This window comes from Anomaloglossus baeobatrachus, chromosome 2, assembly GCF_048569485.1.
Source record: "Anomaloglossus baeobatrachus isolate aAnoBae1 chromosome 2, aAnoBae1.hap1, whole genome shotgun sequence".
Taxonomy (NCBI): domain Eukaryota; kingdom Metazoa; phylum Chordata; class Amphibia; order Anura; family Aromobatidae; genus Anomaloglossus; species Anomaloglossus baeobatrachus.
This window is the reverse complement of record NC_134354.1, coordinates 283,876,805-284,020,983: the sequence shown is the minus strand read 5'-3', so window position 1 is coordinate 284,020,983 and position 144,179 is coordinate 283,876,805. Positions and strand designations below refer to the sequence as shown.

General features: G+C 45.8%; 2 protein-coding genes across 2 annotated transcripts; both read right to left on the bottom strand.

Moving 5' to 3' along the window:
* Positions 1–24,430: 24,430 nt before the first annotated feature.
* On the bottom strand, positions 24,431–51,108 carry LOC142289701 (uromodulin-like). The gene is made up of 11 exons (XM_075333627.1): positions 51,060–51,108; positions 46,707–46,721; positions 45,867–46,040; positions 45,652–45,741; positions 42,211–42,431; positions 39,422–39,576; positions 36,272–36,514; positions 35,130–35,283; positions 25,731–25,797; positions 24,787–24,822; positions 24,431–24,492 (listed from the first exon to the last, which is right to left on the bottom strand). The coding sequence occupies exons 1-11, from the start codon at positions 51,106–51,108 to the stop codon at positions 24,431–24,433; spliced, it is 1,266 nt and encodes a 421-aa protein (XP_075189742.1).
* A 4,403-nt stretch (positions 51,109–55,511) lies between these two features.
* On the bottom strand, positions 55,512–96,660 carry LOC142289700 (uncharacterized). Its single transcript, XM_075333626.1, has 13 exons — positions 96,481–96,660; positions 86,410–86,682; positions 75,440–75,469; positions 75,332–75,389; positions 71,435–71,626; positions 71,213–71,308; positions 70,378–70,598; positions 64,375–64,529; positions 62,395–62,640; positions 61,490–61,646; positions 60,194–60,257; positions 58,257–58,295; positions 55,512–55,848 (listed from the first exon to the last, which is right to left on the bottom strand). Exons 1-13 carry the CDS (start codon positions 96,658–96,660, stop codon positions 55,787–55,789), a joined length of 1,773 nt encoding a protein of 590 aa, XP_075189741.1. The 3' UTR covers positions 55,512–55,786.
* Between the last annotated feature and the right edge of the window lie 47,519 nt (positions 96,661–144,179).

Genomic DNA, 144,179 nt, shown 5'->3' with positions numbered 1-144,179 from the left:
GTGCCTGGCCAGCAAATGAGCCTTGGATTCTCTGCGTTATTACCTGTTGGGACGACAGTTTCGCCTGGTGACAGATAATTCACCACTGGTCTGGATGAGAAATGCCAAGGAGAAGAACTCCAGAGTCATCAGTTGGTTTCTCTACTTGCAAAACTTTAATTTTACTGTGGAGCATCATGCGAGTAGGTTGAAGAGAAATACAGATGCGCTGTCTAGAGACTCCTGTATGATGGCAAGTGTTCAACCCCATAAGTTTGAACAAAGGGGGGTAATATGTGAGGCATTGATGGGTATCATATATGAAGGTCTCTATGTTTCCGCCAGAATGTGCTTGGAGACCTTGTGAGACCTGCTGGAGTGCGTTTTAGTCAGTCACCACTGTGAGTGCAGCACAAAATAAATGAGTGGGACCTTGGTTAAGCTATTTGACCAAGTGTTTTGTATAAGTAAACCTGTAGTGTGCTATATATGTCACTATCTGTCTCCACTCTGGGACTTGTTGTGCAGGTGACCGGATGCTACATGTCACTAACTGCCCCACTCTGTGACTTCTACTGCATAGTACCAACTGTATACACTCACCTGCACAACAAGTCCCAGAGTGGGGCAGTTAGTGACATATAGCATCCGGTCACCTGCACAACAAGTCCCAGAGTGGTGCAGTTAGTGACATGCAGCACACTATGTGTCAGAGCAGAGCATGTCACTGTCTCCACTCTGGGACTTGTTGTGCAGGTGAGAGTGTATACAGTTGGTACTATGCAGCAGAAGTCACAGAGTGGGGCAGTTAGTGACATGTATCATCCAGTCACCTGCACAACAAGTCCCAGAGTGGAGACAGTGACATGCTCTGCTCTGACACATAGTGTGCTATATGTCACTATCTGTCTCCACTCTGGGACTTGTTGTGCAGGTGACCGGATGCTACATGTCCCTAACTGCCCCACTCTGAGACTTGTTCAGGTGAGAGTGTATACAGTTGGTACAATGCAGCAGAAGTCAGAGTGGAGCAAGTTAGTGACATGTATCATCCAGTCACCTGCACAACAAGTCCCAGAGTGGATACAGTTAGTGACATGCAGCATCCGGTCACCTGCACAACAAGTCCCAGAGTGGATACAGTTAGTGATATGCAGCACACTATGTGTCAGAGCAGAGCATGTCACCAACTTGCTCTGCTCTGTCACCTGCGGTGCTGCATGTCACCAACTAAGGGTAAGTTCACACAGTGCGTTTTTCGTTGCGTTTTTGCTCAGAAAACTGCATGACTTTGCTTCCCCAGCAAAGTCTGAGTTTTCATTTTTGCTGTCTGCACACAGCATTTTTTTCAGCTGCGTTTTTGTGGTGCCCACAAAAACGCAGCATGTCAATTATTTTTGTGTTTTTTCACTGCGTTTTACACCCATTGAGTTGAATGAGATGTTCAAAAACGCAATGAAAAACACAATTTGCAAATGTAGCTGCGTTTTAGTGCGTTTCTATGACTAAAAACACAGCTATAAACGCAAGGGGTGGGTAGTAAAGTGACGTGTACAGGAAGAGGATTCCTTCTGTCATTAAACACAGAAGCGTGAATCCTCCCGCTACCGTCACCACCACTTCCATTTCCCGTCCGGTGCCATGTCAGCTCCCGTGCGGCGCAATGTACGGGTGGGAGATGGAGGCAGCTGCTAAATCAAAAGTGAACAATAGAAAAAAAAATGTCATAACCACTTGTCTGCAGACTCCCGGTACCATCTCCGCTCCCAGCTCCTCTCCCAGGACCGCCGCTCCGGCTGTGTGCAGACTCTCCGGGCATGTCCGATGCCTGCAGGACCTGGCGCTGATCACCTGATGCGGTCACCTGACGCATCAGCTGATCGTAGTCTCGCGGTGACGCCATCTTTTTAGTGCCCGGCTGGCTATCAGCTGATGCCGTCAGAAGACTTCATCAGCTGATTACCGGCAGCGATCTGACGGGATCAGACACCCATCCGATCGCTCCAGGAGCTGTCGGTAATCAGCACATAAGAGTTTTTTGGTTTTTTTTCACTGATGCATCAGCTGATTGTATAACCGGCTTTTATACAATCAGCTGCTGTGTCGTGTGATTCATGTCCTTTAACCTGACATCATCTGATCGCTTTGCCTTCCAGCAAACCGATCAGATGATATTGGATGCGGATTGGACGGCGCGGGACCCTTGACCCAGGATTACTGCGGAAGGGGGTTCTTTATTTCAATAAAGATGGACTCACTAATTGTGTTGTGTTTTATTTCTAATAAAAATATTTTTCTGTTTTTTTTAATCTTTACTAGAAATTCATGGTGGCCATGTCTAATATTGGCGTGACCCCATGAATTTTGGGCTTAGGGCCAGCTTATAATTTACAGCTAGCCCTAACCCCATTATTACCCAGCAAGCCAACAGTCACCAGGGCAGCTGGAAGAGTTGGATACAGCGCCAGAAGATGGCGATTCTATGAAAGCGCAATTTTCTGGGGTGGCTGCGGACTGCAATTCGCAGAGGGGGTGCTCAGAAAGCTTGGGCACCCTGCACTGCGGATTCCAATCCCCAGCTGCCTAGTTGTACCTGGCTGGACTCAAAAATTCGGCGAAGCCCACGTCTTTTTTTTTTTTTTTAATTATTTCATGAAATTCATGAAATAAAAAAAAAAGGGCTTTTCTATATTTTTGGTTCCCAGCTGGGTACAATTAGGCAGCTGGGGGTTGGGGGCAGCCCGTAGCTTCCTGCTGTACCTGGCTAGCATACAAAAATATGGCGAAGCCCACGTCATTTTTTTTTAAAAAGTTTTCAGGCAAAAACCTTTTTATAATAAAAAAATGCTTCCCTGGATTTCTATTGCCAGTGAAAGTAACATCAAGCAGCGGGGGTTAGCAGCCAGTAGCTGCTTGGGTTACCCTTAGCAATAGAAAATGCAGCGGGAGCCCACAAACAATGTGATTTTTTTTTTTTTGTTTGTTTTTTTATTTTTAATGAATTTTAAAAAAAAAAATCGACATGGACTTCGCCCATCGAGCACCAGAGCATTTTACTGCTCAATTCATCCCAAGTAATCAGATGACTCCAGTGTCGGCCGATTACTTGTTCTGTGTCCCCCTGCATCCATTGCAGCGTGTACGGGCTGTGAGGTCAGCGGAGTTCAGTCCAGCACTGGAGTCAGCTGATCTGAACTCCAGCCTGCACACGCTGCGATGGATGCAGGGGGACATAGAACAAGTAAGGTCTAAGCCACACTGCGAGAAACACCGTGCGAGTGGAGTGCGATAAAACATCGCATTCCACTCGGACCAATATTAGCCTGTGTGACAGCGCACATGAGCGATTATTTTCTCCGCCCTAATTGGACCAAGAAAACAATCGCAGCATGCTACAACTGTAATGCAATACTCTCTCTTTTACCCATTCAAGTGTATGTGGTGAGAGAAAAATTGCACTGCACTTGCGGTACATCGGTGGACTACGGTCTCCTCCGTAGTCCACCGATGTACCGCAAGTGCAGTGCTGACACTGCTGAGCGGGCAGCCGCGGGGCTGGGGCTGGAGCGGGACACTGACTGCACGGGCACCCAACGGAAGTCACATTGAAGTGCTTCCGTGTTGCTTCCGGGAATTTTGCGGACCCATTGACTTGTATTGAGTCACGGTTCATTATTACGGAACAGAATAGGACATGTTCCATAATAACGGAACGGACATACGGCATCCGATGTGTTTTTTTTTTGTAGGATCGGATGCACATGGAAGTGCTACCGTGTACCATCCGATCCTACACAAAAGACATTGGAAAGATGGTCCTGTCTGTGGGGCCGCAAAAAAACAGGAACTGACCAGGACAAACGGAACAGTCATGTGAATGAGCCCACCTGCAGCCATTGCAGCGTGTGCGGGCTGTGAGATCAGCAGTCAGCTGACTCCAGCACCGGCCGATAAATTCTGTGTCCCGCTGCAGAAGGATCCGGTAAAATAACTGTTGCATGCGCTGCAGATTTAATCCACAGGATCCAGTCCTATGCGGTTTGCGGATGATACGGACGACACACAGACTAGGCAAGAGGGAAAAAAGCAATCTCATCACCCCGTCACTTTTTTTCCCCCAATTATTTTTTTCACATGTTGCGCCGGCTAATAATCATTTCTGTACACACTCTCTCACACACACACTCACACTCACACTCACACACACTTTCTTCCCCTGGTTGTGTGCAGAGCTGGCAGCTTCAGATGTCTCTGTGTGATTTCTCTCAGTGCATCCACACAGGGAAGAGGCAGGGAGGAGGCTTTGGGTGGAGAGCTGAGGGGGGTGTGTTAGATAAGCTAGACACCGCCCTAGAGCCACAAAGAATTCTGGTACTTGTAGGAACTGAACACAGGAAGTCAGAGGAGAGATTAACCCCATCAGAGCTGGAGCCAGCAATGAACATGTGCTCCTAGTGCACAATAAAAGGTAATTTTGCTGAAAAAACATAATAGATGTGTTGAGTGGCACATATTAGCAAGATTTATCAGAAAAAAAAAAAATTAGTTTTGGTAACAACTTCTTTAAGGATGGGGAACCACCGCTGCTGTATGTAAGTACTCCCAGAGCTGGTGGTGATTGCAGTAAGATGTTAGGCCCTCCACAGGCAGGGCTGTGTCTGGGAGATGTCATGGGGGTAATAACGGAGACCATACAGGTTGATTTTAACAGTCTCTACTCACTTGGAACCAAGGCCGTACTGGTTCCGGTCCCAGGAGTATCAGTGCCAATATAGTGACCCAGGTTGATCTGTCCCCGGCACTTTCTGTAGATTGAGCCCCCGTAGCGTGAAGCGTTTGGGGGCCCCGACTGTCCCTGTTGGGTACAGTCTCCTTCTCCGTACGGCGGGCAGCGTGGACCCTGCGGGGAAGTAAGTGCCCAAACCCCGATCCTAGTTTACTGCTGATGCCCCCGGATTATTTGGTTCAGTGATGTCTATGAAGATGTCCACACCATGCAAGTATTTGCCAAGCAGTTAGAAACTTGCACTTGACCTAGGGCCCTGTGCCCCATTCGTGCTCCAGTCCCAGCGGTATCTCCGGTACCCGTCCTGGCGACCTCTCTCCCGTGCCCCTGGGGTTACTGCTACACAGACCCAGCTCAGGCACATCCGTACACTTCTCCGTGTACTCTCTGACCCTCCACTACTCACTGACTCCTCCCACCAGGCTGGCTAATCCCTCTTGTTAACCCTTCTATGCTCGGTCTGGAGTGAATACTAGGATTTAGGTGTGTTTAGATGTTCATGGCACTGCTACTCCAGGTCCCAGGGGGTAGGTCCTGCATCCCCGAGAGGATGCAGTTCCTTGTAGTGCCCTGAGGGTCTCAAAAGGGCGCAACAAAAACATAATGTTCAGATGGCAGAAGTGTGTTCATAGTCTCAGGTTGTATTATATAGGGTTTATTACCTCACACAAACTAGGCAATTTCAGTTCACACATCAGGACATAATGTAGTATCACCTAACTCACATACAGAGGAAAGTTTTACCTCATAGTGATGGGCATTGTGGCTTTTTTTGGTGATCCAGCTTACATGGCTCCTTTCACTAAAAAGAGCCAAATCTTTTGTCTCCTACATAGATCCCTATTAAATATGTGATCAGCCTAGGTGATTACACATTTAAGCTGGTGTTACTGTGGCCAAAACCCTGCCCACCCACTGTTCAGGTGGTTTTGTTCAGGTGGGCCAAGTTTTATTCCCAGTGAGAGCCATTAAGAATATTTAGTGGCTCTCACTCGTTCATAGCAGGGAGCTGTTTATTGTGTCGGATCGGTCGCGGCTGACTCATCACTGTAACCTCAGACATTGTATTCTCCTACATGATTTTCTTTATGTAGCAGAGTATCATCTACATTACATAGATGAAAGTTTTACCTCAGACGTGCGCTCCTCCTTTATCTGCCTTATGTACTACCATGTTTCCCAAAAAATTTGAGACTATCTTATATTTATTTTTTGCCATGAAAAACATGCTAGGGCTTATTTTTGGAGTAGGTCTTATTCTCAGAGAAACACAGTTGAGGGAAAGTTTATTCCCCAAAAAATGAAGACCCACTTTCCAGGAGAATCATACTTACCAGACCCCAGGCGTCTGCGTCACTCCCCTCCCAGGTCCTCCTGCGCTCTTCGGTGGGCGCTCCTAGCTCGTATGCACCACTCCATCCTCCTTTGCTTCTGGTCGTCACTCACAAAGTTTTACCTCAGACACAGTGGGCTCCTTCATTATCTGCCTTATGTACTAGTATAGTGTCATCTACAGTGGGTACAGAAAGTATTTAGACCCCTTTAAATTTTTCACTCTTTGTTGCATTGCAGCTATTTGATAAATTCAAAACAGTTCATTTTTTTATCATTAATGTACAATCCTGCACCCCATATTGACAGAAAAAAACAGAAATGTAGACATTTTTGCACTTTTTTTAAACAAGGAACACTGAAATATCACATGGTCATAAGTATTCAGACCCTTTGCTAAGTATTGAGTAGAAGCACCTTTTTGAGCTAGTACAGCCATGAGTCTTCTTGGGAATGATGCAACAAGTTTTTCCAACCTGGATTTAGGGATCCTCTGCCATTCTTCCTTGCAGATCTTCTCCAGTTCCGTCAGGTTGGATGGTGAACGCTGGCGGACAGCAATTTTCAGGTCTCTACAGAGATGCTAATGTGATGCCTTGGCAGAACCAGGTAGTCACACATTAGGCCCCCGCATAACACCATCCCTCACAGGGTTACACACAGCCAACCTGAAACCCTAGCCACCCCCTTCAGGGCAAGACAGGCACACCAGTGGGAGGGACCAGGCAGTTAGGAAACGCCCACCTAGGGGTCTAGACAGCCCGTTGCGGGAAACACAGTAGTTCAAATCTGACAGTATAGAATCTAAGTCTAGAGCTCAAGTTGAGAGGAGTGGAGGTTGGAATTAGGTGTAGCTCCAGCGCCAGCAGAGGTTAAGCTCAAGTTGTCCAGTGCCAGGGTTGAAGCCCTGGTGCCTTGGCTAGGTGGCAGACAGTGGTCTCCATCCACAGGCGACGAGAAGACGGTTGCCGGAGATCCGAGGTGGACTGGGACAGGGTTGTAGCCTGCCGGTACCGACACCGGAGAACCGACCGGAAACCGTGCACAGAGGGGGTACTTGGACGCTGAAGCCAGGACCGAAACCAACGGCCTAGCTAATTAACCATTTGAGGGCAGGATTTTAGGTCCTCTCCCAACCAAAGTCCCAAAAGCGGACAACCACCCACAGAGAGGGATAGGGCAACCGCCAGGGCCCAGGAGATCCCACGGGTCAGCGTCAGCGGGCACGGCTCCTCAGGTACATAACAAGCCGGGAGCGAACTCCTGTGTTCCAAAATGGGAAGTCCACAACGAACACAAAAACAGTGCAGAGGGAAAGACGGCGACCACCAGCCCGGATGGGGGACTAGAGTACAACCGGCCACGGCGGCCGGCCACCAGCACCTTGGTTTACCAAAAGACTCGTGTGATTTATTCAACTGTGAGTAACCAAACATCCCCTGGTACGTCTGTACCTAATATCAGGTACAGCGGGTAAGGACCTACGGGGGCTTGGTGTCGGTGCAGGGGCATCCCTGGGTGCATGTGTCGGTGTATTGCTGATCGGCCTCTCTGGCTCTGTATCTTCCACGGGTTGTGGGAACATTATAACTGGAACAATCACCGCTCCATTCTGCATAGGCCAATCAGCTGGGAAGTCACCCATAACGGTGTGGATCACCTCTTTCCTTTTCTCCGCGCCTGGAGTAGGAGCGGGAACCTTCTCCACCATCTTCAGGGGCTCTGGACACTTCTTCAGGAATTCCCTGGAAACAATGGCCGTAGTCCTCCCTTGGTCGTGGCTGACAAGCTACGTCTTCAGATTTTCTCTGTCAGTGGGTTGGATAACATAGGGGGTCCTCTCTCACTGGTCATCCAACTTGTGTAATCTTCTCTTTCTCTTCAGCACTACATCTCCAGGTTCAAAGGGAGTAGCCTGGGCTCGTCTGTTGAAACGCTGCCCTTGCCTTTCTCTGCTCTGGCGCAGGTTCCTCCGCACATATTCTTGGATCTGTCGGTACTGCCTCTGACGCTTGGCATCCCAATCAGTAGTTGGCGGGATGGTCTCAGGCACCTCAACATCCAACTCCAGATCCACCGGCAGTCTTCCGGGCCTCGCCTTCATCAAATATGCGGGTGTGCATTTAGTGGAGCTGCTAGGGATATTGTTGTACATGTCCACTAAATCAGGTCATTTTTCAGGCCACAGGTTTCGCTCCTCCAGGGGCAAGGTCTTGAGAAGGTTGAGGACCAAGTGGTTCATCTTCTCACACATTCCGTTGGTCTGGGCATGATGGGGTGTGGCACGGATCTTCTTGCACCCATACAAGGTGCAGAACTCCTGAAAGATCTCCGCCTCAAAGGCAGGGACTTGATCTGTAAGTACCTTCTCTGAGTAACCATGCGGCCGGCAGAAGTACGCCTGGAAGACCTTTGCTGCAGTGCGAGCTGTTAGATCCTTGACGGGTAGCACCACCACCATGAACCTGGAGTAGTGGTCTACGATGGTGAGGGAGTATGTGTAGCGGCTTGGTGGGAGCTTGATGTGGTCCAGAGCGACAAGTTCCAGCAGCTGGTGGGTGACAATCGGCTGCAACGGGGCTTTTTGGCTGGTTCCATCCTTTCTTCTTAGCACACAGGGACCACAATCCCTGCACCATGCTTTGATGGACTCTCTCATTTCAACCCAGTAAAAGTGTTCTCTCAGCAGCATTTCTAGCTTCTTCCAGCCGAAGTGCCCAGCTCCATCATGATAAGCTTTCAAGACAACGGGCACATATGCTTGTGGCACTAGAATGTGGCAGACCTTCTCATGTGTCTTAGGATTAATTAGCTCTCTGTACAGTTTGCCCTGCTGCAAGTACAAGCGGTCCTTTTCTTTCCAAAGCCGCTGCGCTTATGCGGGGGCCGTGGGCTCCAACCTGGAATTGGCTTGGGACATTAGCATCTTAATTAGCCGGACTGCAGGTTTCTTGTCTTGGGCTTCCTGCCAACCATGGTGGGGTAATGGGTTGAAGGCTGCCTTCTGCTGACCACTGTATAGTCTTGCGTCCTTTACACTATCAGGTTGATGGAACGCAGGCAGTTCAATTTCTTCCAGCTCATCTTCATCCAACCCTTTCAGGTAGGTGCGGCATGCGAGACAACGCATCTGCATTGGTGTTTTTAAGGCCGGCCCTGTATTTGATGGTAAAGTCATAATTCGCCAGCCGAGCCACCCAGCGTTGTTCTAGGGCCCCAAGCTTCGCCGTATCCAGGTGGGTAAGAGGGTTATTATCTGTGTAGGCAGTACATTTTGCAGAAGCCAGGTAATGCTTGAACCTCTCTGTTATTGTGAAGCCCCGCAGGTGTTGTGTCGGTGTCGGTGCGTTACCTTCAGGGACTCCACGTTGCTGGATCTCCGTCACTGGTAGGGAATCTTCTGTTTTGATCGTGACGCCACTCTCAGTATTGCGGCCAGTAGGGACCGCCACTGCAGGTTGAGGGTCGCCTGGGGCTGATGGTGTGTGCAGTTAGATGTAGTAGCCTCCTGAGAGTGAGGCAAGCCCCAGGGCCCTGGGTAGGTTTGTAGTACCACAAGTCGCAGAATGACCACACAGGCAGGATGTCTTTCAGGGTTTTTACTCACTTCAGGTGGCAGGGTGAGTAACCCGGGCGTAGCTGAGATGAACCAGGTGGGAACCAGGTATCCTTCAGGCTGACTTTATGAGGGTGACTACTGACTCGCCTTCCTTAGCCCTTGGTGGTTTGGGGTGACCCCGACTTTGAGTCCCTATGGGGGTCACCCAGGGAAGATGCTCCAAGCCTCTCTCCCCTTCTTGTTTCGCCGTGTGCTTGTTCCCCGGACCAGGCCACTCCAGCCTCTTGCCTCCTATGACCTATGGGCCCTAACTTGTGGTTACGTGGCTGCGGCTTTTGTAGTGTTGTGGTGTGGGCTTTAAGAGCCCCACACCGGCAGGTTTAGCAGAAGAAAGTTGAATCTATCCCCGCTTCGGGATCTGCCGCCCGGTTGGGCCTGGTGCTCTCTAGCAGTCTCCTTACTTCCCACTCCGTTGCACTCCCTAGCTGAAGCTGGCTTTCAGGCAGCACTCCTAGTTGACCGTTCTCCCCCGTCTGTAGCCACTGCGCGGGCGCTGTTAGACAGCAACAGCCCCACAGGTCTGCTCCTCACTGAGCCCTATGGAGTTCTGCTCTAACCGACTCACTGCCCCTCCTCTCCTGTTCTTGCCTACGCCACCTAGCAACCAGACTCTCCACCACACCCCTTGAGAGGAGATGGAGGCTCTACCCCCTCCACTATTCCAGTGAAGGTGAAGGCTTGCCCCCTCCTGGGATCCCCAGGGGTCCTCTCATGGGTACATGTGTGAGACCTGATCACTATGCGCCTGTGTTCCACACCCCAGTCAGCCTTCTGGATTACCTGTATTGTACTGTCCCCAGCATGGGTGCAGCACTCAGTGGTGCCTGACCAGGTCAGGGGCGCCACATTATCACCCAGACGAGTGCCAGGAACTCCAACTTGAAAGAGCTATAGTTTTCAGGATTTATTTCAGGCGGCCAGAGCTTCCTGCTTGCATAAGCAATCACCTTCTCCTTGCCATTTTGCATCTGGGACAGGACAGCACCCAGGCCAACATTGCTGGCCTCTGTGTATAGAATGAACGGGAAGCCATAGTCTGGGTAGGCTGGGATCTCTTTTCCGGTCAAAGCCGACTTCAGCTGCTGAAAGGACTCTTCCTGCTCTTCACCCAGTTGAACGGGGGGCCAGGAGTCTTGCCATTCCTGGTTTGTCCCACCAGGAGGTCTTGCATGGAGGCTGCCATTTTGGTGTAGCCCTTGATGAAGCGGCGGTAATAACCCACCAGGCCCAAGAACTGCCTCACCTCTTTGCTAGTGGTAGGTCTTGGCCAGCTCTGGATGGCTGTAATTTTCTCTGGGTCTGGTGCTACACCTTTGGCACTCACCACATGCCTGATGTACTGTACTTTTAGGCTTCAGCAGATGGCACTTGGAGAGCTTCAGTTTCATCCTGTATTTGGAGAGAGCCTTAAACACCTCGGCCAGATGCTCCAGATGCGCCTCATACGTCTTGGAGTAGACAATGACGTCGTCCAAGTATAGCAGGACTGTCTCGAAATTACGATGTCCCAACCAGAACTCTATCAGCCTCTGGAAGGTTCCTGGGGCGTTACACAACTCAAAAGGCATGCTGTTGAACTCGCAGAGACCCATCGGGGTGGCGAAAGCAGTCTTCTCCCGGTCCTCTTCTGCGAGGGACACCTGCCAGTAGCCACTAGTAAGGTCAAGAGTAGAGAAGTAATTTGATGTTCTCAGTGCAGCCAACGACTCTTCAATACAGGGAAGAGGGTATGCATCCTTGTGGGTTATATGATTAATCTTCCGGTAATGCACACACATCCTCATAGTGCCATCCTTTTGTTAAGGACGTGACTCAACCGGTCACTCTTTGGATCTGACTGCTGTTTCAAATCATATTGTCATGTGTGCACGCGAGAGAACAATAACAGACACTATATCGGTTATGGACCTTTGTCCATGACAGACCCTGAGGCAACTGGTCTTTATTGTTAGACAAAGCCCCTAGACCGAGAAATAAAGGGGTGTGAACAAAAGTTTTAGTCCAATCAAGTATCATAGGTCAGGGCTTCAAGACGTACAGAAATTAGCATAGTCTCTTGTTGATTGGACAGTCCAGGTTCCAGGAAATTCTTTTGTTTATCACCTCGGGTGTAGACAGGATATGGCAGCCATCTTTAAAATTACTAGTGCTGGTATATACTGTGTTTAAGGAAAATACACTGAATATGCAATATACATATATATACGTGTTAGTAAAAAGAACAAAAGCATTCATAAATATGTGTGTTAGTTTACATCTACTGAACTATATTTCTAAGTCTATGAAATGGCTGAATTAAGTATTTTTGGATACTCAATTCTTATCCTCAACACTTCTTTACCAGGACCAACGGAGATGCCCAGGGACTACAACTATCACGGATGACCCCTGCCTCCTTCATGTTCCTCAACATGTCTTTGGCACACTGGTAATGTGCAGGTGGAATCTGCCTATATCTCTCCTTGATGGGTGGATGTTCACCTGTGGGGATGTGGTGCTGGATTCCCTTGATCCTCCCGAAATCTAACGGGTGTTTGCTGAATACCTGCTCGTACTCCTGCACTACTCTGTACACCCCTCCCTTGTGATGTGCAGGTGTGGAGTCGGTGCCTTCGTGTAGCTCTTGACACCAGTCCTCTAGCTGCTTTGGTGAACTGTCACTGCCTGACTGTGATGCAGTGATGGGGGAGGCTGCCGCCTGTATTACATTACATTAGTGTCTACTGGGAATAGTCTAGCAATGGTGGTGTAACTGGGTAGCCTAACCTCTTCCTCTCCGCAATTCATCACTCTCACGGGCAGTCTCCCCTTCCGGACATCAATCACCCCTCTGGCTGCCATTACTGTGGGCCAGTGTTCTGAAGGCAGAGACTCCACCACTGCCGGGTAATCCTGTCCATGGGGAACTACTGCTGCTTGCACCAAATCATCATTTCACTCCGCCGAGGCACCACTAGAGGCGCTACATCCATCACCCGCAAACTGCCAATCTCTCCACCTAACATGTTCACCTGTTGCCGCTGCAGGAGAGTCCGGATTTCACGTTGCAGAGCCCTCTGCCGGCCCGCTCCTGCCATGGCAGACAATTGTTGTATTAAGTGCAGCACTTCTCCCATGCAGTTCTCAATCATATTTGTCCCTAGGACCATTTTCGGGTTACGATGACTAGGGTCGTTCTGAACCACAATGAGTCATTAATGCTTCGGCTCCACTCGCCCCACCTTTAGAGTTACTTCCTTAAACCCTACTTGGGCCATAGGACGTCCATTAGTCGCAATGATGGTCAAGCCGCCATCAGGTTGGGTAAGTTCACTATCAGACCAGTAACATTTGTATAGTACATAAGGCATAGTGGTTACTTGCGAGCCAGTGTCCAGAAGGGCGAACGTCGGGATACCGTCCACAGCAAGGGAGATGATAGGGCAACCCCTGACATACCGCTCACGCCAATCATATGGGCCTTGAGAATTTATTCCTGAGGATTGGCCCTTGGCCTCAGGGGTTGCTCGTTTAAAGGACACCGGTGGGAATAATGACCAGTCTTGTTGCACTTGTAGCAAACGAGCTGTCCATACCGGTTGTTGTTGTTGTTGTTGTTGTTGCTGTTCTTTCTCCTTTGCATCCAGGGGACGTCTTCTGGGCTGTCGGCGAGCTGGATCTTCTATGCTGGTTGGGCCTTCGGTAGAAGCTGTAGGGCTGTGAGGATCCTTGCGACGTCCTTGCTCAGACGCTGAACTTGCGATGATAAGTCCTCAGGAGTCCCGGGCATTGCTGCGGGTGCCGGCAAAGCTAACAAAGGGGGCGCCACCGAGATGTGAGCAGTGTCAGCCGGCCAGAGTGGTGGTTCGGGGGTACCAGCTTCAGATGTTTGCAGTGCTTTAATGGCCCGGTCCATTAGGACCGCAAAGTTCAAGTCCGGATGTTCCAGGGCCCACAGCCACAGCTGCTTGCGATCTTCAGCGGACCCCAGCCCCTGCAAGAACTGCTCTACCAGCATTTTATTGCTCTCAAGCTCCATTGATGGAGTCCGTCTGCCTCAACGTACACAAGGCGGTTGCAGCCTCAAGGCGTAGCCCCGAATGTTGTCCTGAGGACGCTGTCGGCAGTGGTAAAACTGCATCCGCAACTCCGCTTCCGTGCGGGTTTCAAAAGCGACTTGCAGCTTGTCAAAAATGGCGGTTACCGAGGCCCGGTCAGAATCGGCCCAGGTCACCACCTCCTGCTCGGCGGCGCCGGTCAACTGTCCTAACACCACCGATGCGCGCTGCTTGCCGGTCATGGCATACATATCAAGAACGGTACATATTTTCTTGAATACCTGCAGGGCATCGGGTGGTCCATCATACTGAGGTAACCAGGCAGCGCCGGGCACGTAAGGTAATTGGCATTACTTGGGTGATCGCCGGGACCACAGGCTCCACCGCTCCTGCGACCGGAGCGGGAGCCACTGGTTCTTCGTCAGCCGCCACATTCGTGGGTGCCACTGCTCCAGCAGAAGGCGCAGCTCAACCATCAACATTTGGCGCAGACATCTTCCCGCTTCTCCCCCTTGGTTTTTCGGGAGCAGTCTTTCAGCGCGGTTCACTGGTTTCTCGTTCTGTCTCGGGAGACACTTCCTTCCTCCCGTATTCCCAGGTGGCGGGGCTTCCTCTTTGCGCTCTTTCTCGGGAAAAAAGATGCTGGGTTGTCGTTTTTCGCGTGTAAAGATGGCGGCAAAATGGTGGCTTTTCAAGATTTTTACAGCGGAGCACCGCTGACATTCCAGAATAAGGCGCACTTCCACCAGGTAGGTGGATGGGTTACAATCCTGTTTGTGACGCCAAGTTTCGAGGTGTGCCGCCCCCACGTCAGCAGCCGGGCTGCTCGGATCCGGATCCGCAGTGTGGCTTGAGAGATTTTCCGAACCCGGGGGTCGCAAGGACACTTCGAATGAAAGGGGGATGTTTATGTACGGGGATTGCCGTAGGTACTTTGTGACGCCACCCACGGTGTGTGGTGAGATGTAGCACCACCGCTGCTGTTGGGGAGCACCAGGGGGCGATGGGATAGCAGCTGGATATTAACCCCTCCGTGGGTAGGGATGGATGCCCCGGGGCCCAGTGTCTCTGTGCTGAGGATGGTGGCTTGCAGGGGCCGGCGCGCCCGGTCGGACCATGGGATGTTGGTTTACTCAGTCAAATGAATCACACAAGTCCAGTGGTAAACCTCTGTTGGGAGCCTTGCCCGCAGACGCTGACCCTTGGGATCTACCGGGCCCTGGCGGATGCCCTATCTCCCGCAGTGGGCTGTTGTCTGCCTTTCTGGGACTTTGGGTGGGACAGGACCTGTAATCCTGTCCTCAATTGGTTAATTAGCGAGGCCGTTGGTTCCGGTCCTGGCTTCAGGGTCCAAGTACCTCCTCTGTGCATGGTTTCTGGATCAGTTCTCCGGTGTCGGTACCGGCGGGCTCCTACCCTGTCCCGGTCCACCTCGGATCTCCAGCAGCCATCTTCCCGTCTCCTGACAGACACGGACCACCAAAATAAAGGAGTAAAGCTGGGCTCTACTGTATAAGGGAGAAGATGCTTGAGGGAAAATGGAGTTCTAAGTAAAATATTAAATCCCAAGCACACAATAGGACATGAGACAGAGGTAATGCAAATGTGATTTATTAGACTATCTGCAAAAAGAAATGCCACTGCTAAAATAGAGCAAAGCCAACGTTTCGGCCTGTATCGGCCTTTGTCAAGGATTTGCGTATTATGGGAACATGCATAAGACGAAAAAAATGTCAAGGGACTGTACTGAACATGCGGCGCCTATTTCCAGCAGTAAATTGCAATGGCCAGGAAGACATAGAGAAAAGGTGAGATAAAAGAGAGGTTGCCTTGTGATGACCAGAAATGGGGACAGGGTCCCAGAGATCATGGGTGCCAGCAGGACAAAGTGCCACAAAGGGCCGCCTGCCACATTGTCCTGCTGACACCCATGATGCAGTGACTGCTGGCGAGGGAGAAAGGGCTACCTTCTAGTGCCGCCTGAAAACCACCTAGGGCCAGGAGGGCTGAGAGGTGGTGGAGTAAGGGAACTGCCTAGTAGACTCTGCCCGCACGGGGTTACAGGTCCCCAGAGCAGGAACCTATTTACTAGGCCTGCTAAACCTGCAGGTGCGGGCACTCCATGCCCTTCACCAAACCACCACAGAGTCCGGAGTTACGAGGCAACGAGAGGGCCCATAGTTCACAAGAGGCAAGCAGCCGGAGTGACCTGGTCCAGGCTACAAGCAGACAGGCCGAAAAAGGGGAGAACTAGCGTAGGTTACCCGGTAGGACTTCAAGTCTGGGTCACCACAAACAAAAGAGGAAGGCAAGTCGGTAGTCACCCCTGGATTCAGCCTGAAGGTCCTTGGTTCTCCTGCAGCTTAATCACAGCATCGCCCGTGTTGGCTCACTTGCAACAGCTAAGCGTGAGTAAAACCCCTGAAAGACAGTATTGGACTGTGTGTGATTCCTCTGTGTCCGACTGCACTACACACCTACACCTAGGCCCTGGGGCCAGCCCCACTCTCAGGGGGCCACATCATCTAAACTGCATCTAACATCAGCCTCAGGGGTTACTCAATCTGCAGTGGCGGTCACCCTGACCGCAATACCGAGAGTGGCTTCACGAATCATCTCCCGTAGAAGTCAACCTACCTGTGACCAGAAGATCCCAGCACTGTGGCGTCCCCGAACAGGATCACCGCTCCTGGGGCGTCACCAGCAGCGGACTGGAGTACCTGGGGCCCACCAGGAAAAATCAATCTTGGAGCCCACCAGCACCATGCAGTTACCGTACTGTATATAGCAGGGGTGGGATTCAAATTTTTAACAGGTGCTCTGTAAACCTCGCCCATTTGAAAATCACACCCATTCTGTTAGCCACACCCATTTTCACGCAATTTCCTCAACCAAAAAATAAAAGTAATTTAAAGTAAAATCTCCTTCCCCTTCCTCTCCTGTCCAGTACCAGTTGTTCCAGTCACTGTCACTCTTATTGTATTAAATGATTTTTCTACAGTTTTTAAAAATTATTACTAAAGGAGCCCTGCTAAAATTGGAATGGACGACCTTCCCCATACAGATCTCATCCCATTATGGCCTCTTTCCCCTGCAGATCCCATCCCATTATAGCTTCTTTTCCCCTACACAACCCATCCCATGTGGCTCCTTTCCCCTACACATCCCATCCCATTATGGCATCATTCCCGATACAGATCCCATCCCATTATGGCCTCTTTTCCCCTGCAGATCCCATCCCATTATGGCCTCTTTCCCCTGCAGATCCCATCCCATTATGGCCTCTTTCCCCTGCAAATCCCATCCCATTATGGCCTCTTTCCCCTGCAGATCCCATCCCATTATGGCCTCTTTTCCCCCTGCAGATCCCATCCCATTATGGCCACTTTCCCCTGCAGATCCCATCCCATTATGGCCTCTTTCCAGAGCAGATCACATCCCATGTGCTCCTTTTTCCATATAGCTCCCATCTTATGTGGCCCCTCTCCCCATATAGCTGCCATCTTAATGCAGCTCCTGTCCCCATATAGCCACATATAGCTGCCATCTTAATGCGGCTCCTCTCCCCATATATCCAAATATAGCTGCCATCTTAATGTGGCCCCTCTCCCCATATAGCCACATATAGCTCCCATCTTAATGAGGCCCCTCTCCTAATATAGCCACATATAGCTCCCATCTTAATGTGGCCCCTCTCCCCATATAGCCACATATAGCTGCCATCTTAATGTGGCCCCTCCCCCATATAGCCACATATAGCTGCCATCTTAATGTGGCCCCTCTTCCCATATAGCCACATATAGCTCCCATCTTATGTGGCCTCTCCCCATAGTCACATATAGCTGCCATCTTAATGAGGCCCCTCTCCCAATATAGCCACATATAGCTGCCATCTTATGTGGGCCCTCTCCCTGCGTCTTCGGCTCACTGAGCGCTTACCTGCTCCAAGCACTGGTGGCCTCTCCTCTGTCTTCCGTCCTCCGAGGCTCTCTGCACACTAAGGGTATGTGCGCACTAGGTGTTTTTTTCCCACTGCGTTTTTTGTGCGTTTTTTGGCTGCGTTTTTGCTCACTGCTTTTTTTATGCGTTTTTTTTATCAGTGAACAATGCCATTAAAGATTGTTGAAAAAAAAGGTCTGATGTCATTTCCTTCTTCAATATGTTCTTCATTCTCCACTAGTGTATGCAGGAGAGCAGACAGCAGCTGCAGAACCACAAGGCTCAGCATGCTCCATCCAGGACTGTATGCAGGAGTTTTTTGCCCTCCAAAGAAATGAAGTGGGCTTCGCCATATTTTTCTATGCTAGCCAGGTACAGCAGGCAGCTATGGGCTGCCCCCAACCCCCAGCTGCCTATTTGTACCCGGCTGGGAACCAAAAATATAGAGAAGCCCTTTTTTTTTTATTTCATGAATTTAATTAAATAATTAAAAAAAAAATGAAGTGGGCTTCGCCCAATTTTTGAGTCCAGCCAGGTACAACTAGGCAGCTGGGGATTGGAAGCCGCAGTGCAGGGTTCCCAAGCTTTCTGGGCACCCCGTCTGCGAATTGCAGTCCGCAGCCACCCCAGAAAATGGCGCTTTCATAGAAGCGCCATCTTCTGGCGCTGTATCCAACTCTTCCAGCTGCCCTGATGTCGGGTGGCTTGCTGGGTAATAATGGGGTTAGGTCTAGCTGTATATTATCAACTGGCCCTAAGCAAGAAATTCATGATGTCACGCCAATATTAGACATGGCCACCATGAATTTCTAGTAAACATAAAAAAAAAACATAACACAAAAAAATATTTTTATTAGAAATAATACACAACACAATTAGTGACTCCATCTTTATTGAAATAAAGAACCCCCCTCCTCCGCAGTAATCCTATGTCAAGGGTCCCGCGCCGTCCAATCCAGATTTAATATCCTCTGATCGGTTTGCTGGAAGGCAAACCGATCTGTTGATGTGTCAGGATCAAGGATGTGAATTCCATGACACAGCAGCTGATTGTATAAAAGCCGTTTATACAATCAGCTGATGCATCAGTGCAAAAAAAAAACAAAACACTTCAGTGTAGACTCCTGTCAGACCGATCAATGCAGGACCCGGCGGTAATCAGCTGATGAAGTCTCCTGACGGCATCAGCTGATAGTTTAGCTGGCCGGGTAGTAAAAAGCCGGCGTCACCGCTGTCACTGTCATTGTCAGGTGACCGCATCAGGTGATCAGCGCTAGGTTCTGCAGCTATTGGAGGTGTCCCGGCTGTCTGCACACACCCGGAGCAGGGGTGGCGGTACCGGGAGAGGAGCTGGGAGCGGACATGGCACCGGGAGGCTGCAGACAGGGGAGTATGACATTTTTTTCTCTACTGTTCACTTTTGATTTCGCAGCTGCTTCCATCTCCTGCCCGTACATGGCGCCGCACGGGAGCGGACATGGCACAGGACGGGAGATGGAAGCGGCGGTACCGGTACCGGGAGGATTCACACTTTTGTGTTTACCAACAGAAGGAATCCTCTTCCTGTACACGTCACTGTACTGCCCACCCCTTGCGTTTAGAGCCGCATTTTTAGTCATAGAAACGCAGGTATATTTGCAATTTGTGTTTTTCATTGCGTTTTTGAACATCTCATTGAACTCAATGAGTTGAAAATGCAGTGAAAAACGCAGAAATAATTGACATGCTGCGTTTTTGTAGTCACCACAAAAACGCAGCTGCAAACCTCTGCAGCATCAGCACGTCGCTGCACGCCGGGTCAGGGTCCACTGAACCCGGAAGTGTGGCGCATACGGAGGTACAGGGATTCATTTGTGTCAGTGTCTTAAAGAGACACTAACACAAATGAATACAGGGAACCGGATCGCTGGAGCTGTTTCTTGCTGGTTCTGGGAACCGGCTGCTATTTTAACAACCGGTTCTCCAGAACCGGACAGAACCGGCTGAATCCCACCCCTGACTGTGCAGACATTTCGATGGAAAAAGGGTTAATGTTACTGATCTGATTGCCCACAGTCTCCACATGCCCAACCGCCCCTCCCCCCCGGGCACCTGCTTGCCCCCCTGGGCCCCCGTACATCCCCCCGGGGCCCCCGCACGCTTCCCCTGGGCCCCCGCCTTCTATACTCACGTGCTGCTGCTCCTGCAGCCTGGCCTGGGGCGACGCCGGGTCCATCATCCGCAGCGCGATGCTGCCAGCACCTGCACAGGAAGGAAGCAGTCATCACTCTGAGACTGCCTCCTCTTGCAGTGTCGCTAGCTGCGCAGATGAGTCAGAGCCGCGCGGCACTGACAGTGACAGCAGGGAGAGCAGGGAGATTGCTCTCCCTGCTTGCTGCTGCAGAGGGAATGGGATTGTCACTAATCCTATCGGCAGTGTGCCGATATGATTAGTGAAATTACTGGCCGGGGGAGGGCCTCTCACACATATCCATAGGGGCCCAAGGGGGTAGGGGGGCGGGGCCTAGGGGGCATGGCCATCAATAGCAGGGGCCCACCGGGGGTTCTCCCGACCTCCTGGTGGGTCAGTCCGCACCTGGGCATCACACTCCTCTATTATCTGCCTTATGTACTAGTATAGTGTCATCTATATTACATAAAGGAAAGTTTTACCTCAGACATTGTGTGCTCCTCCATTATCTGCATTATGTACTAGTATAGTGTCATCTACATTACATAAAGGAAAGTTGAGATCACCAGGCACGGGCGGGGATTTCCGCAGGCTCGGTGCCGGAGACCGCGGTAGCAGGAGGAAGGTGACCAAGGACGTACCAGTACGTTCTTGGTAGTAAAGAGATTAAAAAAATATTTTTAACAAATGTAAAAAAAACCCACAAGTTCAAATCATCCCCATTTTGCCCCATTAAAAATAAAACCACAAAAAATACACATATTTCGTATTGCCGCTTTCAGAAATGTCCAATATATCAAAATATACAATAAATTAATCTGACTGGTAAAGGGCATAGTGAGAAAAAAAACCACCAGAATTGTGTTTTTTGGTCGCCGCATTATTGAAAAAAAAAAAATGCAATAAAAAGCGATAAAAATTTTGTATCTACCACAAAATGGTAACAGTAAAATGTCAGCTCAGGGTGCAAATGATAAGATATTGCATAGCCTTAGATCCTGAAAAAATGACAACTTTATGGGTCTTGGAAAATGGTGACATTTTTTTATTGAAAAATTTCTGGGTTTTTTTCACCACTTAAATAAAAAACAAATATTCAGTACATGTGTAGTATTATTGTACTTGTACTGACCTGGGGAATCATATTGCTAGGTCAACTTTACCATATATTGAACATGGTAAATAAAAAATAAAAAAACTATGTAGAATTGCACACTATATGGTAAAAATGAATGGCGTCATTCAAATGTACAACTCGTCCCACAGAAAACAACCCTTCATATGGCTGTATTGACAGAAAAATAAAAAAGTTATAGCTCTTGGATGAAGGAGAGAAAGAGAAAATAAATGGAAAATCACTTTGTGGTGAACGGGTTTTATTCCTGCTGCTCCAAAGTGTTCAACAGTTTTTTTTTTCTTTAAATCTGCCCTATAGTTTCTGAGATATGGGCCTTATTATTTATTACTAATTTGTATGGTTACTGGGAAGGCATTGCTTGCATTGTAATAATACTGAGCAGCCTAAAGACACCATCAGAGAAGATTATACAGCAGAAGAGATCCAGTAAAACATAACTTTTAATAGCTATCAATAAAAATCGTGATATACCTAGAACAGGTGCTGCTGCCCAATGTAAAAAGATATTACACTAACAAAAAAAGATAAGGAAGCCAACCTTCAAAAGGAAGTATATGGCATTGTTGGGGTGCTATAGTAGTAGCCAACCCCCAAAAAGTGTGTGCCCAGTGTTGGATCTAAGTAGCAGGTAGCAGGGAGGAAAAACAAAAAAGAAACAAAGCACCTCAAAAATGCTGAATACTTCTTTTTGAAGGTTTTGTTACTTATCTTTTTTTTTCCCCTACAAATATACTCCCTTGATGATCTCGGGAAATGAGGAGGGATTTTTATCTCCTTTGGGGGACATTAAAGGGTGCTTTACATGCTGCGACATCGCTAGCAATTGCTAGCGATGTCGCGAGCGATAGCACCCGCCCCCGTCGTTGGAGCAATATGTGGTGATCGCTGCCGTAGCGAACATTATCACTACGGCAGCGTCACACGCACATACCTGTTCTGCGACGTTGCTGTTGCTGCCTAACAATCCCTCCTTCAAGGGGGAGGTGTGTTTGGTGTCACAGCGGCGTCAAAAAATGGACGTCCAATAGAAGAGGAGGGGCAGAGATGAGCGGCCGGAACATGCCGCCCACCTCCTTCCTTCCTCATTGCCAGTGGACGCAGGTAAGGAGATGTTCGTCACTCCTGCGGTGTCACACATAGCGATGTGTGCTGCCACAGAAACAACAAACAACCTGCGGAATGCACCATCACCGATATTTGGAAAAGGAGCGACTTGTCAACGATTTTTGCCGTTTTTGCGATCGTTGATCGTCGCTCCTAGCTGTCACACGTTGCGATGTCGCTAACTATGCCGGATGTGTGTCACAAGCACCGTGACCCCGACGATATATCGTTCGCGATGTTGCAGCGTGTAAAGCACCCTTAAGTCTAGTCCCATACTTGAGGACTGCTCTTATTAGGGTGGGAGCAATCACATTGGGCATGACAGGGCAATCAGTGCTGTTTTCTTTGATTGGATCATCCCCTTCATGGCTCCATGAGTGAGTCAATCTCCAATATTGATAAAGCTGATGTGACGCCCAGGGCAAGCCAGGGGTCACAGGTCACAACACCACACGCACCCCACATTCCCTGCAGGTACACCAAAGTCAAAACTTAAATCCTTGTTGCCTTCCTCCAGGGGCTGGTGTCCACACCAGGGGGTGGGCCAGGCGGTTGGCTCCGCCCACCGAGGAGTTCACAGCTCTGGAGGCGGGAAAACCAGGCAGATAGTAGTTGGAGTTCAAAGTGAGAGGAAGTGGTAGAGGAGCTAAAGTAAGAGCAACAGAGAAAAGTGACAGCAAGAAGCCTGAAGTTAGTCCGGGTGTGTGCCCCGGACTGAGATAGCAAGGTTGGCAGACGGCGGTGACCGTCTGCAGGAGAGATTGCTCAGAGGTTGCCGAAAGGACCGTGGATGGGTGGTGACCCGGCGGTACCGGAGCGGTATACAAAGAACAGTCAGCACCAGGGCAGGGGCCTTTCGGCAAGGCTAGGAGTCGCCATAATTTGCCAAATCAGTCAGTGAAGGGGACGTCTGTCTCCCAACAACCAAGTCCCGTTTGAAGGCAACAGTCCGACCGTGAAGGGGAGACACCGCCACGGAACCAGTTTACCAGGGCCAGCGCCTGCGGGCAAGAGTGGGGCTCCTCCGGCTCATATCCAGGTCGGGGAGCGGGTTACCGGTGGGAATCCATCGCTACCAGAAGATTACACATAGGTGCAGGGAAGAGACCGTCACCATCAACTGCAGGGAACATCAGCACCGTAGCCGTCCGAGGGACCCGTCCAACCAGCCGTTTGTTTACCGAGAACTGTGTCGTGTTTACTGGCTGAGTGAGTACCTCCGTGCCATGCGGCACAGCGCTGCCCCTGCGCCTCTGCACCTCCACAGGCCCCATAACCCACCTGTCCACCATCCAACCCCATCACTGGGCCCCGGGACAACCAAACCCCCTACCCACGGAGGGGCAAATCAACAACTCTCTGCTCCATACCATCACTCCCGGGCTCCCCAGACAGAGCAGCGGTGGTGTCCACTCAATCACCACAACCGTGGGTGGCGTCACGGACCATAGACTATCCCAAAAAACCAAACCCCTTTCACTCACGGGCGAGGAGCGCCGCTAGAGTCCCATCCGGCCCATCGCTCGAGCCACCGAGCAGCAGCAGGCCGCAGCAGCAGCGGCAGCCGGACCCGAGCAGTGGGAGAGCGCGGCGTCCCCTCCTCCGCCCGCGACACTGACACATTTGATTATCTGCACAGGTTTGTACTTGCACCTTATCAATATTATTTTTGTTACTGTGATATCTTGTTTCATTGGAGAACTACAGCAGGATCAGTTCTGGGTGTATCCTGATTTTTTTTTATATCTATATAGGTTTTGTGTTACTGGATCTTTTCTGCTGTATACCCTATTTATCCTAAAAGAATCATTATCTTTAGTTACCCTTTGGCTGTTTACATCAGCAGAGAACCCTTTGAACACCGCCACTTTATTAAAAACTATAAAAAGTTCCACTAAATGTAAAGGCTCATATCACTAGAAATATATGTCAGACTTAAGAAAAAAAACAACGCAATAATGAGATACTCAGAGAAGCAGCCAGAATAATAATAGTCACTTTTGACCTGCTGACAGATCTTCTTTAAATCTTGGAATTTTTTTCTTAACATAAACAGGTGCAATATAAAGATGACACAAGACATTTTGCACATACATTTATTGAAACAAAAAAGTAGATGAGTATAGAACAATTTGAAAAGAAGTCATCAGTGGTTTCTTCATTGCATAGTGGAAAATAGATCAAATCCCTTTCCCTTTCCCCTAATAAAATATAAATATATACAATACTAGTATGGCCATGATGAAGAAGAAAATAAATTATTTATAGTCCCATTGCTCATTACTGGCTAATCCCAAGATTTTTTCAGACTTCAGAAGGCATATTCTCAGTACAGTTTAATGGTCAGAAATCCAAGTAGAGTGCTGCACAGTACAGCCCAAGGTAAAGCTGCAGAAGGAGAGAAGAGTTTGTATCACACAGGATTCAATATACAGATATATTGCTCATTCCAATACATTTCTAAATCTGTCTCAATCAGATCAGAAAGTAAAAAGTGACTATAATAAAATAATAGTGAAATGATTATATATATATATATATATATATATATATATATATATATATATATATATATATATATATATATATATATATATATATATATATATATATATATATATAAAAATTCAAACAGGAATAATAAATATTAAAGGCTATGTAATACATTTTCAGTCCTCTTACCTGAATTGGTTACAGAACTGCTGGTATCACCAATATCTGGGGAAAATAATAGAATAATGAAATAATTCATATAATCTTTCTTTTAATACATATCATTGAGAAATAGAGAGAGTTTTGAAAGGAGTCTAATCAAGAGCGGACTGTCACACAGGTGAACCGGGGAATCCCCTGGTGGGCCCAAGTGCTGGAATGAGCCTCTTACACCCAATATGAGCAGTTTTTTCTCCCATTACCTTATTCACTATATACAGCAACAAGTAGTATCTCATGATTCACTTAACAAACTACCCAGTGCATTCTTACATAGAAGTACAGATAAATGTGTGAATGAGGCTAATGTAATATTTGCCTGTAGCTAAACAGTGGGTCCCCTGATTCAATGTTACAATTGGGTCCTTGGCAGCTCAGTCCAACACACTGAGTCTAATTGAAAATGACCAGGATCCAAGAGTTATTTTAAGCTACTCTTAGGCTATGTGCGCACGTTGCGTACAGTCACTGCAGAAATTTCTGCAGCGATCTGAAGAGCACATGTGCGCTTTAAATCGCTGCAGAAATGTCCGTAGTGAAAAAAAAAAAAAAGCCGATTCCATCCGCTCTGCCTGCAGCTCCTGCCATAGACAGAGCAGGGGCTGCCGGCAAAGCGCACGGAAGAAGTGACATGTCACTTCTTAGAACGCAGCGCTTCGGGCAGTAGCCGAAGCGCTGCGCTCTAAAACGCCACTTGCGCACAGCCCCTGCACAATCTCCATAGACTGTGCAGGGGACGCAGAACACATGTAGTTACGCTGCGCTACAAAGCGCAGCGTAACTGCATGTATTTACGCAACGTGCGCACATAGCCTTTTACCCAATTGATAGAATAGTGATAACCAGTATGGTACATCAGTGGAGATATCAAGAAGCACTAAGGTTTTTATTAAATAAGAAGCTTGATAACTTACAATCATATGGCAGGCTGATTGACACTTGATTGGTGTTTGAGGACTTGCCACTCTTGGAGGTACAAGACTGGAAAATATGGAAAATGAAGATAATTTAGTGTAGTTAGTATATTGATTATTACTACAGGATGAGGGATGTATAACGGCACTTTTATAAAAGAAGTTACAGGAACATGTCAGAAGTTTTGATATGCGGAATCTGGGCACAAAAATCACCACTGAATCCCAAAACAAGGGAAAACAAGCACTCAACTGTGTGCTGCATGGATCGAGGGAAGTCAGACTCAGTAAAAAGTCATTGTATCCTTTCAGACTTAGGGTCGCAGCACTACATTTGCATTGTAAAAAAGCTAATTTCAAGCAACTTTTGTTTTATTATCATTACCTACTGTACAGTTTATTATTTCTTATGAATTACTTATATACCACAGCACTTTACAGACATCACTGCCCCAATGGGGCTCAGAATAAAAATCCCCTATCAGTTTGTTTTTGGTGTATTGCAGGAAACCGGAGAACCTGGAGGAAATCTACACAAACACGAGGAAAACATACAAGCTCCTTGCAGATGTTGTCCTTAATGGGATTTGTACCCGGGACACCAGTGCTGTAAATTTACAGTGATAACCACTGGAGCCACCATGTTTTAAAAGCGGTTAAAAAAAAAAAAAAAAATAAGAATTAAATTGGCTTGGAATGAACGCAGTAGCGTAGCTAGCGGGAGGGGGGGGGGGCAGAGGGTTCGGCCGCCCCGGGCCCCGTCCTCAGAGGGGTCCACCTGGAGCTGCGATACCATTAACTATATCAGCGTGCACAGCGCGTGCTGATATAGTTAACCTCTGCGGCAGTGCGGAGGAGACACGATCTTCCTGCACTGCTGCTGATAATAGCGCTCATGCAGGACACAGAGTCCCAGCGTGGTGACGTCATCGCTCAGCGGCGAGCAGGGGCTGCTATTGTAGAAGGCCGTCCACTTGCTGCATAATGTCATTATAACACACATGGCCGCGCACAGTGAATTGCGTGCAGCCGCATGGTACAGGAGACATGGCCGCTCGCAGTGAGTGCACAGTGCGCGGCCATGTGTGTTATAATGACGTCATGCAGCGCGCGCTGCCTCCATCCAGCCGAGGAGCATCAGACAAGGGTTGCGTCTACATACCAGTGGCTGGGAGCTGCCTGGGTAGTGGGCGTGACCAGCTTTGTTAGTGGGCGTAACCATGTTTCCTCCCTCTCCCCCTGCACCCTCCAACTGGAGGTCTTACCTCAGACCCCCTCTTCTATTAGGGTAAGTTCACACAGTGCATTTTTCGCGGCGTTTTTGCACGTTTTTCGGGTGCGTTTTTGCTCAGAAAACGATGTTACATTGCTTCCCCAGCAAAGTCTATGAGTTTTAATTTTTGCTGTCTGCACACAGCGTTTTTTTTAGCTGTGTTTTTGTGGTACCCACAAAAATGCAGCATGTCAATTATTTTTGCGTTTTGCACCCATTGAATTCAATGAGATGTTCAAAAACACAATGAAAAACGAAAATTGCAAATATAGCTGCGTTTTAGTGCATTTCTATGACTAAAAACGCAGCTATAAACGCAAGGGGTGGGCAGGAAAGTGACATGTACAGGAAGAGGATTCCTCCCATTACCGTCACCGACGCTTCCACCTCCAGTCCTGTGCATGTCTGCTGCCGTGCGGCACCATGTCTGGGCGGGAGGTGGAGGCAGCTGCGAAAACAAAAGTGAACAGTAGAAAAAAAAATGTCATGCTCACCTGTCAGCAGACTCCCGGTGCCATGCCCGCTCCCAGCTCCTCTCCCGGTACCGCCGCTCTGGCTGTGTGCAGTCTCCCCGGGCACATCCGATGGCTGCAGGACCTGGCTCCTGCAGCAATCAGACGGGATCAGACTCCGCTCCAGGAGCTGCCGGTAATCAGCACATAAGTGAGGTTTTTTTTTTGTTTTTTTTTTGCACTGATGCATCAGCTGATTGTATAAAAGCCGTTTATACAATCAGCTGATGTGCAATGTGATTCATGTCCTTGATCCTGACACATCATCTGATCGCTTTGCCTTCCAGCAAACCGATCAGATGATATTGGATCCGGATTGGACGGCGCGGGACCCTTGACCCAGGATTACTGCGGAGGAGGGGGGTTCTTCATTTCAATAAAGATGGAGTCACTAATTGTGTTGTGTTTTATTTCTAATAAAAAAAATTTTCTGTGTGTTGTGTTTTTATTATCTTTACTAGAAATTCATGGTGGCCATGCCTAATATTTGCGTGACACCATGAATTTCGGGCTTAGGGTCAGCTGATAATATACAGCTAGCCCTAACCCCATTATTACCCAGCGAGCCACCCGTCACCAGGGCAACTGGAAGAGTTGGATACATCGCCAGAAGATGGAGCTTCTATGAAAGCGCCATTTTCTGGGGTGGCTGCGGACTGCAATTAGCAGCGGGAGTGCCCAGAAAGCATGGGCACCCTGCACTGTGGATTCCAATCCCCAGCTGCCTAGTTATACCTGGCTGGACACAAAAATATGGCGAAGCCCACGTCATTTGTTTTTTAATTATTTCATGAAATAAGTGAAATAATTAAAAAAAACGGGCTTCCCTATATTTTTAGTTCCCAGTCGGGTACAAATAGGCAGCTGTGGGTTGGGTGCAGCCCGTACCTGCCTGCTGTACCTGGCTAGCATACAAAAATATGGCGAAGTCCACGTCATTTTTTGGGGGGGGCAAAAAACTCCTGCATACAGTCCTGGATGGAGGATGCTGAGTCTTGTAGTTTTGCAGCTGCTGTCTGCTCTCCTGCATACACTATTGGATGTAGTATGCTGAGCCTTCTAGTTCTGCTCCCCCTGCCTCTCCCTCCTGCATACAGTCCTGGATGGAGGATGCTGAGCCTTGTAGTTCTGCAGCTGTTGTCTGCTCTCCTGCATACACTATTGGATGGATTATGCTGAGCCTTGTAGTCCTGCTCCCCTGCCTCTCCCTCCAGCATACAGTCCTGTATGGAACATGCTGAGCCTTGTAGTTCTGCAGCTGCCAGCTCTCCTACATACACTAGTGGAGAATGAAGAACATATTGAAGAAGGAAATGACATCAGACCTTTTTTCTTTCAACAATCTTTAATGGCATTGTTCACTGATAAAAAACACAAAGATGCAGTGAGCAAAAACGCAGCAAAACGCATCAAAAAAATGCACCAAATCGCGGCAAAAATGCATGCGTTTGTGCCGCGTTTTTTTTGCCGGGGGTGCGTTGTTGTGCGTTTTTTGCTGCAAAAAAAGCACAAAAACGCAGCGTCAAAAAAACGCAGTGTGTGAACCTAGCCTTTATAAAGAACTCCAGGACACCTGGAGTTTCTTTCTGTTATCAGCTGCATTGCTGAGGCCCCGCCCCTTCTGATCACATGGACGTGACACGCCGTGACATCACCACAGGTCCTTTAGCCTAGAGGGATTTACCATGAAACAAGTCTGTGGCTGCACGGGAGAGAAGAAGTGTCCCCCAATCATCAAAAGTAAAAGCCCCCCATTATGTGAGTGTGTATAGGATTGTGTCTGTCTATGTGTATGATTATTTGTATGTGAATGTTTTCAAATATGTATACGCGTCTATGTGACTATATCTGTATATGCGTCTGTATATATGTGTGTGTATACGGCTGTACCCAGGTGTCTGTATGTGTATACGGCTGTACGCAGGGGTGTGTATGTGTATACGGCTGTACGCAGGGGTGTGTATGTGTATACGGCTGTACGCAGGTGTCTGTATGGAGCTATAGGCCCATCATACTGTGCATAGGGGAGGTGTAGAGGTATCATATTGTGTAAAGAGGAGCCATGGGAACATTATACTGTGTATAGGGGAGGTATAAGGGCTTCATACTGTGTATAGGGGAGGTATAAGGGCTTCATACTGTGTATAGGGGAGGTATAAGGGCTTCATACTGTGTATAGGGGAGGTATAAGGGCTTTATGCTGTGTATAGGGGAGGTATAAGGGCTTCATACTGTGTATGATGAGCTGTATATGGGAGGGACATTATTAAATATTAAGTGGACACTTAGGAACCATTATTGTTATAGGGACAGTCAGGGTATTGTGACTGTCAAAGGCACATTGGGGGCTCTATTACTTTCTAGGAACAATATGTGGGCACTTACACAGGTCATTAATATTTTCTAGGGGGAAATGTTACAATTTAGAGGGCACAAATGAGGCATTTTACCATGTAAAGGGCATAGCGGTGGCATTAATATGTCTGGGGCACAGTGGTGGCATTAATATGTGGGGGGCACAGTGGTGGCATTATTATGTGGGAGGCACAGTGGTGACATTATTACCATGTGGGGGCACAGTGGTGGCATTATGTGGGGTCACAGTGGGGGCATTATTATGTGGGGGCACAGTGGTGGCATTATGTGGAGGCACAGTGGTGGCATTATTATGTGGGGGCACAGTGGTGGCATTATGTGGAGGCACAGTGGTGGCATTATGTGGAAGCACAGTGGTGACATTATTATGTGGGGTCACAGTGGGGGCATTATTATGTGGGGGCACAGTGGTGGCATTACTATGTGGGGGCACAGTGGTGGCATTATGTGGGGGGCACAGTGGTGGCATTATTACCATGTTGGGTCACAGTGGTGGTATGTGGGGTCACAGTGGGGGAATTATTATGTGGGGGCACAGTGGTGGCATTATGTGGGGGGCACAGTGGTGGCATTATGTGGGAGTACAGTGGTGGCATTATTATGTGGGGGTACTGTGGTGGCATTACTATGTGAGGGCACAGTGGTGGCATTACTATGTGAGGGCACAGTGGTGGTATTATTATGTGGGGGGCACAGTGGTGGCATTATTACCATGTGGGGACACAGTGGGGGCACTACTATGTGTGGAGCACAATGGGGGCATTATTATGTGGGGGGCACAGTGGTGGCATTACTATATGGAGGCACAGTGGTGGCATTATTATGTGGAGGCACAGTGGTGGCATTATTATGTGGAGGCACAGTGGTGGCATTAATATGTGGAGGCACAGTGGTGGCATTATTATGTGGGGTCACAGTGGGGACATTATAATGTGGGGGCACAGTGGTGGCATTATGTGGGGGTACAGTGGTGGCATTATGTGGAGGCACAGTGGTGGCATTATCATGTCGAGGCACAGTGGTGGCATTATTATGTGGGGGCACAGTGGTGGCATTATGTGGAGGCACAGTGGTGGCATTATGTGGAAGCACAGTGGTGACATTATTATGTGGGGTCACAGTGGGGGCATTATTATGTGGGGGCACAGTGGTGGCATTACTATGTGGGGGCACAGTGGTGGCATTATGTGGGGAGCACAGTGGTGGCATTATTACCATGTTGGGGCACAGTGGTGGTATTATGTGGGGTCACAGTGGGGGAATTATTATGTGGGGGCACAGTGGTGGCATTATGTGGGGGGCACAGTGGTGGCATTATGTGGGGGGCACAGTGGTGGCATTATGTGGGAGTACAGTGGTGGCATTATTATGTGGGGGTACTGTGGTGGCATTACTATGTGAGGGCACAGTGGTGGTATTATTATGTGGGAGGCACAGTGGTGGCATTATTACCATGTGGGGACACAGTGGGGGCACTACTATGTGTGGAGCACAATGGGGGCATTATTATGTGGGGGGCACAGTGGTGGCATTACTATGTGGAGGCACAGTGGTGGCATTATTATGTGGAGGCACAGTGGTGGCATTATTATGTGGAGGCACAGTGGTGGCATTATTATGTGGAGGCACAATGGTGGCATTATTATGTGGGGTCACAGTGGGGACATTATAATGTGGGGGCACAGTGGTGGCAGTATGTGGGGGTACAGTGGTGGCATTATTATGTGGGAGGCACAGTGGTGACATTATTACCATGTGGGGGCACAGTGGTGGCATTATGTGGGGTCACAGTGGGGGCATTATTATGTGGGGGCACAGTGGTGGCATTATGTGGGGGGCACAGTGGTGGCATTATGTGGAAGTACAGTGGTGGCATTATTATGTGGGGGTACAGTGGTGGCATTACTATGTGAGGGCACAGTGGTGGTATCATTATGTGGAGGCACAGTGGTGGCATTATTATGTGGGAGGCACAGTGGTGGCATTACCATATGGGGACACAGTGGGGGCATTACTATGTGTGGGGCACAGTGGGGGCATTATTATGTGGGGGGCACAGTGGTGGCATTACTATGTGGGGGTACAGTGGTGGCATTATCATGTCGAGGCACAGTGGTGGCATTATGTGGGGGCACAATGGTGGCATTACTATGTGGGGGCACAGTGATGGCATTATCATGTCGAGGCACAGTGGTGGCATTACTATGTGAGGGCACAGTGGTGGCATTATTATGTGGGGGCACAGTGGTGGCATTACTATGTGAGGGCACAGTGGTGGCATTATTATGTGGAGGCACAGTGGTGGCATTATGTGGGAGGTACAGTGGTGGCATTATTACTATGTGGGGACACAGTGGTGGCATTATGTGGGGTCACAGTGGGGGCATTATTATGTTGGGGCACAGTGGTGGCATTACTATGTGGGGGGCACAGTGGTGGCATTATGTGGGGGGCACAGTGGTGGCATTATGTGGTAATACAGTGGTGGCATTATTATGTGGGGGTACAGTGGTGGCATTACTATGTGAGGGCACAGGGGTGGTATTATTACGTGAAGGCACAGTGGTGGCATTATTATGTGGGAGGCACAGTGGTGGCATTATTACCATGTGGGGACACAGTGGGGGCATTACTATGTGTGGAGCACAGTGGGGGCTTTATGTGGAGGCACAGTGGTGGCATTATCATGTCGAGGCACAGTGGTGGCATCATTATGTGGGGGCACAATGGTGGCATTACTATGTGGGGGCACTATCATGTCGAGGCACAGTGGTGGCATTATTATGTGGGAGGCACAGTGGGGGCATTATTATGTGGGGGCACAGTGGTGGCATTACTCTCTGAGGGAAAAGTGGTGGCATTATTATGTGGAGGCACAGTGGTGGCATTAATATGTGGGAGGCACAGTGGTGGCATTATTACCATGTGGGGACACTGGTGGCATTATGTGGGGTCACAGTGGGGGCATTATTATGTGGGGGCACAGTGGTGGCATTACTATGTGGGGGGCACAGTGGTGGAATTATATGGAGGCACAGTGGTGGCATTATGTGGAGGCACAGTGGTGGCATTATTATGTGGGAGGCACAGTGGTAGCATTATTACCATGTGGGGACCCAGTGGTGGCATTATGTGGGCTCACAGTGGGGGCATTATTATGTGGGGGCACAGTGGTAGCATTACTATGTGGGGGGCACAGTGGTGGCATTACTATGTGGGGGGCACAGTGGTGGCATTACTATGTGGGGGGCACAGTGGTGGCATTATGTGGAGGCACAGTGGTGGCATTATGTGGAGGCACAGTGGTGGCATTATTCTGTGGAGGCACAGTGGTGACATTATTATGTGGGGGCACAGTGGTGGCATTAGTTTGTGGGGGCACAGTGGTGGCATTATTACCATGTGGGGGGCACAGTGGTGGCATTATGTGGAGGCACAGTGGTGGCATTATGTGGAGGCACAGTGGTGGCATTATGTGGAGGCACAGTGGTGTCATTATGTGGGGGCACAGTGGTAGCATTATTATGTGGGGGCACAGTGGTAGCATTATTATGTGGGGGCACAGTGGTGGCATTATTATGTGGGGGCACAGTGGTGGCATTAGTTTGTGGGGGCACAGTGGTGGCATTATTACCATGTGGGGGGCACAGTGGTGGCATTATGTGAAGGCACAGTGGTGGCATTATGTGGAGGCACAGTGGTGTCATTATGTGGGGGCACAGTGGTAGCATTATTATGTGGGGGCACAGTGGTAGCATTATTATGTGGGGGCACAGTGGTGGCATTATTATGTGGGGGCACAGTGGTGGCATTAGTTTGTGGGGGCACAGTGGTGGCATTATGTGGAGGCACAGTGGTGGCATTATTATGTGGGAGGCACAGTGGTGACATTACTATATGAGGGCACAGTGGTAGCATTATTATGTGGGGGCACAGTGGTAGCATTATTATGTGGGGGCACAGTGGTGGCATTACTATGTGTGGCAGTAAGAGGAGTCGTTTTTTGTGCACACAGCAGGTGCAGTAATAGGGACACATACAGCAGCAGTGGCTCAGTATTGGGGTGACGGCAGGATGAGGAGTTTGTGCAGGTTGGGATTAGATGGGGTTCGGTGCCGGAAGTGTGAGGAGTCAAGTGTCTTTGTTGTAATTTCTGTAGATGAGTTGTGGCTGGAAGAAGTCGTCATGTTGGTCTGGGCCAGATGGAAAACACAGAAAAGGTGAACAACTCCATCTGAAAGAACGTCAGCTGTAAGTCACCATCTATAACTGCACTGTGATCTCTTGTATGTGCTGCAGCACCGATATCTACCACTATATAGTCACCATATAGCGGTAATATCAGTGTCATCTGCCGAGGTCCACTATACCCACGATTAGTCTGCGCCATTGTAGTTATCATGGTTACCTGGTAAGGGGCCCACTCAGATGTTTTGCCCCCTGAGCTGAAACCCTAGCTACGCCACTGTATGAACGCATATCTAATGCTGTAATGAAAACAGTTCACTTTTGGTAAACTTCAGAGTTATCAGTTTATTTATGTCCTCCCCAGTCATAACTGCTTTAATGCTGTTTACCATCCTAAAGGTTTAGTATGGACCTGGTGTCTGGTCCTATTCAAGTCATATCTTAGAAATTGCTCGACTTTGTATCTAAAGGCCCTGTCACACACAGAGATAAATCTGCGGCAGATCTGTGGTTGCAGTGAAATTGTGGACAATCAGTGCCAGGTTTGTGGCTGTGTACAAATGGAACAATATGTCCATGATTTCACTGCAACCACAGATCTGCCGCAGATCTATCCCTGTGTGTGACGGGGCCTTCACTCTCAACTGTGAAATATTTGAAAGTGTTTTTTTGAGGACCGAGTTTGCTTGTAAGACTGACATTTGGCAGCTTGATGGATCATGGCTTTGAACTGTAGTATTGCAGCAATGTTGGACCTTAGGCAAAGTTTGCAAGGCGTTTATCTGTTCTCCCCTTGTTTGTGTGGGTCTTCTCCGGTATACAAACAGGAACATGTTTTGTAATTACACCCTAAGAAATGTCCGCTGCTTTAGAGCCTCAGGGACCGTAAACTGTGTGCATGGAAACCAACAAGACAAACAAAGGAAATATTTCTGCATGTATTTAGTAATCAGACATTGTTTTCTTATCAAATAACTATACCTCTCCATCACCTCCAGTCTAGGAAAATATCAGTGCCGTTACAAATACTAATATCTGACTATTTCTCACCTTTATGCAGTCATTGTTTATGTCACACATGCGCACATCACAGAAAATGTAAACAGAATCTGCAACTTCAAACTTGAATAAGCTGAAGCGAACTTTTGCTTCAAGGGTTTGTCCATTTTGTATTACGTCTGTAGAGACATCACTGGCTGCACAGCTGCAAACAAACATCAGAGTTATGTATCAGGCTTATACTTATGGATCTGCCATTATATATGCTAGATGCATGTACATGTGCTCTTCTAAGATACAGATAGTAGCGAGCATAGGAAAATGACATGTGTAAAACAAAAAAAAACACACAAACTAATGAGCACAGAGGTAAGTAAATAGGTAAAATAGTAACATTTCTGAAAAGTAGGAAACAATCACAAGGAAATGTGATAAGAAAAGGGACACCCTCTGGAAAACATCCACATTGCAGTGCTATGGTGTGCAAGGTCCACAAGTCAAGAGTTGGCATGGTACATATTTTTTTTAGGTACACTGGTTAGAAAAAAATTCTATGAAAATAATTTCACGTGAAAGTTTATTTACTTAGGACCCTGTTTCCAGGAAAAAAAATAAAGTTGCCAGTGGCCAACACTTCTTCAAATGTGAGCAGCCTGCACTGCACATCTCATCTGACATGTCTGGAGGAACTGGGGGGAAGTGAGTGGGATAGAGGGGTCATTCACACCTGACGCTGGGGATTTTAAGTAGAGTTGTAATCAGATTATATTATCACTTAAAGGGGTTGTCCGGTCTAGAATGACGAGTCTGCAGTCACTGTGTGCGCCGCTCTGTGTGACTGCAGACTTGTGAATCCTCCCAGCGCACCACACTTGTATTGGTTCCCTGCCATGAATTTCACCTTCATTTTCCTTTTACAGAACATACAAATAGAAGTCTTAAAGCCAATGTGAACCCAGCCTTATTATTTAAGAAATGGGTCAAATGCTGTGATGTGTGGAAGGGTATACAAATACATGCTTGACTTTAGTTTTTATATATTTTAATCATATAATCACCTTTATATCTTTGCTGATGTCTAATACAGACTGTATAATTATCAACTACAGACTTTGCTAATGTATTCATTTCTTTGCTGCCGTTTACAACAAAGTCCCCCCTTTTCCCAATGTCAGTGTATAGCGTCGCCTTACCCTCCAGTCACGATCGTCACAGGAGCATCAACACTAGTGTTAGTGGGTGAAGCAACACACTTCTCAACTCTCAATGCAAACGCATTTCCATCTGCACCAGTGACGAATATTCCCAGATAGATGTCTGTCCCCACCGTCACAACATCGCTTTCTTGAAATGGAGTGGAGTATGAATTATCTGTATAAGCTGCCATCACAAGGTCAAAAGCGCCAGATCCATTGGTGCCTGGAATGGTTGTAGAGCTGAAATAGGGAGTGAAAAGAAAGCAAAATTACTGTAATGAAACATTTTAAATTGATTGTAAAATTAAAGTTTTAGTCATTATCCCTGAAATGTGTATGTTGACTTCTTAGTTAATTTAACTTTCACTAGAATTTTCATCTTTAGAGTATATTTTTTCATTGCAATGTGAACGAAAAAGCATTTTTGAATGGCTTAATGATCCATGGATAATTGTAATTCCCTATTATTGCTCTGCAGATCAGGCAACTACCATCCTGTAAGTCAGCCATCCGTGCTGTGCATGGTGTTTGAGGGCATTTTAAGGGATGACATGCAAAAATATATTGCAGAAAATAATATAACGGACATACAGCATGGATTCATGAAAGATAAGTCGTGTCTAACCAACCTGTTGGGGTTCTATGAGGGGGTAAGTGCAAACCTGGATATTGGTAATGCAGCTGGGATTTTATCTAGACTTTGCAAAGGTATTTGATACTGTACCACGTAACAGCCTTATACTAAAACTCCAGAAGCAAGGACTAGGGGAAACTATATGCAACTGGGTAAGGAATCGACTAAAAGACAGGAAACAAAGTAGTCATAAATGGTACATTCTCTAAATGGGCCATAGTCAGCAGTGGGGTGCCGCAGGGATCTGTGCTAGGACCAATTCTTTTTAATCTCTTTATTAATGACCTTGTGGATGAGATTGATACTAAAGTGTCAGTCTTTGCTGATGACACCAAACTATGTAGGATATTAAAAACTGACCTTGATAGTACAATATTACAAAAAGATCTGGATAAGATGTCAGAATGGGCAGATACTTGGCAAATGAGATTTAATGTTGATAAATGTAAAGTAATGCACCTAGGACAGAGTAATCCTATAACTACGTATACATTAAATGGAAGTAAACTCGGGACTACAGCACAGGAGAAGGACTTGGGTATTCTCATTACAAATAAGCTGAGCAGCAGCACTCAATGTCAGGCAGCAGCTGCAAAAGCAAACAAGATTTTAGGGTATATAAAATGAGAGATTAGATCCCGTGAGCCCAATGTTTTGTTACCCCTCTATAAATCACTTGTAAGGCCACATCTGGAATACGGGATCCAGTTTTGGGCTCCACATTTTAAAAAGGACATTCAGAAGTTAGAGTCAGTTTAAAGACGGGCAACTAGACTATTACAAGGAATGGAAGGCCTCCCATATGATGGCAGGTTGAAAAAGATGGATTTATTTAGCTTAGAAAAAAGACGTCTCAGAGGAGATCTCATTTATATGTATAAATACATGTGTGGTCAATATAAAGGACTGGCACATGACTTATTCCTTCCAAAGACAATACTAAGGACCAGGGGGCACTCACTGCGAGTGGAAGAAAAGCGATTCCGGCAGCTAAATAGGAAAGGGTTCTTTACAGTTAGAGCAGTCAGACTGTGGAATGCCCTACCACAAGAGGTAGTAATGGCTGACACTTTAATAATTTTTTAAAAAAGGGCTGGATGATTCCCTCAGTACACACAACATTGTTGGTTATAAATTACATCATGACAAAATGTAGAACTGGTGGAGGAAGGTTGAACTAGATGGACCTAGGTCTTTTTTAAACTTATGTAACTATGATATTTCCTTGGATAACATGTTGCTCAGTCAAATGTATTCTTTCTGTTTGTAAAACAATGAGCAGAGGTCATAGTAAAAGAGAAGCCATTATCTAACAAGCTGAGGTTATTTTTATGAGGGTGATTTTATTTTATTATGTTTTTTGTTTCTCATATTTTGTAAAATGTTTTTTAAACTTTTCACTGGCTTTATTCCCTTTTTAGGTTTATAACCTGCAATCGTCTGATCATGTGTGCGTGATACTCCCTGAGTTTGCGGAAGTCCCAGCCTCTATCTCCATACTGGAGGACCGGGAATTCTGCAGGTATCTCCGCAGGAATAAGGCTATGTGCCCACGGGAGTATGTACCCGCAGAATTTGCCACGTAAAACCTGAGGATTTATCTGGATTTTCTAGATAAATCCGCAGGTTTTAGCAAGTACAGACACTCCCCATGTTATCCTATTGGACATGGGGAGTGTTGTGTCCATGCTGCGGTATGTGCGGCTGCGGAACATGCTGCGGATATCCCGCAGCCACACGTAACTGCATGTCAATTATTCCTGCGGAAATCCCTGGGGAAATCCCGCCTCTCCACTATGGAGATAGAGGCCAGGACTTCCACAGGTAAGTCACATGAATGTCCGCAGGTTTTCCGCAGATATTTTGCTTGAATCCCACAGCTATGGATAGCTGCGGATTCCGGGGAGCTGCTGCGGGAAATCTGCGGACATACCTGCGGATATATCTGCGGGTACATAGTCCTGTGGGCACATAGCCTAATTGACATGCAGTTATGTGCGCTTGCGGGACATTCGCAGCATATGCCACAGCCGCACATACCACAGCAGGACACAGACACTCCCCATGTCCCATAGGATAACATGGGGAGTGTCTGTACTTGCTAAAACCTGCCGATTTAGCTAAAAAATCCAGCTAAATCTGCACTTTTTCCGCAGTGAAATCCGTGGGTACAGAGTCCCGTGGGCACATAGCCTTAGTAGTCTCACCATGGGATAAAACTACTTTCAGTTTATCAGACCCAATGTCTGAGTTGATTTTGAGGTTCATAACATTTATTGCTATTTTTGACGTAGACAAATGGATAGATAAAATTATATATTAAATTTACCCGATTAACCTGATACCAAAATTAGTAGAATTCATGTTCAAGTACTTTGGCTGAATAAAAGAACGTTTTGTATTTTGTTTAGAAAATAACATATTTTGGCGCTCAATTTTCAGATACTCAGTGCAAATAATATGTTATTGGCACAATGACAAATTTTCTATATAAATAATGACAATATACTTACCCTACCACAGGATGTAAGGTCACATTCAGAGCAATCTGCATAGTCAGGTTGTAGGAACAAGTAAAAGTGAAGTTGAGAGGATTCACAGTGATGATTGGACTTGATAGCACACCAATGTGCAGTGTATTGGTGAAGTAGATTTTTTGGGAATCATTCTAGACCAAAAAAATAGATATGATCCAGTGTAAATTCATAATGGATTGAAATTCTTGATTGACAAACATGTATTTCTTACAATGCAATAATGAAACTATTGTTTTAAAAAAATGAAACCACTAAACCTTTGACACGTAACATCCATTACATAAAGGTGTCTTGAAAATAAAATAGGACAGATTTATCTCCAATGTTAAGAACAAACTTTGTGTCACGCTGTACTCTAAGATGTACAATAGCAGTACAGCGCAGTAATGTGGGACTGAGAGGATTCCTGAAACTATCTGAGAAGGTAGTTAGCTGGTAAACCACTAGGGGGCGTAAAAGTGGAGGAAACGTATGAGCAGGGAATTCCCTAGCAGAGGTAATACTAGTCAAGCCCACCAGATGGCAGTAGAATCGTCAGAAAGCCGTGTCACAACATGAGGTCTTGTAAGTACACAAGGGAAAGTCTAAACGTAGTCAGAGGGAAGCAAATAGTCAGTAGCCGGGAAATCAGAGCCTAGAAGCGAGGGGGAGTGGGAAGACAAGACAGAATAAAGGTAAACAGATAAGGAACGAACAGGGAGACAGCGGGAGAGACACTGATGGAAACAGACAACAGAGAAGGTTAACAGGTCAGGTGAACACGGAGGTCAGGAGGGGGCAGGGCAGACAACAGGTCACTCAAGAGCAGAACACAGCAGAGCCAGAAGTATCACTGGCGAAGTCCAAGAGAAACAGTGCCCTAATAAAGCAGCCTGACCTCCAGAACGAGGCAGGAAGGATTAACCCCTAACGTGACCTGCATAAGTGAAACTAAAAAAAAGGCTCAGCTCCAGCTGAGCCAGGAGTCAATCATGACACTTTGGCTTTCTATTATATTTCAAGATACATTTATAGCACCAATTTACAGCTAAGATGATGGTGCTATAATGATGATATATGATGAAAAAAGGCATTCAATTCTTAATACATTGCATTATATATCTGACACTAATCCTTATTTAAAGCCTGTATGGAAGCTAGATTCAGAATTCACAGTTCTATAAGATTCAAAGTTTTAATTTCACAGCAATTGAGCTTGTTCAGATGTTTGGCTCTGGGAACTGGATTTTTTACATCTGGCTCTGGACTATAATCTGATGTAGGAAAATCTACCTGTTACCCTGCGTTAGAGAACCTGGTTTAAGGGAAAGCTATCATCAGAAAATTAACTAATTTTTCAGATATTTATGGTAAATTTATTTATTTTTGCCATCGTTTTTTTCCCCCATATCACAGACTAAATTGAAAAAGAAAACAAATCTTGCTATTTTCCCTCTGATCACTAGAGATTTGTTTAGACCCTAACTTTCTGTTGTTTCAGGAACTCCACATGGAAATTAGGCACAATAAGCAGATTTCTACCCTATCTTTCATACTGAAGCATCTAATGAGTGAGCACAGGTCATTGTGGAGAGAAAGGGGCAAGATTACCTCTGACATCACCTATTATGAATGGTGGATCCTATATTGTCAGTTGTATATAGCTGTTTACTTGTAAATATTATCCTGCCTCTGACGATAAGGAGCCTGTTGAAAACTCTTACTGGAACAACAGGAAGAAAGATCTTAAAAAAAAAAAGCCACACTGGCCAATATGAAGATTGCAAAATCACAAATTTTGTTCTTTAATACAGAACAAAAAACATTGGAAAACTTTTTTAAAAATGCATGTAACACTAAAACCTGATTTAATTAGTAGGTTGCTTTCTGATGATGGCTTCCCTCTACCTTTAAGCTGTTAGGCCTAAGACACACGGCGATAAAAATGGTGCAAGTGGAGTGCGATAAAACATCGCATTCCACTCGGACCAATATTAGCCTGTGTGTCAGTGCACATGAGCAATTATTTTCTCAGCCCTAATCGGACCAAGAACACAATCGCAGCATGCTGTGATTGTAATGTGATCATTGTTTCTCTCGCACCCATTCAAGTGTATGGGGCGAGAGAAAATTCGCACTGCACTCGCGGTACACTGGTGTACCGCGAGTGCAGAGTGAGAATCACAAAAGCCGGCTACAGAGGAGAGAGGGTGATAAATCCCTCCCTCACCTCACAACGCTGGCCTGCCCCTCCTCTGTGCCGGCCTGCCCCCTGCAGCTGAGCTACGCTCGCAGCGTCGGACCTCAGTCGCAGGGACACTAGCATGACAGCGGCTCTGCTGTACTGCTAGCGTGAGCTGAGTGTCACGTGAGGGGATTGCAGTAATCCCCGTGTGTCCCCAGCCTTAGAGTGTGTATGTCAACATGGCGGCTTCCATTGACAGATAGTAGTGCTTTGAGTGTACCTCTGAGCTATCATATCATCATCAGCTGTAGCTCTAGAAAAGTAACAAAGTATTTATAAAATCACTCAACTTTTCACATGTACATCAACTGGGGTGAACATCCTAGGTTTTAGATAAGGTATAAAATATTAAATAGAAAATCATTAGGAAATGTAATATTGAAGGTGAGTTCATTTGTGCAAAAGTTATTATTATTATTTGGTTACTGATGATTATTTCCCTTTAAAGAGTAGATAACACATCATGTAACAGGAAGCAGATAATATATGTAATCAGTAACGGGGAATAATAGATTAGCAGAAAATATCACAAATATCTTACCGTTATTTTGTTTCCACACCAGCCAGAGTTCAGTTCTGCTTGCAAATGATCCACTCTAATATTGTTGTCAATTGTATTATACTGAGGAGTGCAGCCAGGTGTATTAGTTCCAGCATATATTGTGTTATAATCATACTTAAGATAAGTGAGGAGGCATCTACTGATGGAGATTAGCATGATGTCAGAGTTACAAACCACTGATGGTTTCAGGTCGTTAATTGCTGGAAAGATTGAAAGTAAAAATATATATAAAAAATATTATTAACAAAAGTGGTTCCCAAATGCTACTATAAATGTAAAATAACAAACTGAGCATGTACACTCCCTACCCTGCTGCAGCGCCAACTCTCTACTTCAGCTCTAGTCTTTGTGCTTTGGTGCATGACCATAGCGCACATCACTGCTGCAGTCAATCACAGAGCTCGGCGGCTCAAGCTGCCTTTTGGGGGTTTTTTTACAACGATGTTCACCAAGAGAGTTAAGTGATAAGCTAGTTTTAAATTTCAGGTCAATACAAACATGGCAATGTCAAAAATATTTAGTTGATATCACGGGTTAAGGTGAAAGCTGGGAGAGACAGCTGTAGGCACATGCAACTCTCATTTTAACCTCTAATATGTGAGGCTGGGTCATTTATTCTCAGCCTAAGGCCCGTTTCACACCAGCGCAAAAAACAGACGTTCTTCACTGACGTGTAAAACACGCACATGTCCCTCCGTGTTCCGTGATTCACGGCACACGTGGGTTGTCCATGTGCAATCCGTGATCCGTGATCCCATGATTGCATATGGACATTACTCACCTGCCTTCACTGCTGCTGTCCATGGTGCTGAAGTTTCCAGCTCTGCAGCGTCCGCCCACCGCTCTCAGCAGCTACTTCCTGGTCAGCAGTTCCTGCTTTCATGAATTTTCATGAGCCAGGCAGGAGCTGCCGAAAGCAGAGGCTGCACAGCGAATCGCAGGCACGGTAAGTTGAAAATTTTTAATATTTAATATGTCCGTGATTTTCTTCTACGTGTTTCACTGAACACACACGGATCACACCATAGTGTGGTCCGTGGGTCATCAGTGATGTCAGACAAAAACTGACATGTCTCCGTGCAGAATCACAGCCAAGGGTGCACGCTGCACAGAGACACGTTCAGTGAAAAATCACTCATGTGTGAGCAGACCCATTGATTATAATGGGTCTGCGTATGTCAGTGATTCTGGTGTGTTTTAAAAAAATACAAATGTACCAGAATCACTGACGTGTGAAACAGGCTTTAGGGACGAGTCAAATGGCCGTATAGCTTGGACAAATATTGGATTGGCCGGCGACTCTCCCAACACAAGCATGACAATGACAGCTGCATAGAAATATATACTCTCACATTCGGGTCAGGAGAGCCACCGGCCAGTTCAAGCATTGGGTTGCTATCCCCATCCGGGTATATAGCTGTGTGACTTTTCCCTAAAAATGAACCCTGGATCATTAACTACTGTGATTTAATCATTAGTTGCAGGATGTATCTCATACGACCTTGGCTACTTGCTTGCAGGGTCTTATGTGATAAATATCTTGCAGGGAAAGAGTTAAATTGTGTTTAAAAAAAAATTTGCAATGTTTTTTAGTATAATTTTTTCTATTAAAAAAATAAATAAATTAGCAATTTTAACAGTGGCCACTAAGGCTATTTCAGAGTTATAGTTCTCGTCCTTTCAGGAAGAGTTTCCAGCAGTTTCTTTATCAGCAGGGGCAGAATTACAATGACAGATAAAATCTCCATACACAGATGATAACACAGCATCTACCAATCACAATGGTAATGTTACATCTAATATTGCTTCCATCTTTACATTGCCTCTGGCACATGATCATTACATGCTTCAATAAAAAGATAGGGTCGGAGTCTGTTCATTGTGGCTAATGTACATGTGAATTTTCTGAAACAGTAAGGGCTTTTTTAGGTAAGTGCAGAATCAGTCCGTATGGTCTGCATGTCAAAAATTGCAGCAATCACTACTATGATCTGTATTCTGGATCAGACTTTCCATCAGAGTTTGATCAGAGGATCATTAACATAATTGTGACCCCGGCTTTAAAGTGATAAGGTGGTTTTTCGTTTTCAGGAAAGTTGTGTCTTCAGATGCAGATTGTTGTCTGCAGCAAATCAGTGATCTCTGCTGCTCGCGCCATCTACACGGGCAGGGCCTGTGGGCTCAGTGATTGGCTGCAGTGATGTTAACTACTTCACAGCTGCAGACAATGACAAACACAGAGGCCGTAATGGAGACTCAGCCTGGAAGTGGTGAGGATAAGTAAAGCATATTTTGCCTTTCTATGACAAATTGCACATGAGGACACAACTTTCCTGAAACAACAAAACTCCTTTATCCTTTTTTACATGTGGTTTTTCAAGATGATTGAGGATTTCATTAATAAATATAAAGAGCAATCTAAAGAAAATAGCAGCATCATAGTTATAGTAAACAGATCTCTTAAGCTGGTCATCTTCATTGGGTAGCTGTGATTCAGCAGACTGCTATCTCACCCTACTCCCAAGCTGGTCATCTTCATTGGGTAGCTGTGATTCAGCAGACTGCTATCTCACCCTACTCCCAAGCTGGTCATCTTCATTGGGTAACTGTGATTCAGCAGACTGCTATTTCACCCTACTCCCAAGCTGGTCATCTTCATTGGGTAGCTGTGATTCAGCAGACTGCTATCTCACCCTACTCCCAAGCTGGTCATCTTCATTGGGTAGCTGTGATTCAGCAGACTGCTATCTCACCCTACTCCCAAGCTGGTCATCTTCATTGGGTAACTGTGATTCAGCAGACTGCTATCTCACCCTACTCCCAAGCTGGTCATCTTCATTGGGTAGCTGTGATTCAGCAGACTGCTATCTCACCCTACTCCCAAGCTGGTCATCTTCATTGGGTAGCTGTGATTCAGCAGACTGCTATCTCACCCTACTCCCAAGCTGGTCATCTTCATTGGGTAGCTGTGATTCAGCAGACTGCTATCTCACCCTACTCCCAAGCTGGTCATCTTCATTGGGTAGCTGTGATTCAGCAGACTGCTATCTCACCCTACTCCTAATACACGGGAATGCTCAGATGGGCCAAACATTCCTGTGGTCTCCATCAGAATCAACTGCCAGCGGCCAATCTTCCCAGCGAACATTAGATGATTGGCCAATCCTGCTGGAATTGGATAAGAATGACTTCTATTTAATGCCTATGAGGGTCTGAATGCTGTTTTTGAAATGATACCACTATGTGCAGAATAATTTTGGCAAGCCTGAAAATATGTATAAAGACATAGTACATTTTAGTAACATGTTGCTTTTCATATCCTACATCTAAATTTGTTACATATATGCAGCATATATACATAACGGAAAATGAAAATGAATGCTCTTCTAACAATACTTGTAGACAACATACTGCACTTACTTTTGTTTTTGTACATTGTTGTATTGCACACACATTCTCCTGCAGAGCACATTTCATCATCAGAACATGAAGGATTACATATAACTTTATCTGAAATAAAAAAATGAAAAATGTATACAAGACTTCACAAAAAGAAAGGTTTGAGGCAAATATGGGTGTAGGCTTAAACAGATTATTTTGATGGATGCAGCCGCCTATTGGGCATTTTTTCTTACCTGTGCAGCAGATAGCATTTACATCATAATAATAACCAGTGGGGCAGCAGTCATTGGATTGTGAAAGGCAATCACTTGCCGTTGTGGGCACACATGAATCTATGCCATTTATGCAGAAACATTGAACACTTTCACAGCCTCCACCACAGGTATTACAGGCTGCAATGGATCCATCTGTAGAGGCAAGAACATAATATGTGGCATCATATTTAATCTTTAATAACAAGCGTACATGTAATTAAATGATCTAGCCTCATACTGTAAAGTAGGTGAGAAGCGCCTGACTGTGATGCTGACAACTCCCTGTGTTGTAAAATGGCAAAAGTTCATGAGTTTTATGCAGTTTCCCTGCGTCTAAATACAGTGAGCCAGAAATTGAGACTACCCGCATGAATAGGCACTCAGCACCAGCGGCACGTGCACCACCATCCTTTCCACACTCCTCTCATGCTATTTACTAGTCAAAAGACTGCTTTTTTATCTCTATAGATCTACTTGTAATATTGTAGAGCAATAAATATAGCAAAACCATGTTTTTATTGATATTCTATTGTGAATAAAGTAATTATTAAGAATAATAATCCATGTGCCTTTTTTATAACGTTACATATGATTCATAACACACAATGAATGTGAATCTAAAACCGAGGCCGGAAAAACTCTGTCCTTAATGAATCGAGAGCAATATCGAATAGTAAGTAATACACGGCTTGTGTTCTACCGGTACTATATAAGCAATAACTAATAAATGTGTAATCTAATCTGAAGTAAAGTGGGATTGTTTTTTATAGATAAATATTCTAATCAGTGAGAATGAATAGTCATCTAAAATATACTCACTGTAGCATCCAGCATCTGTAAGGGAGGACAAAGAAAAAATATGGAATTACTAGTGTTACAGTGTTAATGTAATAATCACAACACATCTATACATTTTTCTAACATTTTACGCCATATTGGCCACCATTTATTAAAGTTTTTGTCCACTACTTGACAAACCATGCTTAATCATTTCAGGACCCCATTTATAATAAATAAAATCTATACTCAACTCCCACATCAGCACCGTTCCAGCTTTAATGGCGTTCTCGTCCAGGAGAGTGCTGTGACTTGTGTCATGTGCAGAATGCAGCCAATGAGCGTCTGCCGATTGGCTGCAGTGTTTACTATGTCATCCACCATGATGGAATATTGATGCTCTGTAGCAAAAGAGCGACAACTGCACATATCACGTCACTCTCGGGGAACAGCGGCACCGACATCTAATGATGCCACAGCAGGAGGTGACTATACACTGTTTTTATTTTAATTGGAGCCCTGAATTACTTAATTTACTTAATCTGGGGTTGTCCAGTAGAAGATAAATCCACTATGTTATTAGCTGGTGTGTGGACAAAATATAAACACGTTTATGAAATGGAACCTGTATAAACATAAAAGATTGAAATATTTCACAAATCAGAAAAATAGCTGAGGTTTTGTTGGGACAGTTTTATGAAATAAGGGAACTTATTCATACTTACATATGTCCCAACCTTTATAAGGCTATGTGCGCACGTAGTGCTCTGCCCTGCAGAAATTTCTGCAGCGATTTGAACAGCACACGTGCGCTTCAAATCGCTGCAGAAAGAGTCCGTAATGAAAAAAAAGCCGATTCCATGCACTCTGACTGCAGCCTAACTGCATGCAAATACGCAACGTGCGCACATAGCCTAAGACTAAGAAACATCCAATTCTAAACTATGTGGGCCTTTATTTCTAAAGCAAATTGTCACAGCAGCTACAGTTATCTAACTGGCTTTACATTAACTACAACAAAGACTGTCTAATTACACAGACCACTTAAGCAAGCATTGTTGACCTTAGGGAGATCAACATATCCACTGTGGAGACACCATCACGTGTTTCTCAACGCAGTGATTCTAGAGCAAAGCCCCCTGGGAAGTATGCAAATGAGAAAGCCGCGGAGACACCATCACATGTTTCTCAACGCTGGCAGGAAACTAGCCAGGTCTTTCACCGGGAAGGAACAACCATGGGAAGGGCAGTCTCCAGTCAAGGAGACCACCTATACCAAACATGGTATCCATCCACAGACAGCCGTTTCGGGGTATTTGCCCCTCATCAGTGTGGAGTAGGAATCTGGCTAGTGGGGGCAATGCCTAGTAAAAGACTACTTAAGCAAGCATTGTTGACCTTAGGGAGATCAACATATCCACTGTGGAGACACCATCACGTGTTTCTCAACGCAGTGATTCTAGAGCAAAGCCCCCTGGGAAGTATGCAAATGAGAAAGCCGCGGAGACACCATCACATGTTTCTCAACGCTGGCAGGAAACTAGCCAGGTCTTTCACCGGGAAGGAACAACCACGGGAAGGGCAGTCTCCAGTCAAGGAGACCACCTATACCAAACATGGTATCCATCCACAGACAGCCGTTTCGGGGTATTTGCCCCTCATCAGTGTGGAGTAGGAATCTGGCTAGTGGGGGCAATGCCTAGTAAAAGACTACTTAAGCAAGCATTGTTGACCTTAGGGAGATCAACATATCCACTGTGGAGACACCATCACGTGTTTCTCAACGCAGTGATTCTAGAGCAAAGCCCCCTGGGAAGTATGCAAATGAGAAAGCCGCGGAGACACCATCACATGTTTCTCAACGCTGGCAGGAAACTAGCCAGGTCTTTCACCGGGAAGGAACAACCACGGGAAGGGCAGTCTCCAGTCAAGGAGACCACCTATACCAAACATGGTATCCATCCACAGACAGCCGTTTCGGGGTATTTGCCCCTCATCAGTGTGGAGTAGGAATCTGGCTAGTGGGGGCAATGCCTAGTAAAAGACTACTTAAGCAAGCATTGTTGACCTTAGGGAGATCAACATATCCACTGTGGAGACACCATCACGTGTTTCTCAACGCAGTGATTCTAGAGCAAAGCCCCCTGGGAAGTATGCAAATGAGAAAGCCGCGGAGACACCATCACATGTTTCTCAACGCTGGCAGGAAACTAGCCAGGTCTTTCACCGGGAAGGAACAACCACGGGAAGGGCAGTCTCCAGTCAAGGAGACCACCTATACCAAACATGGTATCCATCCACAGACAGCCGTTTCGGGGTATTTGCCCCTCATCAGTGTGGAGTAGGAATCTGGCTAGTGGGGGCAATGCCTAGTAAAAGACTACTTAAGCAAGCATTGTTGACCTTAGGGAGATCAACATATCCACTGACCGACTGGCAGCACAAAACATCTGCCAATTGGTAAACTCTTACCGATTATCTTTACCATTTAATACCGCTTACACAGACAGAGACTAAAGTGAAAAATACAATTTGTAACATAGCAGGGCACACATAGGCAGCAGTAGCTTTGCCATTTCGGGGGCATAGGGTGCAATCACCCCAGTCCCCATGATCAGAGGGGCCCCCCAGACCTACAACTACTGTAAACTGCATCAGTGTTTGCAACACACCAGTACAGTTAAACTCTACAGTGGAACAGGGGGGCATGATCTATCTGCATTACCACTCTCCATTCTGTAGACTATAGGTTGATTCTTGCATGTGGTTTAGAGAACACCAGGGACCTCACGGACAATGTGGGGATGTGGAACTGTGAAGATGTCATCACACTGGAGCTCAGCGTACCCCTGCGAGATGACACCACCACATTGATCCTCCCATGCATTGGTCTTGTCTGCTGGTGATCTTCTCAGGATCCATGGGTAGGTGAGTATAAGCTGCTTGTTTTGCCCGTGGGGAAAATACTGGGGGCCATTATAGACTGTGAGGGAAATACTGAAGGCTATATTATAGTGTGGGGGAAATATTGGTAGCCTTATTACAGAGTGGGGTAAATACTGGGGGACATAATACAGTGTGGAGTAAATACTTACAGTGTGGGGAAAATACTGGGGGGGTTAGCATCTGGTGTGTAGAAAATGTTGGGGGCCATATTACAGTGTGGGGAAATACTAGGGGCTTTATTACAGTGTGGGGGAAATACTGTAGGCCATATTAAAATGAGGAAAATACTGAAGGCAATGATACCCAGTGGGGGAAATACTAGGGAAGATAGATAAATAAATTGATAACTAGAGGGATATAGGTAGATAGCTACATTATGTAGAAAGAGATAGGAGAGTGTGAGACCAATGTTGTATTAGCATACAATAAGAAGCTATTACTTCAAATATCATCAAATGTTGCATGTTCCGAAAGACAAAAACCAGCATAAAGGCTATGTAAGCACAGTGACTATTCAACTTGGCTTTGACTGCTATATTGTTTATAAGACAATACAGGAATTGACATTTTATAAAGGAAACCTTTATCTTGCACCTGCCCAGTTTCTTAATTTATTTGTGGAAAGACTGTTACTGCCATCTTTTTAAATCTAAAAATGTATTTACCATTACCTATTGGTTTAATGTTAAATGGTTTGTCTGGTACTTAACAACTGATGAGCTGTCAGCAGTGACTGGTAGGGCAGTCCCTGACAGTCCGCTGAAATTGCAGGGTGCTCAGGAGCTGAAATGTTACATAGCCGACATCTGTCTCTAGCAACAGTGGCCTGAGCTGAGCATCCACAATTGCTTGTTAGGTTTAGATACTACTGAAAATAGTAACACAAGACCCAATTTTTTTTTTTAGAAACTGAGATTTTTTTTTCACAATTTAAAAAAAATGTATGCAAGTTTAAGATTGCTGTAATCATACTGGCTTGCCAAATCTCATCGGCAGGTCACTTTTACCATAAAATAAGTAAAAATAAAACTCAAATAAAAATTGCAGATTTGTATTCCATAACAGTTTACATTTGTGTCATTTCAAGCTACAACTTGTCCCACACAAAAAAAAACCCACATGGCTATGTGAACGGCAAAATAAATAGATATTGCTCTTGGAATAAAGGGAGGAAAATGCAAAAGAGCAAAAATAAAAAAAACTCTGATCCTTAAGGGTTTATGTATACAAATACTTTAGATTTAACTCTTCTTTTGTAATTTAGTGCTCATTAATGTAAATTAATTTTAACCGCTTCAAATGAAAATGAACTTACAAATATATTACGCTAAAATTATCATAGCTAATGAAAGCCCAACATCTGACTGTTCAATAAGTCCCCTCATTCCGCAAAATAAGACCCATAATTTTATATAAATATCACACGTATTTAAAATAGAGATATCTTACCTGCGTATTTCAGAGCGGCAACCAGAACAATTATATAGAGTAAATTCATCTTTGCACCCCTGAACAAAATGTGCCCTTATTCTAGCTAGGGTGTGCTACAATGTTCCCTTGTAGCCTTATTTATATAGTGGTAAGGGGGAGAGGGCTGAGCATGGAGGAGGTCAATGTAATAGGAACCTGAAATTATTTGAATTTCACAATATCCAAAGGACTGGCAAAAGTCATCAATTAGAAGGAAGACTCACGGACATTTAACTCTTTCCTCCCTTTTCTTTGTAGACAACTTGCTAGTCTCGTTGTAATTATTCTAATATCTGAAGAATGCACATTGAAGAATGCAACAATATGCGTATACCACCACTGTTTTCTGTGACAGGTTAGCTCTTCCCTTCCCTGCAGACACATACCTCATACAAATCTGTCATAGGAAAGATTTCTTTAACTCCAGGTCGGTTGCAAGGACATCTCATAACATAATCCAATAATATATCATAAAAACCAAGTCTTAAAGTTTTAGCTGTCTCTTATTTATATCTCTTTCTGGATAACATAGATTACAACCAAGGAGGCCAAATATACAGGTCGCAGAGCAGTTGTCATCCGGCAATAAGTAATATGGCACCTGTAGATGTTTATGGGGCTCTACATTACCTCCAAATATTCCCTATGTCATGCTCAATTGAAAGCTTTGTAAGTGGGGTATTCTATGAAAGCATTGCTAAATGTCAGTACTACAGCATTGGAAAACTCCGAGACTGTGTTTTCCTCCCTTCAATATATGGGTACTCCACCTTAAATATTCTTTTAATACAATAACATTTTATACAATTTTCCAACAATCATTTCATTATATGAAAAAACCCTATTTATTTGCTGAATCTGGAATACTGCTTTTAATGCCTATATTCCGTTTCGTTATAGTCATAGAGTCAAACAACTCCTCATGTGTAGCAGAAGAACTCAATGCAGAAGAACGACCACCGTAGTATATTCCAATCCTCATAACTTGCAGAAAACGTACGGATTTTCTTTGGTTTTGACCCTTTTGATGTTGTGGCTGAGTGTGGAGCACTAATCACAGTAAAATCTGCATGTAACAAATGTTGACTTTGTTGTGGAATCACCATAGATTTGTGGAGAGATTCGTTTTGGTAAAATTCTGCCACATAGATCCCTTCCCTTTAACCACCATGTAAATAGCTGGTCTCGTCGTTAGTCTCTCAAACCATAAGTCCTCTGTCAACAATGTGTCAATTCAAAATTGAAAATGCTTTTTTGTTAAGTCTAATATTCGGGTTCTTACAATTTTGCTTCATTTGTAACATAACACAGGTTTGTGAGCCAGGATATTGTCCAAAGTGGAAATCGACCAGTATGTCACTGCCCAGTGCTTCTTTAGGAACCGCAAAATAACAGTAATATTTCCAGTTAGCCGTACCATTTATCTGATAAAACTATGGTAATATGTGAATACAAAGTGTTGAGGATTGTGTATTAAAAGGAAATCTCGACTTGGATCAAAAATGACATTGCTTCCACATAAAAGATTGATTGATTGATTATTCAAAGGCAGAACTTTAATGTTGTAATGACTTTAAAATAGTCCTATCATCAGGATGAATCTACCTGCTTTATTTAAAAACGTGTAAGCGTCTAGAAAAAAAAAAATTTCCAAAGTCTAACTTAAAAATATAAAAAAATAAATAAATAGAATAAATTTACAGGTAACAGGAATATTATGCACATAACCTAGCTCCCTGCTGGAGTCTGATCTGACCTTCTGGACAAGGGGTTCCAGGCTTGCATAGTGCATCCTTAATGCATTGGCCATAGAATATACTTTTTATAATCCTACAAAGTTTTTAGGAAGTGAATTTAAAAATAAATATCTTCATTTCAGCTATTTAACTGGCTTAGAAAATTATCAATGGTTCATCTAATTTGGCCATACGACTGGACATCACATGTGGCCTTGTAGCTCTGCAGAAGTACATTTCTTACTGTCACTGTGGTTGGGACACAAAAAAGTCCTCATCTGAACTGACTATCCTTCTTCTCTGATTTCCACTTTAATAAAGAATAGAGATTATAGATATATTTTTATTTATTTTTTACCACGTGGTTTATTAGATTGGTAATGCTATTAAATGTCTGCTTGTATGCATTAAAAGTTCTGGTCCCTGATCCTTGTTTCTGTAGGACATACGTCAGTGCTTTCAGCCATTCCGTTACCTAATGAATAACACACTATACACTAAAATTATTCTTTACACATTTGATTAGAATTACACTCCTTTATCACTTACTAATATTTTTAGCAACAGCAATATATATGTGTAAGGCCTCTGTCACACGTTCGTGCCTCCGGTACGTGTTTGTCAGTTTTCTCACGTACCGGAGGCACGTGCATACGTGGACCTATGTTTTCCTAATGGTTTGGACACACGTAAGTATTTTGGAACAGAACGTGTGTCCGTTCCGTACTTACGTGTGTCTGTGTGTTTCTCACGCTGACATGTCCATTTTTCTACGACATCACGGGTGTCACACGGCCCACACCCGTACCACACGGATGTAGTGTGGATGCGGTCCCGTGTGACACGCGCCGGAAAAAACTCACGTGTTAGAGAAAAAATAACAAATCTTTACTCACCTTCTCTAGCCCTCCTGTCTCTGCCGCTTCTGTCACTTGCTGCTGACCACCGCTCATTATGCTCATTTAATATTCACTTCACTGCGGCCGGAAGCAGCAGCAGCGGGGAGTCGGCAGGGCTGGAGACCAAAGATCAGCACCACGGATAGCGACGCCAGGGACAGGTGAGTTGAAAGTTCTCGTTCTCCGTGTGTTATCACAGATAACACACGGAGAAGACACGTAGTGCCATAAACACTGCTCACGGAGGGGACAACGCAGTTCTGACACGTCCGCCGTGAAACACATGGGTGATTTTCATGGGCGTGTGACAGAGGCCTAAGGGAAGGTGGAAATTCTACTAGTCCACAATTCTACTATTCTTCGAACTGGTGTAAAGACAAAATCCCTTTCGGCGCTTCCGGAGGATAATTGGCGCCCCGTTGTTCTCTTCTTTTTTTCTTTCCTTTATTCTTCGAACTGGTATAAGTGATGCCATTAGAAACTCACGTAACTTTTAGAAAGTTTTTATAGACCTAGTAATCAAAATGTGAACATCAGAAGAAGACTAAATTCACACGCCTATAATTTGGTCAGAATTTTACATCACTATTTGTAAGCCAAAATCAAGAGAGGAACAAAAGTATAAGGGTAGAGTCACACTAATGTATGACTTGCACAAGTGCAATCCAAGAAAATCTCACATAGCACTCGGCCCCATGTTCGGTAATGCTGCAGCTCAGATCTGCGAGTTTTTCTTCAGCCCTAATCGGGCTGAGGAAAAAATTGCAGCATGCTGCTATTGTTTGCCAGTTTCTTATCACTTGCACCCATACAAGTCTATGGGTGCGAGTGAAACATCGGACTGCACTCAGATGACATCCAAGTGCAGCGCGATATACACACAGGCTGATAATAAAGAAGATGGAGAGATCACGTTCTACCTCTCCTCACAGTTGCATGATACTCGGCTCACGTTGCAGCAGAGCAGGAGCTGTGGGTCATTAGTATAACACATCTGATGCTCTCTCATCGAATGCCATACGCTAATGTGACTCCAGTCTAATAGAAACATATGCACCACATTTTTGACCCATTTATGGTTTTGGCTTACAAATACTGAGGTAAAATACTGTCGTATGATCGTAGCCTAAAAGTAAAGATATACAAGTAGACATATAACACCAATGGTCTTGAAGATGTACCTGGGGGTTACACACGTGACATGACTTGCTGGTGAATAGCGTCTAAGTCTATAACTTTCAAAGGTCCAATTCCCATTGAAACGGCAAAGTAGACTGTAACCATCCGCTAACGTAACACTGACCAAACTGCAATGATTTTAAAACTTAAATAGTAAACACTCAATGGTCAGATCATAATGTGATCAAGGATTCAAGAAAGTACCATGTTTACATATAGGTATTTAATGAATCATTTACTTTGACTAATCACCTGAAGCTACTGCTCCAACAGGACCAAGCAAAATTGAAATGGAAGCAATTGGAGATCAGTGAGTAGATTGTTGTTTTGTTGGTTTTTTAACCTGTTGTGGCCCTTTATTCAAAAATTATTTGGCAAAAATTTGGTAGAACACTGATACTTGATGTGATATTTACACTTTATACAACAATAATGAGAAAATAATGAGAAAAATATTTAATGTTAGACCAAAGCCTTGTTTTGTCCTTAATTAGACCATTTTTTACTTACAAATTAACAAGCAGACACAAATCTGGTATACTACAAATACATTTATTTTATACAGTGAGAGGATAAATACTACACAACTTTGTGTTTTTGATTTGAGCAGCACAGAAAACAGAAGAGGAGATGTCTGAGAATTCAGGGACTAACAAGTGTTTTTTAGCATGATAACTACTACATGAAGGGCACAATGATTGTACTATTACAAGACATTGTCCCTTTTATGTTCACCATTCCCTTTCAGATAAAGTTGTATCTGTCAAATATGTATAGGTTAAGAAGAAAAATAAATTAACTAGCGTCCCAAAGGAAAATCAATCTTTAGTTACAAGTAATATCCATTATCTAGTCCAGTTTTATGGTTTTCAGCAGAGTCTGAGGGTGATTGCTAGAAGAACTTCCCAGACAACAGTCCAAACAGGGAGGCAGCCAGCATAGTCCAAGATGCCACTACATAGGAAGAGATACATACGGAATTTTATGTCATATCATGATACACAGATGATACACAAAAATATGATTGTTCATAATTACATTTAAGTAATCATATGGCCAATTTTGCATTGTTTAATCATCCCATTAGAACCCAAAACCAATATCCACTCAGTTGCTGTGCTGTTTACACTATGAGCACACTACATGTGGTAGCGTGGGAGCTGTATTATTTCATACCTATAGGCCAAAATCCCTAGTAGGAGGAAGATAGTGAGCTCTTTTGGATGCCATCTGACCAGTATGCATCTGCATATACTGTATTTTTCATTTTATAAGATGCAGCGGATTATAAGACACACCCCAAATTCAGAGCAACAAAAGGTAAAAAAAAATGGGATCAGTCTTGTAATCTTGTAGTGTCTTACTGGAGGGGCAGTAGCGGTGGTGGAGGAGTCACAGGAGGGAGAGGCGGTGGGTGTCCCAGAAACTGTAGGCTATGCTGGTGCAGTGGCGGAAACTGGGGCTGCGGCTTAGACTGGGGCGGAGGTGGAGGCTCAGGCTGCCGTGCCGGGGCAGATGCTGCGGTGGCTGAGGACAGTGAAGGCTTCAAAAAAATAGTGCCCAAAGTCAGCGCACATTGAGCTCTAGGCTCAATGGAAAACCGAGATCTCATCTGCGCAGGCGCCAACCCAAGGCGCCATTTTCCTGAAGTCCGCTAGAGGAAGATCAATGGGCCAGAGACAGTGCCTGCGCAGATGAGAACTTGTGCCGATAGCCCCAACTGCGCATTATTTGAAGTCTTCACCGCCCGATCCGCACAGCAGCCCCAGCCGCCGGACACCCCACGCAGACCCCGCATAGCCGCGACAGACACCGCACACCCGCCCCAGCATTGGCCACCGCAAATCCCGCTACAGCCGCCAGAGCATTCCACCGGCCTCTTGCGACCACTCTTCACCACCCCAGTAAGCTACATTCAGATTATAAGACACACCCCTCACTTTCCTCCAAAATATTTGGGAGGAAAAATGCGTCTTATAATCTGAAAAATATGGTAGTTGATTTTACTTAACATTAAGCTCTCAAGCCCCATTGTAAAATCCGTAACTGGGCTCTGAGCTATCATGCGTCATTTACTGTTCTATGTTGAACAGAAAACTGTTTGAGTCCCTCAGGTTCCATGGCTTAGGTGTTTTACTACTGTCTTTGCAACTCCCTAAAGTTAAATCCCTGCACTGGATTCCTGGGCTATCCTTTCAAGTGTTTGTTGTATCTATCATATAATATATCCAATAAAGGCAGTATGGCTGAATATTCAGTGTTAGATGAGTAGGAGGTGGTCCCATTCACCCCCACTTTGTGTTATGCTATTCCTCTTTATCGCAAATGTTGCTGAAATATTATAATGTATCTGAGAAGATGTACTGCTGCTAGCAAAATGCGGTTTCATGATGAAGCAGGGCTAGGACCGTAAAACGGCCGGCGCACCTAGCGTTGAGGCCCGATAATGTAAACGGTGTGTTTATGTGATGTTTAATGTGCTGCAAATGTATTAACAATGTATAGTGCCATGTATTATTCAGACATAGGTTTGAGTAAATATAAACAGTGTTGGACACTTCCTTGTATTAAGGGGGTTCAGAGTAAGGCGAGGAGAAGTGACAAATGGCCAGTGAGTTGGTTAGAGAGATGGGCCTCATAGGGAGTCAGTTCTGCATGAGGGTTCGAGGACTAATGATGTAGCATGGACTGAGGTCCAGTCAGGAAACCTGGAGGTATCCTCGTAAGATCCAGAGCCTATGACTCACCCCTATGGCCTCAAAAAAGTTTGTTTAAAAGAACTGAACTCAGTGGTTGATAACTTTTAATGGCTAACTGAAAAGATAGTAATAATAGCAAGCTTTTGAGACTACTCAGGTCTCTTCATCAACCTCAGAGAGTCAAGTGACTAGAGAGCCAAGAATTAGACAGCGGTGATAATGGTGGCAGACAGGAGGCACAGGTGCCTGGAAGTTTCCGCACTAGTTCCAAGATAGCAGGGATAGGCCAAGAGAGAGTAACTCAGAGAACAAATACCGTAGGAGTGACTCCATGTCTATAATAACGGTGAGAGGGAAAATAAACTGTTTAAGTTATGGTTACCAAACAAACTCCTGTGTCAAGTGTTTCACTACAGCGTCTACAATGGGGACTGGCTGTGGGGTGATGGACACCACCCATAAGAGAACAGTAAGTGCCACACACCCCGCCTAAAGTGATCCACATGCACGGACTCTTTCTAGCGAAGGAGTGTGGAGCCCCAAGGCCAGACATCCATACCTTCCTTCAGATGGTGAGATAATTTGTGCTCAGTATGATTATGATTATGAAGAATAACAAATATAATAAGACTGAGTAATAACTCTATGATAGGATGATCCTACCTGTATGATGTCCTCCAGAGCTAGCGTCAGTGTATTTATCTGAAAGAGAAATCAGAGAAAAATCAAATAATGTATATCAGAAATGCTAAATGCTATCAATATAAGACAATGTCAGATCTTCCCATATCAAGATCAAATAGATCAGTTCCAATGTGTTTTTTTTACATAATACTACAAGATAAAAAATAGCAAAATGCCGACATACAATATAATCATGTGGCTAAAAATATTGTTCAATATAAGAGACCAAATCATATAAGACTTTCTACAATCAAAATGTAATATTATCGAGTGTGAAAACGAGGACGTGTATAGCATCTTATAATTACAAAAAAACAGTAAAAATGCTTGCACCCCCCCCATTGACCTCCATTATACGCGGTAGATGAATCGAGCCCATCTGAGCGTCCAACCTGCTTGTTACAAGTCCCGAGTACCAAGCATGGTAATGCTCACTCATCACTAGTAGAGGGCCACTGAGATGATACCTTAGTTAGAGGGGCTGTCCAATATAAAAAAAATGTTCAAAGCGTTAAATGGGAATCTATCACCAGGTTTTTGTCACTTCATCTTTGAGCAAGTGACGAAAAAATTGCAATTCTGGAATTTTATTTTTAATTTTTCTTTAAACCATTTCCAAATTTCAGCAAAATATTATTATAGTTTTAAAGGTTATATTTTTAAGAACATGGCAATACTTAATATATTTTATAATTTTTCTTATATGAAGAAATTCCAAAAAGGGGCGATTAAAAACCTTTATTTAATTATTTTTTAACCTGGTATGTGATGTACATGTTAGTCGCCTGTCGGACAGGTAAAAACTGTACCATGTGCCGGTCATATTTCCAGTTAAATATGACAACAGACTGATGTACTGTGACATTGTAAGCCAATTCTCTAATACATTAGGAGAAAAGTTGATGCACAGCGCTGTGGTAACTGCATAACCACAAATACATCTACATTGGGCAACATGGGGGCTCAGTGGTTAGTACAGTATGTTGGCTCAGTGGTTAGTACTGTATGGTGGCTCAGTGGTTAGTTCTGTATGGTGGCTCAGTGGTCAGCACTGTATGGTGGCTCAGTGGTTAATACTGTATGGTGGCTCAGTGGTTAGCACTGTATGGTGGCTCAGTGGTTAGCACTTTATAGTGGCTCATTGGTTAGCACTGTAGCCTTGCAGTGCTGGGGTCCTGAGTTTCAATCCAACCAAGAACAATATTTGCAAGAAGTTTGTATGTTCCTCCGTGTTTGTGTCGGTTTTCTCCAGGTTCTTACGTTTCCTCCCACAGCCCAAACATTAGATTGTGAGCCCCAGTGGGGACAGGAATGAAAATGTCTGTAAAGCGCAGCAGAATATGATGGTGCTAGGCAAGTAAAAGGAATAAAGGTAACTCAAGCCTCTTCTTTCAGGAACTACACAGCCATTTACAGAAATATCAATCTTTTCATAGCACTTTAAGGCCATGTGCGCACGTTGCGTTGAGTAACTTGCAGAAATGAACGCATCCTCTGGCAGAATTTGTCATTGTCAAATTTGGTTTTGACCACATAAATGCAGGAAATACGCAAGCGTTTTTGTTGTGTTTTTGCCGCGTTTTGACCGCATTTTACATGCATTTTCTGTGCTTAAATTGAGATGCGTTTTCACTACAAATACAGAACCAAAGTTTGAACATTCAAACAGTAGGAAAAAAATGAAAATATTAAAAAAAAAAATAATAACCTTGAAATCATACACTATAATGATAATTTACCGAAAATGATTAATAAGATTTATTAATTATGTTCAAAATTAAGTAAAAGTATTGTTTGACTCATTTTTTGATGTCGGAATGGATGTGAGAGCAAATGGACATATCATGACCTCACTATAATGGCAAAAACGCATGAAAAAACGCAACGTGCGCACATGGCCTAAGAATTGGATTTACCTTGGAAAGTCAGGTCTAAGCCCAGTCCTGATGAACCAGTCTTTCCTGAACGGGCAGTGTTACACTGTGGGTAGAAAAGAAAGCGTCACATTTACTAAGATTCTTCTAAGTGACATTAACTGACTTGTGACTATAATTCTGGAGCAATGAACTAATCATTAGATTACATTATCAAGCATTAGAATCACCTTCTGTAATAATGATTGAGTAAACGCATCAATTACCACATTGAGCGCATTGTCTTCTCTACAAGCCACTCTCGGCTTTGTTATGATTAAGGGGTGCTTCACACACAGCGAGCTCACTGCCGAGATCGCTGCTGAGTCACGCTTTTTGTGACGCAGCAGTGACCTCATTAGCGATCTCGCTGTGTGTGACACTGAGCAGCGATCTGGCCCCTGCTGCGAGATCGCTGCTCGTTACACACAGCCCTGGTTCGTTTTCTTCAAAGGCGCTCTCCCACTGTGACACACAGATCGCTGTGTGTGACAGCGAGAGAGCGACAAATGAAGCGAGCAGGAGCCGGCGTCTGACAGCCTGCGGTAAGCTGTAACCAAGATAAACATCGGGTAACCAAGGTGGTTACCCGATATTTACCTTAGTTACCAGCCTCCGCAGCTCTCACGCTGCCTGTGCTGCCGGCTCCGGCTCTCTGCACATGTAGCTGCATTACACATCGGGTTAATTAACCCGATGTGTACTGTAGCAAGGAGAGCAAGGAGCCAGCGCTCAGTGTGCGCGGCTCCCTGCTCCCTGCTCCCTGCACACACAGCTAAGCGGTGTGCGCTGGTAACTAATGTAAACATCGGGTAACCATACCCGATGTTTACCTTAGTTACCAGTGTCCGCAGCTTCCAGACGCCTGCTCCGTGCAAGCGCAGCGTCACTTGCATGTCGCTGCTGGCTGGGGGCTGGGGGCTGGTCGCTGGTGAGATCTGCCTGTTTGACAGCTCACTAGCGACCATGTAGCGATGCAGCAGCGATCCTGACCAGGTCAGATCGCTGGTCGGATCGCTGCTGCATCGCTAAAGTGTGAAGGTACCCTAAAGTAGGAGTCTTACTCAGTAAGTGACACTTATGTAGGCAAGCTCACACAGGGACGGCTGTCAATCATAATTCTATTACATCTATAGAATTGAAATGTCCATTTCACATTATCATGAATCCTTATGTAAAAAGCTACATATATAAATCTCTTCAGCTCCCACTGCTCTATATCGTGCCGCCCACACATAGGGTAAGGAAGCACAGTCATGATTATAGGATTGCTTTATTATTAGAAGTCCTATTACTTACCGCTGTACAATCGTTTGTTTTGTTACACAGCTCCACTTCACAATACATATACACTTCAGCATAATTTTGAAACAGAAATGCGCTTGTATGGAATCGAGCCTCAGAAGAATTTCCGTTCTCTATGACATTGGTCACGACATCACTATTATCTGCACAGCTGTAAATACAGAAAATTACATTTATAGCCAAGAAAATACATTATACTGAATTCTGAATCATGTGGTTTGGTGTCAGTGGGGCAGTGGACATGTTTGCTGATAGTATGTTATGCTCACAGCAGGATAAAGCAGTGGTGAACTGCTCAGGCCAAGGAAAAACAAATGCACTACCAGAATGCAACCAGACGCCCAATAGATGGAAATATCACAGGTGCAAGAGGAGCAAATCACTCACACAACTGCAGAATATGGAGGGATGATCGCTGGATGGTAAAATTGCACACTAGTGCCTTGCATAGGGCAACCTTCACACTTACTGGCATAGTAACCCAGCCGGCAGCCTATTACACGCCCATAGTATTCGATCAGACGGGCTGCCCGGTACTAGTGTGCATCATATAAGGACGGAATCTCCAATATGCAAGTCCAAACATTAAGGGGCCTGGCTGCACCCCGTATATAATGTCATGTGCAGAAAAATAAATATACAATATCTGAGGTATTAGTCGATATGATGGCCAAAATAACGGTAGCTTACAAACCATATCACAGTTCCTCATACTTGTTGGTCCCTACACTAATCTATACATATAGAAAAATAGCAAAATAAAACGGAGCCCTATGCAAGCCACTAGTAGGGTATGGCTGAACAAACCTTTTTGTACATATTTAGTATATGGATGTCACCAGGGAAAGTCTATAGACTTGTTATGTGAACACAGAAATGGTCAGAATAATTTGGCTTACCCTCCTTTTATCAGCTGAACACTGGGGCTACTTAGGTCCTTGCTAGGGGTAGCATAACAGTTCACTAGTCTTAAAGCAAATGCATCTGCATCCAAATCTGGAGAGAAGACTCCCACATAGAGATCTGATCCAACAAATATATCTTGTCCTTCCTGGATTGGAACAGTGAAATCTGGATCAGAATATGCGGCCATAGTGAGAGTGTAATATCCAAGTCCAGCTCCTGGTGAAGGTATAACAACTGAGCTAAAAAATAAAAACAGATCTCATCATTATCTCCATAGGCAGCTGTAAGTATTCCACTGTTTTATCAGTTTCCAAATGAATTTTACTTTACCATCATTCTCTGAAATGAAATAAAGTGTTATAAAACCAAGTGGTGTGGGAATAAAATCTGTGGTGTAAATGAGGGCTTGGTATTTTAGCGCTGTGTTCCAATGTATATTTTAGCCATGGATTACTGTCAGTAGGAAAAAAGAAAAGCTAAAAATTCTGTTCTCTCAAAGATTACATTTCCCTCTAAGGGCCGCTATACACGCTACAACATCGCTAAAGCGATGTCGTTGGGGTCACGGAATTTGTGACGCACATCCGGCCGCGTTAGCAATGTCGTTGCGTGTGACACCTATGAGCGATTTTGAATCGTTGAAAAAACGTTCAAAATCGCTAATCGGTGACATGGGGGTCCATTCCCAATTATCGTTGCAGCTGCAGGTACAATGTTGTTTGTCATTCCTGCGGCAGCACACATCGCTATGTGTGACACCGCAGGAATGAGGAACCTCAGCTTACCTGCATCCGCCGGCAATGAGGAAGGAAGGAGGTGGGCGGGATGTTACGTCCCGCTCATCTCCGCCCCTCCGCTTCTATTGACCGACCGCTTAGTGACATCGCGGGGACGTTGCGGTGACACTGAACGCATCTCCCCCTTGAGGGAGGGATTGTTCGGCAGTCACAGCGACGTCGCTGAACAGTTATGTGCGTGTGACGCTGCCGTAGCGATAATGTTCAATAGCGATCACCACATATCGGCCATACGATGGGGACGGGTGCTATCGCGCTCGACATCGCTAGCAATTGCTAGCGATGTCGCAGCGTGTAAAGCGGCCCTTAGTCTTTTCCTGGTAGATTCCACCTGGAACCCGACCTGAAAAAGCACTAGGAACTGTCTCTAAAAATGTACAGTGCACAACAATGTGAAAACGACATGCTGTGTCTGAGATCAGTCTTTTGTTATTTGCTTTAACTGTGCAGTGGTGGAAAGAAGTGACATGAGTACTTTTTGCTAGAAAGCAGTCTATGTTTTGGGTGCAGATTTACTTCTACGTTTGCAGGAAGGATTTTGGATTATTAGTTAGGCTGAGTTCACATGTCCTGTAATCCTCCGTTAGAACAGATCCTGCAAAGTTCTGCAAACACAACCTTTTTGTCTTTGTTAAATAACTGATGTCTGTTGGGTCCATTTTTTTAACGTTGGAGTCTATGGAGAACGAATCCGTTTCAGATTGCTATTTAGTCATCCATTTTCCATGTATTTGTAATGGATCCATTTTTTTTCTTCAGGGATCCATTTTAAATGGAAGATAAATAGCAATCCATTAAAGGATCTGTTCTTCATAGAATTCCATGTTAAAAAAAACGGATCCAGCAGACATTATTTTGCCAACAGATCTCTGCAAAATCCGTTCTACTGAGTGATTACAGGACATGTGATCTCAGCCATAAGTTGATCCGACATATTCAATGTATATAGAAGTCACTTGTCAGAATATATTGTCATTAGGATCAAAGCCTTAAATAGGCCACTATATTTTGTTATCTCGGTTTTCTACTTCTGACCCTTAGAAATCTCCTGCTTATTTGTAGCTTGTGTACTGGTCACAAATGTGAAACTATCCAGTGGGAATATGTGGTATGTTAACTTATAATAGAATGCGACTGTTTTCTAAATTTCACAATATATCAGTATAGACATCTCACCTTATTTTGGGATTTAGAGTGAAGTTAAGGCTGGTCTGCATAGTCAGGTTGTACTCGCAGCTAAAGTTCATGAAGATTGGATTTTTGGTAATAAGAGGGCCAGAAAAGGCATCGATGCGGAGAGTGTTGGTAAAATAGATCTTAGATGAATCATTCTGGATAAGAAAATAAAGTGAAATGTTTACATTATGGACGTGAAAATCATGTATTTATTGGATAGTAGCTTTCTTTAAATTTGGTTTTATTAAATTTTACAAGAGAATATACATAGGATGATACCGTTCTGAAAAAATATTTCATCCGCTTTAGATGTCTACTGCTATTGTGAATTGCGCACTGACAATGGCGTCAGTCCATTGGGGCCCACGAGTCGAGGGCGCCCCGTCCCAATACAATTGAAAGCAATGATGAAAGAGGGAGTTCTCTGCTTACTTCTTCAGTATTCTTCCTTAAAGTCTGACATCTCTGCGCAGCGAGCGCAATGATGTCACTACAATGCGCTCGCTGTGCTGTGATGAGCAGAGTTGCAGAATGCTCACCACAAAAACCAGAGCAGCAAGGGAATAACAGGAGGTGAAGTTTGTTTGGGTTTTTTTCTAAATCAATAAGTACACTATAATACTATATGGAGGACTATGGGGTGTGCATTATGCTATATGGAGGATTATGGCGGGTGCATTATACAATATGGAGGATTATGAAGTGTACATTATTGTATATGGAGGACTATGGTGGGCCCATTATAATATTTGGAGGGCTATGAGGGAGCCTTTGTACATTATGGAGGGCTATTTGAGGGCCAATATACTGTATCTAAGCAATTATACACTGTGAAGGTTTGTGTGGGGTCCAGTATACTATACAAAGGGCTGGGTAGCGGCCATTAAACAATGTAAAGAGGTGTGGGGCCATTATACTCAATGTAATCCCACTATACTTCATGAAGGCCTGTGTGAGGGTCACAATTCGGGGATCATACTGTGTTGAGGTCACCATACTTTGCAGGGGTAGTTGATTGGGGGTACAGTAGGGTCATCATACTGTATACGTTGTGGGTACTGTGCAGGAATTCACTGTAGGGCTATTGTGCAGTGTTCAAGGGGAACCTTTGTTGGCATCATACTTTATGGGTGCAATGAAAGGGGATTCTAGGGGCTCCAATAGCAGGAAAATTACTTTGTAAGGTCTGCAAGGTTTTGAGTTACGCTCTTCTGTGACCCAGTTGAAAATTAATTATTCTCTTTTTGGTGGTGGGCAATTAGAACTTCTGCTATGGTGCCCCATGATTTCTATATACACCTCAGCTGTAGTGTATTTATCAACACCGATGGTTTATGTCCTGCAATGTCTTTTCTGTTAGGTTTCCATAGTTTGCTAGCATATACAAGAGGTTGGATGCCATCAATTTTCCTATTCAATATATCCTCATATTATATTATTCTAAGAATTAAGTACATGTTTAAATATTCCTAATATCATATATAAACCACTGGAAAAAATAAGGAAAATGGATTTTAAAACCCTATTATTCCTGAAAGTGCTATCAAATTTGAAAGGCTCAGAGGCACATTTATAGCAATCAAAACTATATTTAGAGGCATTATTTCCAAACTAAGGCTATGTGCGCACTAGAAAGTGCCTTTGTCTTAAGTAAAATCCGAACCCTCTTAAAGAATCCCGTACCCGCTGTAAAAAACCTCACCAAAACCGCAGCGAATTCCGCAAGCGGGTTTACCGCGGTTTGCCGTAGATTTTAAAACCCATAGGATTTGCTGGGGAATGACTGCAGCAATGTTAAACACATTTTCTGCAGCAATTCCGCAGAAAATCTGCGGCAAAATCCGCCGTAAATTTGCAGCGTGCGCACAGGGCCTAAGGATGGAGAAATTATTAGGGTAAGAACGCACTTTGCTTTTTACCTGCTGTCAATGTCAATTGTTTTTGCCATTTGGGTTTTGCACTGCAAAGCTGAGTGTTTGACCAAAGTTCTGCCACAAAAAGGCTGCAGTTTGAACAGCATAGTGCGGTTTAGAAAACCAAATTCCCATAGACTTTACTTGAAAAGCAGAACACATCCATTTTGGCATTAAATGCTGCAGTTGAAAAAGCAGCAAAAAAGCAAAGTGCGTTCTTACCCTTAAACTATTTGGGCAATATCCCCATGAAACAAGTAGAGCATGGAGGCCCCATCAGATTTTCTCTGTATACAAAGCTTCTCCTGACGAGATTCTGTGCAGGTTTTTCCATAGCACTTGATGAATGGGACTGTACAGGAAGAGTTTGACACAGAGTTACCATGAAATGTTTTAATAGACATAATGGGAGATGAGTTGTCCTCACAGTTTAAAATATTTTTCCCTTCTTCATTTGGAAATGATGACTCTAAATTCAGTTTGATAGAGTTCATCAGCCTTTGAATTGGTTTTATATCGGTTTCCTGAATAATGTAGTTTACAACGTTTGGTCTTGTTGTTCCCTTATAGTTGATTCTGACATATTATACTGTACTTCATTCTGTGATTTAAAATCAATAATATATAATGAGATGAGGCTGACTAGGTATAAAGAAGACAATGATTTTAGCTATCTGCTTCTGGTAGATGACACCACCAGTTATAAGTTAAGAGAGCCGTTATGTAAGTTTGTTCCTCATAAAATATAAAATTTGTTAAATGTACATAGAAAACAAAAAAAAACATTTTATAATCTACTGTGTTTATTGCTTTGCAAATGTATTTTACATGTCTGATGCCTATACTTTCAGGGGTTTTTTTCTGTCTGCAAGAAATTCAGTACATTCTGTGATTAAGAATGACCGTAATAAAAAAAACAGACTAAATGAAAACATAGTACCAGTGTCATCAGTGTTTGGTATCAGTGTGTCATCATTGTGTCCGTATTTACCATCAGTGTCTCATCAGTGTTTTTCACTGATGGATAAAGAAATAAATAAATTACGAAGCTTCTCCTATACTTTGCAATGTTAAATACGTACAGCACACAGATGGTACAGATGTTTTTCATGGACCCATAAACTTGTATTGGCCTTTTTTATTTGTGTTGTCATAATAAAATGGACATGTCTCTGTTTGTTTTGCATGAATCCTTGTCCGGTCCGTGAAAACACAAGGAAATGTGAATAGCACCATTGATTATAATGGACACATGTATACACAAAGAAAATGAAGGCAACACGTATTGCAATATAGTCATGTGTATGAGGCCTTAGGATTCTTTCAGACATCTGATTTTTGTGTATGAGTGCTATCTGTGGTTTTGATGGATAGGGTTAAATGCCGCGCTGATGACACATGTGATTTATCCTGAAGAAGGAGAGGGCTCTCTCTGAGGCGCGTAGAATATAAATCACCAACTTCTTTGTATCTTTGGACTAATTTCTTATGCGACAGCATAGCGTTAAACCCTTTCCATTGTCTCTTGATTCCAATTCCACGTGGGACTAGAGCAGTCGTTTTGATGTACATTAGCGTTAAGGCCCCGTCACACTAAGCAACATCGCTAGCAACATCGCTGCTAATGAACAACTTTTGTGACGTTGCTAGCGATGTTGCTGTGTGTGACATCCAGCAACAACCTGGCCCCTGCTGTGAGGTCGTTGGTTGTTGCTGAATGTCCTGGGCCATTTTTTAGTTGTTGCTGTCCCGCTGTGCAGCACAGATCGCTGTGTGTGACAGCGAGATAGCAACAACTAAATGTGCAGGCAGCAGGAGCCGGCTTCTGCGGAGGCTGGTAACCAATGTAAACATCGGGTAACCAAGAAGCCCTGTCCTTGGTTACCCGATATTTACCTTTGTTACCAGCCTCCGCCGCTCTCACTGTCAGTGACGGCTCCTGCTCTGTGCACATGTAGCTGCAGGACACATCGGGTTAATTAACCCGATGTGTGCTGTAGCTAGGAAAGCATGGAGCCAGCGCTCAGCATTGTGCGCTGCTCCCTGCTCTGTGCACATGTAGCTGCAGCACACATCGGGTAATTAACCCGATGTGTGCTGTAACTAGGAGAGCAAGGAGCCAGCGCTCAGCATTGTGCGCTGCTCCCTGCTCTGTGCACATTTAGCTGCAGCACACATCGGGTAATTAACCCGATGTGTGCTGTACTAGGAGAGCAGGGAGCCAGCGCTCAGTGTGTGCTGCTCCCTGCTCTCTGCACGTGTAGCTGCGTGAGCTGGTAACCAAGGTAAATATCGGGTTGGTTACCCGATATTTACCTTAGTTACCAAGCGCAGCATCTTCCACGCGGCGCTGGGGGCTGGTCACTGGTTGCTGGTGAGCTCACCAGCAACTCGTGTAGCGACGCTCCAGCGATCCCTGCCAGGTCAGGTTGCTGGTGGGATCGCTGGAGCGTTGCAGTGTGACATCTCACCAGCAACCTCCTAGCAACTTACCAGCGATCCCTATCGTTGTTGGGATCGCTGGTAAGTTGCTTAGTGTGACTGGACCTTTAGTGACTCTCACAACCATTCAAGTTGAGCCTTGACACTGTCTGATTCTATATCTCATATCCCAGATAAGACCCTATTTGTGATTTATTTGCCGCACTTCTCTTTTAGCCTTATCCTGGTTTTCATGGATAGCACTCATACCTGTGATAGTTTATTGGGCCACTCACATTTCCATAATTTTTTGCGGACAGGGCAGTCTGCTGAAAATTGCGGGGACATTTTCAATTTTGATTCAAGGGTCAGATCAAAATCAGCAGTGCAAATCTATGGGTCCATCAAATATTCTTACCCAAACTCTGATCAAAGTCTGATCTGAAAAATTGGTCCGTGTTTCCCATACTTGGAAAAATTGTACATCTATATGAAGCCTAAAGGCCGCTTTACACGCTGCGATCTCGCTAGCGAGATCGCTAGCGTGCGTACCCGCCCCCATTGTTTGTGCGTCACGGGCAAATCGCTGCCCGTGGCGCACAAAATCGCGCAGACCTCTCACACTACTTACCTGCCTAGCGATGTCGCTGTGACCGGCGAACCGCCTTCTTTCTAAGGGGGCGGTTAGTTCGGCGTCACAGCAACGTCCCTAAGCGACCGCCCAATAGAAGCGGAGGGGCGGAGATGAGCGGGACGTAACATCCCGCCCACCTGCTTCCTTCCTCATTGCTGGTGGCCGCAGGTAAGGTAAGGTTCCTCGTTCCTGCGGTGTCACACATAGCGATGTGTGCTGCCGCAGGAACGATGAACAACATCGTACCTGCAGCAGCAACGATAATTGGGAATAGGGGGGCATATCACCGATTAGCGATTTTGACCATTTTTGCGACGATTCAAAATCGCTCATAGGTGTCACACACAACGACATCGCTAACTTGACCGGATGTACGTCACAAATTCCGTGACCCCAGCGACATCGCTTTAGCGATGTCGTAGCGTGTAAAGCGGCCTTAAGTCTTATGCTCCCCCACTAGTAATGTGAATACAAAAGTTATGTATAATTTTTAGAGGACCCCAAAGACAATTGTCTACAAAACCCTTGTACCCCTTCTTTTCTGTACATTCTGTCCCTTATGAATAAAATAAAGATAATACAGAAACATCTTAGTGTTATTAGAAGTTGGCCACTTTACTTTACCAGATGTTCTGGACATGACTTTATGGCACTTACTAATAGCATTACAGGACGTCCACTACTTGTTACTCCAGCCTTGATCACAGACTGAAGCTCTCCTGTTCACACAATGGCTGCTGCTGGAGGAGCGTGACCAGATCAGTCCATCATCTCCTCAAATTGTAAAACATTGTACATGGCAGAGGAGTCTGATGGACTGCCCTAGTCACAAAACACAAGTCTCCATTTCCATGCAGTTTCCTCAGGTAACTTAGTGGCGGTGCGGCTGTCATCACTATGGGACATTTCAGTTATTGAAGTATGAAAATGAAGTACAATCAGTGCACATACAGAAAAATTATCTTAGAATACAAAAACAGTGTCCATATGATAAAACAGTAATGTGCCAAAATTGTGAAAAGGAAAACATCTTACCCAGGCAATATTCCCACACCATCCTATGGCTGCTTTTACTTGAATACTTCGTTCACGTAAATTATTAATAGTTTCATTATAAGTGAATGTACAGTCAGAGGAGTTATTAATTAGATGAAAACTATTGTAGTCATAACCGATTTCTTCGAGCTTGCAGTAGCTGATAGATGCTATCATTACACCACCATCACATTTCACTGAAGCATTCAAAGCTTGTGGCTCTGTGGAGAAATACAAAATTCAGCTTTAGTTTTATAACTAATTCACCAGAGAGGTAGATTGTATGCGAATGTAGAAATCTAAGCAATAATAAGTTATGACATGTCTATCTAGTATAAAGTATATAACGTGGACTCACATAGGAGACGTTGCAAGGCTGTGGTGTAGCAGTGTAATGCATAATCTCAGATCAAGAAGTAGAATCAGTCACCAAATATCTGCAGCATGGTTTACAATGTCCGGATTTTGCTTCAGAAAGTTGTGCGAACCGTATATTTTATTCTAGTAAATGGGGTTGAATAAAATCTCATTCACCTTTTTAAAGTTGTTGAGTCCAGTAAAAATGGTGGTAAAGCCATGAAAGTAGTGTATAAATGTGCGGTCACTCTACAGGTCAAAGACATTTCTTGTGAAATATATATTTTCCCCAAAAGTACTGAGCTATGATGAGTGTGAGCTGAGTATTTACAATTTCCAAATCCATCTATTGCTGTTGTTCTTTAGGTAAAAATGTGACCTTCTACATTATAATATCACAAGGAGACCATGACTATGTTCCGTCTCTGAACTGATAACGTATTCACTGTAAATTATATGGAAACATTACAGAACTCACTTAATCCTGCGTATGTAGTAGGATTACAGTTACACGCTACAGTATGAGTGTCACAAACTTCATCACTGTAACAGGTTGGATTGCACTGTGGTGTTTCTGTAACACAAAGAAATATCCATTAATAAGAAGGTTAATAAACGTTGTATAATCAGCAATGATATCGCTGATCTTATCTGGAATTTTCTACAACTGTGAATGATATTGTCGGATATTCCTACTTACGTGTGCAGCATTTTTGAGTACCGTCCCAGTACCAATTGGCGAGATTATTACAACAGGTGTTGTCATCCATTGGGCACAAACTTGCAGAATCAGGAAGACATGGATCAATATTATTACTGCAATAGCATCCGTTAGAACTAGTACAAGAACCACCACAGGTAGAGTCACTGCACACAATAGGACTAGACCCAGCTGTGGAAAAAAATATTCTATTTTAATCACATGGTAAATCAGATGATAATATACATATAAAGCAGAGGGCGTTCTTAAATACTCTGCATTTATCCTGTTAATACCAAAAATGTATATTCTTTCACATAATAAAAAAATAAATAAATCCTAGATTGTGTATTTGTGTAAGGGCTCACATTAATTTTTCTTGTATGTGAAAGAAACGGTCTGTTGTTACCAGTGTTTTTAAGCAATTTTGCCATCAGCGTGTCATTAGCTTTTCTCACATGAATAAAGAAAAATCTGATATTAGTTTCTCCCATTTCTCCTATCACACAGACAGTACAGATGGCATGCGAGCGCTGTCCGATTTCTTCACAGACCCATTGGCTTACATTTGTGATATTAATCAGACACCCGGAATAATATTGGACATATGTCTGTGATTTTCCGCGGACCCCACAATCTACAAAAATACATGGATGTGTGAATGGACCAAAGACTATACGGGCCCATGCCCACAATCAGGATGAACATTGTTTTGGATGCAGCATATTTTCCCTGCTTCCAATATGCTGCATTTCACAATACAAGCGCAGTGGATGGACTTATACAGATCCTATGCCCACTGTAGTTCTTGTTTCCGAAGCTAAACTGATCTCCGGCATGGCTTTCCGAGCTGCAGCATGTCAATTTATGCTTGTGTAGACGCGAGTGTTCTCGGCAGGAAAACACAGCAAAAATCTGCTGTGCCCAGAACCCTTAGGCTATGTGCCCACGGGACAACGTACCCGAGGACCTTTCCGCAGGTTTGTCCTCAGGTTTACCGCAGCTGCTCCCCGGAATCCGCAGCTATCCATTGCTGCGGTATTTCTGCGGAGTTGTTGTGGTAAACCTGCGGAAACAGTGCCGATTTCGTGCAGAATACCTGCGGAATTCCCACCCTGTATCTCCATAGTAGAGGAGCGGGAATTCCACAGATATTTCCGCATGAGTAATTGACATGCAGTTACGTGTGGCTGCTGGACATCTGCAGCATATTCCGCAGCCTCACATACTGCTCCATTGATACAGCACTCTCCAAATCACATAGGACAACATGAGGAGTGTCTGTACTTTCTAAAACCTGTGGATTTATCTAGAAAATTCAGATAAATCTGCAGGTTTTTCATGGCAAAATCCTCTGGTACGTTGTCCTGTGTGCGCATAGCCTTATTGTGGGCATGGACGCTGCGTTCTCTTGCAGAGAACACTCATGTCACCAGAAGAGGGAAGACACTGCATCTAGAACACAGCATCTCCGGTTAGTGGGCACATACCCTCATAGGTGTGTCTGGAAAACATGGATAGAACTAGTACGAGAAAAAAAGGACTTCATAAGTTATACCTTTTGAATATTCCACCAAACACTGTATGGGAAACATTTAATACAAGAAACAATTGAGAAAAAAGTATCAACTTAGATCTAGTCATACATCTAAGAGGAAAAGTTCCAGTTTTGCAGCTTTTTCTATGCATGTTCACCCCTGAATAGTATTTTGCTTTTTTACCTGAATTCTGTATTAATTTCTTAACATTTCTCTATATAGGCTGAATCATTTTTGTGATATAATGCAGAAAATTCTGTCTGCCTGCAGCCACCACTAGGGGGAGCTTGAGAGATAACTGCATACGGCCATTGTCACAACCATGGAAAGCTGCATTTAATCTTTTTGCTCAATGCCATTGTTGAAATCTGACTGCAATACAGGTAAATTAATAAGATATTCATCAAAAAAAGCTAGTCGTACAAATTATATTTTGTTAAAAAAAATGGCATTTACAACCAAACTAATTAATGTACAACTGTTTTTTTAATGTGACTTTTAAGAATAAGCTGGTTTGTGTATTTAGGTAATATCACTGTAGCCAACCATTATTTCTTTGTCTGCATTTAGCAGAACAGGCTTATTGCAGGCGGCTCTTTTTCAGTTTTCTCAGAACTCAGCTCCAGAGTGGCGAGACTGGCTGCCATGATGTTTAGAATACACTGCACACATAGGAAAGAGGAAATCCGGGTCCTCTACCTCTTACATACAATCAGCAGTAATAGGGTAGAGGACATGATACAATAGTAATCAACAGAGTTACTTAAAATCCAGCAATTATTGAGCACAAGCATTCCTAGGAACACTCATTTGCAATAATTGTGCAGTCTAAACAGGCTGGGGTGGCTCTGGCCTCTGAACGACGCCATGTACTCTGACACCATACACCAACAATGCACGCTGCTGTGTTGCAGCTCTACTGATCAGAGCCAGCAAAATAAAGTGCGCTGTCACTGTGCAAATCACACAATGACAGCGCACAGTGACCAGAGCAGCCGCTGAAATATTCGTCACTGCTAAAACTTTGTTTCCGGGAGGGGGCAGAGGCTGTGTCAGTGACTGCAGCCTCTGCCCCAAATAACGAGTTATTTGCGTATCCAAGCATGCACTGGGATTCTCAAACAAAGGATCAGCAGAGAGGAAGTAGAGGGGAAAAATTCAGATAGTGTAATCAGGGAAGGGTAGGGCATTCTTAATGCCGTCATATTGTAAATTAGTTTAGATTTGGGCAATAAATATATAGGGATTTGAATTGAAATTTCGTCAGCCTTCAGACCACCCCTTTAAGGCCTATTCACACTGCACAATTATGGAGAATATGCATTCCTAGAAACGCTCATTTGCAATAATTGTGCAGTCTAAACAGGCTGGTGATCACCTGACAATGAGCAAAACGGTAAAATGATGTTTTGTGCGGTATAAAATATCATCGGCTCAGCAGCAGAGCCTCCATTGTAAATGAGACTTGTGCTGCCGAGAACAATGAACAATAGATAATCTACTACAGATCGTGTCATGCGCATCTGAAGCTATATAGCTCTTTGTAAGTAGTCTGTTAAGGACTTGTCAGAAAGCAGTCATTTATGAAAATGTTGGAATTTTGGTAAAAATAATGAACATTTATTAATTTTCAAACTTTTAAGAATTATGCCCTTAAACCAGAGAGTTACGTCACACAAAAAAGTAGTAAATAACATTTCCCACATGTCTACTTTACATCAGCACCAGTTTTGAAACATAATTTTTTCGTTAGGAAGTTAGAATTGTTACGTTTATCATCATTTTGTAACATAATTTACAAAACCATTTTTAAGGGACCACATCACATTTGAAGTGACCTTGAGACCTAGGTGACAGAAAATAGCCAAAAGTGACACCTTTCTAAAACTACTCACTCACGCTCCTCAAAATTACAATTTTATTAACCCTTCAGGTGCTTCAAACAAACTAAAGCCATGTGGAATGAAAAAATGAAAATGTTACTTTTCCCACAAAAACGTTACTTTACCCCAAAATTTTGTATTTTCACAAAAGTAACAGGAGAAAATTCTGCTGAGTGCACCAATACCTCATATGTGGTTATAAAACTACTGTTTGGGTGCAGAGCAGGGCTCAGAAGAGACGGAACACTTTTGAAAAGCAAAATTGTCCGGAACCATTAGCAGACACCATGTCGCATTTGTAGAACCCCTGATGTACCTAAATAGTGCAAACCCTTCAGAAGTGACCCCATTTTGGAAACCGTACCTCTAAAGGAACTTATTTAGATGTGTAGTGAGCACCTTGTACCCCATTTGCTTCACAGAATTTTTTTAATGTTTAGCCGAAAAAAAAAAAATCATATTTTTCCCTTCCCAACCATGACTTATGGGTATGTTATAGGTCGTGAAGGGGATAATTGTGTTGCTAAAACTGTACTACAAACACAATAAATAATTATAAAACAAACAATACATAAAGTACTTACAATAGCAGGCAGTTGGAGAAGCTTGAGCATCTGCAAAAGAAAGCAGAAGAGAAAATATTTTAATGATAAGAGATGGAGAATGTTAGTTCATATAAAATTTATATTCACATGTTGAGGCCTTTAGTAAATTCACTGTCATCTAAAAGTATAATCTGGTCTAAAGGGCCTATTAGAGGTTACTGGTTATCAAGTAAGAGCATAGACCACTTCATACAGCCTCATGTCCACGTGGCTTCTAAGAGCTTGCACTGCTCTGATGGGCTTGATCAGTTTACTGTATATATTACAGGAATGGCCAGTTATTGGATTGGCTGCCCCATAATAATACAATTAACCTGCACCGACCACTTCACTCTCTTTATGGCCTGCTTTCTTGCTTTTAAACAAATAATTGTCTTCAATGCAATGTTTTTTTGGGTTTTTTTTAGGATCGTAACCATTCATTGAAGTCAGATGATGCCTATTGATTTCACTAGATACAATGTAATCTGGCATTTACATGACCATTAAAACTACAGTTATTAGAAACAGTGGGAATCTAATCCATGTTCCCATTAGCTCCAAATAGGATAGTGGAGCAATACTGAACAGGACATGGACAGTATCTGTACAGTTACTGGAAAACAGTAGTGGAGATCTTCTAATCTCATACAATCTGTTTATCTAATAAAAGGGACATAATAGACACTAAAGCGGGCTTTACATGCTGCGACATCGCTAGCCGATGCTAGCGATGTCGAGCGTGATAGCACCCGCCCCCATCGTACGGCCGATATGTGGTGATCGCTGCCGTAGCGAACATTATCTCTACGGCAGCGTCACACGCACATACCTGCTCTGCGACGTCGCTGTGACCGGCAAACTGCCTCCTTTCTAAGGGGGCGGTTCGTTCAGCGTTACAGCGACGTCACAGCAGCGTCACTGAACCGCCGCCCAATAGAAGCGGAGGGGAGGAGATGAGCGGCCTTCCTCCTTCCTTCCTCCTTTTCCGGTGGACGCAGGTAAGGAGATGTTTGTCGTTCCAGCGGCGTCACACACAGCGATGTGTGCTGCCGCAGGAACAACAAACAACATCGTACCTGCAGCAGCAACGATATTTGAGAAGGGACCCCCATGTCACAGATGAGCAATTTTGAACGTTTTCGCAACGATTCTAAATCACTCATAGGTGTCACACACAACATCGCTAAAGCGGCCGGATGTGCATCACAAAATCAGTGACCCCAAAGAGATCGCTTTAGCGATCTCGTAGCATGTAAAGCCACCTTAAGCAACATATAATAAAGCAGATAGAGTAATCAGAACTGATCATCCCCACATGTCAGCACATTTCCAGTCAAATTAGTCATGTCCTTGTAAAAATTCACTGACAACTTTCTCAGTATGATTGTACATAGAGAGATAGTTGTCACTCACTATATTGATCCACCCACTGGACTCCTAAGCATGGAAAGAGTACAGATATAAAGAAAGAATGCAGATTATATTGAATCTTTCCCCACAACATATCTATTAATATGCTCAGCTTCTCTTGTTTTGTACCATTAAATTACAGTATATCTAAACAGTTGTTGGTTATCATACAAGAATCTTAAAGGATATTCTGATTTTAGCAAATAGCAATTATTCATTTTAAACTGAAAATTTCTGTAACATATCAACTTTTCATAGTTTCCATGATCGCTGCTTGCTGTCACTCAACAGTAGCCTTCATCAATGAAGTATAGTATAGTGGAAAACTGTTATTCTTTATGCAATTATTAACAATTATTTTCTGACTATAGAATACTTCTTTACGTTTGAAAAAAAAGAATGTATAATATAATATTTTGCATAATCTATTAAATGCATTAAAAAAATGGTTTCAAAATAAATATAAATATTATTATTATATTAAAAATATGAAAAAGAAAAAAGATGAGAGAAAATATGGAAACAATAATACATAGAAATACATTTCTTTAGAATTGTGTAATCCTCAGTAAACAGGTGTTACCTGCAGATTTCAGCAGAGAGCACAAAGCAAAGAAGAGAAGAAATTTCATTGTTTCAGTGTTTTCTCTTCTTCAGGACGAGATGCAGATGTGCTAACAACTGTAATGCACACACTGTCTGCTGCTTTTATAAGGGAATTACTCCTAAGGAGGCAGAAACACTGTAGATGTGTAGGTGATGTAATAGGACAGTGACGTAGAGGCTGAAGGGGTTTAGGTCAATCCTAGAAGGGAGGTACTAGCTTGGGGTGAAAATGGCTAATTGCATTCCCCCTTTTACAATCTTGGCGTTGGCCTTTAATGTTTTACAGACGTAGTTCAGGAATGTAACTGTACAGATGCAGTAGGTGCTACCTTTGAAGATGAGCTGTTGCCCTACCTTACCCCCAAGGTTATATGTCATGAGCTATTCTTGACACTGTGGGTGAAACTTATTTTTTTTTCTATACTGAACTATGTCCCTTAAAGGGTATATCCTGGACTTAAAAAAAAAAAAAAGTGCCTAAGCACTAATAGGCAGACTACCTGCCTGTTGTTCCCGGAGCCATTCTCCGTTGGCACATAGCGGTCACCGACCACTCTTGCTAGTGATCCAGTGGATTCATCAACTGAGTTGAGGCTTCTTTTGAACTCTGCTCTGTGGATGGGGTGATACAGACAACATCATGTTTATTCACAGTCGGCTCCCTACTGCCTAACTGGGGGAGCCAGTCGTCAAAAAGCATGAGGTCAGCTGTCCTCCCTGTCTACAGAGCAGAGTGCGCAAGAAGCTGCAACTCTGTTAAAGTGACGTCAGCAAAAGCAGATCACAGGCATAAGTAGTTTGTGACCGCTCAGTGCTAGGCACAACAGGCAGGCAGGTAGCAACTATCTGCCTGTCAATTCTTGCCCAGACATTTTATTATTTTTTTTCTTTTTTTTAAAGTCTTGGTTATACCCTTTAAGAAGGGGATCCTTTAATCATTATGTGTACATTATATACATTATATGTTCTACTACAGAACATTGCATTTGTCTATCTTAAAAAGATCAACTCTGACCCAGTGTAGCTCAATATCTTTTCTCAAATTACTTGAAAAATGGAAATAAGCAGAAAAAGAAAAGAAAACTCCATTCCTCAATATAATTCAGAGCCTAGACAGCCGAACTAGAAGAATACTAGCCTTGTTTTTTTCACCAAAGTCTTTCAAATATCAGTAAATATTTGAGAAATAACGTATTTGAAATTAGCCATTCATAAATAAGGTATTATTGAATAAAACCAAATAAAAACAACCTAAGAATTTTGTCCAGTTTGTAAAACACATAAGAAAAGGAAGCCATAGGAAAACTTCTGACCCCAGGTTGTGCGGAGGATGACAAGCTGGGTATATATACTGCTGAAAAAAAATAAAGGTAACACTAAAATATCATTTTGTTGTTTAAGTGTTCCCTTTAGTTTTTTGAACAGTATATATATATCCACCACAGGTGTGTCTAAGCTTATTTCACCGGCTGAGGTTGTCATTTTTACTAAAACTGTCATATTTGTCCTTTTGGATAGTGGGGCAGGAGCCAAAATGGTGCATTCTTGGTTTGCAAGGACTCATGTCCTATCCTGTAATGCACTTGCTAAATCCATCCTCATATTCAGCATTTACTCGGCGGCTATTGGTTAGGAAAATTTTATCCAAGTAGTGCACAAGGACTCTTCACTAGTGATGGGCGATCCTGACCTGTAAAGATCGGGAATCGTATTGATCACATAGTGATCGTGTACATGATCCCAATCATGAGCTTTCCTGGGAAGCTCGTGTTACAGATCGGGTACGGAACGGGTTCAGGGGCTGTAAAAAAAAACAACACATTATTAAAAAAACATTATGATCATACTTACAGGTCTCGAGACGCGTCCTGCAGACTCTGTCTCCCAGCCGTTGCTTTCACGTGCGATCATTGCTGGGCTGCCGATAACCAGCACTGACTTACAGGACCTTCAATGACATCATAGCCATGAGACCAGTCTGGTATGAATGTTGTACAGATATTGGCTTACAGACTGGTCACATGACTATAACGTCATCGAAGGTTCTTTTAACTGACCTTTGACTGTCACTGTGCGAGTGTCGCATCACAATCTTCCCACAGGAGCGGGTCAGATGCATACATTTCCATGCAGCTGAGGTGCTCCTGTCCAGAGATTGTCACGCCGTGTGGGGTGATGCCAATGCGAGACTACACAAGTCATACACTCAGTGTCAGCTTGCTTCACGCTCTGTACAGAGCGATTTAGCAGAGCTGACAATGCTCTCTCGTCTCTACTTCTCTCTCTGTAGAGCCGCTTGTCTGTACAGAGTGATGAAGCAGAGTTGACATTGCTGTCCCTGTGGACTACGTCAGACTAAGGATTTGTTTATAATAAAGATGGAGTCTCTAAATGTTTTTTTTGTTTTATTTCTAATAAAAAAAATTCTCTGTGTTGTGTTTTTTTTACTGTTTACTATAAATTCATGGTTGCCATGTCTAATTTGGCGTGACACCATGAATTTCTGGCTTAGTATCATCTGAGAATACAAAGCTGGTATTAACCCCTTTATTACCCAGCGTACCAATGCCACCAGGGCCACTGGATGAGCCTGAGCCAAGAAAAGCGCCTGGAAATGGCGCTAAGAAACAATGCGCCATTTCCAGGGGCGGCTGCGGGCTGCAGAGAATCCCAGCCCCCAGCTGCCTGGCTTTACCTGACTGGCAATCAAAATACGGTGGGAGCCCATGCATTTTTTTTTTAATTATTTTTTTAAATAATTAAAAAAAAAATAATGAGCTTCCCTGTATTTTGATCGCCAGCCAAGGTAAAGCCAGGCAGATGGGGTGGCTGTTGTGAATGTCATCCGAGTGGGTGCTGGTGTGGAGCTCCCTCTGGTGGCCAGGAATGGTAATGAAGCTGAGTCTGAATCTGTGACTCAAAGAGGTGTTGGAATTAATTAAGAATCCAGGAAGTCATATTGCAGATCAGCTGTATGTAGTATGCAGTATGTTGGAGATCAGTCTCTGCCTGGTGGCCACCTGTGATACATATTTCCTTCTGCTTCTGAAGATGGCTGGGAGTTTTCCCTTCAGTTTCTCCCTGTGCCTGAATCTACTCCAGATATGTTTGCTAGTTTCTGTGCTTAATTGCTGAAATTGCACTTAAGGGTGTTTCTGCTTATTCCATTTTGTTCTATGTTTGCTTTCTTGTATGTGAGAATCTGTCTCTCTGCTTTTGTGAGCAGTGCAATTTCTCCAGCAAGAAAGGAAGCTTGCTCCCTGTTCATGTTTGGATTATTTTCACTTTAGAATATTGATTGTTCTGTGATTTTGTTTAGTCCCATAATATCTGCAGTTCTGTTTAAAGTGTCTGGCACTAGAGTATCTGATATAGTGGGGGAAGAACGTGTGGTCTTTGTAATTTTTTTTTTTATCAGGAGTTTGGTATTTTTTGCAGGGTTGTTTGCTGGCCGCAATCAGTTATCTGTCCTGTCCTGTTGTATCTAGTAAGTCGGGCCTTACCTTTGCTAAACTATATTTTCTGTGTATTGTGTTTTATTACATCACCGTCGTTGCATGTTGGGGGCTTGCTATTTCTTTGGGGACTGCTCCGAGGCAAGTTAGGATTCCTTATTTCTATCTTTGAGGTGTAGTAAGTTTCTCCGGCAGTGAGGAGGTGTCTAGGTAAGTTAGGAACATCCCATTGCTACTTCTAGTGTTATCCGAAAGATAGGGGATTGCGGTCAGCTTAGTTTCCAACTACTTTTGTGGTTTTGTTTTTACCTGATTAATGGGATTTTTTGTGATTGTCCATGGTTACCAGTTGATAACAGGTGGCAGCCCGTAGCCATCTGCTTTATCTCGGCTGAGAATCAAAAAAAACGCAGAGCCCTACGTAATTTTGTTAATGATTTATTTTTATACAACTATATACCGTATTTTTCGGACCATAAGACGCACTTTTTTTCCCCCAAATGTTGGGGGAAAGGGGGGTGCGTCTCATGGTCTGAATATAGGGCTGCGGCCGGGAATTAGGGTGCTGCGGTGGAGCAGGTCATCGGTGGCACGAGCAGGCTGTGGCATCGCCTGCCATGACCATGTGGGCCCGCTCATTACATATGCACGCCCATCATCCTGCCCATCATCTATCAGTGCTGAAGCCAGCACTGACAGGTGGGCGGGGGGTGCTCATATTAAACAGACGGCCGTGATCACCCCTGGCAAATACAGCCTGGAGTGATCATGTGCGGCTGTATTCACTGCCCCCCTTGCATCATCATCAGCGCAGGGTGCAGTGAATAAGTACGTTACACTCACCCGTCACCATTCCCTGCAGCAACGCGATCTCCTCCTGTCTGCCAGCTGATCTGTGTAGCGAGCGGTGAGCACAGAGATGACATCATCCCTGCGCGCGCTCTCCACACACATCAGCCAGCAGACAGGAGGACATTGTGATGCTGCAGGGGAACGGCTCCACACAGGTCAGCGCCGGGGGCAGTGAATCAGTACACTCACCCGTCACCGTTGCCCTGCAGCACCACGATCTCCTCCTGTCTGCCGGCCAGCGGATCTGTGCAGCAATTTTGCAGTGATCTCTTAATTTTTGCCAGAGCTGTACATTATATATATATATATATATATATATATATATATATATATATATATATATATATATGTACACAATATATAGTTGTATAAAAATAAATTATTAATAAAAATGGCATAGCACTATGTGGTATTTTTGATTCTCAGCAAAGATAAAGCGGACAGCTATGGGCTGCTACCCTCATCTGCCTGGCTTTACCTTGACTGGCGATCAAAATACAGGGTAACCCATTCATTTTTTTTGTGGGCTCCTGCTGTATTTTGATCACCAATCAAGTAAAGACAGGCAGCTGGGGGGTTGGGATTCTCCGCAGCCACCCCTGGAAATGGCATATTGTTTCTTAGTGCCATTTCCAGGTGCTTTACCCAGCTTATCTAGTGGCCCTGGTGGTGGTGGCACGCTGGGTAATAAAGAGGTTAATACCAGCTTTATATTCTCAGATGGTACTAAGCCCAAAATTCATGGTGTCACACCAGATTAGACATAGACACCATGAATTTCTAGCAAACAGTAAAAAAAAGAACACAAGAAGGAAAAGGTTTTTTTTATTAGAAATAAAACAAAAAAAACATTTAGAGACTCCATCTTTATGTCAACTCTGCTTTATCACTCTATATACACAGTCTATACAGTGAGAAGCAGAGAGAGCATTGTCAACTCTGCTATATCGCTCTGTACAGAGAAAAAAAGGAGCCAGCACGATCTGAAATTGGCATGCATCATATAAAAAGTGAAAATTCACAGATTTATTCCAACTGTACTATAATAAAAAAATGAGATTTTTAGCAAATAATTGATCAATTTTTTGAGCCACCCCTGCCAACGTCACGGCAAATCTCAATAGGGGGGTCCTACTCTATATTCTGTATTTCATGTGCCATGCGGCCTCCTAGATAAAGTTAAAAGCAGAACCATAATGGAGCATACATACCTGTAACCTGTATATAGCCGCTTCCATGTTGCAAAAAAGGCTATTGTGGATAGAGACCAGCCCAGGTCCCAGCATGTGGAGCAAGCTCTACACATACCAGGACTATATCAGAACTGACCCTCCCAGTGCCAGACAGCAACCATTGATAAAGGCGGACCAGATCCAAGAATGGTGCTTAATTAGCATTGCCTGTGGAAAGGGGTGAGGTAACTGAATCTGAACAGCTACCAACAGGAGGAATACATTGCAAACCAAAACCAGGCGTGCATGGTATGGTGATGGTCAGTCACTAGAATTGTAGCATAACTACAGTCATAACAGAGAAAAAAAGGAGCCAGCACGATCTGAAATTGGCATGCATCATATAAAAAGTGAAAATTCACAGATTTATTCCAACTGTACTATAATAAAAAAAATGAGATTTTTAGCAAATAATTGATCCATTTTTTGAGCCACCCCTGCCAACGTCACGGCAAATCTCAATAGGGGGGTCCTACTCTATATTCTGTATTTCATGTGCAATGCGGCCTCCTAGATAAAGTTAAAAGCAGAACCATAATGGAGCACACATACCTGTAACCTGTATATATAACCGCTTCCATGTTGCAAAAAAGGCCATTGTGGATAGAGACCAGCCCAGGTCCCAGCATGTGGAGCAAGCTCTACACATACCAGGACTATATCAGAACTGACCCTCCCAGTGCCAGACAGCAACCATTGATAAAGGCGGACCAGATCCAAGAATGGTGCTTAATTAGCATTGCCTGTGGAAAGGGGTGAGGTAACTGAATCTGAACAGCTACCAACAGGAGGAATACATTGCAAACCAAAATCAGGCGTGCATGGTATGGTGATGGTCAGTCACTAGAATTGTAGCATAACTTTAGTCATAACAGAGAAAAAAAGGAGCCAGCACGATCTGAAATTGGCATGCATCATATAAAAAGTGAAAATTCACAGATTTATTCCAACTGTACTATAATAAAAAAATGAGATTTTTAGCAAATAATTGATAATTTTTGTATGAGGCATGCCATTTTCAGATCGTGCTGGCTCCCCTCTCTCTCTGTTTGGTTGTAGTTATGCTACAAATGTCTGGTGGCTGGTCACCACCATGCTATGCACGCCTGATCTTGGTTTGCAATATATTCCTCCTGTTGGTAGCTGTACACATTCAGTTGCCTCACCCTTTCCACAGGCATTGCTAATTAAGCACCATACTTGGATCTGGTCCGCCTTTATCAATGGTTGCTGTCTGGCACTGGGAGGGTCAGTTCTGATATAGTCCTGGTATGTGTAGAGCTTGCTCCACATGCTGGGACCTGGGCTGGTCTCTATCCACAATTGCCTCTTTTGCAACATAGAAGCGGTTATATATACAGGTTACAGGTATGTGTGCTCCATTATGGTTCTGCTTTTAACTTTATCTAGGAGGCCGCATGGCACATGAAATACAGAATATAGAGTAGGACCCCCCTATTGAGATTTGCCGTGACGTTGGCAGGGGTGGCTCAAAAAATTGATCAATTATTTGCTAAAAATCTCATTTATATTACAGTACAGTTGGAATAAATCTGTGAATTTGCACTTTTTATATGATGCATGCCATTTTCAGATCGTGCTGGCTCCCCTCTCTCTCTGTTTGGTTGTAGTTATGCTACAAATGTCTGGTGGCTGGTCACCACCATGCTATGCACGCCTGATCTTGGTTTGCAATATATTCCTCCTGTTGGTAGCTGTTCACATTCAGTTGCCTCACCCTTTCCACAGGCATTGCTAATTAAGCACCATACTTGGATCTGGTCTGCCTTTATCAATGGTTGCTGTCTGGCACTGGGAGGGTCAGTTCTGATATAGTCCTGGTATGTGTAGAGCTTGCTCCACATGCTGGGACCTGGGCTGGCCTCTATCCACAATTGCCTCTTTTGCAACATAGAAGCGGTTATATATACAGGTTACAGGTATGTGTGCTCCATTATGGTTCTGCTTTTAACTTTATCTAGGAGGCCGCATGGCACATGAAATACAGAATATAGAGTAGGACCCCCCTATTGAGATTTGCCGTGACATTGGCAGGGGTGGCTCAAAGAATTGATCAATTATTTGCTAAAAATCTCATTTATATTACAGTACAGTTGGAATAAATCTGTGAATTTGCACTTTTTATATGATGCATGCCATTTTCAGATCGTGCTGGCTCCCCTCTCTCATCGCTCTGTACAGACACAGTCTATACACAGTGAGAAGCAGAGAGCACTGTCAGCTCTGGGGGTTACTCGTCACCGGGCTGGTGGAGGTTTGGGGTGTCAGAGTGGTCAGGCCTGGTTTCGTGACCATGGGATGGGATGGGAGTGCTGGTCTCTGTGATTTAATGTTGGGGTGCAAGACTGAGGACGCCGGTAATAACTGGACAACACAGGAGGCTGTAGTTTCCTTTACCTTTACTTGGCAGTTGTTAATACAGGACCGGGAGTCTTCCAGAAGATGATGGGGGTCTGGTCAGCCTGGAAGCAATGAGGGGGGTTGGAGGCCTTCCTTGTTCTGCTATATGTGTGAGTCTCTGTGGCTTGGAGCTGCACAGTGACCCTCTTCCTAATTGTTGTTTGTCCTTTCCCTTATGGCGGGCAGCAAGAGCAGGTCCTGGGCACCGCCTGTGTAGCTGCGGCCCTTGGCTCTATTGTGCTGCTTTACCTTTGGGCTTTCTTTGGGCCAGGGGACTTGAAATCTCCTGCCCTCGGGGCTTCACTGATGGGGCATTAGCACCCAACAGTCGAGGACCCCGGTGTCCTGCTACTGCGCCTGGGAGAGTGTGGGAGACAGCTATCTTTCAGCAACCGTGCTTGTTCCTTGCCACTGCTCGACTCCAGTGTTTCTCTTCCTGTTCCTGTGAGTGTGTGTGTGTGTGTGTGTGTATAACCCCTCCTCCAGACCAGTATCCACAGGGTAGCTCCCTTCCAAACAGGTTCTGAGCTTCCCCTACTGGCCAAGATTTAGAAATTGTTGAATGTTAAGATACCTAACATAAGAAACCCCTCTCCTTGCCTCCAGTCATAGCATCACCCCCGGTGAAGAGGGCAATACTACTGTGGCTCCCAGACCCTGGGGTGCCACATTCCCACCTAGTGAAAGTTAGTACTCCTTGACTTAGGAAACATTTTTCAAAGAAATACAAAGCATTACAAATAATACAATTTAAAGGAACAGAATATTTACATCATTTGCTCTACATCACGTTATTTTTTTTATGCCATTCACTCTCAATACCGGACAGGTTTCTGACCAATGGTGCTATGCTGTGATCTTCATAGGACTGGTGAAAACCCGTCACTGTCTGGTGTGTTCCTGGCCTGTCCTGGTTGCCTATGTCTACTCTGCAAATGGGCCCAGAGCTTAATGGCAAAACGGGCAGTCTTTCACAATTCCTTACACTCACCAAGGGCACGACAGATTCACCGCTGGCAGGGGGTAGGTTCTCTGGTTCCACTGCGGATGTAGCATCTGTTTCACTGGCCGATGGGTCTTCGGGTTTGTCTTGAATCTCTGCCATTTCAGGTAGGACAATTTGTGGAAAGGTCAGGACTGGGATTAAAATGGATTGATTCACCTGTGTCCAGGTCTTTGGAAAAGCGCCAAGGACGGTTTGAACGGTCTCTTCCTCTTGTTCTGTAGGCTGGGGAACTTCTGGATTATCTTCTCTAATCTTCAGCTGGCTAGGGCATACTTTCAGGTGATCTCTTTAAACTACCGCTGAAGTCTTTCCTCTATCTTTACTGATGAGGCACACTTTGTGGTGTTCAAAGTTTGAGGGCATGACAGTATACAGCTCAGCCTCCCACTGGTCGTCTAGTTTGTTCACCCTCCGTTTCCTTTTGAGGAATTGCTCTCCCGGTGCCAATGAAGTTGCTGGGGTCTTCTGGTTGTAATTCTTCCCCTGTCTTAGCCTTGCCTGGGACAGGCTCCACTCTACACATTCCTGGACCTTAAGGTCACTCAGTATCCCAGTCTGCATCTGGTTAGGCTACCTCAGGCACTAGGACTCCCATGTCCAAGTCTATTGGTAACTTGCCAGGTCTTGCCTGCATCAAGTAGGCTGGGGTGCAGTTGGTAGACTTCACCGGGATATGGTTATACATGTCTACCAGATCCGGCAACTTCTCTGGCCACAGGTTTCTCTCTTCAAGAGGCAAAGTCTTTAGCAGATCTAGCACCACCTAATTAATTTTCTCACATAACCCATTGGTTTGGGGATGGTACGGGGTAGTCCTTTTTTTCTTGCAGCCATACAGGTGACAACATTTTTGGAATACTTCTGCTTCAAAGGCTGGGCCCTAGTCAGGGAGCACATTTTCAGGGTAACCATGGGGCCGACAAAAGAATTCTTGGAACACCTTGGCTGAGGTCTTGGGTGTCTGGTCTTTCACTGGGATAACTACTAGGAAACGGGAGTAATGGTCCACTATGGTGAGGGCGTAGACATAGCCGGACCGGCTTGGAGCCAGCTTCACATGATCCAGGGCTGCCAGTTCAGCGGCTGCTTCATGACGATTGGCTGCAGGGGAGCTCTCTGACTTTAGCAGTCTTTCCGACTCAGGATGCATGACTCAGGACACTCTCGGCACCATCTCTCGATCCCCTTTCTCATACCGACCCAGTAGAAATGGGCGTGGAGCAGGGCCTCCCACTTCTTCCATACAAAGTGCCCTTTCCCGTCATGGTAAGCCTCTAGGACCATTGGAGCATCCCTCCTTTGGACTACTATCTACCAGAATAGCTCATTGGTTCGGGGATCAATGTTTTTTCTTCACAGCTTACTCTTGTAGATGAAAAGTTTACCTTTCTCTTTCCACAGCTGTTGTGCTTCCTGGGGAGCATCTGGAACGTGGTATGAGTCACCTTTGTGTCAACAGCTCTTTAACCAAACAGATGGATGGGTCACTGTCTTGTGTTTCTCCCCATTTATGGTAGGACAATGTATTGACGGATTGATAGAGACTACTTGTTCTGTTGAGCGCTTCTCCTTCACCTGATGTGAACACTGGGATACACAGTGCCAGTAGAAGGCAGGCATCTCTATTTCCTCCATCTCATCTGGGTCCTCTCTAGAGTTGAGCGCGGTTCGTGGTTCGAGGTTCTCCAGTTCTAAGCTCGAGTGATTTTGGGGGCTGTTCGAGATCGAACTAGAACTCGAGCTTTTTGCAAAAGCTCGATAGTTCTAGATACGTTCGAGAACGGTTCTAGCAGCAAAAAGCAGGGTTTTTTACAGCTACAGTGTGCAGGAGCCATCGCTGGCAGCCTGCCAGAAGCTGGTAACCAAGATAAACATCGGGTATCCAAGCAAAGCGCTTTGGTTAGTAACCCGATGTTTATCCTAGTTACGTGCAGGAAGCCCACACTTCCCGCTCAGCTCGCTCCGCCCCCTCCTGCCCGCGGCATGTATTGTACACACGTACACACACACACACACACACACACATACACACACACATGGCCCTGCTCAGCTTACCTGCGGTGATGAAGTCCCGCCATCCTGACCTCAGCGCTGTCACTGTCCTCCATGGCCGCCGCTTGTCACATCACCTTCTCTCGCTTCCGACCCGAGACTGACTAGCGGTGACGTCACGGGCCTCTCGCGATACTTGGTGTGAAGGCGCCGGTCATTGAACTCAGTGGCAGGGGCTGTCAGTGTGCTGGAGATCAGCGCAGGTAATGTACCTCGCTGACAGCAGCACTTGTCATCTCCTGCAGTGACCTGGGCTGACCCATTGATGTTAGCTCAGGTCACTGCATTGCTCTCCCAGCCAATGGGGAACATTCTGCTCTTCATTGACTGGGACAGTGTGGATCGTCATGGCAACCCCTTGGATTACACCAGACCTGGATTTGTTTTTCATTCTTATAAATTGGTTACAGAGGGAATGTTTTGGGGAGTGTTTTTTCAAATAAAAATGTGGTTGTCGTCTATTTTTTTTTATTACTGACTGGGTTGGTGATGTCGGGTATCTGATAGACGCCTGACCTCACCAACCCCAGGGCTTGATGCCAGGTGACATTACACATCTGGTATTAACCCCATATATTACCCCGTTTGCCACCGCACCAGGGCGCGGGATGAGCTGGGGCGAAGCACCAGGATTGGCGCATCTAATGGATGCGCCACTTCTGGGGCGGCTGCGGCCTGCTATTTTTAGGCTGGGGAGAGTCCAATAACCATGGACCTCCCTAGTCTGAGAATATCAGGCCCCAGCTGTCTGCTTTACCTTGGCTGGTGATCCAATTTTGGGGGACCCCTACGTGGTTTTTTTTTTAATTATTTATTTAATTTAAAATAACAGTGTGGGGTGCCCTCAGTTTTGGATTACCAGCCAAGGTGAGGTTGCCAGCTGTGGTCTGCAGGCTGCAGCCATCTGCTTTACCCTAGCTGGCTACAAAACTAGGGGGAACCCTACGTCATTTTTTTTTTCATTTTTTTGGCTAAATACAAAGCTAAGCACCCCTTAGTGCCACATGAAAGGCACCAAAGGGTGCTCCACTTTGTCTCCACTTTTTCTCCATTTTTTTCTCCACTTTTTCTCAATTTTTTTCTCCACTTTTTCTCCACTTTTTCTCCATTTTTTTCTCCATTTTTTCTCCACTTTTTCTCCACTTTTTCTCCACTTTTTCTCCACTTTTTCTCCATTTTTTCTCCACTTTTTCTCCACTTATTCTCCACTTTTTCTCCATTTTTTTCTCCATTTTTTCTCCACTTTTTCTCCACTTTTTCTCCACTTTTTCTCCATTTTTTTCTCCATTTTTTCTCCACTTTTTCTCCACTTTTTCTCCACTTATTCTCCACTTTTTCTCCACTTTTTTCTCCACTTTTTCTCCACTTTTTCTCCACTTTTTCTCCACTTTTTCTCCACATTTTCCTCCACTTTTTCTCCACTTTTTCTCCATTTTTTTCTCCACTTTTTCTCCACTTTTTCTCCACTTATTCTCCACTTTTTCTCCACTTTTTCTCCATTTTTTCTCCACTTTTTCTCCACTTTTTCTCCACTTTTTCTCCACTTTTTCTCCATTTTTTCTCCACTTTTTCTCCACTTTTTCTCCATTTTTTTCTCCACTTTTTCTCCACTTTTTCTCCACTTTTTCTCCACTTTTTCTCCACTTATTCTCCACTTTTTCTCCACTTTTTCTCCACTTTTTCTCCATTTTTTTCTCCACTTTTTCTCCACTTTTTCTCCACTTTTTTGCCACTTCTCGGGCGGCTGCGGTCTGCTATTTTTAGGCTGGGGAGAGTCCAATAACCATGGACCTCCCTAGTCTGAGAATATCAGGCCCCAGCTGTCTGCTTTACCTTGGCTGGTGATCCAATTTTGGGGGACCCCTACGTGTTTTTTTTTTTAATTATTTATTTAATTTAAAATAACAGTGTGGGGTGCCCTCAGTTTTGGATTACCAGCCAAGGTGAGGTTGCCAGCTGTGGTCTGCAGGCTGCAGCCATCTGCTTTACCCTAGCTGGCTACAAAACTAGGGGGAACCCTACGTCATTTTTTTTTTCATTTTTTTGGCTAAATACAAAGCTAAGCACCCCTTAGTGCCACATGAAAGGCACCAAAGGGTGCTCCACTTTTTCTCCACTTTTTCTCCATTGTTTTCTCCACTTTTTCTCAATTTTTTTCTCCACTTTTTCTCCACTTTTTCTCCACTTTTTCTCCATTTTTTTCTCCATTTTTTCTCCACTTTTTCTCCACTTTTTCTCCACTTTTTCTCCATTTTTTCTCCACTTTTTCTCCACTTATTCTCCACTTTTTCTCCATTTTTTTCTCCATTTTTTCTCCACTTTTTCTCCACTTTTTCTCCACTTTTTCTCCACTTTTTCTCCATTTTTTTCTCCATTTTTTCTCCACTTTTTCTCCACTTTTTCTCCACTTTTTCTCCACTTATTCTCCACTTTTTCTCCACTTTTTCTCCACTTTTTCTCCACTTTTTCTCCATTTTTTTCTCCATTTTTTCTCCACTTTTTCTCCACTTATTCTCCACTTTTTCTCCACTTTTTCTCCATTTTTTTCTCTACTTTTTCTCCACTTTTTCTCCACTTTTTCTCCATTTTTTTCTCCACTTTTTCTCCACTTTTTCTCCACTTTTTCTCCACTTATTCTCCACTTTTTCTCCACTTTTTCTCCATTTTTTTCTCCACTTTTTCTCCACTTTTTCTCCACTTTTTGTCCACTTATTCTCCACTTTTTCTCCACTTTTTCTCCATTTTTTTCTCCACTTTTTCTTCACTTTTTCTCCACTTTTTCTCCACTTATTCTCCACTTTTTCTCCATTTTTTCTCCACTTTTTCTCCACTTTTTCTCCACTTATTCTCCACTTTTTCTCCACTTTTTCTCCATTTTTTCTCCACTTTTTCTCCATTTTTTTCTCCACTTTTTCTCCACTTTTTCTCCAGTTTTTCTCCAGTTTTCTCCATTTTTTCTCCACTTTTTCTCCACTTTTTCTCCACTTTTTCTCCATTTTTTCTCCACTTTTTCTCCACTTTTTTCTCCACTTTTTCTCCACTTTTTCTCCACTTTTTCTCCACATTTTCCTCCACTTTTTCTCCACTTTTTCTCCATTTTTTTCTCCACTTTTTCTCCACTTTTTCTCCACTTTTTCTCCATTTTTTCTCCACTTTTTCTCCACTTATTCTCCACTTTTTCTCCATTTTTTTCTCCACTTTTTCTCCACTTTTTCTCCACTTTTTCTCCACTTTTTCTCCACTTATTCTCCACTTTTTCTCCACTTTTTCTCCACTTTTTCTCCATTTTTTTCTCCACTTTTTCTCCACTTTTTCTCCACTTATTCTAAACTTTTTCTCCACTTTTTCTCCACTTTTTCTCCATTTTTTCTCCACTTTTTTCTCCACTTTTTCTCCACTTTTTCTCCACTTTTTCTCCACTTTTTCTCCACTTTTTCTCCACTTATTCTAAACTTTTTCTCCACTTTTTCTCCACTTTTTCTCCATTTTTTCTCCACTTTTTTCTCCACTTTTTCTCCACTTTTTCTCCACTTTTTCTCCACTTATTCTCCATTTTTTCTCCACTTTTTCTCCATTTTTTTCTCCACTTTTTCTCCACTTTTTCTCCACTTTTTCTCCACTTATTCTCCACTTTTTCTCCATTTATTCTCCACTTTTTCTCCACTTTTTCTCCACTTTTTCTCCATTTTTTTCTCCACTTTTTCTCCACTTTTTCTCCGTTCTTTTTCTATGGTCGGTCTACCCATTAGCTCTGCCATGCATACTGTAGCTCTACACCTACTGCACATGTTACTTTATGATTGACATCTCTTTCGTACCAGAGCTGTCTAAGTCTACTCTGACCCCATATTTGTCATTACTATATTGTCCTTGTACTGTATTATGACATTTGTATCATGTGTTTTATTTCTTGCTGTGTTGCAATTTTTTTGCTGCATCCCAATTGTACCTCTACATTGTTCGAGTTTATGTTATTGTTCTCTCACTCTTATGTGATACTGATTATTGTCATTTTTCATGATTACATGCAGACAAGTCCAATCTGACGAAGGCTCAGGCCGAAACGTCATTTGTAACTTGTTTTGGACAAAAACATATATGCTTATGAAAAAAATTTTTTTCTTAATACGGACCAATAAAGAGTGATTTTGCATTACTATCCGTTGTGACTTACTGACTTAGTCTGGGAGATTTAGAGTGCCGAGGTTACTCACTAATTTTATCTATTATTACCTCTGAGCACCTATATACCAGTGAGCAGAGCTTCCTCTACAGTAGTTCTCCTGATTAGGCATGCCCTTACCTCATGAGCAGGGCATTGCAGCTTTGGTAGCAACCATTATGACATGGACTCTGCTGCTGTGGACCCGAGAAGAGTGAGTGCAGATTCATTGCACCCACACTCCTCACATGAAGGGTCTGCACTCCTAGAAAATGGGGGATACGTTCCCTGAGTGTCTCCCCCCCATATTCTAGACGGTCCAGAGTCGTCGTGGGACCCCTTTATTTTTTTTCTTACAATAAATTGGTTAAAGAGGAAATGTTATGGGGACTGTTTTTTCAAATAAATTTCTTTTGTCGATTTTTTTTTTTGTTAGTACTGACAGTTTATGATGTTGAGTATCTAATAGACGCCATGACATCACAAACTGCTGGGCTTGATCTCAGGTTACTTTACAGCTAGTATCAACCCGATTTATTACGCCGTTTGCCACTGCACCAGGGCACGGGATGAGCTGGGGTGAAGCGCCAGGATTGGCGCATCTAGTGGATGCGCCACGTCTGGGGTGCCTGCGGCCTGCTATTTTTAGGCTGTGAAGGCCCAATAACTATGGACCTTCCCACCCTGAGAATACCAGACTACAGCTGTCCACTTTACCTTGGCTGGTGATGCAATTTGGGGGGGACCCTACTTTTATTGTGTAATTATTAATATTTATAAAATAATTATAAAAAAGAGCCTGAGGGGACCTCCACATTGGATCCCCAACCACGGTAAAGCTGCCAGCTGTGGTTTTCAGGCTACAGACGTCTGCTTTACCCTAGCTGGCTATCAAAAATGGGGGGACCCAACGTCATTTTTTTTTTTAATTATTTTTTAAATAGAAAAAATTAATGGGCTTCCCTGTATTTTGATTGCCAACCAAGGTAACGGCAGGCACATGGGGGTGGCAACCCATAGCTGTCTGCTTTATCTGCGCTGAGAATCAAAAATACCGCGGAGCGCTACGTCATTTTTTTAAAGATTTATTTTTACAGCACTGTGATGTCCAGCAATCAAAATACAGGGAAGCCCATTTTATTTTTAGTTATTTAAATAAATAATTAAAAAAAATATATATGGGCTCCCGCTGCATTTTTTGTATTGCTAGCTAAGGGTAATCCAAGCAGCTACTGGCTGCTAACCCCCACTGCTTGGTGTTACCTTCACTGGCAATGGAAAATCCAGGGAAGCATTTTTTATTTTTTTTGCCAAAAAACTACAAAAAAAGGACGTGAGCTTCGCCATATTTTTGTATGCTAGCCAGGTATAGCAGGCAGGTGCTGGAAGAGTTGGATACAGCGCCAGAAGATGGCGCTTCTATGAAAATGCCATTTTCTGAGGCGGCTGCAGACTGCAATTCGCAGCAGTGGGGCCCAGAAAGCTCAGGCCAACCTGTGCTGCGGATTCCAATCCCCAGCTGCCTAGTTGTACCTGGCTGGACACAAAAATGGGGCGAAGCCTACGTCATTTGTTTTCTAATTATTTCATGAAATTCATGAAATAATAAAAAAAGGGCTTCCCTTTATTTTTGGTTCCCAGCCGCGTACAAATAGGCAACTGGGGGTTGGGGGCAGCCGTACCTGCCTGCTGTACCTGGCTAGCATACAAAAATATGGCGAAGCCCACATAATTTTTTCAGGGGGCAAAAAACTTCTGCATACAGTCCAGGATGGAGTATGCTGAGCCTTGTAGTTCTGCAGCTGCTGTCTGTCTGTATGGAGAAGAGCAGACAGCAGCTGCAGAACTAAAAGGCTCAGCATACTCCATCCAGGACTGTATGCAGAATTTTTTTGCCCACCAAAAAAATGACGTGGGCTTCGCCATATTTTTGTATGCTAGCCAGGTACAGCAGGCAGCCACGGGCTGCCTCCAACCCCCAGTTGCCTATTTGTACCCGGCTGGGAACCAAAAATATAGGGAAGCCCGTTTTTTTTAATTATTTCACTTATTTCATGAAATAATTAAAAAACAAATGACGTGGGCTTCGCCCCATTTTTGTGTCCAGCCGGGTACAACTAGGCAGCTGGGGATTGGAATCCGCAGCACAGGTTAGCCCGAGGTTTCTGGGCGCCTCTGCTGCGGATTTCAGTCTGCAGCCGTCCCAGAAAATGGCGCTCTCATAGAAGCGCCATCATCTGGCGCTGTATCCAACTCTTCCAACAGCCCTGGAGCCGGGTGGCTTGTTGGGTAATCATGAGTTAATACTGGCTTTGTTTTACTAGCCAGTATTAAGCCAGAGATTCTTAATGTCAGGCACATTTGACCCGGCCATTAAGAATCTCCAATAAAGGGTTAAAAAAAACACCACACAGAGAAAAAATACTTTAATAGAAATAAATACACAGACACATTAGAGACTCCATCTTTATTACCCCCTGTCAGCCCTCCATGATCCTGCTCTTCTGTCTTCTTTCTTTCTAGTGTAGTAGTAGTGACGATTGTAGTGAGGATGAGGTGCACCAGCTCATCACTTGGGGCTGGGGAACCTCATCCTCACTACAATCCTCACTAGTGTAGTAGTAGTGACGATTGTAGTGAGGATGAGGTGCACCAGCTCATCACTTGGGGCTGGGGAACCTCATCCTCACTACAATCCTCACTAGTGTAGTAGTAGTGACGATTGTAGTGAGGATGAGGTGCACCAGCTCATCACTTGGGGCTGGGGAACCTCATCCTCACTACAATCCTCACTACAATCGGGAAGCAGCGTGCAGCCTTCACTCCGTGAGTGATCAGTGCTGGCTGTCAGCGGTAACAGCGGTAATGCTGACAGACGCGTTACCATAGCAACGGTGCTCTCGGAGCCGCGGTTAGCGGTGACGTCACCGCTAACTGCGTTGCTATGGCAACGGTGATCTCCGTTAATGACCGGCTGTGTCAGCCGGTCCCTAACGGAACGGGGAGTCGACCGTGTGCTAGAGCATGTCGCCGGTACACGGCGATACACATATGTGCACCGTGTACCGGAGAGATGCACTCGCAGGTCCTACATGACTTGTCATAGTCATGTGACCAGTCTGTAGCCAATGAGATAATAGCCACGTGACTGGTCACATGGCTACTTTGACGTCACGATAGGTCCTGCATCTCTGCTGGCAGTGCCGTCACCGGGAGGATTCAGCGATCATCGGATGGAATAGCGGCAGGAGACAGAGTGCAGAAGGGATCGCGGGGACCGGTAAGTGTTATGGCAATGTTTATTAACTGTTTGTGTACATTTATAATGCATTTTTATGTGTTTGTGATTGCCTCCCATTATAGCCTATTGGTTCGAGTTCGGTTCGTCGAACGTTCGACGAACCGAACTCGAACGGGACCCCCGTTCGGCGAACCGACCTCGAGCCGAACCGCGACCGGTTCGCTCATCTCTAGTCCTCTCCAGCTTCAGGCAAATGGGGCATTCTGGACAGTGCATCTGCGTTTGCATTCTTCCGACTTGCTCTGTACTTGATGGTGAAGTAATTGTTGGACAGCCAGGCCATCCATTGTTGTTCCAATGCACTGAGCTTTGCTGTCTCCAGGTGACTCAAGGGGTATTATTGGTAAATATAGTGAACTTTGCTGAAGCCAGGTAATGTTTGAAACGTTCAGTCATAGCCCAGCCCAGACAGCGAGAAATTCCAGCTTGAAGGAACTGTAAATTTCGTTATTTTGTTCAGTGGGACGAATCTTCCTGATTGTGTAGCCTATCACTATCTCTCTGCCCCCTATTCCTGGGACAGTACTGCTCGCAGTCTCACATTGCTGGCATCTGTGTAAAGGATGAAGGGTTGGCCGTCGTCCGGGTTAGCTAGGATATCTTCTCCAGTAAGAGCCATCTTCAACTGGATGAAGGACTCCTCTTGTTGACTGGTCCACTTGAACTGAGGACCCCAGTTCTTCATCTGGCACACCAAGAGGTCTTGGAGAGGCGACGCCATCTTGATAAAACCTCCGATAAACCTCCGGTAACAGCCTACCAGGCCAAGGAACTGCCTCGCTTCCTTGATGGTGGTGGGTCTTGGCCAGTCCTTGATGACAGTGTCCTTTTCATGATCAATGTTTGTGTAATGCAGTGATGGCACAACAGGCAATATATTGGCAGCTGTGAACAGTGTATCATAGGGCAGCCACAGCTAAGAGATCATGGAAACACTGTGTTCCCACAAGCCTAAATGGCAACATCTCCATGGATAGCAATTTGACAATGTGCGAGTTTAGGTTTTGTGCCTGTGGGTGCATGGCTGGGTATTTACTCTTCCTTTCCAAGCTCTCAGGCATGGACAACTGGACGCTTCACTGGGACAAGGAAGTGGATGTGGTTGATGTTTGCTGTGTCTATGTAATCGCACCTTGTGAGCAGAATATATGAGAGCCTGCTTCGTGGACAGCAGATTGTGAAGGATGTAGTGTTAAGGGAGACCTCCAGGTCTCTCAGGGTCTCGGAGGAGGATTCCAGATCAGAACTGCGCAGATGTATATGAATCAGGGAAATGACCACACAGAGACATATCTCTATTTGGGAGAAGCACAGTAGAGGTCTTCTGACCCTTGTATTCAAAGAATAGCATTCTTATACAGTTTTTCTGCATTGTCTCTTAACCAACCAATTAGCTTTGATCTAGCTCATTCCCTTATTGGAGAGTCTTTCCAGCAACATTCCTTAGTAAAGCATTCAGGTGTTTCTGGGCATAGACGAGAATCTATGGATAGAACAACGTCAGTTACTTATTCATGAAACTACAGTTGAGGATCTGTTCTATTCAAGAATGTCAGTTACTTATTCATGAAGCTAAAAACGTATTCTACTTAGCCCTAAGCATAATTTGTTTTGGTTATTTATTCCGTTAATATTTCAATTAGGTATATGTGGAGAAGCAATACATAAAGCATTCAAAGGACAGACCATCTTATTACATTACACTGGACAAACGATTCATAGCCTAGGCCTTCACAGTAGCACAGGTGACATGGCAGCAGTTTGACTTGCAGACATAAATTTGGTACGCTTATGTTCTGCCCACCAACTAGGGTGCTTGGCTGCCATGTGGTTCCGAATACTGGTCGTGCTAAGGTTGCCTTTGCCCTGGCCTCTGCTCAAGTTAGTATGGCAGATCCTACAGATTATAATTAGGGATGATCGAATACCCTATTATTCGATTCGACGAATATCTGATGAATACCTCGCCGCTATTCGAGTATTCACGAATATTCGACCCCCAATGTAAGTCTATGGGAAACCAGAATAATTTTACGTCGGACCTGTCGGTGACCTGTGGTGACTGAGGAAAAGGCTGAAATGGATGGGAAAAGGCTGAAACAGTATGGGCACAGCCTGTAGAAGGTGTCTCACTGCATTTCTAGTGTCTTTAAATAACGTGGTCAGAGCAGCACGTGGTGTTTACATAGTCGCTAGAACAGCTCTCAAACCAAAGTAAAAGAGGGGAAATTGCTAAGAAACAGTTCTTGTGCCTAATCACTTTAATAAAACGTCAAATCAAGCCCAAACCTCCCCAAAAAAAACAATTTAGCATACGTTCACATGTTTTGTTTTTTACATTTTTCCTTTTTCGATTAGAAAAGGCTGTAACTTATACATTATATTGGTGTCTGTCTCACACCTCCTTTTTTAGGACATATTTGACAGCACTTTAAAAGGTCAGCTACAATGTGCCCGTTGGGATGTTGAACTTGCCCTCCTCCTCCTCCACCAGCACCGCTCCAGTGGCCCTCTAAGGGCCACTGACTGTCCTCAAATCTCAGACTTCTTAGGGCTCTCAGGTGGGCCCTGTAACATACATTGGGGAGGGATGGCTGTCAATTGTAGTGTTTTGCGTCCCCTATATCCTTAGTGTGAAAGTTGGAATATGTACTCCATAACACTTTACAGTGCTATTACCAATGTGGCCATTTGGGTGTTGGACTTGCCCTCCTCCTCCACCAACACCACCGGCTCCAGTGGCCCTCTATTCAAATTCTATTCAAATGATTCAGAAATGTATGTTTTATGGAAAAATGAACGCCACGCTGGGACATCGAAGCTGATGTTATTGATGATGTTTCCATCTGACCAAAAGCAGGTTGGGAGCAGGAGGCATCATCGCCTGCTTCCTAGACCGCAGTTTGTGAAGCATGCAGCACCGTGGAAGTGGCAGTTGTTTTACTCTGGAACTCAGGCTTTATTCCACTAGCTAACACTGAGGATTTAAAAAAAAAAAAAAATGGAGCACTGCATTAGTAGGTACTCCCTACAGCTTTTTTTTAAAAAAAAATTGGTAGGACAAGCAACAGGGCATAGCATGCCAAGGAGTTTAATACATTCAGTTTCCCCAGGAGATAATGGTTCAGACACCATGGAGCACAGCATCACAAGGTACTCCCAACAGCTCCCAATAGCTTATTTTAAAAAAATTGGTAGGATAAGCAACAGGGCATAACATGCCAAAGGGTTTAATAAATTTAGTTCCCCCGGGGGATAATGATTCAGACACCATGGAGCACAGCATCACAAGCTACTCCTAACAGCTCCCAACAGCTTATTTTTAAAAAATTGGTAGGATTTGCAACCGGGCATAACATGCCAAGAAGTTTAATAGATTCAGTTTCTTCACCTCCAAAAGGTCGCGGAAAAAGTCTGTTCCCACAAGCCAATACGGCAACATCTCAAGGGCTATCAATTGTGCAATGTGTGCAGTTATGGTTTCTGCCCTTGCGTGCGTAAAGGGGTATTTTAGCTTCTTTTCGAAGGTCTGTGGTATGGACTACTGAACAGAACACTGGGACATCGAAGCTGATGTCGTTGATGATGATTGCATCTGACCAAAGCAGGTTGGGAGTAGGAGGCATCATCACCTGCTTCCTAGACCGCAGTTTGTGAAGCATGCAGCACCGTGGAAGTAGCAGTTGTTTTACTCTGGAACTCAGGCTTTATTCCACTAGCTAACATTGAGGATTTAAAAAAAATCAGTTTCCCCCAGGGGATAATGGTTCAGACACTATGGACCAATGCATCAGTAGGTACTCCCAACAGCTTTTTTTAAAAAAAAATTGGCAGGATTTGCAAAAGGGCATAACATGCTAAGGAGTTTAATACACTTCCAACAAGCCTACAACCTACAATAGCCCTCAGTCCAGTAGACTACTGCGCAACCAGCTCTGTCCTCACCTATTGTACCATCACCCATTCCCTGTAGACTGTGAGCCCTCGCGGGCAGGGTCCTCTCTCCTCCTATACCAGTCTGTCTTGTACTGTTAATGATTTTTGTACGTATACCCTCTTTCACTTGTAAAGCGCCATGGAATAAATGGGGCTATAATAATAAATAATAATTCAGTTTCCCCAAGGGAGAATGGTTCAGACACCATGGAGCACTGCATTAGTAGGTAATCCCTACAGCTTTTTTAAAAAAATTTGGTAGGATAAGCAACAGTGCATAACATGCCAAGGAGTTTAATACATTCAGTTTCCCCAGGGGATAATGGTTCAGACACCATGGAGCACAGCATCAAAAGGTACTCCCAACAGCTTATTTTAAAAAAAATTGGTAGGATAAGCAACAGGGCATAACATACCAAAGAGTTTAATAAATTCAGTTCCCCCAGGGGATAACGATTCAGACACCATGGAACATAGCATCACAAGGTACTCCTAACAGCTCCCAACAGCTTATTTTTAAAAAATTTGTAGGATTTGCAACAGACCATAACATGGCAAGAATTTTAATAAATTCTGTTTCTAACACCACCAAAAGGTCGCGGAAAACCTCTTTTCCCACAAGCCGATACGGCAACATCTCAAGGGCTATCAATTGTGCAATGTGTGCAGTTATGGTTTCTGCACTTAGGTGCGTAAAGAGGTATTTTAGCTTCTTTTCGAAGGTTTGTGGTATGGGCAACTGAACAGAACGCTGGGACATCGAAGCTGATGTCGTTGATGATGATTGCATCTGACCAAAAGCAGGTTAGGAGTAGGAGGCATTATCGCCTGCTTCCTAGACCGCAGTTTGTGAAGCATGCAGCACCATGGAAGTGGCAGTTGTTTCACTCTGGAACTCGGGCCTTATTCCACCAGCTAAAACTGAGGATTTAAAAAAAATCAGTTTCCCCAGGGAATAATGGTTCAGACATTATGGAGCACTGCATCAGTAGGTACTCCCAACAGCTTTTTTTTAAAAAAAAAAAAAAAATTGCTAGGATTTGCAACAGGGCATAACATGCAAAGAAGTTTAATAAATTCAGTTCCCCTAGGGCAGTGATGGCGAACCTATGGCACGCGTGCCAGCCGGGGCACGCAGAACCCGTTCTGCTGGCACGCGTGCTGTCGCCTCATCCTGCCGCTTTGAACTGCTGGCGCGGTCACGCCGGCAGTTCAAAATTGTGTTGGTGTGGAGGGACATTTCTCCTCGCTCTGACACTCCTCCTCTCCTAGGCCTCAGGTCTGTTGCCTAGGAGACAGAGAAGCGTCACTAAGTGGCGCCGGCGTAATGACGTCTTCTGTCCGCGCGGGAACTGAGGACCCAGCGGCGCGCAGCAGTGGAGTGGGTGCTGGAAGGTGAGTTGTGTGGTTTTTTTAATAACTTGTGTGCGGCTGTGCCAAGGGGAGGGTGGGGGGCAGTGCCTGCATGGGGAAACATGCATGCCAGGATGGAGGAAACATGCATGCCAGGATGGAGGAAACATGCATGCCCATGCCAGGATGGAGGAAACACACATGCCAGGATGGAGGAAACACACATGCCAGGATGGAGGAAACACGCATGCCAGGATGGAGGAAACATGCATGCCAGGATGGGGAAAACATACATGCCAGGATGGGGAAAACATACATGCCAGGATGGAGGAAACATGCCAGGATAGGGTACATTTACCAGGAAGGGAACATTTACCAGGATGGGGGAACATGTCGGGATGGGGAACATTTACCAGGATAGAGGAACATGTTAAGGTGGGAAACAGTTACCAGGATGGGGGAACGTGTTGGGATGGGGAACATTTACCAGGAAGGGGAACATGCCAAGAAGGCGGACATTTACCAGTATGGGGGTACATTAACCAGCATGGGGTACATTTGCCAGGATTGGGAACATTTACCAGGATGGAGGACATTTACCAGGAAATGGGGTACATGCTGGGATGGGGGGAACATTTACCAGGATGAGGAACATTTACAAGGATGGGCAATATGTCAGGATGGGGTACATTTACCAGCATGGGGGAACATGCCACGATGGGGTACATTTACCAGGATTGAGGACATTTACAAGGATGAGGAACATTTACCAGGATGGGGCCATGATGGGGACAAATATACCAGAATTTAGGAAATATATATCAGGATGGGGGACATGTTTACCAGGAAGCGGCCCAGGAAGGGGGACATAATTACACAATGAAAGGGGAGGAGAGCAACTCCTATGTCTTTATGGGATTTCAAGGTGTTCAGACTTTGAAATGTAGATGTGGATTATAGGGTGAAATCTGATTGCATTCCATGCTAGAATCTCTTTGTCTAATATGCTGCAATTTTTCCCAGAAAGATCAATCCAACTGCTGTATCTGGAAAGGGCAGGGGCTCAGCTTCAATGCGTGGTAAGCACTAAGCACACATGAGCGTGATGCCCCCTGCTGAAGAGAAGAGAAGACTGCAAAGGTAAGATTAAAATTAATTATTTACATAACAGGATTGGTTGGCACTTCAGAAAAAAAATTGGGTTTAGGGCTACAGTTTAGGTACTCGGTCTGTAAAAGGTGCGCCATGACTGCCCTAGGGTGTAATGGTTCAGACACCATGTAGCAAAGCATCATAAGGTACTCCCAAAAGCTCCCAACAGCTTATTTTTAAAAAATTGGTAGGATAAGCAATAGGGCATAACATGCCAAGGAGCAAAAAAAAATTTCTGATTGTGCAGGGGGCCATGTGTAGCACACCTCGGCACACAGCATCAATAAAGAACACAAATAGAGACTGCCTGAGCAATTGTTCTAGACAGTGTAGCCTCGACAGTGCTTGTGCCAGTGCATAATGTACAAAGGTTTGAAAAATATTGCCCTGTGTGATTGGGCCAAACAATTACATCGCAGCAGCATAACAACTTACATTAGTCATGTGGTGTCATTAGATGATAGAAGACAAAATAGTCTTGAATGAGAAACAATGGAACTTATTTGAACTTAAGAAATCCAAATTTTGGGGCTTCACTTATTATTGGGTATTGTTAACAGCCGGCCTGAGATACTCTGGGGCACTCCATCTATGGTTCATTTTGATCATCGTCAAACTGTCTGCACTTTCCGTGGATAGTCGTGTGCGACTAGCTGTTATTATTGACCCCGCAGAGCTGAAAACATGCTCAGACAACACGCTCGCAACAGGGCAAGCTAGCACTTCCACAGCGTATAAGGTGAGGTCTGGCCAATTGTTGAGCTTGGAAACCCAATAGTTAAATGGAACTGTAGACTCTGAAAGCACGCTGATACGGTCACCTACATAGTCCCTCACCATCTTACTTAACTGTTCCCTCCTTGTCATAGTTCCCCCAACCGTTATTTGATTCGCAGTTGACGGTTTGTGGAAAATGGACCAGTTTTGGCACATTAGTCCCCCGCCTGTGTTGCTACTACTATGTGTAGCCCTCTCTTGTAATCCTGTTGCGTGAGATGACACACTACCTCTGATGCCAGCATGATCTGAGGGTAATCGTTTCATCAACTGCTCCACTACAGCCCTCTTGAATGTTTCCGTAGTACAATCCTTATTTGCCTTGACAATAGAGAAGAGTGATGTTCGAGGTTCGCCAATTTCATGTTTGAGTGATTTTGGGGGATATTTGAGTGACGAACTCAAACGATTTGGTAAAAGTTCGGTAGTTCGAGTTACGTTCGAGAACGGTTCGATCAACAAAAAGCCTAGCTAGTTACTAGCTGGCTTCTCACTGTAATAGTATGAGTCAGTGTGAATCATGATATTATCAAAATTCAGCGTATAGTGTGTGGGGAGATGGGGTTTAGATTAGAGCTGCTGCTGAGTCCTGAAAGAATGCTGGTCTCCATTTTTTTTTTTTTCTAACCCCGCGTACAGTGGGGTGGGCCAGGCTGTCAGCAAATCACAGACACACACACACAGCAAAGTGGATTTTTGCCAGACAAGGAAGGGCATGTGTCATAGGCTGTGTATGTCACATGTCATTGCCCTATAAGATCCGGCCATTTTCCCCGTTGCCGCCATTATCTCTCTGCTGTGGGTGGGTGACAGTCACGGCTCCCGCTCCCGCTGCAGCTGCTGCTGTGTGCACTACAGACAGACCGTGCAATCTACACAGTCCTTTAGGGACTAGGGACTACTTGTAATTTCAGCCCTTTTCAGGGCTACATTGCAGCCGTTCATAGGCATTGTTGCTAGGCAGGTCCGTGCCAATTCTGTGCTGGGCTTTAGATAACAGCGTCTGGCTACATCAGCTCAGGCAATTCCTTGCTGCATTTTTTCACTGGCAGGGATAGAAACTGAGGCTTCCTTTGCTTTCCTGCTACCTACACCACCTCTGCATTCTACACACCTGCCCATTTTTGCTACGCATTTTTTATAGCAAACAGTGCTGACACTTAGTGACATACTAAAAGTGTCTGGGATACTAACTTAGTGTTCCTCTGGTGCCACGCAACTTACACCACCTCTGCATTGTACACACCTGCCCATTTTTGCTACGCATTTTTCATAGCAAACAGTGCTGACACTTAGTGGCATACTAAAAATGTCCAGGATACCAACTTAGTGTTCCTCTGGTGCCAAGCAAGGTACACCACCTCTGCATTGTACACACCTTCCCATTTTTGCTACGCAATTTTTATAGCAAACAGTGCTGACACTTAGGGGCATACTGTCTTCAGTGTAGGAGGAGAAAAAGGGGTTAAACCCGCGCAATCCGCCAAATAAGATGTAGAGCTGTTGATAGTTTAATCACTCTTTTATTCCATAGGTCTACGCGTTTCAAGGTGCAGGGACCTCTTCCTCAGGACCAGAAAATCAACATTGCATGTGCAGAGAGATAACACACTTATATACATATGGGATATAACAAAGGACCGCCTACTGGCACTTTGAAAGGAAAAAAAAAAAAAAATGTGTTTAAATGACACAGCATTTTCCAGCACCATAGCAAAACTTAGTCAGTTGTTCATATAGTGTTAAGATGCATCTATATGTATCAGTAATTGAGGAAGAGGAATGAAATTCAGAAAAGAAAAGGAGGAATGTAGAAAATGAGCAATAAAGAAAAAAAAAAAAAAAAAAAAAAAAAAAAAGGGGGAAAAAAGACAAAGAATCTGCAAGTATATATGTTCTTAAAGGGGCTAGAACCCCAATTGCAGTGAATGTATCAGTGAAATGGCAATAGCACATCAGTGCATCAGTGGTTGATGCCACCCAAGTTATTTGTATCAACATTTTTAAATAAATAAATGGGTGAAGCATTAAAAGATGAAAAAATAATTTTAAAAGGACTATGTGTATCATATGTGCAAAGGGATATTGGGTAGACCAGGAAAAAATATATATGTAAAAGATCAAATATATTTTTAAAAAAATATGTAATCAAATTATATTTATTAAGATGAATAAAACATGAATTAAAAACAATAAGTGTATCTTATTAGGGAGGGGGGGGCGTCAATTTCAACATGTAAAAATAGGTCTGATAACAAGCCAGAAGGACTTCACGGATTATTAGGGTACAATAGCGTGAGAAAATTGTATGTGCGCATGCTCTAGTTCTCATCAGTAAAGCTGCATAGAGCAGCGGTATCAAGCAGTCACCAAAGTTCAAAGCGTGGGGAAAGAAAAAAGAGAGGAAACACATTAACTACAAGGGAAACACAGGTTCAAGAACCAAGTAGGAGCTTTTTAAACACCTTATTCAGAGCAACACATGATACATTGATATAAAAACGTTATATCTGACACAATGTGTGAATCTAAATATATATTATCACGGAAGAGGTTCCAAATGATATATTAATATCAGAGGCACAATATGTAAATCTAAATATATAATTCCACAGGCAAAAACAATAGTATACAATAATATAAACAAAGGATGATTATATTGGGACAACCAAAATCAAATCTATAAATATTAATAAATCATAAAATAAATTTAAGAACTATCTGCAGAAAATGTAGTAACAATAATAATATTATAAATACATATACACATACACACATACACATATATACATATATACATATATATATATATATATATATATATATATATATACACATACACATACACATACACACATACACTGCATACATAAGGAATAAAAAATAAAAAATAAAAATCTTCAGTTTAATAGCTATATATCAGGTGGAATAATAAATATATTAAAAAGGAATAAAAAAATGAAACAAGAGATCTGGAAAGTAAAATCAACAAAAAAGGTCTGTCACTTCATTTAGTCCTATCGGTTTTAATGTGTTCAGTCTATAGATCCAAAAGGTCTCTTTTTTATTGAGAACCTCCAGTCTGTTCGGGATGTCAATTGGGATTTGCTCAATGGGTGTTATGGTAATGTCCGCCTTTTTCTCATGTATTATAGTACAATGTCGAGAAAGACCATGTAGGAGGAATCCTTTTTTGATGTTGTGTCTGTGGGAATTGAGTCTATTATGTAGGGCTTGTATCATTCTCCCCACATATTGTTTCCCACATATATGTCACGCTCCCCGGGTCCCCTGCGCTGCCCCCCGGCTCACCTGTCACGCTTCCCGGCTCCCCTGCCTCGCTTCCCGGTTCCTCGGTCCGGTCACCGCCGCTCCCCGCTCTCCAGCATCCATTGCCGGCGCGTCCCCGGCGTCCTGGTCCCCGCTCCCGGCGCCCGTCGGCTTCTCAGCCCCAGCCCGGCCCTGCTGCTTCCTCTTCTCAGCTTCCTGCCCTGGCTTCTGGCACTCGGGCCACGCGCATGCGCATTAGGGCGCACGCGTGGTCATTGACCCTTTCTTAAAGGGCCAGCGTCCATTAACAGGAAATGATGCAAACAGGTACAGGGTATAAAGGGGTTTAATGTCCAAGTGGGCGGGGCCTGATCTTCGTGTTTCTCAAGCTAGGAGTCAGGTCTCCTTGTGTTCCTGAGATACTCACCTCTCTCTCTTCCTAGAGCCGAGCCTGCCTCGCCATCCGGTCCTGCCGAATCCCGGACCCCGAACGCTGCCTATCTGCCATCCTGACAGTCCGTACCATCTCGGATCCCTGCGGTGACCCGTCATCTCGCTCCAAAGGTCCCGGACCCCGCCTGACATCTTCTCGGCTTCTGAACCTGAGCTCCGTCACCCGGACTACCATCAGTGACTCCGTGGTCCCAGGGACTCCTCCGTTATACTCTTGTGCACGGACTGTTCTGCTGCCTATAGTGCTCCAGCTACCGGACCCCTTACCATCATCAAGGAGTTCGGTCCAGTGGATCCACCTCCTGGGTCTGCCCGTCCACCTGGCCCTAACAGTAAGATCAGGCCATGGATCCCGCTGAAGCACTAGCAGCCGTACAGGAGGAACTCCAACGCCAGCGTGAGACTCAGACCCGCATGCTGCAATTCATGTCTTCTGTGGATGCCCGCCTGAACACGCTACAAGCGGCAGTTACGTCTTCAGCATCCCGGGCTTCCACTAGTCAATCCACGGCTCCAGCTCCCGTGGCGACTTCTTCGGATGCTTCCAGACTTCGTTTGGCCTCACCACCCCGGTACGCCGGAGACCCCAAGACCTGCAGGGGATTCATAAACCAATGCTCCCTCCACTTCACGCAGCTGCCGCATTTGTTTGCCTCCGACCAAGCCAAGGTCGCCTTCATCATGTCCCACCTAGAGGGTGAGGCACTGGCGTGGATGAACCCCTTGTGGGAGAAGAGGGATCCTGTGACCACGAACATCCAGGAGTTCCTGCAGGCATTCCGTGGCACCTTTGACGAGCCCGGACGCGCCTCCGCGTCTGCTTCATCCCTCCTCCGGTTACGTCAGGGGACTCTGACGGTGGGTCAATACGCAATCCGGTTTCGCACCTTGGCTTCGGAACTCGGGTGGAACAATGAGGCCCTAACCGCCGCCTTCTGGGAAGGACTCTCGGGGCGAATTAAAGATGAGCTGGCGGGTCGTGACGTACCGTCCACCCTGGATGCCCTGATTACTCTAGCGACTCGAGTGGACATTCGGTTTCAGGAGCGATCCAAGGAAGTGTCCCGTGAGAGACGTCCGGTACGGCATTCCTCTCCTCCGCAGAAGCCCTCCATACTGCAGTCAACGGCATCTGGGGCCCCCGTCCACGAGCCCATGCAGATCGACCGAGTGCGGCAGTCTGAACAACGTCGAGCCGAGCGGCTCGCCAAGGGCCTCTGCTTTTACTGCGGAGAGGGCACACACCTGCTACGCTCCTGTCCAGAGAGGCCGGGAAACTCCAAAGCCTAGGGTTGGTAGGAGAGGCCACCCTAGGTGCTGGGACTCTCTCAGACCCGGTTACGTGGACTGTGCAAGTGACAACGGGAGAGACGCGGTTCACGGCTGAGGCGTACCTCAATTCTGGGGCCGCAGGCAATTTCATCCAGCAGGCCACGGTGGACAAGTACCAGGTGCAGGTTACTCCACTCGACAAGCCCCTCGTGATTGCCTCTGTGGATGGGAGACCCCTCTCTGACACCATCTCCTGGATTACCAGGCCGGTCGAAGTGCGTATCGGTGCCCTGCACACCGAGAACATCGCTCTCTACGTCCTCCCACACATGTCCCATCAAATCTTGCTGGGACTTCCCTGGTTACGGACACACGAACCATCAGTCAGCTGGGGCACTGGTGAAATCACCCGATGGGGCTCTTCGTGCCATGATAAATGTCTGAAGACCATACAACCCATCCGACGACCGCCGGTTCCAGAGAACCTACCGGGACTGCCCTCGGCCTATTGGTCCTTCGCGGACGTCTTTGATAAGAAGGAATCTGAGGTTCTTCCGCCACATCGTCCTTACGATTGTGCCATCGACCTGCTCCCGGGAACAACACCACCTCGAGGACGGATATATCCATTGTCTCCAGCCGAAACAAGGGCCATGTCTACTTACATCACAGAGAGCCTGGCAAGGGGATTCATTCGGAGATCCTCCTCTCCTGCTGGAGCAGGCTTCTTCTTCGTGAAGAAGAAAGAAGGCGACTTACGCCCATGTATAGACTACCGGGGATTGAACCAAATCACCGTGAAAAACAAGTACCCTCTGCCGCTCATCCCCGAATTGTTTGACCGGCTTAGAGGAGCTCGTGTGTTCACCAAGTTGGATCTTCGGGGTGCCTACAATCTAGTCCGCATCCGCTCTGGGGACGAGTGGAAGACCGCGTTCAATACTCGCGATGGGCACTATGAATACTGCGTGATGCCCTTCGACCTATGTAACGCACCAGCAGTCTTTCAAGAATTGGTGAACGACGTTTTCCGGGACCTTCTCTACGTCTGTGTGATGGTGTATCTGGATGATATCCTTGTCTTCTCTCCGGACCTCCAGACCCACAGAGAGAACGTGCAGCTGGTTCTGCAAAGACTGAGAGAGAATCGTCTGTACGCCAAGTACGAGAAGTGTGTCTTTGAGCAGTCTTCTCTCCCCTTTCTGGGTTACATCATCTCCGATACCGGACTGCAGATGGATCCAAAGAAGGTCTCCTCCATTCTCAACTGGCCTCCCCCTTCGGGACTGAAGGCAATCCAACGCTTCCTGGGGTTCGCCAACTACTACCGCCAGTTCATCCCTCACTTCTCTGCTCTGACTGCTCCTCTCTCCGCCTTGACCAAGAAGGAGGCTAATCCAAAGGACTGGTCACCTGCGGCCGACGCCGCGTTTGGCTCTCTGAAGCGTGCATTTGCCTCCTCTCCTGTGCTCCACCGTCCGGAGTTAAACCGCCAGTTCACCTTGGAGGTGGATGCCTCCTCCTCGGGAGCCGGAGCAGTGCTCATGCAGAAGTCCTCCTCCGGGAAGATGGTGACTTGCGGGTTCTTCTCCAAGAGCTTCTCAGCGCCTGAACGCAACTACACCATCGGTGACCGAGAGTTATTGGCAGTCAAACTGGCTCTGGAGGAATGGCGCTACCTTCTGGAAGGAGCAGTGTACCCCGTGATTATTTACACGGACCACAAGAATCTGGAATACCTGCGGTCCGCTCAGCGACTGAACCCACGGCAAGCCAGGTGGTCCTTATTCTTTGCCAGGTTTGACTTCCAGCTCCATTTCCGACCCGCGGACAAGAATGTACGCGCAGATGCCTTGTCCTGGTCATTCATGCCCATGGAGCAGGAGGGGGAGACTACCCAACCCATCATCTGTCCTAGCAAAATCATTCCGGTGGCCCCTGTCACCCTGGCCCAGATACCGCCCGGGAAGACCTATGTCTCTGAGACTGACAGGCAAAAAGTGTTACACTGGGGACATGCCTCGAAAACAGCCGGTCATGCTGGTCAGAAGAGAACATGGGGTGCGATTGTACGTCATTACTGGTGGCCATCCCTTCGCACGGACGTCGCTACTTTTGTCTCTGTCTGCTCCTCTTGTGCCAGGAACAAGACGCCCAAACACCTGCCATATGGCCGTCTTCTGCCTCTGCCGATACCCTCAGTTCCGTGGCAACACATAGCGATGGACTTTATTACGGACTTGCCATTGTCCTCCGGACACACAGTCATATGGGTCGTGGTGGATCGGTTCTCTAAAATGGCTCATTTCGTCCCTATGGCTGGATTGCCCTCTGCCCAGGAACTCGCGGACGCCTATATACATCACATCTTCCGCTTGCATGGCTTTCCATCACACATCGTATCCGACAGAGGAACTCAGTTCACCTCCCGCTTCTGGAGGGCTCTATGCAAACATCTGGGAGTGACTCTGGACTTTTCTTCTGCCTACCATCCTCAGTCTAATGGCCAAGTGGAACGGGTCAATCAGATTCTGACCTTCTTCTTACGTCACTACGTCAACGCCCATCACGACGACTGGTCCACGCTTCTTCCTTGGGCTGAATTCTCCCATAACCACCACATCAGTGAGTCGTCCTCCAGCTCTCCCTTCCATGTCGTTTACGGACTTCAGCCCTCCGTCCCATTGCCTGTATCCCCTTCTTCGGACATCCCTGCTGCTGATACTGTAGCCCGTGACTTTGCAACCATTTGGGACTCTGTCAAGGCATCCCTTGGGCGTGCTTCCCTGCGGATGAAGAGACACGCAGACAAGAGACGTCTGGACCCTCCGTGTTTCTCTCCTGGAGATCTAGTCTGGCTTGCTTCCAAGTACGTCCGATTGAAGATACCATCCTACAAGCTGGGTCCTCGCTACATCGGGCCGTTTAAAGTCCTCAACAAGATCAATGAGGTCTCCTACAAGCTACAGCTCCCGGCCACGATGAGGATACCCAACTCATTCCACGTCTCCCTGCTCAAGCCGGTTGTCCTTGGTCCCTTCTCCGCTGCTGCCAGTTCGGCTCCTCCTCCTATTGCCGATGACGACATCTATGCGGTAAGAGATATCGTGGCCATGAAAACCGTACGGGGTCGACAGTTCTTCCTAGTGGACTGGGCAGGGTATGGTCCTGAGGATAGGTCCTGGGAGCCCCGGGAGAATGTGTGTACTCCGCTGATCCGTGCCTTCCTGTCCCGGTTGCGGGGAGGGGGGCGTGGGGGAGGGGGTACTGTCACGCTCCCCGGGTCCCCTGCGCTGCCCCCCGGCTCACCTGTCACGCTTCCCGGCTCCCCTGCCTCGCTTCCCGGTTCCTCGGTCCGGTCACCGCCGCTCCCCGCTCTCCAGCATCCATTGCCGGCGCGTCCCCGGCGTCCTGGTCCCCGCTCCCGGCGCCCGTCGGCTTCTCAGCCCCAGCCCGGCCCTGCTGCTTCCTCCTCTCAGCTTCCTGCCCTGGCTTCTGGCACTCGGGCCGCGCGCATGCGCATTAGGGCGCGCGCGCGGTCATTGACCCTTTCTTAAAGGGCCAGCGTCCATTAACAGGAAATGATGCAAAACAGGTACAGGGTATAAAGGGGGTTAATGTCCAAGGGGGCGGGGCCTGATCTTCGTGTTTCTCAAGCTAGGAGTCAGGTCTCCTTGTGTTCCTGAGATACTCACCTCTCTCTCTTCCTAGAGCCGAGCCTGCCTCGCCATCCGGTCCTGCCGAATCCCGGACCCCGAACGCTGCCTATCTGCCATCCTGACAGTCCGTACCATCTCGGATCCCTGCGGTGACCTGTCATCTCGCTCCAAAGGTTCCGGACCCCGCCTGACATCTTCTCGGCTTCCGAACCTGAGCTCCGTCACCCGGACTACCATCAGTGACTCCGTGGTCCCAGGGACTCCTCCGTTATACTCTTGTGCACGGACTGTTCTGCTGCCTATAGTGCTCCAGCTACCGGACCCCTTACCATCATCAAGGAGTTCGGTCCAGTGGATCCACCTCCTGGGTCTGCCCGTCCACCTGGCCCTAACAATATACAATCAATTAGATATACCACATAATCGGACTGGCATGTGAGATGACCCTTAATGATAAATTTCTCCGCTTCTCCAGCGGGGCCAAAAGTTTTCCTCTTATGTGCGATAGATTTGCAACATAGACAATTCCTACTAAAACATTTGGAGACACCCATTGGCAGATCCCTGGCTACAGCTTTAAAGGGAACTTTCAATCTACTAGGTGCAACAATGTTCCTTATAGTAGGAGCTCTTCTGAAAGTGACACCCGGGTGGGAAGATATTACATTTTTAAGGACAGGGTCACCCATTAAGATACCCCAATGTTTATTAAGTACCTTTTTAATGACTGCATTGTCCTGGCTATAGGTTGTAATAAAATTTGAACTAAAATCAGGTAGATCAGCCAACGAGATCTCCTTTTTTGATTTATTAGTATTTATAGATTTGATTTTGGTTGTCCCAATATAATCATCCTTTGTTTATATTATTGTATACTATTGTTTTTGCCTGTGGAATTATATATTTAGATTTACATATTGTGCCTCTGATATTAATATATCATTTGGAACCTCTTCCGTGATAATATATATTTAGATTCACACATTGTGTCAGATATAATGTTTTTATATCAATGTATCATGTGTTGCTCTGAATAAGGTGTTTAAGAAGCTCCTACTTGGTTCTTGAACCTGTGTTTCCCTTGTAGTTAATGTGTTTCCTCTCTTTTTTCTTTCCCCACGCTTTGAACTTTGGTGACTGCTTGATACCGCTGCTCTATGCAGCTTTACTGATGAGAACTAGAGCATGCGCACATACAATTTTCTCACGCTATTGTACCCTAATAATCCGTGAAGTCCTTCTGGCTTGTTATCAGACCTATTTTTACATGTTGAAATTGACGCCCCCCCCTCCCTAATAAGATACACTTATTGTTTTTAATTCATGTTTTATTCATCTTAATAAATATAATTTGATTACATATTTTTTTAAAAATATATTTGATCTTTTACATATATATTTTTTCCTGGTCTACCCAATATCCCTTTGCACATATGATACACATAGTCCTTTTAAAATTATTTTTTCATCTTTTAATGCTTCACCCATTTATTTATTTAAAAATGTTGATACAAATAACTTGGGTGGCATCAACCACTGATGCACTGATGTGCTATTGCCATTTCACTGATACATTCACTGCAATTGGGGTTCTAGCCCCTATAAGAACATATATACTTGCAGATTCTTTGTCTTTTTTCCCCCTTTTTTTTTTTTTTTTTTTCTTTATTGCTCATTACTCATTTTCTACATTCCTCCTTTTCTTTTCTGAATTTCATTCCTCTTCCTCAATTACTGATACATATAGATGCATCTTAACACTATATGAACAACTGACTAAGTTTTGCTATGGTGCTGGAAAATGCTGTGTCATTTAAACACAATTTTTTTTTTTTTCCTTTCAAAGTGCCAGTAGGCGGTCCTTTGTTATATCCCATATGTATATCAGTGTGTTATCTCTCTGCACATGCAATGTTGATTTTCTGGTCCTGAGGAAGAGGTCCCTGCACCTTGAAACGCGTAGACCTATGGAATAAAAGAGTGATTAAACTATCAACATCTCTACATCTTATTTGGCGGATTGCGCGGGTTTAACCCCTTTTTCTCCTCCTACACTGAAGACTTCTGCACGTGGGGCCGCGGCAGCCGCCATTATCCTATGCTATCTACGGTGGTTGTGACCCTTCACAACCATTTTTGGTGAGTGTATTTATCTATATACTAACCTGTACTTATCTGGTAAAACCCTATCAGCGCTTCTGTTTTTTAGCACTATTACTTAGGGGCATACTAAAAGTTTGTGGGATACTAACTTAGTGTTCCTTTGGTGCCACGCAACCTACAGCACCTCTGCATTGTACCCACCTTCCCATTTTTGCTACTCAATTTTTATAGCAAACAGTGCTGACTAGAGATAAGAGAACCAGCTGTGGTTCGGCTCGAGTTCGTTTCGTCGAACGGAGGTCTCGTTCGAGTTCAGTTCGGCGAACGTTCGACAAACCGAACTCTGAACCAATAGGAAATAATGGGAGGCAATCACAAACACATAAAAACGCATTATAAATGTACACATACAGTTAATAAACATTGCCATAACACTTACCGGTCCCCGCGATCCCTCCTGCACTCTGTCTCCTGCCGCTATTCCATCCGATGATCGCTGAATCCTCCCGGTAACCAGCACTGCCAGCAGTGATGCAGGACCTATCGTGTCGTCAAAATAGCCATGTGACCAGTCACGTGGCTATTATCTCATTAGCTACAGACTGGTCACATGACTATGACGCGTCATGTAGGACCTGTCATTGCACTCTCCGGTACAGGGTGCACATTTGTGTATCGCCGTGTACCGGCAACATGCTCTAGCACACGGTCGACTCCCCGTTCCGTTAGGGACCGGCTGACACAGCCGGTCATTAACGGAGATCACCGTTGCCATAGCAACGCAGTTAGCAGTGACGTCACCGCTAACCACGGCTCCGGGAATCACATGATCGGTGCCCTGTTGCTATGGTAACGCGTCTGTCAGCATTACCTCTGTTACCGCTACCAGCCAGCAGCACTGATCTCTCACGGAGTGAAGGCTGCACGCTGCTTCCCGTGCAGCCTTCACGGAGTGAAGGCTGCACGGGAAGCAGCGTCTTCCCCCATGCAGCAGTGATGGAGCAGAGCTGCATTTGTTGAACGAGAAAGACAGAAGACCATGGATCGTGGAGGGCTGACAGGGGGTAATAAAGATGGAGTCTCTAATGTGTCTGTGTATTTATTTCTATTAAAGTATTTTTTCTCTGTGTGGTGTTTTATTTTTAACCCTTTATTGGAGATTCATAATGGCCGGGTCAAACGTGCCTGACATTAAGAATCTCTGGCTTAATACTGGCTAGTAAAACAAAGCCAGTATTAACTCATGATTACCCAACAAGCCACCCGGCTCCAGGGCTGTTGGAAGAGTTGGATACAGCGCCAGATGATGGCGCTTCTATGAGAGCGCCATTTTCTGGGGCGGCTACGGACTGCAATTCGCAGTAGAGGCGCCCAGAAACCTCGGGCTAACCTGTGCTGTGTATTCCAATCCCCAGCTGCCTAGTTGTACCTGGCTGGACACAAAAATGGGGCGAAGCCCACGTCATTTGTTTTTTAATTATTTCATGAAATAAGTGAAATAATTAAAAAAAACGGGCTTCCCTATATTTTTGGTTCCCAGCCGGGTACAAATAGGCAACTGGGGGTTGGAGGCAGCCCATGGCTGCCTGCTGTACCTGGCTAGCATACAAAAATATGGCGAAGCCCACGTCATTTTTTTGGTGGGCAAAAAACTTCTGCATACAGTCCTGGATGGAGTATGCTGAGCCTTGTAATTCTGCAGCTGCTGTCTGCTCTTCTCCATACAAACAGACAGCAGTTGCAGAACTACAAGGCTCAGCATACTCCATCCAGGACTGTATGCAGGAGTTTTTTGCCCCCTGAAAAAATTATGTGGGCTTCGCCATATTTTTGTATGCTAGCCAGGTACAGCAGGCAGGTACGGCTGCCCCCAACCCCCAGTTGCCTATTTGTACCCGGCTGTGAACCAAAAATAAAGGGAAGCCCTTTTTTTATTATTTCATGAATTCCATGAAATAATTAGAAAACAAATGACGTAGGCTTCGCCCCATTTTTGTGTCCAGCCAGGTACAACTAGGCAGCTGGGGATTGGAATCCGCAGCACAGGTTGGCCTGAGCTTTCTGGGCCCCACTGCTGCGAATTGCAGTCTGCAGCCGCCTCAGAAAATGGCACTTTCATAGAAGCGCCATCTTCTGGCACTGTATCCAACTCTTCCAGCACCTGCCTGCTATACCTGGCTAGCATACAAAAATATGGCGAAGCTCAAGTTTTTAGGCAAAAAAAAAATAAAAATGCTTCCCTGGATTTTCCATTGCCAGTGAAGGTAACACCAAGCAGTGGGGGTTAGCAGCCAGTAGCTGCTTGGATTACCCTTAGCTAGCAATACAAAAAATGCAGCGGGAGCCAATATATTTATTTTTTAATTATTTATTTAAATAACTAAAAACAAAATGGGCTTCCCTGTATTTTGATTGCTGGACATCACAGTGCTATAAAAATAAATCTTTAAAAAAAATGAGGTAGCGCTCCGCGGTATTTTTGATTCTCAGCGCAGATAAAGCAGACAGCTATGGGTTGCCACCCCCATCTGCCTGCATTTACCTTGGTTGGCAATCAAAATACAGGGAAGCCCATTAATTTTTTCTATTTAAAAAATAGTTAAAAAAAAAATGACGTTGGGTCCCCCCATTTTTGATACCCAGCTAGGGTAAAGCAGATGGCTGTAGCCTGAAAACCACAGCTGGCAGCTTTACCGTGGTTGGGGATCCAATGTGGAGGTCCCCCCCAGGCTCTTTTTTTTTTCAATTATTTTATAAATATTAATAATTACACAAAAAAAGTAGGGTCCCCCCAAATTGGATCACCAGCCAAGGTAAAGCGGACAAATGTGGTCTGGTATTCTCAGGGTAGGAAGGTCCCCCCAGCTCATCCCGTGCCCTGTTGCAGTGGGAAACGGGGTAATAAATCGGGTTGATACTAGCTGTAAAGTCACCTGAGATCAAGCCCAGCAGTTTGTGATGTCATGGCGTCTATTAGATACCCAACATCATAAACTGTCAGTACTAACAAAAAAAATCGACAAAAGAAATTTATTTGAAAAAACAGTCCCCAAAAAATTCCCTCTTTCACCAATTTATTGTAAGAAAAAAATAAAGGGGTCCCACGACGACTCTGGACCGTCTAGAATATGGGGAGAGACACTCAGGGAACGTAGCCCCCATTTTCTAGGAGTGCAGACCCTTCATGTGAGGAGTGTGGGTGCAATGAATCTGCACTCACTCTCCCCGGGTCCACAGCAGCAGAGTCCATGTCATAATGGTTGCTACCAAAGCTGCAATGCCCTGCTCATGAGGTAAGGGCATGCCTAATCAGGAGAACTATTCTACATTTCCAAATATTGGTATTTGCTGATATTATTGCTATTCCACCTACTATATATTGGGGATAGGATCTTGGAGATGGAATACCCCTTTAAGTCCAGTTATCCAGCTGAATGAATACTTAACAACAGAGCTCGCTATTTAGATGTGTTTTCTTGTGGCGTATAATGGACTCTCATGTTTGGTAGTCGTTCAGCAGGGAAACTATAAAAGCAAATCCCTCCATTTGGAGTATATTGCTCTCCTGATCAATTATGTTCCTTACCTCATGAGCAGGGCATTGCAGTAATAATTTATATAGCGTTATTAATTCCATAGCGCTGTATGTCTTTGGAGTGTGGGAGGAAACCGGAGTACCCGGAGGAAACCCACGCAAACACAGGGAGAACATACAAACTCCTTGCAGATGGTGTCATTGGTGGGAATTGAACCCAGGACCTCAGCGCTGCAAGACTGCAGTGCTAACCACTGAGCCACCGTGCCGCCCGTTTAGCTTACAGATGCATAACCACCACTCACTGTGTCTGAACACAGGAACTTGAGCTGACAGCCGCTCTGTGCATGCGCCAGCGTCTATTGTGAAGGAGAGGGCCACGGGGGATCAACACTGCACAGGTACCGTGGGACACCGGTGAACACCGGTGGGGTTATAGGGGGTGACCTGGCAGGGCATGGGGAGAAAGTTTTCTGTCACATATGTCATGGCACATGCGATAGAAATCAGAGGAGTAGGGTGAATGCGGCCGGCGTGCTGCTGTGTGAGCGGCCATCTTGGATTTCTGGGAGGGCATCAGGGGGGGGCACTTTGGCGACACCGGGGGACCGGAGGGGACCAGGGAGGAGATTTATCATGTTTGTTTATGCCAGATGGGAGATAAATAATTTTTTATCGACACTGTCATTTACTGTAACGTGATCATCGGTATACGGTGTATACCTGTGATCACGTGAGCGGGGTCCGGAAAAACCGTCCTGAATCATGATCTCCAGGGTCTTAGCTTGCCCTGAAACCCCGGAGATTTTCTGATGCTGGGGGGCGCTATTCACTTATTTCTGCCTGCTGTTTATAAACGGCAGATCAGAATAAGACTACATTAACACGACCGATCCATTTTTGCGGTCTGCAAAAACAGTCCGTTTTTTTTCACGGGTGCATCCGTGTGGCATCCGTTTCCGTTCCGTAGACGGTCCGTATGTCATCTGTTTGTCATCCGTGTGCCTTCTGTTTTTTTGGGGTACTGCAAAAAAACTGAAGGAGGGAAAATACATAAATTTACCCAGGATCCATAGCTTCAACCTACATGAGACGGTCACATGTTCACTCCAGTGCCATTTTCTACTGCTTTTCACAGCGTAGAGTGCTCTGGTGATTTTCTTGTGCTTGTACACTTCATATCAGTCTTTTCTGTCATTATAATGGCAGAAAGACACATAATGTCGCACTCTCCTGCATAATTTTGCACCCTTTGGTGCCTTTCATGTGGCACTAAGGGGTGCTTAGCTTTGTATTTAGCCAAAAAAATGAAAAAAAAAATTACGTAGGGTTCCCCCTATTTTTGTAGCCAGCTAGGGTAAAGCAGACGGCTGCAGACCACAGCTGGCAGCTTCACCTTGGCTGGTAATCCAAAACTGAGGGCACCCCACGCTGTTATTTTAAATTAAATAAATAATTTAAAAAAAAAAAAAAACACGTAGGGGTCCCCCCAAAATTGGATCACCAGCCAAGGTAAAGCAGACAGCTGGGGTCTGATATTCTCAGACTAGGGAGGTCCATGGTTATTGGACTCTCCCCAGCCTAAAAATAACAGGCCGCAGCCGCCCCAGAAGTGGCGCATCCATTAGATGTGCCAATCCTGGTGCTTCGCCCCAGCTCATCCCGCGTCCTGGTGCGGTGGCAAACGGGGTAATATATGGGGTTAATACCAGATGTGTAATGTCACCTGGCATCAAACCCTGGGGTTGGTGAGGTCAGGCGTCTATCAGATACCCGACATCACCAACCCAGTCAGTAATAAAAAAAAATAGACGACAAACACATTTTTATTTGAAAAAACACTCCCCAATACATTCCCTCTTTAACCAATTTATTAGAAAGAAAAACAAATCCAGGTCTGGTGTAATCCAAGGGGTTGCCATGACGATCCACACTGCCCAGTCAATGAAGAGCAGGATGTACCCCATTGGCTGGGAGAGCAGTGCAGTGACCTGAGCTAACATCAATGGGTCAGCCCAGGTCACTGCAGGGCATGACAAGTGCTGCTGTCAGCGAGGTACATTCCCTGCGCTGATCTCCTGCACTGCTGACAGCACCTGTCACTGAGTTCAATGATCTTCACAGCCAAGTATCGCGAGAGGCCCGTGACGTCACCGCTAGTCAGTCTCGGGTCGGAAGCGAGAGAAGGTGATGTGACAAGCGGCGGCCATGGAGGCCAGTGACAGCGCTGAGGTCGGGACTTCATCACCGCAGGTAAGCCGAGCCGGACGATGTGTGCAGAGTGACAGGTGGGCGGAGCCTAGCGGGACCATGTGTGCAGAGTGCCAGATGGGCGGAGCCTAGCGGGGTAATGTGTGCAGAGTGCCAGGTGGGTGGAGCCTAGCGGGACGATGTGTGCAGAGTGCCAGGTGAGCGGAGCCTAGCGGGACCATGTGTGCAGAGTGACAGGTGGGCGGAGCCTAGCGGGACCATGTGTGCAGAGTGACAGGTGGGCGGAGCCTAGTGGGACGATGTGTGCAGAGTAACAGGTGGGCGGAGCCTAGCGGGACCATGTGTGCAGAGTTCCAGGTGGGCGGAGCCTAGTGGGGCAATGTGTGCAGAGTGCCAGGTGGGCAGAGCCTAGCAGGGTAATGTATGGAGAGTGTCAGGTGGGTGGAGCCTAGCGGGAAGATGTGTGCAGAGTGACAGGTGGGCGGAGCCTAGCGGGGTAATGTGTGCAGAGTGACAGGTGGGCAGAGCTTAGCGGGGCAATGTGTGCAGAGTGACAGGTGGGCGGAGCCTAGCGGGGTAATGTGTGCAGAGTGTCAGGTGGGTGGAGCCTAGTGGGACGATGTGTGCAGAGTGCCAGGTGGGCTGAGCCTAGCGGGACCATGTGTGCAGAGTGCCAGGTGGGCGGAGCATAGTGGGGTAATGTGTGCAGAGTGCTAGGTGGGCGGAGCCTAGCGGGGCAATGTGTGCAGAGTGCCAGGTGGGCGGAGCCTAGCGGGACCATGTGTGCAGAGTGCCAGGTGGGCGGAGCCATGTGTGCTGGCGGCGGAGTGCGACGTGGGTGTAGCCTAGCGGGGTCATGTGGCGCTGAGGACGTCAGTGTCGTGGACTGCTTGGCTGGGGACAGGTGAGTGTGAGTGTGTGTACATTCCGCGTACAGGAGGGGGCGGAGTGAGCTGAGCGGGGAAGTGTGGGCTTCCTGCACGTAACTAGGATAAATATCGGGTTACTAACCAAAGTGCTTTACCCGATGTTTATCTTGGTTACCAGCTTCTGGCAGGCTGCCAGCGATGGCTCCTGCACACTGTAGCTGTAAAAAGCCCTGCTTTTTGCTGCTAAAACCGTTCTCGAACGTAACTAGAACTATCGAACTTTAGCAAAAAGCTCGAGTTCTAGTTCGATCTAGAACACCCCCCAAAATCACTCGAACCGCGAACTGGAGAACCTCGAACCGCACTCAACTCTAGTGCTGACACTTAGTGGCATACTAAAAGTGTCTGCGATACTAACTTAGTCTTCCTCTGGTGCCACGCAACCTACAGCACCTCTGCATTCTACACACATGCCCATTTTTGCTACGCATTTTTTTTTATAGAAAACAGTGCTGATACTTAGTGGCATACTAAAAGTGTCTGGGATACTAACTTAGTGTTCCTCTGGTGCCATGCAACCTACAGCACCTCTTGCATTGTACACACCTTCCCATTTTTGCTACGCAATTTTTATAGCAAACAGTGCTGACACTTAGTGGCATACTAAAAGTGTCTGGGATACTAACTTAAGCCTGCTTTACACCAGGCAATCTATCGGGCGATAGATCGTCGGGGTCACGGTTTTTGTGACGCACATCCGGCATCGCTGGCGATGCCGGCCTGTGTGACACCTCCTAGCGACGCAGTATCGCTCACAAATCGTGAGTCGGGTACTGCTCGTTAGGTTCCATAATATCGGTTACTTTAGTCGCCCATCGTTTCCGTGGTAGCACACGTCGCTCCGTGTGACACCACGGGAACGATGAGCAGCTCATCTGCCTCCCGCGGCCGCCGCCGGCTCTATGTGTAAGGAAGGAGGTGGGCGGGATGTTTACATCCTGCTCATCTCCGCCCCTCCGCTCTGATTGGCCGGCGGCCGTGTGACGTCACTGTGACGCCGAACGTCCCTCCCACTCCAGGAAGTGGACGTTCGCCGCCCACAGCGAGGTCGCACGAGAGGTAAGTATGTGTGACGGGGTTTAGTAACTTTGTGCGACACGGGCAGCGATTTGCCCGTGACGCAAAAAGGACGGGGGCGGGTACGATCGATTGTGAAATCGCACAATCGATCGTACCGTGTAAAGCAGGCTTTAGTGTTCCTCTGGTGCCAAGCAAGGTACACCACCTCTGCATTGTACACACCTTCCCATTTTTGCTACGCAATTTTTATAGCAAACAGTGCTGACACTTAGTGGCATACTAAAAGTGTCTGGGATACTAACTAAAGGCTGCTTTACACGCTACGACATCGCTAAAGCGATCTCGTTGGGGTCACGGATTTTGTGACGCACATCCGGCCGCATTAGCGATGTCGTTGCGTGTGACACCTATTAGCGATTTTGAATCGTTGCAAAAACGTTCAAAATCGCTGACCGGTGACATGCCCCCCTAAGCTCAATTATTGTTGCTGCTGCAGTAACGATGTTGTTCATCGTTCCTGCGGCAGCACACATTGCTATGTGTGACACCGCAGGAACGAGGAACCTCTCCTTACCTGTGTCCCGCCAGCATTTGGAAGGAAGTAGGTGGGCGGGATGTTCGTCCCGCTCTTCTCCGCCCCTCCGCTTTGATTAAGCGGCCGCTTAGTGATGTTGCTGTGACGCCGAACAAACCATCCCCTTAGAAAGGAGTTGGTTCGCCGGTCACAGCGACGTCCCTAGGCAGGTAAGTAGTGTGACGGGTCCGCGCGATGTTGTGTGCCACGGGCAGCGATATGCCCGTGTCGCACAACCGATGGGGGCGGGTACGCATGCTAGCGATATCAGTAACGATATTGCAGCATGTAAAGCGGCCGTTAGAGTTCCTCTGGTGCCACGCAACCTACAGTACCTCTGCATTGTACACACCTTCCCATTTTTGGTATGCAATTTTATAGCAAACAGTGCTGACACTTAGTGGCATACTAAAAGTGTCTGGGATACTAACTTAGTGTTCCTCTGGTGCCAAGCAAGGTACACCATCTCTGCATTCTAGCCACCTTCCCATTTTTGCTACGCAATTTTTATAGCAAACAGTGCTGAAACTTAGTGGCATACTAAAAGTGTCTGGGATACTAACTTAGTGTTCCTCTGGTGCCACGCAACCTACAGCATCTCTGCATTCTACACACTTGCCCATTTTTGCTACGCAAGTTTTATAGCACACAGTGCTGACACTTAGTGGCATACTAAAAGTGTCTGGGATACTAACTTAGTGTTCCTCTTGTGCCAAGCAAGGTACACCACCTCTGCATTGTACACACCTTCCCATTTTGGCTACGCAATTTTTATAGCAAACAGTGCTGCCAGTTTTAGGGCCATAGTTGCATTGTCAGGGATAGTCAGTGTTGGTTCTTCAGCTGTCAATAAAGCTAGACCATCTCTGCATTGTACACCACCTCTCCATTTTTGCTACGACATTTTAAGTGTCAAATCTGGTCACAAACAAAATGATTGGCAAAAGGACAGATGCTGGTGGAAAGGGGAACAGGCGTGTTGGAAAGGGAAAAAAAGTTTGTGTCCGTGGGAGAGGTGGTAAAGTTACAGTAACATCTGCTGAAGAAAGGCCAACTTCAAGCAAAAGTAAGATGTCTACTACTCTCTGTGGACAATCCGATGTGATCCCTTTTTTATGGAACAGAACTACTGTAACAAAGGTAGATGATGCTCAAAAAAAGAACATGCTTGAATGGATCGCAAGTGCTCCAACAAGTGGCCTCTCCACTTCAACTTCAACATCCAAAAAACAACAGTCCTCTGAGTTTTCACCACAATCGCACTTGCTTTCTCCCAGCTCTCAAATATCCACCCGCCCTGCAGAGTATGGTGTAACAGAGATGGGTGAGTCTGCAGAGCTGTTAAGTCACACTATAGGCTGGGAATCAGAGGTCTGCTCCCAAACTACAGTGAGCACAGACCAGGAAATGGTCTGCAGTGATGCCCAGAAACTTTGTGAGTCTGATTCAGGCCCTGATGACCAAGTTTCTGAGCATAATGTAGACCCTCATTCACAAACTGTTACACCTCTTTGTGGAGACAATGAGGAACATACTGATGACGATGAGACTCAGATACCTTATTGGAAGGACAACTTAACTATTCAGTCAGGGCAGGAAGAGGTTAGGTCTGAGGGCGAGGGGAGTGGAAACACAACGGTTGATGGTGAAGTTCTAGATCCCACTTACTGTCAACTAGAGTTGAGCGCGGTTCGCGGTTCTCCAGTTATAGGCTCGAGTGATTTTGGGGCCTGTTCTAGATCGAACTAGAACTCGAGCTTTTTGCAAAAGCTCGATAGTTCTAGAAACGTTCGAGAACAGTTCTAGCAGCAAAAAAACAGCTAATTCCTAGCTGGCTTTCCGCTGTAAAAGTGTAAGTCACTCTGTGACTCACACTATTATGACATTTCAGTGTATAGTGTGAGGGAACAGCGCCTTCAGATCACTGCTGTTTGTATAATGGCGATCGCCATTTTTTTTTTTTTTTCCTTGTCTTCCTTCCCTAAGCGCGCGCGTCTTGTGGGGCGGGCTAGCATGTCAGCCAATCCCAGACACACACACAGCTAAGTGGACTTTTAGCCAGAGAAGCAACGGCATGTGTGATAGGATGTCCATGTCACATGTCCCTGCATTATAAAAACGAGTATCTGGCCGTCCGGACGCCATTATCTCTTCTGCGTCCTTGGTGTCAGACATCACTGGCGCAGCTCCGTCCTTTGTCCTATCGCCGATACTGCTGTATGTGCTCCATACACAGCGCTGGACAGCATAGGGATAGCACTTTCCATCAGTCCTTTTAAGGGCTCGTACCGGCAGGGTCAGAGCCATAGGTGACAGGTCCTGAAAACAGCGACAGCGTCTGTGTAGCAAAGGTCAGGGATTTCGTCGCTGCAGTTCCCCATTAGAAGGGAATAGAAAGGCAGGCTTCCATTCCTCTACCCAGAGCCCCACAATCCTGGCACTGTACCCTCCTGTCCTCTGTACACTCCAACTCAATATAACTAAGCCATTATACTAGCAAACACTCAGTGTACCTAGTGGCATCCTAAACGTGGCTATTGGACTTTTGTCTAGTCACACTAGTGCAAAGACATTTGCAGCACCTCTACCTGCATTGCACACTCCAACTCATTATAACTAAGCCATTATACTAGCAAACACTCAGTGTACCTAGTGGCATCCTAAACGTGGCTATTGGACTTTTGTCTAGTCACACTAGTGCAAAGACATTTGCAGCACCTCTGCCTGCATTGCACACTCCAACTCATTATAACTAAGCCATTATACTAGCAAACACTCAGTGTACCTAGTGGCATCCTAAACGTGGCTATTGGACTTTTGTCTAGTCACACTAGTGCAAAGACATTTGCAGCACCTCTGCCTGCATTGCACACTCCAACTCATTATAACTAAGCCATTATACTAGCAAACACTGAGTGTACCTAGTGGCATCCTAAACGTGGCTATTGGACTTTTGTCTAGTCACACTAGTGCAAAGACATTTGCAGCACCTCTACCTGCATTGCACACTCCAACTCATTATAACTAAGCCATTATACTAGCAAACACTGAGTGTACCTAGTGGCATCCTAAACGTGGCTATTGGACTTTTGTCTAGTCACACTAGTGCAAAGACATTTGCAGCACCTCTACCTGCATTGCACACTCCAACTCATTATAACTAAGCCATTATACTAGCAAACACTCAGTGTACCTAGTGGCATCCTAAACGTGGCTATTGGACTTTTGTCTAGTCACACTAGTGCAAAGACATTTGCAGCACCTCTACCTGCATTGCACACTCCAACTCATTATAACTAAGCCATTATACTAGCAAACACTCAGTGTACCTAGTGGCATCCTAAACGTGGCTATTGGACTTTTGTCTAGTCACACTAGTGCAAAGACATTTGCAGCACCTCTACCTGCATTGCACACTCCAACTCATTATAACTAAGCCATTATACTAGCAAACACTCAGTGTACCTAGTGGCATCCTAAACGTGGCTATTGGACTTTTGTCTAGTCACACTAGTGCAAAGACATTTGCAGCACCTCTACCTGCATTGCACACTCCAACTCATTATAACTAAGCCATTATACTAGCAAACACTCAGTGTACCTAGTGGCATCCTAAACGTGGCTATTGGACTTTTGTCTAGTCACACTAGTGCAAAGACATTTGCATCAACTCTGCCTGCATTGCACACTCCAACTCATTATAACTAAGCCATTATACTAGCAAACACTCAGTGTACCTAGTGGCATCCTAAACGTGGCTATTGGACTTTTGTCTAGTCACACTAGTGCAAAGACATTTGCAGCACCTCTGCCTGCATTGCACACTCCAACTCATTATAACTAAGCCATTATACTAGCAAACACTCAGTGTACCTAGTGGCATCCTAAACGTGGCTATTGGACTTTTGTCTAGTCACACTAGTGCAAAGACATTTGCAGCACCTCTGCCTGCATTGCACACTCCAACTCATTATAACTAAGCCATTATACTAGCAAACACTGAGTGTACCTAGTGGCATCCTAAACGTGGCTATTGGACTTTTGTCTAGTCACACTAGTGCAAAGACATTTGCAGCACCTCTACCTGCATTGCACACTCCAACTCATTATAACTAAGCCATTATACTAGCAAACACTGAGTGTACCTAGTGGCATCCTAAACGTGGCTATTGGACTTTTGTCTAGTCACACTAGTGCAAAGACATTTGCAGCACCTCTACCTGCATTGCACACTCCAACTCATTATAACTAAGCCATTATACTAGCAAACACTCAGTGTACCTAGTGGCATCCTAAACGTGGCTATTGGACTTTTGTCTAGTCACACTAGTGCAAAGACATTTGCAGCACCTCTACCTGCATTGCACACTCCAACTCATTATAACTAAGCCATTATACTAGCAAACACTCAGTGTACCTAGTGGCATCCTAAACGTGGCTATTGGACTTTTGTCTAGTCACACTAGTGCAAAGACATTTGCAGCACCTCTACCTGCATTGCACACTCCAACTCATTATAACTAAGCCATTATACTAGCAAACACTCAGTGTACCTAGTGGCATCCTAAACGTGGCTATTGGACGTTTGTCTAGTCACACTAGTGCAAAGACATTTGCAGCACCTCTACCTGCATTGCACACTCCAACTCATTATAACTAAGCCATTATACTAGCAAACACTCAGTGTACCTAGAAGCATCCTAAACGTGGCTATTGGACTTTTGTCTAGTCACACTAGTGCAAAGACATTTGCAGCACCTCTGCCTGCATTGCACACTCCAACTCATTATAACTAAGCCATTATACTAGCAAACACTCAGTGTACCTAGTGGCATCCTAAACGTGGCTATTGGACTTTTGTCTAGTCACACTAGTGCAAAGACATTTGCAGCACCTCTACCTGCATTGCACACTCCAACTCATTATAACTAAGCCATTATACTAGCAAACACTCAGTGTACCTAGTGGCATCCTAAACGTGGCTATTGGACTTTTGTCTAGTCACACTAGTGCAAAGACATTTGCAGCAACTCTGCCTGCATTGCACACTCCAACTCATTATAACTAAGCCATTATACTAGCAAACACTCAGTGTACCTAGTGGCATCCTAAACGTGGCTATTGGACCTTTGTCTAGTCACACTAGTGCAAAGACATTTGCAGCACCTCTGCCTGCATTGCACACTCCAACTCATTATAACTAAGCCATTATACTAGCAAACACTCAGTGTACCTAGTGGCATCCTAAACGTGGCTATTGGACTTTTGTCTAGTCACACTAGTGCAAAGACATTTGCAGCACCTCTACCTGCATTGCACACTCCAACTCATTATAACTAAGCCATTATACTAGCAAACACTGAGTGTACCTAGTGGCATCCTAAACGTGGCTATTGGACTTTTGTCTAGTCACACTAGTGCAAAGACATTTGCAGCACCTCTACCTGCATTGCACACTCCAACTCATTATAACTAAGCCATTATACTAGCAAACACTGAGTGTACCTAGTGGCATCCTAAACGTGGCTATTGGACTTTTGTCTAGTCACACTAGTGCAAAGACATTTGCAGCACCTCTACCTGCATTGCACACTCCAACTCATTATAACTAAGCCATTATACTAGCAAACACTCAGTGTACCTAGTGGCATCCTAAACGTGGCTATTGGACTTTTGTCTAGTCACACTAGTGCAAAGACATTTGCAGCACCTCTACCTGCATTGCACACTCCAACTCATTATAACTAAGCCATTATACTAGCAAACACTCAGTGTACCTAGTGGCATCCTAAACGTGGCTATTGGACTTTTGTCTAGTCACACTAGTGCAAAGACATTTGCAGCACCTCTACCTGCATTGCACACTCCAACTCATTATAACTAAGCCATTATACTAGCAAACACTCAGTGTACCTAGTGGCATCCTAAACGTGGCTATTGGACGTTTGTCTAGTCACACTAGTGCAAAGACATTTGCAGCACCTCTACCTGCATTGCACACTCCAACTCATTATAACTAAGCCATTATACTAGCAAACACTCAGTGTACCTAGAAGCATCCTAAACGTGGCTATTGGACTTTTGTCTAGTCACACTAGTGCAAAGACATTTGCAGCACCTCTGCCTGCATTGCACACTCCAACTCATTATAACTAAGCCATTATACTAGCAAACACTCAGTGTACCTAGTGGCATCCTAAACGTGGCTATTGGACTTTTGTCTAGTCACACTAGTGCAAAGACATTTGCAGCACCTCTACCTGCATTGCACACTCCAACTCATTATAACTAAGCCATTATACTAGCAAACACTCAGTGTACCTAGTGGCATCCTAAACGTGGCTATTGGACTTTTGTCTAGTCACACTAGTGCAAAGACATTTGCAGCACCTCTGCCTGCATTGCACACTCCAACTCATTTTAACTAAGCCATTATACTAGCAATTGATGCTGCCAGTTTAAGGGCCGTAGTTGCATTGTCAGGGATATTTATTCTTTATTATTCTGCTGTTAATAAAGCTAGACCACCGCTGCAATCTACACCACCTCTCAATTTTTACTACCACATTTTCAGTGCACAATCTTGTCGCAATCAACATGAGTGGCAAAATGACAGATGCTGGTGGAAAGGGGAAGAGGCGTGGTGGAAAAGGAAAAAAAGGGTTTGTCCGTGGGGAAGGTGGCAAAGCTCCATTATCATCTGCTGAAGATAGACCATCTACCAGCAAAAGTAATATGTCTACTACTTACCGTGGACAATCCGATGTGCTCCCTTTTTTACGGACACGAACAACAGGAACAAAGGTAGATGATGGCCAAAAAAGGAAAATGCTTGAATGGATCTCAAGTGGTCCAACAAGTGCCCTCTCAGCCACTTCAAGTACTGCATCCAAAAAACACCAGTCCTCTGAGTTGTCATCCCAATCAAACTTGCTTTCTCCCAGCTCTGAAGTCTCCATCAGCCCTGCACAGTATGGTGGAACTGAGATGGCTGAGTCTGCAGAGCTGTTCAGTCACACTATAGCCTGGGAATCAGAGGTCTGCTCCCAAGCTACAGTGAGTACAGACCAGGAAATGGTCTGCAGTGATGCCCAGAACCTTTGTGACTCTGATTCAGGCCGTGAGGACCAAGTTTCTGAGCATAATGTTGACCCTTTGTCACCAACTGTAACACCTGTGGTTATAGACAATGAGGAACATACTGATGAAGATGAGACGCAGATACCCGATTGGGATGACAACTTAAATATTCGGTCAGGGCAAGAAGAGGCTCGGTCTGAGGGGGAGGGGAGTGCAAACACAACAATTGATGATGAAGTTCTAGATCCCACCTACTGTCAACCCACAGTCAGGCACTCGAGGAGGTCAACAGAGGTGGTGGAGGAGGATGCAACTGATGACGAAGTTACCTTGCGCCTTCCTGGACACAGTCGGAGTACTGGTAGCACGTCTACAACTGCATCCTCAGCCACCACTCTGCCTCTGAGCATTATTCGGGGTGGATCAACATGTCGCATGGCCTCTAAGCCTTGCCTAGCCTGGTCCTTTTTTGACATAGAAAAAGATCGCCCCAATTATGTGATCTGTAAAATTTGTCATGGTTCTCTTAGTAGAGGTCAAAACCTCAGCAGTTTGACAACTTCTTCCATGAATTGTCACATGAATAAATATCATATGGCCCGGTGGGAAGCTCACCGTGCTGCAATGCGGCCTAGCGGAGCGAACCATCCACCGCCTGCCCCTTCCAGTGCATCCGCGCGCTCGTCATCTTCTAGGACTGTGGGAACAGCTGTCACACCTGTTTTTCCACCCACAACTTCCACCACTGTAACCGCAACAGGCAGTTTGCTTGGTAGGTCGTCAGTTGGTTTGGAAGGGGAAACAAGTGAGTGTGTACAGCTCTCTCAGACATCGATAGCACCAACGTTGGATGAAGGCAACATCATGTCTCCGCCTTCACTTTCCTCACAAACCTGCATTTTTCCAGGGGCACCCTACTCAACACCGTCTACACACAGCAGCCAGATCTCTGTCCCTCAGATGTGGTCAAATAAAAAGCCACTTCCTGCGACCCATGACAAAGCTAAGAGGTTGACTCTATCCCTCTGTAAGCTGTTGGCTACCGAAATGCTGCCTTTCCTCCTAGTGGACACATAGGATTTTAGAGACCTTATGTCTGTCGCTGTGCCCCAGTACCAGATGCCTAGTCGCCACTACTTCTCTAAGAAAGGTGTGCCCGCGCTACACCAGCATGTCGCACACAACATCACCGCTTCCTTGAGAAACTCTGTGTGTGAACGGGTGCATTTCACCAACGATACTTGGACCAGTAAGCATGGACAGGGACGTTACATGTCGCTGACTGGGCACTGGGTAACTATGGTGATAGATGGTGAAGGGTCTGCTGCACAAGTCTTGCCGTCCCCACGACTTGTGTGTCAATCCTCTGTCTGTCCAAGTTCCGCCACTGCTTCTGCATCCTCCACCTCATCTGGGTCCTCCACCTCCGCCCCAAGCCTGCCTGGTCAGGCCACCAGCGTTCTCACTGCGCAGAAGGAATCACGCACCCCTCATTACTATGCTGGCAGCAGAGCGCAACGGCATCAGGCGGTCTTTAGCTTGACATGTCTTGGGAATAGGAGTCACATAGCTGAGGAGTTGTGGTCAGCTCTGCGGTCCGAGTTTAATAAATGGTTGTCTCCACTCAACCTGCAGCCTGGTAAGGCCATGTGCGACAATGCTGCAAACCTGGGTGCGGCCCTTCGCCTGGGCAAGGTGACACACGTACCTTGTATGGCTCACGTGTTGAACCTTGTTGTCCAGCAATTTTCAACACACTATCCCGGCCTAGATGGCCTTCTGAACAGGGCACGAAAACTGTCTGCTCACTTCCGCCGTTCAAGCGCCGCAGCTGAGCGACTTGCATCGCTCCAGAAGTCTTTCGGCCTGCCGGTTCATCGCCTGAAATACGATGTGGCGACACGCTGGAATTCAACTCTCCACATGTTACAGCGACTGTGGCAGCACCGCCAAGCCCTGGTGCAATACGTCATGACGTATAGCCTGGGTCAACGAGATGCAGAGGTGGGACAGATCACCCTGATGGAGTGATCTCAGATCAAGGACCTATGCACCCTTCTGCACAGTTTCGACATGGTGACGAATATGTTTAGCGCTGACAATGCCATTATCAGCATGACGATTCCAGTCATTTACATGCTGGAGCACACGCTAAACACTATTCGGAGTCAGGGGGTGGGACAACAGGAAGGGGATGAACTACAGGAGGATTCATATGCGCAAGACACAACAACATCACCAAGGTCCAGACGTTCATCATCACCAAGGCGCCAGGCATGGGACCATTGGGGACAGGGATCAACAAGGGCGCATAGTAGCAGGCTAAATGTTGAGGAAGGTGCAGGAGAACATGAAGAAATGGAGGACGAACTGTCCATGGACATGGAAGACTCAGCAGATGAGGGAGACCTTGGTCAAATTTCAGTTGAAAGAGGTTGGGGGGAGATGTCAGAAGAAGAAAGAACGGGTAGCACCTCTATGCCACAAACACAGCGTGGACTTGGTCCGCATGGCTGCGCAAGACACATGAGTGCCTTCTTGTTGCACTACCTCCAACATGACCCTCGTATTGTCAAAATTAGAAGTGATGATGACTACTGGCTTGCCACACTATTAGATCCCCGGTACAAGTCCAAATTTTGTGACATAATTCCAGCCATAGAAAGGGACGCACGTATGCAGGAGTATCAGCAGAAGCTGTTACTCGATCTTAGCTCGGCTTTTCCACCAAACAACCGTGCAGGTGCAGGGAGTGATTCTCCCAGTTGTAACTTGCCAAACATGGGACGGTCTCGTCATCTTCAACAGTCTACCCGTACCAGTAGGACCGTATCTGGTGCTGGTAACAGCAATTTTATGGACTCTTTTCATAATTTTTTTTAGACCCTCTTTTGCAAGGCCACCAGAGACAACAAGTCTGACACATAGTCAACGGCTGGAGAGGATGATACAGGAGTATCTCCAAATGAACATCGATGCCATGACTTTGCAAATGGAGCCTTGCTCCTTTTGGGCTTCAAATCTAGAAAAATGGCCAGAGCTCTCCAGTTACGCCTTGGAGATTTTGTCGTGTCCAGCTGCCAGCGTTGTCTCTGAACGTGTCTTCAGTGCTGCTGGGTGTGTGCTGACAGATAAGCGCACGCGTCTGTCCAGTGACAATGTGGACAGACTGACGTTCATCAAAATGAACAAGTCATGGATCCAGAAGGAATTTACTACCCCTGTGTCATCCTGGGGAGAGTAAATGCTTGTGGATTTGGAATGTGCTTGATGCAAATCAAAACATCCTGTTTGCAACTGGGGCACAACTGCTGCCACTGAAGGGGTGGGTGTGTGTGGGGCCCAATTTTTTGAAAAATGGGAGGCTCCGCTTGGAGTAACCCTTGCTTACATTGTTTTTAAAAAGAGCCAAGATGAACAAGTCATGGTTCAGCAAAGACTTTATCTACCTACTCCAGAGTCATCCTGGGGACGGTTAATTATGGCGTATTTTTGAATGTGCTTGATGCAAATCTAGCTGTGAAGTGTACAACTGGGGCACAACTGCTGCCACTGAAGGGGTGGGTGTGTGTGGGGCCCCATTTTTGGAAAAAAGGGATACTCCGCTTGGAGTAACCCTTGCTTATGTCGCGGGCGGGGAGGAGGGTGTCAGCACACCGCTCTCACCCCCTTCTGCTCAGGTCCGGCGGCTGCTGCTCAGTGGTGGCTCGAGCAGTGGGCCGGATCCCGGGGGTTTCTCGAGTGGCACTCCTCGCCCGTGAGTGAAAGGGGGTTGTTGGGTGTGGGGATGATTATTGTCCGTGACGCCACCCACGGTTGTGGTGATTTCACCACCGCTGCTCTCTACGGGGCTCCCGGGGATGGTGATGCGGAGCAGCCAGGTGTTGTGTTGCCCCTCCGTGGGTAGGGGTTGGTGATCCCGGGGCCCGGTGATGGAGAGGGAGGTGCAGGGACGCGGGGGCAGCGCTGTGCCTTGCGGCACTGTGGTACTCACTCAGCCTGAGACGTGACACAGTTTTTACGGTAAACCAAACGGCTGGATAGACGGTCCCACAGACGGCTGCACTTGCTCTCCCAGTAGGTGACGGTGATGTCCCTTTTCCTTGCACCTTGATGTACTTGTTGGTTGCGATGGGTCCCCACCGGTAACCCGCTCCCCGGCTTCAAGCTGGACCGGGGGAGCTCTACTCTTTGCCCGCAGGCGCTGGCCCTAAGAAACGGGTGCCTTGGCGGTGGCAGTGTCTCTTCTATACTGGCTGGGCTGTTGCCTTCAATCGAGACTTTGTTGTTGGGGGATCTACGTCCCCTTCACTGACGGATTTGGCAAATTTGGCGACTCCTAGCCTTGCCGGGGTCCGAGAGGCCCCTGCCCTGGTGCTGACTGTCCTTCGGAACACTGCTCCAGACCACCGGGCACACAGCCAACGGGGTCCTTCCAGGAACTTCCAAACGGTCCCCCTCCAGACAGTCACCGCCGTTGCTGACCTTGCTGACCTGGCCCTACACAAAGCTGGACCCTTCAGGCGTTCCTTCCTTCTTGTCACCTCACTTGCTTTCCTCCTTTTTCCACTTTTCTACTTTCACTTTCACTTTCTTAACTCCTCTGCTTAGCTCCTCACTCCTGCTCCTCCCTGAGCTATCTGCACTCGAGCCCTGCCTGGGCTAAACTGCCTGGTTTCTCCCGCCTCCAGAGCTGTGACCTCCTCGGTGGGCGGAGCCAACCGCCTGGCCCACCCCCTGGTGTGAATCATCAGCCTCTGGAGGAAGGCAACAAGGATTTTTGGTTAGCTGTGGTGTTCCTACCTGGGATGTAAGGTGTGGTGGTGTGTGACCTGTGTCCCCTGGCTTGCCCAGGGCGACACACTTACATTGTTTTTAAAAGGAGCCAAGATGAACAAGTCATGGTTCAGCAAAGACTTTATCTACCTACCCCAGAGTCATCCTGGGAACGGTTAATTATGGCGTATTTTTTAATGTGCTTGATGCAAATTTAGCTGTGAAGTGTACAACTAGTGCACAAGTGCTGCCACTGAATGGGTGGGTGTGTGTGGGGCCCAATTTTTGGAAAAAAGGGAGACTCCGCTTGGAGTAACCCTTGCTTACATTGTTTTTAAAAGGAGCCAAGATGAACAGAGCTGGGATCAGGAAAGACTTTGCTACCTACCCTGGTGTCATCCTGGGGACGGTTAATTATGGCGTATTTTTGAATGTGCTTGATGCAAATCTAGCTGTGAAGTGTACAACTGGGGCACAACTGCTGCCACTGATGGGGTGGGTGTGTGTGGGGCCCAATTTTTGGAAAAAATGGAGACTCCGCTTGGAGTAACCCTTGCTTACATTGTTTTTAAAAGGAGCCAAGATGAACAAGTCATGGTTCAGCAAAGACTTTATCTACCTACCCCAGAGTCATCCTGGGAACGGTTAAGTATGGCGTATTTTTGAATGTGCTTGATGCAAATTCAGCTGTGAAGTGTACAACTAGGGCACAAGTGCTGCCACTGAATGGGTGGGTGTGTGTGGGGCCCAATTTTTGGAAAAAAGGGAGACTCCGCTTAGAGTAACCCTTGCTTGCTGTGTTTTTTAAAAGGAGCCAAGATGAACAGAGCTGGGATCAGGAAAGACTTTGCTACCTACCCTGGTGTCATCCTGGGGATGGTTAATTATGGCGTATTTTTGAATGTGCTTGATGCAAATCTAGCTGTGAAGTGTACAACTGGGGCACAACTGCTGCCACTGATGGGGTGGGTGTGTGTGGGGCCCAATTTTTGGAAAAAAGGGAGACTCCGCTTGGAGTAACCCTTGCTTACATTGTTTTTAAAAGGAGCCAAGATGAACAAGTCATGGTTCAGCAAAGACTTTATCTACCTACCCCAGAGTCATACTGGGGACGGTTAATTATGGCGTATTTTTGAATGTGCTTGATGCAAATCTAGCTGTGAAGTGTACAACTGGGGCACAACTGCTGCCACTGAAGGGGTGGGTGTGTGTGGGGCCCAATTTTTGGAAAAAAGGGAGACTCCGCTTGGAGTAACCCTTGCTTGCTGTGTTTTTTAAAAGGAGCCAAGATGAACAGAGCTGGGATCAGGAAAGACTTTGCTACCTACCCTGGTGTCATCCTGGGGACGGTTAATTATGGCGTATTTTTGAATGTGCTTGATGCAAATCTAGCTGTGAAGTGTGCAACTGGGGCACAACTGCTGCCACTGAAGAGGTGGGTGTGGGGCCCAATTTTTGGAAAAAAGGGAGACTCTGCTTGGAGTCACCTTGCGGTGTTTTACATGATTTTAGAAGGGCGTGCCATGCCTATATCTGTGTCTCCTCCTCTTTTTCCTTGTCCAGCTCTTTTGTTTTCGCATGAGTATATGTCCTTGTCACTTTCCCATGTGTTTGTGTTGTTTGTCACCTTTTGGACACCTTTGAGGGTGTTTTCTAGGTGTTTTTATGTGTTTGTGATTGCCTGCCATTGTTTCCTATGCAGTTCGAGTTCGGTTCGTCGAACGTTCGGCAAGCCGAACTCGAACGGGACCTCCGTTCGGCGAACCGACCTCGAGCCGAACCGGGACCGGTTCGCTCATCTCTACTGTCAACCCACAGTCAGGCACTCGAGGAGGTCAGCAGAGGCGGTGGAGGAGGATGAGACTGACGACGAGGTTAGCTTGCGCCTTCCTGGACAAAGACGGAGTACTGGCAGCACGTCAACAACTGCATCCTCAGCCACAACTCTGCCTCTGAGCACAAGTCGGGGTGGCGCTGCAGGTCGCATGGGCTCTAATAGTTGCATTGCCTGGTTCTTTTTTGACATTGCAAAAGATTACCCAACTCATGTGATCTGTAGGCTTTGTTGCCAATCTGTAAGTAGAGGCCAAAAACTTACTAGTTTGACTACTTCGTCCATGAACCGTCACATGAATAACAAGCATAAGTCCCAGTGGGAAGCTTACTGTGCTACAATGCCTCCTAGCGGAGCGGGCCAACCACCGTCTGCCCCTTGAACTGCATCCGTGCGCTCTTCATCCTCTATGACTGTGGGGACAGCTATCACACATATTTTTCTATGCTGACCAACCACATCTTTAACCACAACAGGCAGTTTGCTTGGCAGGTCATCATCAGTTGTTTTGTGGGGGGAAACAAGTGCTGTTGTAGAGCTCTCTCAGACATCGAGAGCACCAACTTTGGCTGAAGGCAATATCATGTCTCCGCCTGCACTTTCCTCACAGACCAGCAGTTTTCCAGGGACACCCTACTCCACACCGTCTCCGCACAGCAGCCAGATCACGGTCCCTCAGATGTGGACAATTAAAAGACCATTTCCTCCGAACCATGACAAAGCTAAGAGGTTGACTTTCACCCTCTGCAAGCTGTTGGCTACAGAAATGCTGCCTTTCCACCTGGTGGACACAGAGGATTTTTGAGAGCTTATGTCCGTCGCAGTGCCCCAGTACCAGATGCCCAGTCGCCACTACTTCTCCAAGAAAAGTGTGCCTGCGCTACACCAGCATGTCACACACAACATCACCGCTTCCTTGAGAAACTCTGTGTGTGACAGGGTGCATTTCACCACCGATACTTGGACCAGTAAGCATGGACAGGGGCATTACATTTCACTGACTGGGCACTGGGTAACTACGGTGCGAGATGGAGAAGGGTCTGCTGTACAAGTCTTGCCGTCTCCACGACTTGTGCGTTAATCCTCTGTATGTGGAAGTTCCTCCTCTGCTTCTGCCTCCTCAACCTCGTCTGGGTCCTCCACCACCGCCCCAAGCCTACATGGTCAGGCCACCCGCGTTTTAACTGCGCACAAGGAATCCCGCACACTTCCTTACTATGCTGGCAGCAGAGCTAAATGCCATCAGGCGGTCTTTACGTTGAAATGTCTTGGAAATAAGAGTCACATAGCTGCGGAGTTGTGGTCAGCTCTGGAGAACGAGTTTAGTAAATGGTTGTCTCCACTCAACCTGCAGCCAGGGAAGGCCGTGTGCGACAATGCTGCAAACCTGGGTGCGGCCCTACGCCTGGGCAAGGTGACACACGTGCCTTGTATGACTCACGTGTTGAACCTTGTTGTCCAGCAATTTTTAACCCACTATCCCGGCCCAGATGGGCTTCAGCACAGGGCACGGTCACTCTCTGCTCTATTTCGCCATTCAACCGGCGCAGCTGACCGACTTGCATCACTCCAGAAGTCTTTTGGCCTGCCGGGTCATCGCCTGAAATGCGATGTGCAGACACAATGGAATTCGACTCTCCACATGTTGCAGCAACTGTGCCAGCACCGCAGAGCCCTAGTGCAATACGTTATGACGTATAGCCTGGGCCAACGAGATGCAGAGTTGGGGCAGATCACCCTGATGGAGTGGTCTCAGATCATGGACCTATGCACCCTTCTGCACAGTTTCGACATGGCGACGAATATGTTTAGCGCTGACAATGCCATTATCAGCATGACAATTCCAGTCATTTACATGCTGGAGCACACTCTAAACACTATTCGGAGTCAGGGGGTGGGACAAGAGGAAGGGGAGGAAGTACAGGAGGATTCAAATGCGCAAGGGATACCAACATCACCAAGGTCCAGACGTTCAGAATCACCAAGGCGTCAGGCATGAGACGGTGGGGAAGAGGGATTAACAAGGGCGCATGGTAGCAGCCAAAATGTTGAAGAAGGTGCAGGAGACCAGGAAGAAATAGAGGACGAACTGTCGATGGGCATGGATGACTCAGCAGATGAGGGAGACCTTGGTCAAATTTTAGTTGAACGAGGTTGGGGGGAGATGTCAGAGGAAGAAAGCATGGTTATCACCTCGCCGACAGAAACAAAGCAAGGAATTGGTCCGCATGGATGCGCAAGACACATGAGCGCCTTCTTGCTGCACAACCTACAACATGACCCTCGGATTGTCCGAATTAGAAGTAATCATGACTACTGGGTAGCCACACTATTAGATCCCCGGTACAATTCCAAATTTGGCGAAATAATTCCTGCCATAGAAAGATACGCACATATGCAGGAGTATCAGCAGAAGCTGTTACTCAATCTTAGCTCGGTTTTTCCACCAAACACCAGTGGTGCACGGAGTGAATCTCCCAGTTGTAACTTGCCAAGCATGGGACTGTCTCGTCATTATCAGTCAAACCGTACCAGCAACACTGTATCTGGTGCTGGTAACAGCAGTTTTATTGAATCGTTTCATAATTTTTTTAGACCATCCAATGCAAGGCCACAAGAGACAAGAAGTCTGACACATAGTCAACGGCTGGAGAGGATGATACAGGAGTATCTCCAAATGAACATCGATGCCATGACTTTGAAACTGGAACCTTGCTCATTTTGGGCTTCAAATCCTGAAAAATAGCCTGAGCTCGCCACTTATGCCTTGGAGATCTTGTCATGTCCCGCAGCCATCGTTGTCTCGGAACGTGTCTTCAGTGCTGCTGGGTGTGTGCTGAGAGATAAGCGCACATGTCTGTCCATTGACAATGTGGACAGACTAACGTTCATCAAGATGAACAAGTCATGGATCCGCAAGAACTTTACTACCCCTGTGTCATCCTGGGGAGAGTAAAGGCTGGCGTATTTTGGAATGTGCTTCATGCAAATCAACCTGTCAAGTTTGCACCTGGGGGACAAGTGATGCCACTGAAGTGGTGTGTGTGGTCCAATTTTTGGAAAAAAGGGAGACTATGCTTGAAGTCCCCTTGCTGTGTTTTTAACAATGATCCAAGATGAACAAGTCATGGTTCAGCAAGGACTTTGCTACCTACCCCGGTGTCATCCTGCGGACAGTTAAGACTGGCGTATTTTTGAATGTGCTTGATGCTAATCAACATGTCAAGTTTGCAACTGGGGCACAAGTGATGCCACTGAAGTGATGTGTGTGGCCCAATTTTTGGAAAAAGGGAGACTCTGCTTGGAGTCCACTTGCTGTGTTTTACAGAAGGGTATGACATGCCTATATCTGTGTCTCCTCCTCTTTTTACTCGTCCAGCTCTTTTGTTTTCGCATGCGTATATGTCCTTGTCACTTTCCCATGTGTTTGGGGTGTCTTGGGAGTTGTTTGTCACCTTTTGGACACCTTTGAAGGTGTTTTCTATGTGTTTTTATGTTTGTGTTTTCCTCCCATTGTTTTCAATGGGGTTCGAGTGGTTTGTCGAACGGTTCGTCGAACGTTTGTCGAACGGGGCCTCCGTTCGACGAACTGAACCGAACTCAAACGCCAGGGGAGTGGCTCATCGCTACTCGACAAGTAGCAAAGTGAATTTGTCTTTGTAGCGTGGGTCAAGGAAGGTACATAACCAGTATTTGTTTTCTGCCAAAATGTGGACTAGTCGACAGTCATGAGAAAGGCAGTGTGACATAAACTGTACCATGTGTCCGAGACTCCGAACTGAAAACCTTTGTGTGTCACTGCTAAGAATACATTATGTCTCCCTAAACCTCCTCTCCTCCTCAGTCTCTCTCTCCTACTCCTGCTTCTGCTCCTCCTCAGGCCATCCATGCTGGACAGCCCTGAAGCTTGGGTTGTCAATCCCTTGGTTACCCACTTCAAAGAATTCCTGTTCTTCATCATCCTCCCCATCCTCATCCTCATTATGCTGAGCAAAGGTGGCCTGAGCTTGTTGGCCAAGGTTGTGCACATTACTAGCAACCATTGTGAAGTCTGGATCTACAGAAAACTCGGGGGCATGAACACTTTGGTCAGTCAGACCATCCAGAAAATGTTTCAATAAACAAATTAGTGCAATGGTAATGCTGATAAAAGCATCCTCACTGATAACAATATTGGTACAGTAATCAAAATTCTCCAAGACCTGACAAATGTCTGCAATCCACACCCATTCGGCAGTACTTATGTATGGCAGCTGCGTCTGACGGGCATGTTCCAGCTGGAATTGGGATACTGCCCTCTGCTGCTCATGGATCCTGGCCAGCATCTGATAGGTTGAATTCCATCTCATAGGGAGGTCACATATTGGTCTGTGATGAGGTAAGTGTAAGCGCTGCTGAGGCACTGCCAGGCCAGCAAAAGAGGGAGATGACTTGTCGAAATGTGCGCTAATACGTCGTACCTTGGTAAGTAGGTCTTTTATCCCAGGGTATTTCTTCAGAAAGGAATAGCCCGTACTGCTGCCCCAAGCAAGGGTCGCAAGGGATGGCAGCATGACTAAAAGGGAAGCTAGGCCCTAGGGTCAGTATAGGGTTAAAGTGGACAGCGCAGTCTAGGCCTAAAATGCAAGGGAGGGGGTTGTAGGGTCATTTATGGCCTGAGGGTAATCCGATTGGTCCTGGGCATTCAGGGGGGGGAGTTAGTCCTATATAGGTCAGGTCAGGGCTGAGGGATGGTCCTTTTTACCTGTACTCCATCCTGACTGAACCGTTTTGGGATCCCGAAGATTGCCAAGATGGACAGTCTCTTGGAGGAGATGAAGAAGATAATGGAACCACGTGGACAACGATGGCTGCAGAAGCAGCTTCAGCGGTGGTCTGGAGATGGCGGCGGTGAAGAAGAATCTGCGGCCCCACTGCCTCCGAAGCGGCAATGAACATCAAGACCCCCTAAATGCCTCAGCATGGAGCTGACGCCCAGGAGCCAACGGCGTAACCGACACAACCCCAGCAGAAGACCATCGGTAGCAGCGGGGGACGTGGAAGACATGGCATCCAGAGGCCGATTCCGGAAGCTGGGCCACAGGCAGCAAGGCGGCGGTGCGGTGAGTAAACGACCACCCTCCCCTCCCTTTCTGGGTCGCGGTGCGGGGCAATGATGCGTGCGTCGCGGCCGCGTGATCCGGCGGTGCGGTCACGGGATCCCGGCACGCCCACCGGTGACCCGGAAGTGACGTTACAGGATCCCGACGCGTCCTCTGTCACGGGCGGGGAGGGCGCTGCGCTCACCACGCTCAGGTCCGGCGCTGCTGCTGCCGCTGCTGCTCGGTGGCTCGAGCGGTATGCCGGATCCGGGGACTCGAGCGGCGCTCCTCGCCCGTGAGTGAAAGGGGTGGTTTGGTTTGGGGATTTGGTCCGTGACGCCACCCACGGTTTGTGGTGAGGTTGGGGCACCACCGCTGCTGGTGACGGGGATCCCGAGAGCGATGGTAGGGAGCAGCTGGGATGTTGTTTCCCCCTTCGTGGGCAGGGGTTGGTTGTCCCGGGGCCCGGTGAGGTGACGGGGAGGCAGGGTTAGTGAGGTGCAGGGTCGCGGGGGCAGCGCGGTGCCGGATGGCACGGTGGTACTCACTCAGCCAAGAATGGATACAGAGTCTCTGGTAAAACAAACGGCTGGATGGACAGGTCCCACAGCCGGCTGCTGAGGTTTCTCTTTCCCTGCACCTTTTGTGTATCTTCGGTCCCGATGGCTTCCCACTGGTAACCCGCTCCCCAGCGTGGATATATGCCGGAGGAGCCCTTTTGCCCGCAGGCTCTGGCCCTGGGAATTCTAGCTGTGGCGGTAGCTGTATTTCCCTTTTTCTGTTTGGACGGTTGCTTTCAGTCGGGTCTTGGCTGTTTGGAAACCTCTGGGGTTCCGGTCACTAACGGATTTGACCTGTTTAACGGTGACTCCAAGCCTGGTCGGGGTCCGCAGGCCCTGCCGGTTTGTGCTGGCTTCACTTCGCTCCCTGGTTCGGTACCGGCGGGCCACCGCCCGTCCCCGGTCCTATGGTTCCGCGTTGATCTGCCTAGCCTGCAGACGGCCACCACCGTCTGCCAACCTTGCTCTCGGTGCCTGGGCCACGTACCCGGACACAGTCAGCTTGCTTCTCCACTACCACTTCTCTTCCACACTCTTCCACTCTCTGAACTACTCTTGCCTCCTTTCCTGCCTCCAGGACTGTGAACTCCTCAGTGGGTGGGGCCAACCGCCTGGCTCCACCCCACCTGGTGTGGACATCAGCTCCTGGAGGGAGGCAAAAAGGATTTGGTGTCTGGCTGATATGCCTATCTTGGGGTGTGGGGTGTGTTGTTGCAGTACCTGTGACGACCTGGCTAGTCCAGGGAACCACACCTCCAGTTACCCGGAAGTGACGTCGCAGTGTCCCAACACGTCCTACGGTGACCCGAGGGTGATGTCACTGGGTCATGGTACGGCCGAGGGTGACCCGGAGGTGAGTCTGCAGCCCTCATCAGAACAGAACCTGTGGCCTGTGTGTGTCACGGGGCCAGTGCGGCAGTAACGCGGCAGCGGTGGCCTGCATTCGCGGGTTCCGGCCATCATAGAGATCGAAGGACAGCATCGAGGGAAGGTGGATTTAATGGAGATGCTGCCCAGCATGCCCCCTGCGGATGTTCAAGACAACAACGTACGGAGAATGGGCCGTGGAGGAGGACAGTGCGGGCGACAGATTTAGCATGAATTGAGTGTGAATCGGGTCCCAGGTTGAGCCTGCCAGATGGTGGGCTCCCTGGTCCAGGGTCCAGTTCGGACAATGACATCGACGAGGAATTATCTGGAGCGCGATGCAGAGGACATGTGATGGCTGTTCCGGGGCCCACTCGGAGTCAGCCTGGTAAGACCACATTTTCCCTCTTTTCTACTGTTACGGACGTGCAAGTTGTGGGTGGCATGCCTTGTGGTATGAGTGGCGTGCAGGGTGTGAATTCGGTTCCAGGGGATGGCTGTTTAGCGTCCGAATTATTGTGTTTGGTTAGAGGTCTCTTTACCCCCATGGGGGGTCCTAGTATGCCAGGGCACGTTAGAAGGTGAGGCTGGCCCGGTGAGACATGGTGACTTGGGTAACAGTGCTGTGGCTTGTAATGTGGTAGCTAATGAGAGCGCAGTTAGCGTGGGGGCGGCTACGGTTTCAATGGCGGCAGCTGCACTGGATGTCGTCCGGTTGGATGACAAGGCGAGAGGAGAGGTCTATGTGTGTTTTGATGGCCCATTGGGGGCGCACCTGAAACAGGAGACTAGAGAGAAAATATGGAAAGGCGAGTACGTGGAAATTTTTTCTCTGCTCCTGCTGGAGAAGTTCAATCTGGAACGGGCTAAGGGTGGCTTTACACGCTGCGACATCGCTAGCTGATGCTAGCGATGGTGAGTGTGATAGCACCTGCCCCTTTCATTATGCCGATATGAGAAGATCGCTGCCGTAGCGAACATTATCGCTACGGCAGCGTCACACGTACTTACCTGCTCGGCGACGTCGCTGTGACCGGCGAACCGCCTCCTTTCTAAGGTGGCGGTTCGCTCGGTGTCACAGAGACATCACTAAGCGGCCGCCCAATCAAAGCGGAGGGGCGGAGATGAGCGGGACGAACATCCCGCCCACCTTCTTCCTTCCTCATTGCTGGCATGTGGCAGGTAGGAGAGGTTCCTCGTTCCTGCGGCGTCATACGTAGTGATGTGTGCTGCCGCAGGGACGAGGATCAACTTCGCCCACACGACAGCAGCGATAATTGGGAGAGGACCCTCATGTCAACGAGGAGCGATTTTTTTTTTTACGTTTTTGCAACGATCCAAAATTGCTCCTAGGAGTCACACACAACGAGATCGCTACAGCGGCCGGATGTGCGTCACAAAATCCGTGACCCCAACGAGATCACTGTAGCAATCTTGTAGTGTGTAAAGCCCGCTTTAGCCTGATGAGAGTAGGAAAGATGAGGAAGTATCGGCTCTTTCCTCGCACGTTTCAAAACTGGCTGCAAGCTTTTGTGATCCTGGCTGGCGTAGTAGGGGAAAAGGCCCCGGAAAACTGTTTGGCGCTCTTCTGTTACTTGGACTTCATAAGTGAGGCGTACAGAACGTATGGGGGGATGGCTTGGCTGCGCTATGACAAGCAGTTTCGGCAGCATAAGGCAATCATACCTAATTTGCGGTGGGATCACAAGGAAATTAGTTTGTGGATGCAGCTGATGACTGCACTGAAGTCAACCTTGCAGTCCTTTCCCAGGAGTTCCGGTGGGGGATCATCTGTCGC

Coding starts and splice junctions, on each gene's coding strand:
- LOC142289700 (XM_075333626.1), bottom strand. CDS start 96,660: ATGGCGTCGCCTCTCCAAGACCTCTTGGTGTGCCAGATGAAGAACTGG. Junction 86,683..96,480: donor TTTACACAGATGCCAGCAAT/GTGAGACTGCGA, acceptor TGCCCTAGCCAG/CTGAAGATTAGAGAAGATAA. Junction 62,641..64,374: donor ACTCTAAATCCCAAAATAAG/GTGAGATGTCTA, acceptor TTTATTTTTTAG/CTCAGTTGTTATACCTTCAC.
- LOC142289701 (XM_075333627.1), bottom strand. CDS start 51,108: ATGAATTTACTCTATATAATTGTTCTGGTTGCCGCTCTGAAATACGCA. Junction 39,577..42,210: donor GGTGTGGAAACAAAATAACG/GTAAGATATTTG, acceptor TTTTTGGTCTAG/AATGATTCCCAAAAAATCTA. Junction 35,284..36,271: donor GTGACGATCGTGACTGGAGG/GTAAGGCGACGC, acceptor GTTTGTTTGCAG/CTGTGCAGCCAGTGATGTCT.